At 43.6% G+C, this 140,216-nt stretch overlaps 10 protein-coding genes, 2 long non-coding RNA genes and 1 other non-coding gene across 20 annotated transcripts in view; 7 read left to right on the forward strand and 6 right to left on the reverse strand.

The window, feature by feature from the left end:
- Positions 1-11,189, reverse strand: part of LOC142880683 (uncharacterized) — a 32,796-nt gene extending 21,607 nt beyond the window's left edge. Inside the window, exons 1-6 of one of the 2 annotated variants that reach the window (XM_076014677.1) lie at positions 11,062-11,189; positions 6,324-6,617; positions 2,703-2,993; positions 2,337-2,462; positions 1,020-1,095; positions 1-535 (exon numbers count right to left, since the gene is read on the reverse strand). The exon at positions 1-535 is cut by the window's left edge and continues 78 nt beyond it. In XM_076014677.1, the coding sequence (XP_075870792.1) occupies positions 397-535; positions 1,020-1,095; positions 2,337-2,462; positions 2,703-2,993; positions 6,324-6,617; positions 11,062-11,101 (966 nt within the window). In that variant the 5' untranslated portion in view covers positions 11,102-11,189 and the 3' untranslated portion in view covers positions 1-396. The remainder of the gene's footprint in view (positions 536-1,019; positions 1,096-2,336; positions 2,463-2,702; positions 2,994-6,323; positions 6,618-11,061) is intronic. The other variant, XM_076014669.1, reaches the window with a different exon arrangement.
- An 8,315-nt stretch (positions 11,190-19,504) lies between these two features.
- Positions 19,505-37,512, reverse strand: LOC142880622 (uncharacterized). Of its 3 annotated transcripts, none has more exons than XM_076014569.1 (6): positions 37,151-37,512; positions 36,394-36,687; positions 24,627-24,920; positions 22,212-22,520; positions 21,680-21,805; positions 19,505-19,865 (listed from the first exon to the last, which is right to left on the reverse strand). In XM_076014569.1, exons 1-6 carry the CDS (start codon positions 37,188-37,190, stop codon positions 19,801-19,803), a joined length of 1,128 nt encoding a protein of 375 aa, XP_075870684.1. In that variant the 5' UTR covers positions 37,191-37,512; the 3' UTR covers positions 19,505-19,800. The 3 variants fall into 3 exon arrangements, with proteins under 3 accessions (XP_075870684.1, XP_075870704.1, XP_075870694.1); XM_076014589.1 differs by lacking the exons at positions 36,394-36,687; positions 37,151-37,512 and adding exons at positions 20,350-20,425; positions 27,937-28,076; XM_076014579.1 differs by lacking the exon at positions 21,680-21,805 and having other exon boundaries at positions 22,224-22,520; positions 37,151-37,419.
- LOC142880815 (uncharacterized) lies at positions 33,542-35,531 on the reverse strand. Of its 2 annotated transcripts, none has more exons than XR_012925470.1 (3): positions 35,138-35,531; positions 33,817-34,303; positions 33,542-33,662 (listed from the first exon to the last, which is right to left on the reverse strand). It is a non-coding gene; the product is annotated as an uncharacterized LOC142880815 (long non-coding RNA). The 2 variants fall into 2 exon arrangements; XR_012925469.1 differs by having other exon boundaries at positions 34,808-35,531.
- A 2,850-nt stretch (positions 37,513-40,362) lies between the features above and the next one.
- patl1 (PAT1 homolog 1, processing body mRNA decay factor) lies at positions 40,363-52,861 on the forward strand. The gene is made up of 20 exons (XM_076014420.1): positions 40,363-40,492; positions 41,926-42,031; positions 42,616-42,849; positions 43,729-43,992; positions 44,558-44,664; positions 44,786-44,866; positions 45,746-45,949; positions 46,716-46,817; positions 47,058-47,144; positions 47,404-47,624; positions 48,269-48,407; positions 49,171-49,288; positions 49,369-49,466; positions 49,903-49,962; positions 50,041-50,186; positions 50,294-50,453; positions 51,090-51,215; positions 51,491-51,582; positions 52,279-52,428; positions 52,513-52,861. The coding sequence occupies exons 1-20, from the start codon at positions 40,478-40,480 to the stop codon at positions 52,532-52,534; spliced, it is 2,532 nt and encodes an 843-aa protein (XP_075870535.1). The 5' UTR covers positions 40,363-40,477; the 3' UTR covers positions 52,535-52,861.
- A 184-nt stretch (positions 52,862-53,045) lies between these two features.
- Positions 53,046-56,094, reverse strand: LOC142880781 (uncharacterized). The gene is made up of 5 exons (XM_076014720.1): positions 55,907-56,094; positions 55,195-55,489; positions 54,319-54,633; positions 53,495-53,809; positions 53,046-53,247 (listed from the first exon to the last, which is right to left on the reverse strand). The coding sequence occupies exons 2-5, from the start codon at positions 55,307-55,309 to the stop codon at positions 53,222-53,224; spliced, it is 771 nt and encodes a 256-aa protein (XP_075870835.1). The 5' UTR covers positions 55,310-55,489; positions 55,907-56,094; the 3' UTR covers positions 53,046-53,221.
- Positions 56,095-56,435: 341 nt separating this feature from the next.
- On the forward strand, positions 56,436-56,527 carry trnar-ucu (transfer RNA arginine (anticodon UCU)). Its single transcript is given in 2 exon segments — positions 56,436-56,472; positions 56,492-56,527. It is a non-coding gene; the product is annotated as a tRNA-Arg (tRNA).
- A 417-nt stretch (positions 56,528-56,944) lies between these two features.
- LOC142880703 (fibrinogen-like protein 1) lies at positions 56,945-61,476 on the forward strand. The gene is made up of 7 exons (XM_076014698.1): positions 56,945-57,109; positions 57,870-58,038; positions 58,420-58,579; positions 58,671-58,768; positions 58,869-58,957; positions 59,989-60,188; positions 61,206-61,476. The coding sequence occupies exons 1-7, from the start codon at positions 56,960-56,962 to the stop codon at positions 61,447-61,449; spliced, it is 1,110 nt and encodes a 369-aa protein (XP_075870813.1). The 5' UTR covers positions 56,945-56,959; the 3' UTR covers positions 61,450-61,476.
- Positions 61,477-62,770: 1,294 nt separating this feature from the next.
- LOC142880437 (uncharacterized) lies at positions 62,771-102,278 on the reverse strand. Of its 2 annotated transcripts, none has more exons than XM_076014379.1 (17): positions 100,768-102,278; positions 100,126-100,539; positions 97,539-97,764; positions 92,149-92,313; positions 91,177-91,356; positions 90,120-90,284; positions 79,015-79,160; positions 77,906-78,250; positions 72,347-72,413; positions 67,507-67,630; positions 67,046-67,136; positions 66,348-66,453; positions 66,168-66,241; positions 65,173-65,268; positions 64,661-64,777; positions 64,461-64,558; positions 62,771-63,444 (listed from the first exon to the last, which is right to left on the reverse strand). In XM_076014379.1, exons 1-17 carry the CDS (start codon positions 101,938-101,940, stop codon positions 63,231-63,233), a joined length of 3,801 nt encoding a protein of 1,266 aa, XP_075870494.1. In that variant the 5' UTR covers positions 101,941-102,278; the 3' UTR covers positions 62,771-63,230. The 2 variants fall into 2 exon arrangements, with proteins under 2 accessions (XP_075870494.1, XP_075870484.1); XM_076014369.1 differs by having other exon boundaries at positions 91,177-91,365.
- A 12,837-nt stretch (positions 102,279-115,115) lies between these two features.
- mtmr7b (myotubularin related protein 7b) lies at positions 115,116-126,038 on the forward strand. Of its 3 annotated transcripts, none has more exons than XM_076014478.1 (14): positions 115,116-115,286; positions 115,889-116,014; positions 118,746-118,908; positions 119,046-119,203; positions 119,876-120,004; positions 120,181-120,315; positions 120,740-120,872; positions 121,636-121,745; positions 122,714-122,839; positions 122,923-122,972; positions 123,521-123,721; positions 124,037-124,171; positions 124,391-124,517; positions 125,251-126,038. In XM_076014478.1, exons 1-14 carry the CDS (start codon positions 115,263-115,265, stop codon positions 125,596-125,598), a joined length of 1,965 nt encoding a protein of 654 aa, XP_075870593.1. In that variant the 5' UTR covers positions 115,116-115,262; the 3' UTR covers positions 125,599-126,038. The 3 variants fall into 3 exon arrangements, with proteins under 3 accessions (XP_075870593.1, XP_075870601.1, XP_075870610.1); XM_076014486.1 differs by having other exon boundaries at positions 124,391-124,563; positions 125,251-125,472; XM_076014495.1 differs by having other exon boundaries at positions 124,391-124,573; positions 125,251-125,390.
- Positions 126,039-126,153: 115 nt separating this feature from the next.
- LOC142880820 (uncharacterized) lies at positions 126,154-127,660 on the forward strand. The gene is made up of 2 exons (XR_012925474.1): positions 126,154-127,380; positions 127,429-127,660. It is a non-coding gene; the product is annotated as an uncharacterized LOC142880820 (long non-coding RNA).
- Positions 127,661-128,383: 723 nt separating this feature from the next.
- On the reverse strand, positions 128,384-133,224 carry pmm2 (phosphomannomutase 2). The gene is made up of 8 exons (XM_076014729.1): positions 132,940-133,224; positions 131,332-131,443; positions 131,155-131,231; positions 130,942-131,033; positions 130,679-130,778; positions 129,938-130,013; positions 129,698-129,813; positions 128,384-129,129 (listed from the first exon to the last, which is right to left on the reverse strand). Exons 1-8 carry the CDS (start codon positions 133,012-133,014, stop codon positions 129,028-129,030), a joined length of 750 nt encoding a protein of 249 aa, XP_075870844.1. The 5' UTR covers positions 133,015-133,224; the 3' UTR covers positions 128,384-129,027.
- Positions 133,225-133,895: 671 nt separating this feature from the next.
- Positions 133,896-136,402, forward strand: hmgb2a (high mobility group box 2a). The gene is made up of 5 exons (XM_076013921.1): positions 133,896-134,044; positions 134,840-134,999; positions 135,120-135,268; positions 135,371-135,545; positions 135,733-136,402. Exons 2-5 carry the CDS (start codon positions 134,853-134,855, stop codon positions 135,910-135,912), a joined length of 651 nt encoding a protein of 216 aa, XP_075870036.1. The 5' UTR covers positions 133,896-134,044; positions 134,840-134,852; the 3' UTR covers positions 135,913-136,402.
- A 1,139-nt stretch (positions 136,403-137,541) lies between these two features.
- Positions 137,542-140,216, forward strand: part of wdr17 (WD repeat domain 17) — a 21,974-nt gene continuing 19,299 nt past the window's right edge. Inside the window, exon 1 of the mRNA XM_076013928.1 lies at positions 137,542-137,547. The gene's annotated coding sequence lies outside the window, so the exon portion shown is untranslated. The remainder of the gene's footprint in view (positions 137,548-140,216) is intronic.

Here is a 140,216-nt window from a genome sequence, read left to right on the forward strand (position 1 = left end):
CATGAGGTTCCTTCATTTCCTGAGTAACAAAGGCAGGGTTTCCAGAAAAGCTGCTTGGTGACACAGGCCCCTTTTGCTTTTTGATCTAAGGTCAGTAGTCTAGATAGAAAAAGGAGTACAATCGCATCCCAAGCTTTTTTTATGACACCCGTTTTTTGTTTTTTTTTTAAATCCTTTTAGTGTCTATTTTCAGAAAATGCCAGGCCCCAAGCTGAATTGATGTTTTGCGTCATAATGCCGTTTCAAGTTTGCACTTTTCACGAGAGCCACGGTCTCCTGACAGATAAGGCACATTGGACTTCACAGCCACAGTGACACATTCAGCTGATAATGACTTGCGCAAACGCTTTGCATGCAACACAAAGAATTATTATTATTATTTGTGAAAATAAATAATTACCACATTATCGACATAATGAGAGAAATGTGTTTAACAAGAGGTGTCACGATCCTGATTATGAACCTCCAGCTTAGCATAGATTGTTGACAGGCTGCTCTGGTCCACTGGTCGTGTTGGACGTGGTGAAGGTCGTTCCTAAAGAGATGGGAAAATGAACCAGATGGACAGGTGTTAGTATTTCATGTTTGTAGTGTGGACTTTGCAAAAACAGAACACAGTTTTTCAACCAAGAGATGTCTTTAAATGCTACTGGTACAATTCATCCAAGTTACAAGAGAGAACGAAGACCCGGGACTGAAATGTCAGACACAGGTATTATAAAGAATGGTCCGAAGAATAGCAGTGCATGCATCCGCATGAAAATGAAAACTGCAAGAACACTTGGGCTAAAAAAACCAACACAAAAAAGCACAGAAAGTCAAACACAAGACACAGGAGCAACCTTCAACACACATGAAAGCCTCATCATGCAGGTCACTGTTCACTGTGCAAATCAACTGAAATACAGGAAGAAATGGGACCTTGTTGTAACACAGTTGACTGCCACTGGTGGTTTAGCAACAGTCACGGTTAAGACAAGCTTACAATGGCCCCTCACACACAGGCTTTCAAACCCCACCTTGCTCGATGCAGCTGAGGCAGGTCGATGCAGGTGGTGGTGGTGGTGGTGGGGGTGCACGTCAACATCCTGTTTACTACAATAAAATTACCGTTAGTGTCGGTTAGGAGGAACTTCCCCTCCCCTTTAGTGTTATTGCCCTTTTGAAGATAAAGCTGCATTTTTTTATTTTTTGCCGCCTTCATATCTGATTCACTGAAAAAAAAAATTTGTGCAAATTGGGCAATTAATATTGCACTGCCAAAAAAAAGTGCAGACTCATGGTTCAGAAATGTCAGAAGGAACCAGACCGACAGCCAACTGCATTTCAGTGGTGGAGTAAAGTGAACAAAGTATACACTTCAAGAACACGTCAGAAAGAGCGGAATAAAAACATTCTTAATAAATGTCTAATTTGTCCGTAGCGTGGCGTCGTTGATTAAACTCATAAACGACCAGGGGATACAAATTCTATCGGGGATAACTGCCTTGGCACGACACCGGCAGAATGTGAGATTATTTAAACAACAATTGACAAACAACAAAATCCAATGATTCGATTTTTCCACCATGTTGTTGGCAAGCCGGCTTAAAGTGAAAGTTTCATGCAAAAATAATATGAGAAACATTCACTACTCTTACTCCTTTATTCCTATTTACTACAATTAATTGACAAACTAATGCCTGAAAGCCTGCTTGAGTTCGTAGAGACTGACTGTTGCTGAGGATTTGCTTCGCTAGCTTCGACGAGATAACAGAGCAGATCTGTAAGTAATGTCTAGTGAATTACATTGTTTGAGATTTTCAATTCTTGCTAAAAAAAAAATAAAAAAATAAAAAAATACCTGGAAAACTTTGGAGGGTAATTAAAGGTTCAGTGTGTAATATTTGAAGACTTTGAAGAAGAAACATCAAGCGGTGATATTTTAGATTGCAGAGCCTTTCACTGTCCCCCTCCTCTCCTCGTCAACCTTCTTCTTCTTCTTTGGTTCATTTGCAGTCAGCAGTCACCCTACTTATGAAACGCACAGGCAGCTGGATTGTCCACACCAGGCTTCCTTAGAAAAATGCTGGTACAAGATCGCAGCTAACTAAGAGCAAGACCCTTGCTAGATGTATATTCTTATACATTTGTAAGAGAAGGAAAACAAATGACTTTTGTTGTGTTGCACTGTGTTTTTATGGGCATTATAGGAGGCTTTGACCAATGTAAAAATAATAAATCGAGCCAAATATTACACACTGGACCTTTAATAATTATTGTATCAAAGATTATATTTCATCATGTAGTCTGTGTCAGGAAAAAAATGTTGTATAGAAATACAATTGTAGAAATACCTGGTGGTGTGCTCTGGTCTTTCTTGAAACGCTTCCGTACGATGACAAATCCAGCCAGTGTGGCAGGTCCAAGTACAAGTCCAAGTAAGGTCAACACAACGGAGATGGCAACTTTGGTCCCAACTGCTGTCACACAAACACAAAAATATATATGTATTTATTTTCCTTTTATGGTCTCTATTGTTCAATGTGTGTTCTGTCATATCTGAATTTACAGTGGGCCACAAACATGGATGCTCTCCTTGGTTTGGCTGCAAAATAAATCTACCTACGGTGCCCAATAAAGTCCCCTGAACCACCTGAACTTGAAGAAAACACATTGATTAACACAGACCAGTGACAAGGTTTAATATGATAAAAACTTACATTTTCCATGGTCGTTGGTGTCTGAGTACTTGCCTAAACTGCACAGTGCAGTCACATTGACTTCCAGAGATTTCACCTCAGCAGGGGTAGCAGCCTCACACTTGAAAGAGGAGTTGAACTCCTGTGTGTTAATAGTGAGAGGCAGAGACAGTGAGGAGCTGCTTTGCTTCACTTTTTTCCTGTCTTTGGACCACCAGAGTGTCGTTCCTGCAGGTTTCTCCACCGCACACAGCAGGGTGCAGCTCTCAGTGGTCACATTCACTCTGACCACTGGAAGAATCGAGATAGGCTCTGGGGGGAAAAACAACAGATTAACAGAACTTTCATTCCACGTACAGTTGAAGAACATGAAACATATGATGATCTAAAGCAGGCGTGGCCAAACTTTATTTGCAATTTATGCTGTAAATAACTTGGTGTATTGAAGCAGCAGCAGTGCCAAATGCTGAGTCGTCTTTCTGCTGCATTTTCTCAAAAACAAACACAAATAAGTTCATAAGATTTTTCATTGTCGTCTCGTTGGTGTCTGAATAAAAGAATACCAAGTTTATTGGACAAGCTTGTTTCAGCTCACATAGCGATCTGTTGGTGGACTGATCAAAACTGTGTTGACTAATGTCTTAAAAGTGCCTTTTATTTGTACGTTTTAACAGCATCGCTGATCTTAGTTTCCAACTCTGAAGTGTGAGTGTGAGCTTATTGATTAGAAATGGTTTGAAAAGTGTTGCTCAACTCAGTCATGTTGTATTGATGGTAATATGAGGGGTATTCATTTAGGCAGTAGTGGCGGTTGCATCGTTATTACTGCAAGTTTGGTTCTGAAGGATTTATCTGCTAACATCTATGGAGGCTGGATGCAGCTGATGGTTGTCACCTGTGGTGTCTGAAGCTTTGGCCCTACTCCTACAGGCCTCTTGCCTGATAATTCAAACAGACCCCTCATTAGCACAGCTGCTGTGTAACGGGACTTCCCAGGGAATTCCCCTCCACTCCCTAGGAAGAGTGTCTAGATGACACACATTCCAACTCTGGCCAGTAGCTTTCCCATCCCTCCGCCTTCTGTTTCACAGTTATCTCTTTGTCCTCCTTACATGGAAATGTGCGTGATGACGAGACCTGTGTGTATACAAAGGTGATGTTCTAACTGTTCTCTGGGAGATTGTGAGAGCTTCTGAGCATCTGGACACACAACCTCCTGTGTGTGTTTCATACTTGACTTCTTTGTAATAAACCTGCTTTTATCCACACTTGACTGCTGCAGCCTGAAGAATCCTCCATACACCTCAGGTTAAAGGGAGAAGGGGAAGGTCCTCTCAGTTTTATTAACCCCTCAGGTTTAATGAAGTGTATGAGAAACTGTAAATTGTTGTTGACCAAGTTCCTGTTCTTTATTTGTAACTAGTCTACGATAAACGTCTAGAAAATGTAATTGTGACACACCCCCAACTTTCTGATAGGTGTCTGTATATCTTTTCATAAATCAATCATAAACACTGTTCAAGCATCAAAATTAATCACATTTCCTTGCCACTGGTCAAGTCAAGTCTCGGTAAACTCATCTAATGGAAGCTGTGCTGGTTCATCAATTACTTCAATATTGATTGAACAAAGTTATCTCAGCTAGCTAGAACAGCTAACTCCAGAGTTCCCACTCTACTGGGAGTTTGACAATAAACGGCGTAAAATTGGTGATGAATAAATGTTCGAAATGAACTGGGGTTGTAAAATAGAATGCAATTAAAATGAGATGTTCATCATCCTTGTCACTAAAGTTCTTTGTAATAATAATAATTATAATCGTAAGACTTTGGACTTCCTCGTTATCCAACTACCAAGGGGAAGAAGAGCCTCCAGTTCCATGTCAAACTGGAGCAGAGCTCCGTCCTCACAGGTGAAACCTGTGTGTCGCCGTTGGTGCAACATTTTGTTTTGTACTACGTGTGGGCGTAGATTCACAAACATGCACTGACATGCACAACACGCAGAGATGAATTGTGACATGATTCTCTATCTCAGATGAAATAACAGAGCTTGAGCATCACATGCTGATTTTTTTTTTAAAGTTACCATATATCTGACATTGCCATAAAAGACATATTTCCCCTTTAGAACACGTGTGAGAAGCGATGCTAACCACACACCACAGGCCAAACGGGAAATGTTGCAAAAGTACAATAAAGCATGTGACCACTCATCATTGCGTGCCACATCACTTCGTTCCCAGTTCGTTTCCACAGCAGGCAGCAAGAAACACAATGTTTTAGTTTCTTCTGAGCCGCTAATTAAACACATTCCCCTTTTTTGAAGGTCAAAAGGTCAAAAGAGAAGCGACAGGAAAATACATGGAGTGATTGAAGGATTTGCGGGGCCCCATTCTAATAACTAATTGTAATTTGAAGTGAAATGAGTAAAAAAAAAATGACAATGTGTTGTTTCTTAAAGTATTTAATTCTGAGATAATATTGGCAAGAGGACTGATTAACCTATGTGGTTATTTTTCACATAATGTTAAATATTTCCTGAAATGAAGCAAATAAAAATGAGACTTATATGCATCATATGTGATAAATAGCCAAAACAATCCACTGCAAAGATATGACAAGAAAAAATCAACTATGCCTGAGTTAACAGAGGAAATTAATGCAGATCATGCTTGATCCATGTGGAATACATACATAAATAAATTAACTTAAAACCTCACTTTCGATATTAAAAGTTTTGCTGAAACACTTACATTATATACTATACATTTAGAAATTCAAGCACTTGAAAATAAATATCATGGTTCGCTAATATTTGCTACGTAAATCTATTCTCTTCTAAAATAATGTGAAAGATCAGCCAAGTTATGTCAAGGGGTTAAAAAAGACAAAACAAAAACCTGATGTTGTATTTGTTAGTAGCATCCCTGCTAATGATTTTAAAGAGGGACTGAGGTCTCAGATCGAGACCCCCTAGTGGTCTGGTGCACTTCGTTTTTTGTATTCCAGCTTTTTTTCTTTCACGTTTGATTGACGGATCTGTGAGGGATTCTACTGAATGAGCGCCTTTAAACTATACGATTTAAAATATTTTAAAAAAAACTGTCTAGAACGCTGAAAAAGAGCATTTCTGCCTTGGAACTTGGCTGCATAATATGTCAATGATCTTTGAATAAATAAAGTTTTTACATCAAATAGAAAGACAAACAGCCATTCACACTCACTAGAGCCACTTTCTTATCCTCACATGCCTGTTTTGAACTGTGGGAGGAAGTCGGGGTGCCCAGAGAGAAAGACACTCTGACTTCACTCCACACAGAAGGCACCAAGTCTGGGTACTGAAGGTCAAGGTGAAAAGACAAAGAATGTCTGTTGGCTGACAACAGGGACAATACGGTCACTTGGTACAAAAGAGTAAAAATATTTTTAATCGTCTAAATTGCAAAGAAAAAATGCATATAGGCTCTGATGTCCATTGTGTCCCATTGGGTCTAATGTGGAGTCAACATGGCCAGAGCTGTGGGTGCGGCTGAAGTTCAGTATAATTAGTTGTCAATGCAATACATGGTGCACTGCTTCATCATTTTTAACAGGTACATTCAACTGTAACATGACACAGGTTGTTAAAACTGTAACTTACCAAACACTGTGAGTTTATAAACTGCAATGACTCCTTTCTTCGCATCAACAGAATAAATTCCTGAGTCGCTGGTCTGGAGCTCCGTGATGGTAAAGATTCCAGTTGTGTTGTTCCAGTGAACTTTATCCTTCCAAGGCTCCTCCAGTATTACAGTTTTCCTCTCTGTCACTGAGGCAATAACTCCTCCTGCATAGATCAAATATCCACGCTGTAACACAGGCTGTGGAAATGTTATGGATCCTCCCTCAATGGCAGTGAGGTTCTTCTCTTTCTCAGCATCTGAAGAAATGATCACTGCAAAACAGACGAAAAAAAATCATTTGAGATGATGAGACACAAAAACTCTGACTTAATCCTTTGCTTACTGTCATATTATTATATCATATTTGCCTGATATGTCTATGACAAATATGATCTATATCGATGTAAGAATGTATAAAACTCAACAGAAAAAAGACTGAACAAGAAATGCAACAGTGGAGCTGCTGAAGCTGTTAACTTTTTTAAAGAAACAAAAAAGAATTACTATATTATTATACCATTCTTCGACAAATATGTAACATCAGTAATTGAAGTACACAAACTATAACCCTATGAGTAACTACAAACCTATGAAGCAGTTATAGACGTTACCAGTTGTAAAATGAAGTTGGTGGAAACATGTTATTATTTAAAGGGATATTAATGTGATCATGTCATCAACACCACATACTATAGAAGCAGAGAATGGCCATGCATTTTTTGTATACACTGTCACCTTGTGATAACTACTCAGTATCTTTTTGTTTCAATATTTCTGAAAAAATATTGTTTCCAATGATTACAAATGCATTTATTGTGTTAACTTTTGGTTGCAAATGAGGTCAACAATCTCAATCTTGTCCTAAAATGATGGACTCCTTCATTAGAAAGAATCAATCAAAAGGCAGCGGACCGACGTTTTTAAAAATGACTCTAACACTGAAGTATCAAGTTAAATGGATGTCTCTGGGACTTGGTGGGCCTGCATTATTTTGTAATTGTTAATATCTAAAGAAAAAACATTGAGAAAGCAATTTGTAAGAACTACAGTCTACAGTCTTCACGAGCTCAAGTAGACACAAAAAAGCTTTGAAATGAATTTCGGTCAACTTCCAACAATAAACAAGGTTTGCTCCTTGGTTGAGCTCCTAATTTGATTATAGGCCTCATGACTGGTCAGGTGCTCACTGCCAGCGCTGTCCAGCGGAGACACTGGCTAGCTGCTCCCAGGTAGAGAAGCTTTGCCCACATTCCAAAAAAATTAAAAAAATTAAAAAATAACAGTCGGAAGAAGCGATAATCAGATTGCCGTGACGTAGAAAAAACCTGAACTGCTCGTTTGAGGGCAGTCACACGGACAAGGTCATCTAAAAACATCTAAGTTAGCATTTTTCATGCTTGTTGTGTGAGTTGGCATGCAAGTAAGGAAAGAAGTCGTTGTTTTTTTGGGTGTTTTTTTTTTCACAATAGGATCGCTTTACCTAAATAGTTTGAAAGTGAAATTTGACTTAAATCAACACAAAAATCCTAATATGATGTGATGTTGGTTTTGAAAAGTTTGTATAAAGGACACAAAGAGATATTGTGTAAAAATAGCAGTTGTAGTAGTATAGTAGTACAGTAGTATAGTAGTATCAGTGCATTTATGTCCCCAGACTGCAGCCCTGGGCGAGAGAGTCACATGCACTCACATGATTCAGAAACCAGGAGAATAACACACACACACACACACACACACACACACACACACACACACACACACACACACACTGAGCCCATGTGATGCTTACTCTAGATGTTCAATCCAGGGTGGATCTGGTTCATAACGTTGGTAAATGTATTTCCCTTGATGTATGATATGCAACATAACCAGTGCATGTTACTGCATCATTAGCATCTATTCACTGCTATTCAATGAGTAGAGTAGAACTAAGCTAACTGGTTTATCTGCCTGTAATGTTACCATATAGTCATACAGATAGATCAAGGGTCTTGCTCCCAGGTAAGGACAGACTTGAGGATTTTTGGCCTGATTCTGAACCCAATTTCTGTCTCAGACGGTCTGAGGGAAGTGGCCCGAACCAGGGTGCGTTTGGCAGTTATTTGTCTGATCCTCATTTACTGCTCCAGAGTGAGTCGAATTGAAATAGAGAGAAGACAAGAACGAGCAGGTGTCAGGGAAGAAGAGATAATAAAATCATATCCCTACTTGGAATAACTCGCTCCCTTCTGATTGGCCAGTCGCTCGCTGCTAGCGCTATCTCTAACTAGCCCAGGAAGTTAGCCACGAGTTCTCTTGTAGTTGAGCTTTGCCCACATTTTAGAACTGTGTATTTGGAGTTGTTCACATTGGCTTTGATACCTCTGTTGATCAAACCTGGGTGACTGATTTACTGACTTCTTTGCAATAAACCTATTGCTATGCAATCAAGTCGGCGTCTATGGAGACGCCTCAATCATCTACACATCATTGCTGCACGACAATACTACAACATGACACACACAGTGGCAATGTGATGTTGCTTTCTCCTGGAGATGTTTGATTCAACATCAGCAATGACAACACTGATTGATTTTATTTTCATTGTAATAAGATAAAAAATAATAATAATAATAATAAATTATGTAATTGCACATTTCCCAAATATATCATGAATGTTGATCAAGTCTAAATGTGAACCATCATTTAAATATAAAAATATTTTAAGTGCAAACTGTTGTCATAACCACATAACGTATAACGTATATAACGTGTAGCAAGCAAAAAAAGAATCTCTTATTTTAGACATGTCACACACATGTGCTGCTGAAAACATCTATTCATGATGTTTTTTCATCATTTTGTCTTCTTTTCAGTCTCTTACAATTTTCAATGTCTAAATAAAAAAAGGAAAAAGAAAATTCAGATCATTTTCCAACCCCTGCATGAAGACAGCCACAAAAATGGAAAAAAGAAAAACACATATGGCCAGAGATCACCTCATCATTTCTAACTTTAAAATAGTGCCAAAGCTTATTTTCACTGTTTTGCACATGGTATTTGTATTATGATTTTATGTAGTGTATTTACTGTAAGCTGATGGAAAGCTGCCGTTATTAAAGCAACATCACACAAACATTGACTGTTGTCATCACACATCAAAAAAACACAAAAAAAATAAACAAAATTGAAATGCTTGAGTAATGAAAAGTATATAACACAACAGAAACATAATACTGGCTATGCTTGTCTGTGTGGAAAGTAAAAACAAGTCGGTTAATAAGGGTGCGAGTCTCGTACCGGCTCGACTCAGGTTGTGTTGACCGACTCTTGCAGCCGTGGTCTCAAGTTTTTGTTCTTTAGATGTTCACAGATACTTGCAGTATATTTACTATTTATCAAGCAGCAACGTCTGAAGCAACCCTAATGAAACACTGGTGTGGCAAAAACTGGAGTTTCTATCAGCAAAATAGATTTTAGGTCCTAATACACACACACACACACACACACACACACACACACACACACACACACACACACACACACACACACACACACACAAAAGTGAGTAATAAAAAAGTATACCATTTGAAGGCAGGAAGAAAAACAGGAACCAAAAAGACACAACAAGAAAGGAAAAAGAAAGCAAAAAAAGATATGGTCAGGAATTACTTAAGAAAATGGCAGCAGGGAGAGGTCGTTTGTCCTCGGTAGGACAAACTGAACCCTTGTCTGAACAAAAGAAAGACACAAACCGATGAAAACTGAAGACATAATGAAGAAAATCAAACTATAATCCTGACTACTTCATATTCCCTTGAATGAAGCTCCACAAACACTTTCTCAACAATAGACCACCTGGCAGCAGGAGGAGCGAAGCCACCTGGCTGGATCAATGTGTGTATTGACCCCAGCAGAGGTACAGAGAGTTTGGTCATTCTGTGTCTGTGTGTGATGTGTGGACGAGGAACCACACAGTGAAAACCCTCACAATCTCCAACCTGTCTGGAATTGTGTCAAGTGCAAATCCTCAACACCACTGCAACAGCACTGAAGACACAGTCTAGATTTGAGGTTTACAACAGGGAATCAGAGATCATTTATCTCAGAAGATCCATTTCAGGACCCAGCACCTCCTGAAGCAGCACCAGCAGCAACATCCTCTGCAAAGGTTCTCAGGATAAAATTGTAGCAGCTGGTAGCAACACAAGAGCAACTTGCTCCATCGTCATTGTGGGATCAATAAAGTACATCTGTCTATCTGAGTTAAAAAAAAAAAAAAAAAAAAAAAACTGTCTTGGAATATCGGGAATGTATAAGAATAGGATCTCGTGTCCTCCACGTCAGCATCGGACATCACATCAACTGTATAATGCGGTCTGATTGCTAAGAACTTCATTAACTCGTCACCTCTTTGTAAACAGCATCATTTTTGTGTGGCCAGCCATAAGGAAACTGCCTTAGAAAAAGACAAAGAAAAAAAGGTGGCAATTAAAAAAAAAATAATAAAAAATAATAAAAATAATAAAAAAATAAATAAAATAAAATAATAATAATAATAATAATAATAATAATAATAATAATAATAATAATAATAATAATAATAACAAAGAGTTTGGAGAATCTGCTCTCCTCTGCGGTTTTCTGCGGGTTGCGACGAATATAAACGTCGACGTTCAGGAGTTTAGAATCGTGCAAAGTGGTATGATTAACAAACCAAAACAGGGAGTTACTTACCGATAAGATACAAAAGTAAAAGATTAATCCAAACCCCCATAGCTTCATACTGGAGTGTTCTTCGCGAACGAACCGATTTCCCACCACTTTTTGTATTTACTGAAATGTTTTGTGAGTGGAGTAACTGAACCTCGAGCCAAACGAGAAGTGCGTGGGTGGGTCGCTGGGGGCTGCACGAGGAGGAAGGGAGGGGAGGGGAGGAGCGGACAAAGGAAAGAAATTGTTTTTAAATACACCAGAACTGTTTTTTTTTTATCGTCCATATCCGCAACTAAAGCAGTTCAATGTTGCTGCATTACTTTTGTGTTTAGATTTTTACAAAACAAAATGCCCAAATATATCCTTTTATTATTTCTTTGCATTTGCAAGTTTTCACAGGTTTCTCCATCAGCGTTCTGAGTCACGTCAAGCTGCGCGTGTGTTTGTTTGTTTGTTTGTTTTTGTTGTTTGTTTTTTTTTTTAACTCCAGCTCCATTCTCACGATACACCCCGGAAAATGTTGGTTGGATTGGAGAGTGCAGCCTTCACGTCAGATGCAACAAAGTAAAAGCAATATTACATAAAACTTCAAATTTGGCCATCGATCTTGTTTATTGTTGACAACATTATTACACAATACTCGCAGAAAAGATATTCAAAGTTGGCCATATGTGAAGATAAACATTTACATTCATTTTTATTTCCTCTCAGGATTGCAGTGTTTCTTTTAATCCTAAATCAGAGCCGAGATTTAGAAATATGAAACACACTGAAAGTTGAAACAAGAATCACTGATTTCAGACCCCAGAAATACAACAGTGTGGAAAAACCTTTGATGAGTCTGAATGAACATGGGAGGAAATAAAGAGCAAGCAAGGCAAAACATTAAAGTTGGAAGATAGTTGGGCAAGTACAGACTTGAAAAGATTCCTTGTGTTCAGTCACAATGGTTGAGTAGAGGCCAACAAAACACTCACCTGTGGAAACATTGCACTTGCATTCATTCGAGCTGTTGCACTGGTTGCATCTGTTCTGTTGGTTGTACTGTGTTTGTGCCTCGGAGCGCCGATCTTTTATTTTCTGTTCATTAAATTACTTATTCACTCAGCATTTCTGCCTCAGTAGCTTTGCTCTTTTCCACAACACAGTTGTGGGACAATAACACCATCTGGTACAATAGAATAAAACCCTGCACTCTTGTAGGGAACATATTTACAGTAAATTCAACTTTGTGAGTAGTGTCTCAGAACTTCACATCAGTCTTGATTGGCGGGCTCTCACAAGTACATGAGCAAGCGATAGAACACGAGATAATAACCTGTTTCTTTAGATTTTGGTAATGAACTATCGACGTGTCCAGGATGTCAAACCACCTTCACCCAAATACAGCTGGAGAGACTCCAAGAGCCCATGAACCTCAAGAGCTGGAGAAGTGGTGACTGAAACTGGATGGATGGAGTGATAGTATTTATTTGCATAACTCTCTCAAGATCCCTTTCAATTATTCAGTATGAATATTAACCTTTGTTTTTTTTTTTAAGTGTATTCAAACAAGTGCAGCTCCATAAGATGCACGTATATTACCGTAATAATGTTTTTTTTGTTTGTTTTTTTAATGACATGTCTCGTTTGGTGTCGGAGTAACAGAGGAATTGTGACATTGTTCCAAAACAAGTTTCTACTTCTCACTGTCTGGTTTACAGAAAGAAAAATGTGCAAAGTGAATTTTGCATCTTATATTGAACATTTAGACTGTTTATTGTGGACGTCTATTAGTTAAAATGATAAAGATATTTTCTATGTGAATGACATCTTAATACCTGATCTCAGTATTTTCTGGGTCTTTATCCTTAAAAACACATTAAGGTTATATTCAGCATATGTAACAAATTATCTGGGAGATCTTCTCATTCTTATTGTTGGAGGTCTTGGTCTCAAAAGCAGCGAGATTTACTGACTTTGCGTTTTTATTCTGGGCCAATTTTGTTGTTTCCCCAGGTCATGTTCACAGCAGCTGACTGGAACGACATAGAACATCTTTGAGTGAGATTCACTTGCATTAGCCAGCCAATGCATTAGCTTATGCATTGTCATGATCATGATCTCCAATCATATAAAGCGCTTTACAATGGCCTCTCAATCACCCAGTTGCACTCAGGCTGCCATGCATGGGGCACTGCCACATGGGGGCAGGCGGAGTCAGGAATCCAACCACTTTTAATAATGAGATTTTTACCAAAATGTAATTTTGGGGAGGAAAACACAATTGTAAAGTTGATAAAAGACCACCTGTCTGCTGTGAAGGTCCCACTTGATGATAAATCCAACAAGGCAAAGCATAGACAACAGTCCACCGCTCCACCTAAAACTCTACATGTACATTCAGTAATCCCAGGTCTTTAAAGCACAGGATTTTAAGATATAGTGCACGGCCGTGTATCCCCTTCAGCTTGAAAACAGTAAGGTTAACAGCCTACTGTTACTGAAACAAATATGTTGCCAAAACATTGACAAAATCGCTCTTTCAGCTCATCCATGATTGCTGCACAAATCTGCAGTGGTCAGATAAAAAGCCATTTCGGTTATTGAAAAGAAGCAAGAGCAAGAGATTCATTTGAACCTCCATCACAAAGACAGAAGCAGAAGCTTGTTTCACTGTTAGTTAAATTTCTCCTGCAACACATCCGTTTCCCCGCCCCCTGTGCTGCAAAACAGCTAATGAAAACAATTTTGCACACACATGAAAATTGTCGTCATAATTATAGTGTAGTGGACAACAAATCAAATGACAAATATGATTTAATAAATGACGATATACTGTATAATATGGATCTAAACATTCCTAAGATGTAATGGATAATATTCGGTCTTCTGAATTTGAATCTAGTTTTTGGTAAGCATGTGAAGCTATTTGCAGCTGTTGGGTGGGGATTGTGGCTTCACTGTGTCTGCTTTGAGACGTTTGCTGCTCAACACCTGTTTTGCATTTAGCCCAAAGCGTCCTTCTCGTTGCACATTCAGACATGTTTTGGTTCATCTTGAATCAGTTGGCTACTCAGTGGCCGAGTGGAAACGTGTCTATCACATGCTGAGGTTGGCAAGTTGCAGTTAAATATCGTGCCATTTTTTTTTTTTTTTAACATAGATCTTTCACACAAAACACAATGCCTCAAAAGTTTCTGCAAAAGTGACACTAATGTGGTCGCTGCAGGAAGCAGATCGAACAGACGAGAAAAAAATTGTTCTATGGTTATGAGGAACGAAGCACGTTTGACTGGAAGGTTCCAACCACCACGGTTACCACAGACAGCAGAATCAGGGCCAAGTGTGAATCGTGAGAAACAGACAGAAAGCCGCCTGTGTCTGAGGTTGCAACAGAAGATGCATCTCCTCAACCTAACTTTTTACATTGCAGTAACTTGCAATTGATAAAAATGTGTCTTTGTTATTGAGCTGAAAAGTTTGATATTTGACCAATGTTTGTTTCATAACCGGATAAAGGTAAATGTCATAATAATACAGAGCTGTCTGCATACACATATTCAAAAAACTCCAAAAGACTCCATTGGAAAAATGCCAAAATAACAAAGACTCACTCTTTTTTTTCAAGTCAATCAATCGAAAATAAAGAGGAAAACTTGACAAAATAAACATTTAAAATATAATGCTGTAATCTTCTGATATATATAACATAATTAATATGACATGTTCATATCAGTCAATCAATACTATGTACAACTCAAGTGGTTTAAATGTTTCATAATAAACTCAGTGCTGTTGATGACTGACCCATAATTGTTGATTATGTCCTGTTTTGTCTTTCATTGATACAGCTAATATCACTGTTATTGTGCCACTGGTTTTGGGTCAATGTGAAAAATGTCAATTCATTTTCTCTTGTCAGTCAATCAATCAACTTTTATGTGTAAAGTCTTGAAGTCTTGAAGCGTTGACACCATCAAAGAGGAAACCACGTGATGGAAAAACTCCCTCAGGGGAAGAAAATGTCAAGCAGACCTCGACTCTGCAGGGCGACTGGTCGGGGGGGAAAGGAAATGCAGAAATGGAGAGATGTAGTTAGAAATGGAGAGAGACTTAGGCATGAAAATAGCCGCAGTCTCATGGTTTTGTCATCTTCCAAATGTGTTTCTCTTTCTTGTCAAAACTGAGCTGACAAAAACATTTCAAGAAGTGAACCTTGCTGCATGCATGAGGTTTGGTATAAATAGAGCCGCCCATGAATCATTTTCAAATATGTTTTATTGAGCATCAACAGCAACACAGAACAAAATTACCATAGATTAAAAACACTTGAAAAATACCACCCGGTGCTCACATTTTTAAAATTTTCCAGAACTCAAAAACAAAGATATGAAAGATTCTGAAAGGCCAGTTTGACAAACACAGGGATGTAACAGTTCAACATTTTTTTCATCTAACAAACAAACAGGAGCCTCACTATACTTGGAGGAACCAGACACAGAGTTCTCCTGATTGATTTAATGTGCAGCATGAATTCATTGTTTCATGATTAGGCTGCTCAGCTGTATCAGGGATGAAAATATCCAGATAAACAGAGCCAAGCACATCCTCCTCATGCTGGTCACATGTGACTGGGGCGGTATTCACTTCCTCAGACATCAACAACACAGCACTCAAGCCCAATATGGTCCTAACATTTGAGTGTATGAAGAGGTTGGTTTGCTAGAAGTTCCAGTCTCTATGGGAAAGAGGGGGGGAATACCAGGAGAGTGAGTGGATGGTGGGAGAGCTGTGAGCTGAGCTGAGGAGGCCTGCAGATCTCCAGGGTTGTCGATGTTGGAACATGGAACTCTGAGGCCTTTTGGCATCAGAACGTCAGTGATCAACATCATGAAGAAGCTGTTTGGACACAAGCTGGGGACTGATGATCTGATCCAACACCCAGTGACCCTGAGTTCAGCAGTGATGACGACCTCAAGCTGCACCATCAGGTGTTTCTTCTAAAAGCCAGGACCTGTGAGAGAGGTCAGCCAGCAGGGTTGGGTTGATCACTGGGCTTCATCCAAACTGACCCTGCAAGGCTGCCGTTACATCGCAGTCTGGTTTTTTGGCAGGCAACTCTTGGCTGCCACCTTCTGGAAGCAGTGTGGACAACCCCAGCTCGTTCAGCCATGAAAGTGTATTACACAGTAACAACAGTGTCCTGGTAAACTATTCCCAGGGTTTTAAACTTTTGACTTTATAAAAATAACTGTTATTCCTCCAATACAATACAGAGAAAACAAACACTTCATTTTTAATATTGCCTTTAATTTTTTTCCAAAAAAGAGTAAAAACAAGTGTAATTCATTTTTTTATTTTTTTTTATTTTACACTTCTAGTTTCATTTTCTTTTTCTTTTTTTTTCTTTTTTTTTCCCTTGTCCGGTCTGGCCATAATGACAAGCAGAAGTGTCTCTGAATGTCTATGATGGCTGACAGATTTTATTCTCAGAGGTAGATCTTGAGAGTGTGAGCCACGTGGGTGGTTTCAGGAGCTACCTCTTCAGTGGTTTTATTATAATGTTCTTGGTGACATTCTGGCCATGACCGGACTGAGGGGGATAGATAGGGGGGTGAGTAGAGAGGGGGAATGAGTGTGGGAGAGAAGGAGGGGGAGGGAGGGGGGGGGGGGATGATGAGATGATGAGAGGGATAGAGAGAGAGGAGTAGAGGAGGCAACTGGCAACAATATACAATTGTGTTAAAAGAGAACAAAACAGATCGTAAATATGCATAGCTAATTGTCAGATAGTGCATATATACCCATACAAACATACATGCGAGTTCATACAGTGATGTTAATAATAATAGCGATGATAATAATAGCAACGTTAATAGTAACAATAATAATAATAATAATAGTAATGATAATAATAATAATAATAATAATAATAATAATAATAATAATAATAATAATAATAATGTTGATAGTAATAATAACGATGATAATAATCTACTCATGGATAAATAAGACAATAAGCTATGCAATAGTGTACAACAGTGTACCCGCGCTTGTGTATATTTGTGTGTGTGTGTGCGTGTGTGCGGGTGTGTGTGTATATTTGCATGTGTGTATACTTGTGTGTGTGTGCATGTTTGCATCTGTGTATACGTGTGTGTGTGTGTGTGTGTGTGTGTGTGTGTGTATGGATGTGGTGGTGTGTGTATGGATGTGGTGGTGTGTGTACCTGAATGTGGGAGTGGGTGGACCCAGCCCCTTCACCCACCGGGAGGATCGGTACCCAAGGCAGGCCCGGGCACCCAGAGCCCCCCCCCCTACGGACCCAGTATGGCGCATCAACCGGCCCCCTCCACCCCCCACACCCCCCAGCCACCCTCACCGCCCCGGGACCCCCCGGCGCCAGGGGACAGCCCCCCCCGGCCCCCGGGGCCACAGCCGCACCCCCGCCCCCAACGCCGGCAAAGCGGGCCCCCGAGCGAGAGTCCCCCCTGGTTCCCCCTGTGCCCTGTAAAAGAAGAAGATAAATAATTAAAAAGATAAAATTAAATAATCAATCCGTGGACCCCCGCCCACCATTGTCAGACCCCTGTGTCTCAGGTCGTCGCCGCCCACCCGCCCCCGAGCGGCGCAGGGGGACCACCCGGGCAGCGGCCCGGTCCCGGGATTGGGGGAAGGGGGACCCCGCCACAAGTGGCAAGGTCCCCATAAGCCCAGCCGGTCTCGCACCTCGGGGGCACCGGACTGCACAGGGCCCATCCAGGGTGGGAAAGATGTCGGGTCCAGCCCCCACTAGCAGGCCGACCCCACTGTGTGTAGGAGTGTCAGTGTGTGTATATGTGCACTTGCTGGTGTGTTGGACTATGGTGCGTTTAAAATGGAAGGGTGGTAAGGCCCTGGGGCAACCACACTGCTGCTGAGCAGGGCGGCGGCCGCAGTGCACGAACCCCCCCCCCCCAGGCCCTAAGTGTCTATAATGCTATTAAAATTGGAGAGGGTCTCGGATGGAGCGGTGGCCGGCCGATGGAGACCCTCATCCAAAGCCCTAGTGATAATGTCAGTGGGTCGTTGGCTGCGTGGGGGCCAGGTCCTCGCCAACGAGGGTGCAGTCGGTGCCCCATGCAAGGGCGAGGAGACCGCACCGGGGGGAGGCCCACCAGGGACCCGGTCGCCGCCCATATCGAGTCCCCCGCGGCGACCAGAAGGCCGGGCAGCGACCACCCAAGACACAAATCCCCAAAACAGAAGGAAAATAAATAAATTAATTAAATAAAAAAAAAAAATAAAAAAAAAGTCTCTAGTCTCATTTTCAAAAGCTCCCAAACTCTCTCCCATACCAGGATAGTAGCTAAGAAATCTGAATTAGCAAAGTAGTAGTACATTTTATTTTTTTAAAAAAACAACAAACAACAAAAAAAAAACACCTTTACTGGTCAGGTGGAAAGAAGCAACTCTCCAGCATCCAGGACAGCTGGCTGCAGACATGGGTGACAGGTGAGGCGACATGGCTGATCAGTCGCCTCATGTCCATGTGATCTGCAATCACACACCACGACTCAGCCAGACAGAGAGACCACACACTGATTCACAGGTGTTGTTATTGCACAAATAATAGTGCAAGATTGGGCAGATCTGCTACGATGGCCCTGAAGCCCACCATGATGGAGATCCCTGACAACTGTGTTCCTTGAAACACTTTGAAAGGCCAGTTTGACTAACTCAGGGATGTAACAGTTCAACATTTTTTCATCAAACAAACAAACAAACAGGAACTTCACTATACTTGGAGGTACCAGACACACAAAGGGGTCTCCTGATTGATTTAATGTGCAGCATGAATTCATGATGTTTCATGATTAGTGCGCTGTGGTCTTGACTACAGGTTTGTTCTGTGTGCTCTTCTGAATTTGTTTCAATAGCGTTTCAATATTATAAAGTGAGGAAGTCCCAGGCAGGACAGCAAAGAACTACAACAGATTATTTCATGCGTCCCTTTCATTTCAAAAAGTACAAATGACAAATTATTAGGTTGATTGTGTGTCCTACACGCTCATAACATCTATCATATTTATTATTCACAGTAAATCTCATTCTGGCCCTGACATATGCCCACCTGCCCACAAGCGTACATATGTAGTGTGTGTTAAACTAAAGGGAGAGGAGTTAACGACAATAGGCACAATCAATGTTTTCATGACACACACAGAAACAAACAAGACATAAACACAGCTGAACACACAAAAAAATACCTTCTTCATATCCTGCATTATAAATAAGGTATAAACAGTGCAAATACAAAATACAATCACATGAGGTTCCTTCATTTCCTGAGTAACAAAGGCAGGGTTTCCAGAAAAGCTGCTTGGTGACACAGGCCCCTTTTGCTTTTTGATCTAAGGTCAGTAGTCTAGATAGAAAAAGGAGTACAATCGCATCCCAAGCTTTTTTTATGACACCCGTTTTTTGTTTTTTTTTTAAATCCTTTTAGTGTCTATTTTCAGAAAATGCCAGGCCCCAAGCTGAATTGATGTTTTGCGTCATAATGCCGTTTCAAGTTTGCACTTTTCACGAGAGCCACGGTCTCCTGACAGATAAGGCACATTGGACTTCACAGCCACAGTGACACATTCAGCTGATAATGACTTGCGCAAACGCTTTGCATGCAACACAAAGAATTATTATTATTATTTGTGAAAATAAATAATTACCACATTATCGACATAATGAGAGAAATGTGTTTAACAAGAGGTGTCACGATCCTGATTATGAACCTCCAGCTTAGCATAGATTGTTGACAGGCTGCTCTGGTCCACTGGTCGTGTTGGACGTGGTGAAGGTCGTTCCTAAAGAGATGGGAAAATGAACCAGATGGACAGGTGTTAGTATTTCATGTTTGTAGTGTGGACTTTGCAAAAACAGAACACAGTTTTTCAACCAAGAGATGTCTTTAAATGCTACTGGTACAATTCATCCAAGTTACAAGAGAGAACGAAGACCCGGGACTGAAATGTCAGACACAGGTATTATAAAGAATGGTCCGAAGAATAGCAGTGCATGCATCCGCATGAAAATGAAAACTGCAAGAACACTTGGGCTAAAAAAACCAACACAAAAAAGCACAGAAAGTCAAACACAAGACACAGGAACAACCTTCAACACACATGAAAGCCTCATCATGCAGGTCACTGTTCACTGTGCAAATCAACTGAAATACAGGAAGAAATGGGACCTTGTTGTAACACAGTTGACTGCCACTGGTGGTTTAGCAACAGTCACGGTTAAGACAAGCTTACAATGGCCCCTCACACACAGGCTTTCAAACCCCACCTTGCTCGATGCAGCTGAGGCAGGTCGATGCAGGTGGTGGTGGTGGTGGGGGGGGTGCACGTCAACATCCTGTTTACTACAATAAAATTACCGTTAGTGTCGGTTAGGAGGAACTTCCCCTCCCCTTTAGTGTTATTGCCCTTTTGAAGATAAAGCTGCATTTTTTTATTTTTTGCCGCCTTCATATCTGATTCACTGAAAAAAACAATTTGTGCAAATTGGGCAATTAATATTGCACTGCCAAAAAAAAGTGCAGACTCATGGTTCAGAAATGTCAGAAGGAACCAGACCGACAGCCAACTGCATTTCAGTGGTGGAGTAAAGTGAACAAAGTATACACTTCAAGAACACGTCAGAAAGAGCGGAATAAAAACATTCTTAATAAATGTCTAATTTGTCCGTAGCGTGGCGTCGTTGATTAAACTCATAAACGACCAGGGGATACAAATTCTATCGGGGATAACTGCCTTGGCACGACACCGGCAGAATGTGAGATTATTTAAACAACAATTGACAAACAACAAAATCCAATGATTCGATTTTTCCACCATGTTGTTGGCAAGCCGGCTTAAAGTGAAAGTTTCATGCAAAAATAATATGAGAAAAATTCACTACTCTTACTCCTTTATTCCTATTTACTACAATTAATTGACAAACTAATGCCTGAAAGCCTGCTTGAGTTCGTAGAGACTGACTGTTGCTGAGGATTTGCTTCGCTAGCTTCGACGAGATAACAGAGCAGATCTGTAAGTAATGTCTAGTGAATTACATTGTTTGAGATTTTCAATTCTTGCTAAAAAAAAAATAAAAAAATAAAAAAATACCTGGAAAACTTTGGAGGGTAATTAAAGGTTCAGTGTGTAATATTTGAAGACTTTGAAGAAGAAACATCAAGCGGTGATATTTTAGATTGCAGAGCCTTTCACTGTCCCCCTCCTCTCCTCGTCAACCTTCTTCTTCTTCTTTGGTTCATTTGCAGTCAGCAGTCACCCTACTTATGAAACGCACAGGCAGCTGGATTGTCCACACCAGGCTTCCTTAGAAAAATGCTGGTACAAGATCGCAGCTAACTAAGAGCAAGACCCTTGCTAGATGTATATTCTTATGTATTACATAGAAACCTTTGTAAGAGAAGGAAAACAAATGACTTTTGTTGTGTTGCACTGTGTTTTTATGGGCATTATAGGAGGCTTTGACCAATGTAAAAATAATAAATCGAGCCAAATATTACACACTGGACCTTTAATAATTATTGTATCAAAGATTATATTTCATCATGTAGTCTGTGTCAGGAAAAAAATGTTGTATAGAAATACAATTGTAGAAATACCTGGTGGTGTGCTCTGGTCTTTCTTGAAACGCTTCCGTACGATGAGAAATCCAGCCAGTGTGGCAAGTCCAAGTACAAGTCCAAGTAAGGTCAACACAACGGAGATGGCAACTTTGGTCCCAACTGCTGTCACACAAACACAAAAATATATATGTATTTATTTTCCTTTTATGGTCTCTATTGTTCAATGTGTGTTCTGTCATATCTGAATTTACAGTGGGCCACAAACATGGATGCTCTCCTTGGTTTGGCTGCAAAATAAATCTACCTACGGTTACCAATAAACTTAGACTTAGACTTTCTTCATTGTCATCACAAAAGGAAACACAGCAGTGATTTCTAATACAATAAAGTCCTCTGAACCACCTGAACTTGAAGGAAACTTCATTATAACTTCATTCATTAACACAGAGCAGTGACAAGAGGTTTAACATGAAAAAAAAATTGCATTATGTTTGATTGTTGTTTGAATTCTTGTCTCCATTATCAAGATGCAGCAGAGAAAAGAGGTTTCATGCTCATGACAACTTACCAAGACCATTACCATTTGTCTGGTCGGTGTTTTCATCCTCTGAGTTCTTGCCTTCACTGCACAGTTCAGTCACAATGACTTCCAGAGATTTCACCTCAGCAGGGGTAGCAGCCTCACACTTGTAAGAGGAGTTGAACTCCTGTGTGTTAATAGTGAGAGGCAGAGACAGTGAGGAGCTGCTTTGCTTCACTTTTTTCCTGTCTTTGGACCACCAGAGTGTCGTTCCTGCAGGTTTCTCCACCGCACACAGCAGGGTGCAGCTCTCAGTGGTCACATTCACTCTGACCACTGGAAGAATCAAGATAGGCTCTGTGGAAAAAAACAACAACAACTAACAGATTAACAGAACAGACAGACGTATATGTGCAGTTGACTTTCATTCCACATGCAGCTGAAGAACATGAAGCATATGAGGATCTAAAGGAAGCTGTTCTCAACTTTGATATTAATTGCTCCCAAATTCAGAATGAAAAATCTTCAGAAGGATCCAGTGCAGCGTCAGTGAATGGACACAGTCAGTGACGATAGCCAATCAGATCTCGAGTCTGTGACACCAAGACCAGCAAGAAGGTCTTACACTGAAATGGGCATGTGAGCGTCCTGTGATTGGATGAGCACTGAGAGCAGATTTAGAAGATTTTGTTGACAAATCATCTGCAATGGATACTGTAAATAACTTGGTGTATTGAAGCAGCAGCAGTGCCAAATGCTGAGTCGTCTTTCTGCTGCATTTTCTCAAAAACAAACACAAATAAGTTCATAAGATGTTTCATTGTCGTCTCGTTGGTGTCTGAATAAAACAATACAAAGTTTATTGGACAAGCTTGTTTAAGACTGAGGTCTCAGCACGAGACCCCCAAGTGGCCTGGTGCACTTCTGTTTTGTTTCATGAATTTGTCGTTTTTCTTTTTGTGTTCGTTTTTGTATTCCAGCTTTTTTCTTTCACGTTTGATTGACGGATCTGTGAGGGATTCTACTGAATGAGTGCCTTTTCTGTACACGGGACATTACATGTATAATATAGATGAAAAGTAATTGTGAAATACATTTTATCATGAAGCAAAAGGTCCTGCATATTAATTCAAATCCACATTTCAGAAATATGATTTAAAATATTTTTTAAAAACTGTCTAGAACGCTGAAAAAGAGCTTTTCTGGTTTGTAACTTGGCTGCATAATATGTCAATGATCTTTGAATAAATAAAGTTTTTACATCAAATAGAAAGACAAACAGCCATTCACACTCAGTCATTGTCCTCACATGCCTGTTTTGAACTGTGGGAAGAAGTCGGAGTGCTCAGAGAGAAAGACACTCCGACTTCACTCCATTTTTCCCATTTCCGCTCCTCCCTTCCTCGGTCTTTTAAGGGAACAAACGTCACTGTTCCAGAATGAATGGAATCATGTCTGCTTCCTAATAGGGGAGTAACCCAGTTACTAGTGGTGTAAAGATAAACCGATTTGAATCGGTTATCGGTCTGTGACGTATGAGATCCGAGTGCATCGGTTGATGGAGCCCTGGATCGGTAAAGATCGGTAAAGTAAAGATAAGCACTTGGGGTTAAATTGTCCATTTGTATTGAATCGCACTGAACCGAATCGGATCGAATCATACCAAATTATTAACTATTTTTTATGAATCGTCCCTGAATCGGATCGTAGCTTGTGAATCAAGATTTGAATCGGATCGTTTTGTGAGTGAAAGATTCACACCCCTACCAGTTACTGTATGTTGCTTCCTCTGAAGGGAGGTAACCCATTAACACAGACTGCATAGTGAACTGCATGTTCATCCTGTCCTCCTATTACAAAGGATCCTGGTGCACTGGCACAGGATGTTGCAGACATTGCATTTGCATTAGAATTAATGGGCTGTAGAACGAGTTGAGCAAAAGGAATTTTATAAAAATCGACCTGGACAAAATGTTAGGAAGAAAAAGTAGAACATGCACAGGTAAATATGGTCTCCTTAGAGTTCACAAAGAGGCTCAGCCTTGCAACTCTGCTGCATGATTCTATTAACAGATGGATGCAGCTTGCGGTTTGTAAAAGGAGGCCAACGAGGAAGCACCAAAGCCTGCATGTATGCTGTGCTATTTGGCCAGCAGGAGCCACTAAAGGTGGTTGCAAAAAGACTAAAAATGTCTGTTGGCTGACAACAGGGACAATACGGTCATTTGGTACAAAAGAGTAAAAATATTTTTATCGTCTAAATTGCAAAGAAAAAATGCATATAGGCTCTGATGTCCATTGTGTCCCATTGGGTCTAATGTGGAGTCAACATGGCCGTAGCTGTGGGTGCGGCTGAAGTTCAGTATAATTAGTTGTCAATGCAATACATGGTGCACTGCTTCATCATTTTTAACAGGTACATTCAACTGTAACATGACACAGGTTGTTAAAACTGTAACTTACCAAACACTGTGAGTTTATAAAATGCAGCATCTCCTTTCATCACATCAACAGCATAAATTCCTGAGTCGCTGGTCTGTAGCTCCGTGATGGTAAAGATTCCAGTTGTGTTGTTCCAGTGAACTTTGTCCTTCCAAGGGTCCCTCGGTATTTTAGCTTTCCTCTCTGTCACTGAGGCAATAACTCTTCTCCCATTAGCCAAATATCCACGCTGTAACACAGGCTTTGGAAATGTTATGGATCCTCCCTCAATGCCAGTGAGGTTCTTCTCTTTCTCAGCATTTGAAGAAATGATCACTGGAAAACAAGACAAAAAACAACAACATTTGACACGATGACACACAAAAACTCAACTGTTATTTTTTTTAACATAACTATAAGTTATACGCCTTTGCTAACTGTCATATGTCTGTCTATTAAAAAATATGATGGAGTATATCGATGTAAGAATGTATAAAACTCAACAGAAAAAAGACTGAACAAGAAATGCAACAGTGGAGCTGCTGGAGCTGTTAACTTTTTTAAAGAAAGAAAAAAGAATTACTATATTATTATGCCATTCTTAGACAAATATGTAACATCAGTAATTCAATGTATCACTCAGTTTCACAACTGAATGTTCAATATGTTCACCAACTATAAACCTATGAAGGAGTTATAGAAATGAACAATTGCAAAATGAAGTTGGTGGAAACATGTTATTATTTAAAGGGATATTAATGTGATCATGTCATCAACACCACATACTATAGAAGCAGAGAATGGCCATGCATTTTTTGTATACACTGTCACCTTGTGATAACTACTCAGTATCTTTTTGTTTCAATATTTCTGAAAAAATATTGTTTCCAATGATTACAAATGCATTTATTTAACTTTTGGTTGCAAATGAGGTCAACAATCTCAATCTTGTCCTAAAATGATGGACTCCTTCATTAGAAAGAATCAATCAAAAGGCAGCGGACCGACGTTTTTAAAAATGACTCTAACACTGAAGTATCAAGTTAAATGGATGTCTCTGGGACTTGGTGGGCCTGCATTATTTTGTAATTGTTAATATCTAAAGAAAAAACATTGAGAAAGCAATTTGTAAGAACTACAGTCTACAGTCTTCACGAGCTCAAGTAGACACAAAAAAGCTTTGAAATGAATTTCGGTCAACTTCCAACAATAAACAAGGTTTGCTCCTTGGTTGAGCTCCTAGTTTGATTATAGGCCTCATGACTGGTCAGGTGCTCACTGCCAGCGCTGTCCAGCGGAGACACTGGCTAGCTGCTCCCAGGTAGAGAAGCTTTGCCCACATTCCAAAAAATTTAAAAAATTAAAAAATAACAGTCGGAAGAAGCGATAATCAGATTGCCGTGACGTAGAAAAAACCTGAACTGCTCGTTTGAGGGCAGTCACACGGACAAGGTCATCTAAAAACATCTAAGTTAGCATTTTTCATGCTTGTTGTGTGAGTTGGCATGCAAGTAAGGAAAGAAGTCGTTGTTTTTTTGGGTGTTTTTTTTTTCACAATAGGATCGCTTTACCTAAATAGTTTGAAAGTGAAATTTGACTTAAATCAACACAAAAATCCTAATATGATGTGATGTTGGTTTTGAAAAGTTTGTATAAAGGACACAAAGAGATATTGTGTAAAAATAGCAGTTGTAGTAGTATAGTAGTACAGTAGTATAGTAGTATCAGTGCATTTATGTCCCCAGACTGCAGCCCTGGGCGAGAGAGTCACATGCACTCACATGATTCAGAAACCAGGAGAATAACACACACACACACACACACACACACACACACACACTGAGCCCATGTGATGCTTACTCTAGATGTTCAATCCAGGGTGGATCTGGTTCATAACGTTGGTAAATGTATTTCCCTTGATGTATGATATGCAACATAACCAGTGCATGTTACTGCATCATTAGCATCTATTCACTGCTATTCAATGAGTAGAGTAGAACTAAGCTAACTGGTTTATCTGCCTGTAATGTTACCATATAGTCATACAGATAGATCAAGGGTCTTGCTCCCAGGTAAGGACAGACTTGAGGATTTTTGGCCTGATTCTGAACCCAATTTCTGTCTCAGACGGTCTGAGGGAAGTGGCCCGAACCAGGGTGCGTTTGGCAGTTATTTGTCTGATCCTCATTTACTGCTCCAGAGTGAGTCGAATTGAAATAGAGAGAAGACAAGAACGAGCAGGTGTCAGGGAAGAAGAGATAATAAAATCATATCCCTACTTGGAATAACTCGCTCCCTTCTGATTGGCCAGTCGCTCGCTGCTAGCGCTATCTCTAACTAGCCCAGGAAGTTAGCCACGAGTTCTCTTGTAGTTGAGCTTTGCCCACATTTTAGAACTGTGTATTTGGAGTTGTTCACGTTGGCTTTGATACCTCTGTTGATCAAACCTGGGTGACTGATTTACTGACTTCTTTGCAATAAACCTATTGCTATGCAATCAAGTCGGTGTATTGAATACACTATGCCACTACACCTATATTGAATATAGTATTGAAAAGTATATAACACAACAGAACACAACAGTTTCTATCAGTAAAATAGATTTTAGGTCCTAATACACACACACACACACACACACACACACACACAAAAGTCAGTAATAAAAAATATACCATTCGAAGGCAGGAAGAAAAACAGGAACCAAAAAGACACAACAAGAAAGGAAAAAGAAAGCAAAAAAAGATATGGTCAGGAATTACTTAAGAAAATGGCAGCAGGGAGAGGTCGTTTGTCCTCGGTAGGACAAACTGAACCCTTGTCTGAACAAAAGAAAGACACAAACCGATGAAAACTGAAGACATAATGAAGAAAATCAAACTATAATCCTGACTACTTCATATTCCCTTGAATGAAGCTCCACAAACACTTTCTCAACAATAGACCACCTGGCAGCAGGAGGAGCGAAGCCACCTGGCTGGATCAATGTGTGTATTGACCCCAGCAGAGGTACAGAGAGTTTGGTCATTCTGTGTGTGATGTGTGGACGAGGAACCACACAGTGAAAACCCTCACAATCTCCAACCTGTCTGGAATTGTGTCAAGTGCAAATCCTCAACACCACTGCAACAGCACTGAAGACACAGTCTAGACTAAACTGTCTTGGAATATCGGGAATGTATAAGAATAGGATCTCGTGTCCTCCACGTCAGCATCGGACATCACATCAACTGTATAATGCGGTCTGATTCCTAAGAACTTCATTAAAATCGTGACGAATATAAACGTCGACGTTCAGGAGTTTAGAATCGTGCAAAGTGGTATGATTAACAAACCAAAACAGGGAGTTACTTACCGATAAGATACAAAAGTAAAAGATTAATCCAAACCCCCATAGCTTCATACTGGAGTGTTCTTCGCGAACGAACCGATTTCCCACCACTTTTTGTATTTACTGAAATGTTTTGTGAGTGGAGTAACTGAACCTCGAGCCGAACGAGAAGTGCGTGGGTGGGTCGCTGGGGGCTGCACGAGGAGGAAGGGAGGGGAGGGGAGGAGCGTCCATATCCGCAACTAAAGCAGTTCAATGTTGCTGCATTACTTTTGTGTTTAGATTTTTACAAAACAAAATGCCCAAATATATCCTTTTATTATTTCTTTGCATTTGCAAGTTTTCACAGGTTTCTCCATCAGCGTTCTGAGTCACGTCAAGCTGCGCGTGTGTTTGTTTGTTTTTGTTTTTGTTGTTTGTTTTTTTTTAAACTCCAGCCAGCTCCATTCTCACGATACACCCCGGAAAATGTTGGTTGGATTGGAGAGTGCAGCCTTCACGTCAGATGCAACAAAGTAAAAGCAATATTACATAAAACTTCAAATTTGGCCATCGATCTTGTTTATTTTTGACAACATTATTACACAATACTCGCAGAAAAGATATTCAAAGTTGGCCATATGTGAAGATAAACATTTACTTTCATTTTTATTTCCTCTCGGGATTGCAGTGTTTCTTTTAATCCTAAATCAGAGCCGAGATTTAGAAATATGAAACACACTGAAAGTTGAAACAAGAATCACTGATTTCAGACCCCAGAAATACAACAGTGTGGAAAAACCTTTGATGAGTCTGAATGAACATGGGAGGAAATAAAGAGCAAGCAAGGCAAAACATTAAAGTTGGAAGATAGTTGGGCAAGTACAGACTTGAAAAGATTCCTTGTGTTCAGTCACAATGGTTGAGTAGAGGCCAACAAAACACTCACCTGTGGAAACATTGCACTTGCATTCATTCGAGCTGTTGCACTGGTTGCATCTGTTCTGTTGGTTGTACTGTGTTTGTGCCTCGGAGCGCCGATCTTTTATTTTCTGTTCATTAAATTACTTATTCACTCAGCATTTCTGCCTCAGTAGCTTTGCTCTTTTCCACAACACAGTTGTGGGACAATAACACCATCTGGTACAATAGAATAAAACCCTGCACTCTTGTAGGGAACATATTTACAGTAAATTCAACTTTGTGAGTAGTGTCTCAGAACTTCACATCAGTCTTGATTGGCGGGCTCTCACAAGTACATGAGCAAGCGATAGAACACGAGATAATAACCTGTTTCTTTAGATTTTGGTAATGAACTATCGACGTGTCCAGGATGTCAAACCACCTTCACCCAAATACAGCTGGAGAGACTCCAAGAGCCCATGAACCTCAAGAGCTGGAGAAGTGGTGACTGAAACTGGATGGATGGAGTGATAGTATTTATTTGCATAACTCTCTCAAGATCCCTTTCAATTATTCAGTATGAATATTAACCTTTGTTTTTTTTTTTAAGTGTATTCAAACAAGTGCAGCTCCATAAGATGCACGTATATTACCGTAATAATGTTTTTTTTGTTTGTTTTTTTAATGACATGTCTCGTTTGGTGTCGGAGTAACAGAGGAATTGTGACATTGTTCCAAAACAAGTTTCTACTTCTCACTGTCTGGTTTACAGAAAGAAAAATGTGCAAAGTGAATTTTGCATCTTATATTGAACGTTTAGACTGTTTATTGTGGACGTCTATTAGTTAAAATGATAAAGATATTTTCTATGTGAATGACATCTTAATACCTGATCTCAGTATTTTCTGGGTCTTTATCCTTAAAAACACATTAAGGTTATATTCAGCATATATAACAAATTATCTGGCAGATCTTCTCATTCTTATTGTTGGAGGTCTTGGTCTCAAAAGCAGCGAGATTTACTGACTTTGCGTTTTTATTCTGGGCCAATTTTGTTGTTTCCCCAGGTCATGTTCACAGCAGCTGACTGGAACGACATAGAACATCTTTGAGTGAGATTCACTTGCATTAGCCAGCCAATGCATTAGCTTATGCATTGTCATGATCATGATCTCCAATCATATAAAGCGCTTTACAATGGCCTCTCAATCACCCAGTTGCACTCAGGTTGCCATGCATGGGGCACTGCCACATGGGGGCAGGCGGAGTCAGGAATCCAACCACTTTTAATAATGAGATTTTTACCAAAATGTAATTTTGGGGAGGAAAACACAATTGTAAAGTTGATAAAAGACCACCTGTCTGCTGTGAAGGTCCCACTTGATGATAAATCCAACAAGGCAAAGCATAGACAACAGTCCACCGCTCCACCTAAAACTCTACATGTACATTCAGTAATCCCAGGTCTTTAAAGCACAGGATTTTAAGATATAGTGCACGGCCATGTATCCCCTTCAGCTTGAAAACAGTAAGGTTAACAGCCTACTGTTACTGAAACAAATATGTTGCCAAAACATTGACAAAATCGCTCTTTCAGCTCATCCATGATTGCTGCACAAATCTGCAGTGGTCAGATAAAAAGCCATTTCGGTTATTGAAAAGAAGCAAGAGCAAGAGATTCATTTGAACCTCCATCACAAAGACAGAAGCAGAAGCTTGTTTCACTGTTAGTTAAATTTCTCCTGCAACACATCCGTTTCCCCGCCCCCTGTGCTGCAAAACAGCTAATGAAAACAATTTTGCACACACATGAAAATTGTCGTCATAATTATAGTGTAGTGGACAACAAATCAAATGACAAATATGATTTAATAAATGACAATATACTGTATAATATGGATCTAAACATTCCTAAGATGTAATGGATAATATTCGGTCTTCTGAATTTGAATCTATTTTTTGGTAAGCATGTGAAGCTATTTGCAGCTGTTGGGTGGGGATTGTGGCTTCACTGTGTCTGCTTTGAGACGTTTGCTGCTCAACGCCTGTTTTGCATTTAGCCCAAAGCGTCCTTCTCGTTGCACATTCAGACATGTTTTGGTTCATCTTGAATCAGTTGGCTACTCAGTGGCCGAGTGGAAACGTGTCTATCACATGCTGAGGTTGGCAAGTTGCAGTTAAATATCGTGCCATTTTTTTTTTTTTTTAACATAGATCTTTCACACAAAACACAATGCCTCAAAAGTTTCTGCAAAAGTGACACTAATGTGGTCGCTGCAGGAAGCAGATCGAACAGACGAGGAAAAAATTGTTCTATGGTTATGAGGAACGAAGCACGTTTGACTGGAAGGTTCCAACCACCACGGTTACCACAGACAGCAGAATCAGGGCCAAGTGTGAATCGTGAGAAACAGACAGAAAGCCGCCTGTGTCTGAGGTTGCAACAGAAGATGCATCTCCTCAACCTAACTTTTTACATTGCAGTAACTTGCAATTGATAAAAATGTGTCTTTGTTATTGAGCTGAAAAGTTTGATATTTGACCAATGTTTGTTTCATAACCGGATAAAGGTAAATGTCATAATAATACAGAGCTGTCTGCATACACATATTCAAAAAACTCCAAAAGACTCCATTGGAAAAATGCCAAAATAACAAAGACTCACTCTTTTTTTTCAAGTCAATCAATCGAAAATAAAGAGGAAAACTTGACAAAATAAACATTTAAAATATAATGCTGTAATCTTCTGATATATATAACATAATTAATATGACATGTTCATATCAGTCAATCAATACTATGTACAACTCAAGTGGTTTAAATGTTTCATAATAAACTCAGTGCTGTTGATGACTGACCCATAATTGTTGATTATGTCCTGTTTTGTCTTTCATTGATACAGCTAATATCACTGTTATTGTGCCACTGGTTTTGGGTCAATGTGAAAAATGTCAATTCATTTTCTCTTGTCAGTCAATCAATCGACTTTTATGTGTAAAGTCTTGAAGTCTTGAAGCGTTGACACCATCAAAGAGGAAACTCCGTGATGGAAAAACTCCCTCAGGGGAAGAAAACGTCAAGCAGACCTCGACTCTGCAGGGCGACTGGTCGGGGGGAAAGGAAATGCAGAAATGGAGAGATGTAGTTAGAAATGGAGAGAGACTTAGGCATGAAAATAGCCGCAGTCTCATGGTTTTGTCATCTTCCAAATGTGTTTCTCTTTCTTGTCAAAACTGAGCTGACAAAAACATTTCAAGAAGTGAACCTTGCTGCATGCATGAGGTTTGGTATAAATAGAGCCGCCCATGAATCATTTTCAAATATGTTTTATTGAGCATCAACAGCAACACAGAACAAAATTACCATAGATTAAAAACACTTGAAAAATACCACCCGGTGCTCACATTTTTAAAATTTTCCAGAACTCAAAAACAAAGATATGAAAGATTCTGAAAGGCCAGTTTGACAAACACAGGGATGTAACAGTTCAACATTTTTTTCATCTAACAAACAAACAGGAGCCTCACTATACTTGGAGGAACCAGACACAGAGTTCTCCTGATTGATTTAATGTGCAGCATGAATTCATTGTTTCATGATTAGGCTGCTCAGCTGTATCAGGGATGAAAATATCCAGATAAACAGAGCCAAGCACATCCTCCTCATGCTGGTCACATGTGACTGGGGCGGTATTCACTTCCTCAGACATCAACAACACAGCACTCAAGCCCAATATGGTCCTAACATTTGAGTGTATGAAGAGGTTGGTTTGCTAGAAGTTCCAGTCTCTATGGGAAAGAGGGGGGGAATACCAGGAGAGTGAGTGGATGGTGGGAGAGCTGTGAGCTGAGCTGAGGAGGCCTGCAGATCTCCAGGGTTGTCGATGTTGGAACATGGAACTCTGAGGCCTTTTGGCATCAGAGCGTCAGTGATCAACATCATGAAGAAGCTGTTTGGACACAAGCTGGGGACTGATGATCTGATCCAACACCCAGTGACCCTGAGTTCAGCAGTGATGACGACCTGAAGCTGCACCATCAGGTGTTTCTTCTAAAAGCCAGGACCTGTGAGAGAGGTCAGCCAGCAGGGTTGGGTTGATCACTGGGCTTCATCCAAACTGACCCTGCAAGGCTGCCGTTACATCGCAGTCTGGTTTTTTGGCAGGCAACTCTTGGCTGCCACCTTCTGGAAGCAGTGTGTATAACCCCAGCTCGTTCAGCCATGAAAGTGTATTACACAGTAACAACAGTGTCCTGGTAAACGATTCCCAGGGTTTTAAACTTTTGACTTTATAAAAATAACTGTTATTCCTCCAATACAATACAGAGAAAACAAACACTTCATTTTTAATATTGCCTTTAATTTTTTTCCAAAAAAGAGTAAAAACAAGTGTAATTATTTTTTTTTATTTGTCTTATTTTAATCCCCTGCACCAAGACAATTTTTTACACTTCTAGTCTCATTTTCAAAAGCTCCCAAACTCTCTCCCATACCAGGATAGTAGCTAAGAAATCTGAATTAGCAAAGTAGTAGTACATTTTATTTTAAAAAAACAAACAACAAACAACAAAAAAAAACACCTTTACTGGTCAGGTGGAAAGAAGCAACTCCCCAGCATCCAGGACAGCTGGCTGCAGACATGGGTGACAGGTGAGGCCACATGGCTGATCAGTCGCCTCATGTCCATGTGATCTGCAATCACACAGCACGACTCAGCCAGAGGAGAGACCACACACTGATTTACAGTTGTTGTTTTGCCCCAAATAATCGGCCCAGATTGGGGTCAGAAATGCTCTTAGTGTGCCCCCAGCATTCAGCATGTAGTCAGCCAAGCCCTCAGGCAGGACTGAGGACTCTGTATTCACTTTCTTTGTTCAAAAAAATAAACTGTTCCTGCAAAAGTTTGAAATTGATTCAAAATTAATTTTATCAAGTATTTAGAAATCAACTTTTTTTTTTTTTTTTTTTTTTAGCAAAATGCCGTTTTGGGGGGGGGGCACAATGGTCAAGTTGGTAAAATACCTCCTGCGTGTCTGCTTGTCCTGGTCTTTGCTCTAACACTCCAACTTGATGAAAAATCCAACCAGTCCCAGTATAGACACCAGCAGGACAATGACAACGGTGATTATGGTCCCATCTGTAAAACACATGTGGTCAAGAAAACGTACATCAAGATGCAGCAGAGAAAAGAGGTTCAATGCTCATGACAACTTACCAATTTGTTCACCATTGTTGTTGTCTGAGTACTTGCCTAAACTGCACAGTGCAGTCACATTGACTTCCAGAGATTTCACCTCAGCAGGGGTAGCAGCCTCACACTTGTAAGAGGAGCTGAACTCCAGTGTGTTAATAGTGAGAGGCAGAGACAGTGAGGAGCTGCTTTGCTTCACTTTTTTCCTGTCTTTGGACCACCAGAGTGTCGTTCCTGCAGGTTTCTCCACCGCACACAGCAGGGTGCAGCTCTCAGTGGTCACATTCACTCTGACCACTGGAAGAATCAAGATAGGCTCTGTGGAGAAGATGGAGAAATTGAAGATTAGATTGTGTGTGTGTGTGTGTGTGTGTGTGTGTGTGTGTGTGTGTGTGTGTGTGTGTGTGTGTGTGTACAGTATACTTGATTTCTTAATGGAAATGAAGACTGACCACAAGTGTTTATGGTGTATTTCTTTCCAAATGAACAGACAAATTGTCCACTAAGTTTGATAAAGATGTTTTATAGATACACTGAGGTAAAACCAGAGAGGGCAAAAATGAGATGTTTACAATTATTCGCCCCCTGGCCATTAATTGTCAATAGTGTCCCTCTCTGAGCCACAACTGAACACAAGGTCTTCGAGTAGTTCTGTACCAGGTAGGCACAAGTTTTGTAAGTTATTTTGGTCCATTCTTCCATTGAAACTGGTTCCAGCTGGTCCAAATTATGGGGTTTGCGAGCACGGACATTCACTTTGAGCGCCTGCCACAGATTCTCAAAGTGACTGAGGTCTGGGATTTGTGTGGGCCACTCCAGGACCTTGGTTTTGGTACCAAACTGATGACTAATTTTGATGTATGCTTTGGGTTTTTGTCTTGTTGGAAGTCTTAGCGATGACATCAGAATGGACTACCAACTGATTTCTGCATAATATCCCTCAAAATTCCAACATCATTTTATTTTTTCATGATGCCCAGACCCGGCTCTCTGTGCCTGAGGCTGCAAAACAGCCCCACAGCATGATGCTCTCAACCCAGTGTAATGTGGGAACTGTGTTGTTCTTCGCCAAACATAGGCAACATTCATGAGCCCAAACAGTTCCAGCTTAGTATCATCAGACCAAAGCAGAGTTCCAAAACTCAGCGTTACCTTTCAAATGTTCATGGGCAAACCTCAGTCTGGCTTTGATGTGCCGCTCTTTGAGTAAAGGGATTCCTCTGCTACGATGGCCCCGAAGCCCACCATGATGGAGATCCCTGACAACTGTGATCCTTGAAACACCAATTCCAGAAGAGGCCTGGTCACCAACAATCATCTTGGCAGATGTCCGGGGCTTCTTGCCGGCATCTGTGACTCTTTTCCTTTCTAGAGTTCTAGAAAGTTCTAATTCTAGTTCTTCTTGTGCTTACACCCATGTCCAGGTTTGTTTCTTCCAGAATTTGTCTCCTTGTACTTGACAATGATGGAACGTTGCAGAGACTGAAAAGCTTAGAAATAGCAGTATAACCTTCTCTCTTATCATGAGCCTCCACCACCTTCATTCTGATCTTTTTATACTAGGGTGACCATACTTAGAAAGAAAGGGGGAAAAAAGAAGGAACCTCCATTTGCAACAACACCCAGGTGCCAGCTTTGTAGAAAGCACAATGCGGACCATCAGTCACAACCATAAGAGAAAAAAAAAACAGGTCAGCAAAGGAAACTTAAGAACAGTATTTGTCTGAAGTCTTTGTCTTTTGTGTCATCATGCGTGCATGATCTGTGACTGAGCACTGTGACAGGTACCACAGAACAATACCAGTGGCCCAGTGCGTTGCTTTATGATGAATATTATATTTTAAATGCAATAATATATGCATTAGAATTGATGGGCAGTAGAACTAGTTGATCAAAAGAAATTTTATAAAACTGACTTGGACATCATTTTAGGACCCAAACGTGCACGAGCAGAGAAGACCTTAGAGTTCACAAAGAGGCTCAGCCTTGCAACTCTGCTGCATGATTCTATTAATAGATGGATGGAGCTTCTGGTTTCTAAAAGGAGGCCAACGAGGAAGCACCAAAGCCTGCATGTATGCTGTGTCATTTGGCCAGCAGGAGCCACTAAAGTTGGTTGCAAAAAGACTAAAAATGTCTGTTGGCTGACAACAGGGACAATACGGTCATTTGGTACAAAAGAGTAAAAATATTTTTAATCGTCTAAATTGCAAAGAAAAAATGCATATAGGCTCTGATGTCCATTGTGTCCCATTGGGTCTAATGTGGAGTCAACATGGCCGTAGCTGTGGGTGCGGCTGAAGTTCAGTATAATTAGTTGTCAATGCAATACATGGTGCACTGCTTCATCATTTTTAACAGGTACATTCAACTGTAACATGACACAGGTTGTTCAAACTGTAACTTACCAAACACTGTGAGTTTATAAACTGCAATGACTCCTTTCCTCGCATGAACAGTATAAATTCCTGAGTCGCTGGTCTGTAGCTCCGTGATGGTAAAGATTCCAGTTGTGTTGTTCCAGTGAACTTTGTCCTTCCAAGGCTCCTCCAGTATTACAGTTTTCCTCTCTGTCACTGAGGCAATAACTCCTCCTGCATAGATCAAATATCCACGCTGTAACACAGGCTGTCGAAATGTTATGGATCCTCCCTCAATGCCAGTGAGGTTCTCCACTGTCTCAGCATTTGAAGAAATGATCACTGCAAAACAGAGGGGAAAAAATCATTTGAGATGATGACACAATAATAATAATAACTGAACAATAATCTTTTTCTTTTTTAAACACAGCACCAGCCAAACATCCTCTGCAAAGGTTCTCAGCTAATACTGTACTTTGGTGTCGCAACACAAGAAACTTGCTTCATCGACTGAGTTAAAAACACGTCTTGGAATATCAAGAATATGAAATTAAGATCCTGCGTCCTCCACGTCAGCAGCAAACATTACTGCAACTGTCGAATACATTCTGATTCTTTAACGTCGTCAAAATCATTCAGTCAATAGATTCATCTGGTTTTAAAAAGTGTGGCAGCTTTTGTTGACTATCTACTCTGGATTTTGCATCATCTCACTTCTCACCCAGAAGCTCTCACTCTTCTCTGACTGCGATGAATAGAAAACATCCACGATCAGGAGTTTTATGCAATGATCCGAGTTACTTACCCATAAGATGCAAAAGTAAAAGATGAATCTCAAGCCCCATCGCTTCTTAGTGGTGTGTCATTTGAGAATGAAACAATTTTTTTAAAAATAAGTAATTGTAATTTTTTTCTAGGGATGGAGATTAATAAAAATACTAGAAAAATGACAGGTGCTCAATAAATGCAGTCACTGAACGTGATGTACATGCACTGCAAACAAACCAAACGAGGAAGTAAAGAGGGTGGGGTCGCTGGGGGCTGGATGAGGAGGGGGTTTGAGTTTGAATTTTTTTTAAAAAAGTGAAAAGCTGTTCTATCAGCGTTCTGTAAGTCACGTCAACCCACCGACCGCTGCACGGATGTTGGTTCTCTGTTTAAACTCCAGCGAGCTACTTTCTCACGATACACCAGTGAAAATGTTGGTTGGTGGTGATGCAGTTGGACAGTTGTAGCCACCTTGGCTCAGTGCCTCAATCTGATTGGACAGTGCAGCCTTCATGTCAGATGCAACAAAGTAAAAGTAATACAATTGAACTGTCATCATTTTGCCACTGATCTAGTTTATTATTGACATGACTGCACAGTTTGCACAGAGAAGACATTAAAGTTGGCCGCATGGAACCCTAAATCAGAGCTGAGATTTAGAAAGATTCAACCTCCTGAAACTTGAATCAAGAATCACTGATTTTAGATCCCAGAAATACACCAGTGTGGAAAAACCTTTGATAAGTCTGAATGAACATGGGAAGAAATGAAAAGCAATGTGAGGCAAAACATTGAAGTTTGAAGACTTCAGTCTACTGTTGAGTGGAGGCCAATAATCTCTCATGTTGTAACGAACCAAGGTTTTTTGTTTTGTTTTTTAATTTGTAGTGTCTTTTCTGGTCCACTAGATGGCACTGTAGTTCGTCGACTGTTGTGTTGTAATAATGTGCGTTTAATTTCTTTGTTTTTCTACTGTCGGAAATGCGTCTGACCGGAAAAAGGGTTCCTAGCGAAGATTCAGTTAAAGACGCTGTCAAAAGGTTCCAATTTTTGTGTTGAAGTGGCCATGTATGAGCAAACTAATTTTGGAAAAGGTTTTTTAGCAACCTCCGAGAGGCATAAGGTCAGTTTAATGTTTTGCACATACACTGTAAACGTATAATTGTATGCAGCAGCAAGTTATGTCTTATTTTCTCTCATCTATTGGTTGTGTAAGCGGTATACAAACGGATGTTTGCGTTGTTTATGTTCTCTACCCTTTGGTTCTCACGTCGGTTTACGGACTTTTGGAGCTGTTTTTTTTTTTTTTTTTTTTTTTTTTTTTTGTGAAACGGTATTAAATACCGAAGCCGCCAGTCGAGTCCCTTGTCATTCATTCGGAGGAATGCTACACATGTGGTTCACTCTAATTTGTTTTATTTTCTACAGCTACATGCTTTTAGACTGAGCATCCCAGCAGCAGTTTAGGGTTCAGCGTCTTGCCCAAGGGCACTGCAACATGGGGACATCTGGAGTCTGGAATCCAACCAGCGGTTCTTCTGTCATTGGTCACCAACTTTCCCCACTGAACCACAGCTGCACTAAAACAGTGGAGATGATGTGGTAACTCAGCACACATGCAGAGTCTAGTTTTCCTGTGTGGGAAAAAATGTGTTTCACAAATAAAATGTTCTGTTTCCCTCCATACTAAGTTACAAAACCGATACTCCAATACTCCTTCTTTGCACACTTTATGATTCTTCGTACCCTGGCTTGTGATCTTTGATATTCAATAAGACTCTGATAATTATGATTCTGATAACACTTTAAATGCCTTATTTCTGGTTTTAATTGCCTCACCCCACTCTTTTGTCCACCATGGCACAACCTTCTTTCTTTGCTTTATTTCAATACTGCCTCCTTCTGTTGGAAGAGATTAGACGCGTTCGGGTGTTTCGTATACTAAAATACTTTGTATACTCCTGGTCACTGTCGCACTTTACTTGCTCATGTGCAAAGCGCTTTGAGACACCTTTGGTCGGACATAGGTAACTTACATGATGATCTCTCACAGGACCTTGGTGTGCCATGGCAGTGGTTGAAAAGCACTGATTTAGATCCTTGAAAAAGTGAGGGGGGGGGGGGGAGTAATGATCCTATGGAGGGAAAATGACAAAACTTCAGAGAAAACTGCAGAGAAGGGATCCTCATTTCTAGATCAGATACACATGCAATATTTCAACAGGTGTCACATAAACAGATCACATTTGTCAATGGTACCTAAAAGGTTTAATAAGTGACAATGCTGCAGGAGTCTTTATGACCAGAACCATGTGGGATCATGAAGACACAGCGCCTTCAGTTTATCCAGAGACAAGGTGGTGGCTAATGATGAGGCTTCTTCTCCACCAGATGGCTTTGTGGCCCAGGACCAGGTCCAGGGCCTTCAAAACTAAGACATTGAGGAGCAGCTATTTCCCAAGAGCAGTGAGCACCATCACCCCTGCAGTGACTAATGATGCACTGCTGTTTTGCATCTTTGAACTGCAAAGTTTATTTTTTTTTTGTTTGTTTGTTTGTTTGTTTATACAGATGGTATTTTTATACTGTGGTTTTTCTGCTTTTTTCGTGTTTATTTTTCTCACGCCGTGTCTCCCCCACTGAAGTTCTCTGGCGCCCCCTAGAGGGAGACGTGCTTCACACTTTGAAAACCGCTGTTAAAACACACTTCTTTTTTTCTTTTCTTTTTTATCAAAAAATATTTTTATTGACAAATGCAGACATACATCCAAAGTAACAAAGATTCCCCACCATAAAAAACAATAAATAAATAAATAAGTTTGCAAAATGCATGAAACAAGAGAATCACAACATCACATATACTGCTTGACAGTGAAAAGCAATAAAATCAATTAATTATTAATGTTCCATTGGGCTTTTTCTTATTTCTGTTAAAGTCAGAGAGGCCAAAAAGCACATCCCTCCAAAACAGCTTTAATCGTTTTTCAGTCTTTCTAGCAATAAAGTTACAAATATCGATCCAAAAGCAGTGCCAAAACAAATGAGTGACTGTTTCTGAGCATTCTCAGAAAAGAAAGTGCATTTCACATCAATGTCTCTTTTGAATCTTTTAACAATATGATCATTAAAAGAATAAAACTTGTGAATTATTTTAAACGTTATTATTATTATTATTATTATTATTATTATTATTATTATTATTATTATTATTATTATGCGGAGGGACAGAGGTACGCGCCGCAGTGCGTGCTCGTTCACGTCGTCCGTTACGCACGCCTCAAGTGGACGTCTCGACTGCGTCATTTGCGCGCGCCTCGCTCGCTCCCGATGCACCTCTCGTCTTTTCCCGACACACTAAAGATAGATGTTTCGATTTCAGGTGAGTATTGTCTCCACAGGAAACCTCTGTGTGCTCTTTCCTCACAAAATAACACACAAAGAGGACCAATAAGTCCACTGTGATATTTTTTTCCCCAAAGGTGTGGCCTTGTTTGGTTCGCCGAACGCGGTGTATTGTTTATGCGACAGCCACATTGAGTGTTGGCTTGGCGGCCTGTAGCAGCGGCGGCAGCCCGCTGCCTGCTGACATTAGCCGGAGCGAACATGGCTTCTTCTCCCTCTCCTCCTCCTCCTCCTCTTGCGGCCCTGTGCTTTATTGTTTCGCAAATTCATCGGGGGTGTGAAAGGCCAGCGTTCGGTCGTTGCAATTGACTGCTTCTCTTGACTGAGTGGCGCCTGGCTGTTGTCGGTGCAGCGGTTTTTCATCGACGTGGGTCCTGTGTGATGTAACGTCAGCGTTAGCATTGAGGCTAACTAACCGCTTCCTTGAGCTATCTGGCGTCACAGGGCGCTACAATACCCGCGTTGCGGTTATTATATGTCCAGCTTGAATTGGAATTGGTTCGATAAAGTCGTATTGTGTAGGCCAGGGGTTCGGAGTGATATCTGTATTTATATGTACATCATACTTTGACCTCTGCAGCGCATGGTCTCGAATCGGTTCTTTCAGTACGAACACGTTTTCATCCCCTCTGTGAAAGAGGACTTTGAGTTTTGTAGATGTATTACGAGAAGATATTTTTGTAGATATTAAAAGGCAGTTGTACATTAACAAAGTTAGCAAAGCAGGGCTACTTTTTTTTTTCCATCAACTTCCAAACAATGATTTTCATAGACACAATGCTATTTTTGCGATCCCAAACCGAATTGATGGCATCGTATATGGAATTATCCATAACGAATCTGACATTTGTCTTAAAATAGAATGGACGTATTGTCTATTCAGTTTTGTTCGACTCGTGTTTTTTTTTTTTTTTTTTTTTTTTTTAATTATTAGTATTATTATTATTATATGCATCTTCAAGACCGTTATCGATTTGTCGTGATGAAACGCAGCACTGCCTGCACCAACACGAGGCTCCCCGTAATTTGACCTCAGTCACTTTGATGCAACATATGGAGTATTTTCTCCATACTACTGCAGTTATCCCAACCTGGACCTGGAACTTGGATTTCATTTGCCCATCTGTAGTCGCACTCCCTGTCTCTCTTTATGTTAAATATCATTTTTACTCATGCTGTCGCTGAACAGGAGAAACCAACTGTCAATATTCTGCACAAATTGTGTTTAATCTAAGGCCTAAATTTAGTGTTAATCTCATCATTAAACTAGACAGGTACTGGGCCTGTATGCAACATGACTTTGTCTTCATCTTTAGTAGGTACTTTAGTTGTAAGATTCCTTTTCTCCTGTTGACTCCTTCACCTTGTCACCTCTCCTTTGCTGCGGTTGTTTTTTTCCCCCCTCTGCAGTCCCTGGATGAAGACTGCACCTTGGAGGAGGAAGATGATGGGCTGATTGAAGAGGAGGATGCAATTGATCAGTTCAATGATGACACCTTTGGAGCTGGGGCAATTGGTAAGGAAACTGTGAATTAGTGAGTAACCCTGACTTTGTTGTGCTGTTCAGCCATATTGACTGAACACGATCAAAATGTTCAGATCAAAACTCAGCAGAACGCCACGCGGTAAAATGAATTATTGAAGTAAAAAGTATTCTGTCTGAACACCCTCGTGTCCAATTAGCAGTTCAAATAATATTCATATAACATTACAATATGTAAAATATCGTTTCACCACATTGATATATGGTAGTCATAGTCGTGGAGTATAGTTAACTTGAATGATTTATTCTAGCGGCTTACTTTTAGAAAAAAAATGAATGAATTTGCATAATTACAGCAACAACGTAGTGCAAAGAGAAGTAAAAAATTGTATTAATAATAATAAAGAAACGAAAAATTTATAGAGCAAGGAAAGAAAAACAAGATATTTATATCTTATGTAACAGTTGGATTATTGTTTTGTTTTGTTTGTTTGGTTTTTTTTTTGGGGGGGGGGGACTTTTTAGGAGTATTCAAGCTAAAATCACAGTTTCTGCTTTTTAACAACATTGTTGTCTGAACATCAAGTTCTGTTTGACTCCCCCCCCCCCCCCCCCAGATGATGACTGGCAGGAGGAGCACAAACGACTGGCGGAGCTGGATGGGAGGGGGGATGGGTTAGGAGGAGGGGGCCTGCCTCTGGGAGGAGCAGCCATGGGAGCAGAATCAGACCTGGGGGGAGCGGGGAACTCCTCCGCCAGGCAGGTCCCTCCGTCCTCCGTCCACCTCCCACCTCAGTCCACCATCCCGCCTCTCAAGTTCTCCTCATCGTCCTTGGGGCTGCCTCCATCAGGTACGAGGTGCTTTTTAAAATCTCCACTGCTTTACCTGCTCTGTGTTCCAACCGTGGCAACGTTTTTGATCACTCAGGTCCAGGGTCACACGTGAGTCTTTGACCAGCTGATGAATTAGTCGCTTAAGTTTATTTTATTTTATAAATCAATTTAAATACAAACACAAATAGCATTCGATCAGTGTACATTTGTAACAGTGGGACTCCCCAGAAGCTCTACAGAATGTATGATGTATTATATATGTATTATGAACAGGGGCCCAGACACCACACAACAACCATAGATCGCAAATCAATTCCTCAGTTCCACCCAACCCAACCTAAAACTTCCTCAGATTCCCCAGATACAAAGACACTCACACATACACGAACGCATCAGATCCCGGTGCATGAAAATACACACATGGATGCATGCATACACTGAACAGAGAAGTTCGTCATTTTAAATCTTTAACTGTTATCAGTAGTTTGAGAATAAGACATGATTTAATAACATCAGACCTAATTCAACAACAATTCTTGCTTAAACCTCTTTCAAAGACAGACAGAGACGTCGACTCCTTCATACTGCTGTCAATCTCAGTCCAGGTTTTTGGACCATGGTTTCACATTTAAACTAACACATCTCACTTTCCTTTTCCTTCCCTTTAAAAGTTGTTTTCCCCTTGTGTTGCGTTCAAGGGTGGGAAAAGAAATCGGGATGAGATGGTTGAGTCTGTCATTGAGTCTAAATACTAAATTATACATTAAACGGGCATTATGAAAAATGTTACACTCTGTAAGCTTCAGAAGTGTCTGACCATTAAAAGTGAGTATCAGAGGGCGCATTGACAGGACTCCGAGAACTTTAACTGAAGCCAATGGCAAATCTTCTTTCAGATGCTGAAGACCAAGGGAGGGAGGGGGACTTGGCTGAGTCCCTGGCCAGACTCATCCTGGAGGCCGACCCGGCCATCGCTGGGGTGGGGGCGGCCGAGCGACCCGCTCCGCCCCCCACTTCTGCAGGACCGACTCTGTCGGCCCTGCAGGGGCTGGACCGAGCCAGGGTGCCGCCGCAAACCTCCTCCATCCCTCATCCAAGTCAACTGCACCAGCCCCCCCATCACCACCAGCACCAGCTGCCTGCTGGACCTTCCACCTCCGGTCAGAACCAACTCTACGAATCCCCTCGGGGCAAGAAATGCAGCGTGTTCACTAATTAACACTGTTTTGTTTTCCGTTATGTGGGAAAACCTGCGCGCTGATGATAATACACACACAGAGCCGTTCAGAAGATCAACTATGAAGTTTAATTACCTCACTGCATCTTCTGTAGTTAACTAGAGTAAAGAGAGTGACTTTTCACCTCTGCACACACACACACTTATCACTTTTAAATCTTTTCGCTTTGATGTTGCTTACTCTCATTAGCTAAACTTCATCTTTTAAATGTATTGCAACCATTCATGTTCCCTATTTTATCCGAGTTTAAGCACTTTTTGAATTTTTTTTTTTCAAATTTTTATGCTCTGTGAGCACTTTGAGATCATTTGTTTGATTAAAAGTGCAGTATAAATAAAATGTATTGTTATTGTTATTGTTATTATTATTATTATTATTATTTTTATTATTATTATCATCAGTCACTTTGAATTCATATAATTGATGCACTTGTGTTGTTGTTCCTGACTGTCTGAAGTCCATTTTCTTCTGCTCTGCTTGGCTCCAGCTCTGTCTTCTGGGCCTCCTCCCTCCTCCATGCTCAGCTACCAGCAGCAGCAGCAGCAGCAGCAACAACAGCACCTGCTGCGCAGAGGGACTGCTCCTATGGGCCAGGTTGGATGTTCTATTTATTGCGGAGCTTTTTATCACAATATTGTACAGCTCGTGCTTTTTAGTCAGTCACTGCAGAGATATTTTTATGTTTGATCCCTATGTCAATCTCTCTCTCTTTTAGATGAACTCTCACAGCATCTGGGAGAACAGTATGGGTTTCGGTCCCGTCAGCGTCACCCCTGGTTTGGCAACACACATGGAGGTGAGGGACCCAGTGTGTAGAGCTGATTCAAGCACTTGAAGTGTGTGACCTGCATGAATTGTGCTATTGACATGATTTTGATTTTAGGGCGCTATTGTAAGAAAGTCATCCTTGGACACTTTACATATGGAGCAGACCTTGGCCATAGCCAAGACAAGACTACACCCAGTTGTTCCACTTTTTGGAAATAGTTTGAAATTTCCTCTCTAAAACTCATGTTAAAAAAGAAGGAAACTGGGTGTTTGCTGAAGAGATGTGTTCAGTGTGGATGTTTGTTCCAAGTTCCTAATCACCTCAGTGGCAGTTGGTGCTCTGTGGCACCAAAGGTATTTCATTTCTAAAAGTGATATTATTCAACCAGAAAAAGGACAAAATCTTTCATCATCATCATCATCATCATCATCATCATCATGAACTTTATTTAACCAGGCAGGTCAATTAAGAACAGATTTTTATTTACAATGACGGCCTGACAAGTGACAAGGGCAACTTGAGCGAATGCCGGTTGGATAGGGAGTAAAACACAGCAAAGAAGAAAAAAAAAAACAATTTCTCAACTCATAAAAACACAACAACAAGCAAAGTCATAAAATGACAGCAGCAGCAACACAGACAGGCAGTCAACATGCTGGGAGTCAGTGAGAATGTGCTCTGAAGGCAGGGATGGGAATGAACTGGTCCAGTCTGAGGGGTTTTGAGTCTGCAGACTGAAATGATGCGCGACCGATGGAGTTGGAGGTTTTCAGCATTTTTAATTGGATGTAGAGTGACAAAGGGTGCAACAGGTAATGTAGATAAGGGGGGTGGAAGACCAGGAAGAACCGAGTCAAAATGTGTGAAGTGCTGATGCACGTCTGTCCTGCTGTGTCCGTTCCCCAGGACAGCCCCCTCATGTCCATCATCAAGGAGGTGGGGCTTCCCAAGCGGCCTCCTCAGTCCAGGAGTGACGGGGAAGGACAGGATTTGTCGGAGAGAGTCCCGCCGCCACGCTCATCCTCTCCAGTGATTGGCTCCCCTCCCGTGAGGGCAGTGCCTATTGGAACCCCTCCCAAACAGCCAATGAGCCACGCCCTGAATCATCAGGTGACCAGAAATCGCTTTTGTTATCCACGCGTCGACTGCGATACAGGAGGAAGTTTTCTAGTCGCCTGCGGGTGGGAGCGATTGTTCAAGTCGTTGATGCAAACTTCCTCACTGTGTGTTCAGCAGTGATGGGCAGTAACATGTTTTTCAAATTTGATACTTTATAAACGGCAATTTTTGGGTCGATATTGCGATATCGATATCAATACACTTTTTGGTTTGTAATTTTTTCAATAAATAACACAAGACACACGTGGCCGTTAATATATTTATTACAAAAAATGGAAAACAGTTTTAAAAAAAAATAAACATTTAGTGGCATAAAATTTAAATATAAATCACAAATAAGTATAAAGTGCTATAAAATGAAAAAGATAAATCATGAATAAGCTTACTTGTCAATCAATAGGAAAAATAAGATACTAAAATATCACAAACAGAAACAGAAATAAATATAAATAAGTATAACCTTAAAAAAAAAATGGAATAGAACAAATAGAACATTGTTAGGGGAACAAATACATGCGTGTGCCGACTGGCGAGCTATCGATACAAAGCTTTATTCTGCTTAGCCATCGACGTATCGATAAAATATCGCTATGCACATGCAACCCAACTTGTTTTGTATTTAGTCTTTTAACTGTGTGTGTGTGTGTGTGTGTGTGTGTGTGTGTGTGTGTGTGTGTGTGTGTGTGTGTGTGTGTGTGTGTGTGTGTGTGTGTGTGTGTGTGTGTGTGTGTGTGTGTGTGTGTGTGTGCGTCTGTAGATCCACCACCCCATGGCAGTTCATGTGCGAGCCCCAGTCCAGCACAGATACCCTCCTCCTTTCCCCGAGCGTCTGTCACCAAACACCCTCCTGAATATTGCTGTGAGTGGTTTCCCCCCCGTGTTTCAGATCTTTCCTGATATATAAATAAATATATAAATGATGTTGTTGCTGAAATGAGTTTGATTTGGGAACCTTCGAATCTGTTTGAACTTGTAAAACTTCCAATTCAGAAATTAAGAGTAACTTGATTAAGAAAAGAAAAATGTTTGCCTCCAGTAAGAGAATGATGAAATGTTCAGTGTGGAAATGAGTTCATCCTCAGTTGTGTGCCTTTTTCAGAACTCTCCACTGTGTCGGGGGCCATTTCCTCCTGGAGTCGGTCCCGTCCTCTCCCAGATCCAACGGGCTCAGCTGCTCAATTCTCAGGTTCACAGCACTCGCACGCGCTTATACTCTTTATAATAATTTAGGACTCATTAGTTGTTGTTGTGCATCTTTAGTCTTGGATGCCAGATTTGAAGCAGGATAAATATTGTATTTATGATACTGTATGTAATATAAATATCCTCGGATGAATTCCTTTTGTCACAGTAATTTGCAAAAAACAAAACTAAATCCAAACTCGAAACATGGATGAGCCAAGCTGACAGAAAGCCTCCATCTCTCGTCTTGTCTCTGGTCTCAGGTGGCTGGTTTCCCTCGCGGTGGTCCAGGTCCTCCTCTGTTACAGGGCGGCGGTGGTTTCAGGCCGTTCTTTGGGGGGCCGCCGCCTCCACACGGTCACCGAATGGGCCCGCCCCCTCCCCACGGCCTGGCCAACCACACGCCTTCCATCAGACACAACACCACTCACCTGCACCCTCAGCACCGCCGCATGCTCACCCAGCGCATGCAGAACCGAGGAGGGTAAGGTGGCCCGCTGGGGCTTTTCTCTGCATTGTGCACTGTAGGGGCCACAATGATGAGTCGACGCGGTCGATGAGGTCCACAACATGAATCGAAGCGTCGTGTTATTGTTGTTAATTGCTGAATGAGGACATCACACTACGGCCGTTACATACAGTACTGAGCGCTGAGGGTGGCAGTGTCGCTCGGTGTTGACATCCTGCAAAAAAACAGAAGAAGAAGAAGAAGAACGGCTCCTTTTCTGAAAAGGCTCGAAAACTCCGACCCAAAGTTTCTAAAGTTGAGGAATATTTCATAGAAAATTAAACGGCGAAACATGTTGGGTGCAAACTCTGTGAAGCTCACCCAGCAGTCCTGGGTAGCATTACAGCGACGTGCCGACACCCCAGGAGTTCACCAGAAAAGGTGGAGGAGAGATACTTTGCAGATGTTTTTTAAATAACACGCTTATTTGTTATATGTTATTAATCATCAGCCTGTGATGCAAGTCGCACACACATCACACGTTAGTACCTGCGGTTATGCTGGATTGTAGAACTTCACCTGACGAGACCAAAGGAGCTGAAGGAGGTGTGGAAGGAGGCGTGGAAGGGGGCGTGGCCAGGTCAACCACTGACGTCTTTTTGTCGTCTCCTGCTGTTCAGCGACCGTGGCAGGACCGACTGGCGCAGCCGGGACCCCTACAGCAACCTGATGACGCAGAAAGAGAAGGAGTGGGTCACCAAAATCCAGATGATGCAGCTGCAGAGCACCGACCCCTACCTGGATGATTACTACTACCAGGTGGAGTCGCCGGATCCGTTTTGCCTGCCGTCACTTTGACATTTTGAAGTCTAAGCGTTTATTCGTCTCCCGTGGGACCAGAATTACTATTGCATCATCAGTAGGGTAAAACTAACCTGTCTCACGGTCCCTATTAGTGGACCCGGACAGTCTGCTGCACAAACGGGACATTCCACTCACAGTCACACACGGACAATGACGTGATGAATAGAAATCCTCAGCATCCATCAACCGTCACAACATAAGTTAGAATGCAAAAACGCTCAACAGGGTCACAATGGAAGTGCAGTGCATCGGTGCAAATCCAGCATCACACACAGTGGCTGCTTATGGTCTCCATCCATCCTGTACAATCTGCCCATTAATGGGTTTGACTGACTGAGTGCTTACATAGAAGGACCCTGCTGCGTGTCTCCCTCCAGAGTGACCCTGAGTGAAATGCCAAAAAAAAAAAGTGTTTCCATGACACTTCAGCGATGCACACGTATCCACATCCTCGATATGGATACGTGTGGGGAAAAACCACCTCGTGAGAGTGTCAAAACCTGTCAGTGATACTTGAGAGGTTTTTCCAACTTCAGACGATTCCATGAGCAGTTTTCATTGCCATATTTCGGTTTTACGCAAGTCATCGTCGTCATGGAAACGCAGCGAGTGCAGGTTTCCCAGCAACGTCGTTCTTTCAGTGCCATTCAGAAGCTCTGCTAATCTTTTGATCAACAACTACTGCGTGTTGTTGTTTTGTTCCGGTCTCCACGTGTAGAACTACTACGAGAAGATGGAGAAGCGGCAGGAGCGGGAGCAGGACAGCAGCAAGAAGGAGCACACGACCAAGCTGATCACTCCGCAGGTGGCCAAGGTGGAGCACTCCTACAGACCTGGTAGGTCACTGAAGAGAGCCGCCACCGTGTCCACCGAGCTCCAGGGGCCCTGTGGGGATTCACTGTGTGTCCGTCCGCAGTTCAGTTCGCCGGCTCCCTGGGCAAGCTGACCGTCTCCAGCGTCAACAACCCGCGCAAGATGATCGACGCCGTGGTGACGCCTCGCACCGACGACGAGGTCCGTCAGGCCGCTTTCCTCCTCTGCTCTCCTACACTTCAGAACCTCCACTTGTAGCAAAGTCAAGGTTCTAGACACACGAGGCCCCGAGAGTAACATTGAAAATGTCTCTTTGCTTTGTGTGAACGGTGATGCTTTCCTTTGGGTGTCGATCTGGAACAGGGATTAAACTGCACTGGATTCAAATCCGTTGCCACTGCACCCGTCACAGGTAGGAGGCAGTTTAACGGCCTGTTGCTGTGGCAGGTGCAGTGTGCAGAAGTGTGTTCACCAAATAAATGCAGGAGTGTGCAAGGGAATCAAACCTCTGGAGGATTTGAAGAGCTTTTGATCTGCATCCGTCTGTCAGTCTAACTGTCTGTCTGTCCGTCTGACTGATGGACTGACTGTCTGTCTGTCTGTCTGTCTGTCTGACTGACTGACTGTCTGACTCCAGGAGAAGCGAGACAAGCAGGTGTGGAACAGGAGGCGGCAGATCCTTTACACTGTGGAAAAGGTAGGACTGTGGTCGGCCGACCTTTGACCTTTGACACTGACCAGACTGTTGTGCTGACCAAACTCTCCATCCCTCCAGATGTACAGTTTGCTGCTGGAGGTCCAGGACTTTGAGAAGCGTTTTGTCCACACCCCTGAGGAGGACCGCGAGGCTCTGCTGGAGCAGCACAAAGCCAACACAGTGCAGCTGTGCAACTCTCTGCGGGAGAAGGAGTGGGAGGACAGGTGCGTCAGACAGGCTCACTTCAAATTGAAAAAAATAAAAAAGTCATTGTCACCCCCAGTTCATCTTGCTAATCCCCCCCCCCCCCCCCTGCTCTCTCCATGTCCAGAGTGAGCGATGAGCAGTGTGTGATGATCATGTCGGTGCGGAAGGGCAAGCGGCTCGTCGCCAGGCTCCTCCCCCTCCTCCCGTCGCCACAGGCCACCGCCGTTGTCATGGCGATTGCCCGCAACCTCCCGGCCCTGGCCAAGAAGGACAAGCAGGACCAGGTGACAACCCCACCGCCCTGTGGCAGGAGGCAGTGAAGGCCTCTCGCCTGCTGGGGGGGGCGCTCATGTAGGATGTCGGAAGCGCTGAAGGAGTTTAGTTCTTCCTGATCGAGTCTCACACTAATGACTAGATACAATCTATCCTTCCAGATGTGGAAACCAGAGGTGGCAAAAGCAATCGCACTCTGTAGGTCACTAGAAGTATGGATACTTGTATCAGTGCGAGTACTGATTCACCTCCTTTACTTCAGTGAAAGTATGAAAGTACAGGTTCTGAAATGTACTCAAGTAAAAAGTGAAAATGTTTTGTTTTTTTTTTTGCCATTAATGATAACGTTGATAATATTGCAAAAACACTGAGGTTGTGACAGAATTCTCTGCACTGAACTGAGCAGAGTGACCCCACAGCCGAGGCGCTCTGAAACAATCTCCCTCTAAAATGTGATGCACTTTTATTTTTAACCACACAATAGCAGAGTTCAAACAGCTCCACTTCACTCGACAGCACCAAGTTATTGTCAACAGAATTTGTATTTTTAAACACTTTTCAAACAAAAGTAACAAGCATGTTTTTCCTATGGGAGGAGCAGAAAGTACTCACCGGGCCCTCGGTGGCCTCTCTGCCACTGTGTTCAGGTTCTGTGCTGGTTGGTGGAGCCAGTGTCTGCAGTGATCCAGTCACTGTCCAGCTCTGCCCTCACAGACCTGCTGCAGGAGCTGCAGGGGAATGAAGGTCAACTGGCCACAGTGCTGCAAAACAAGGTGCACACACACACACACACACACATTATTATCATTATCGGCCCAGTATTAACATTACTCTGTAAATATCTGCACCCATCACAGTCGGCTTTTCCTCCCATAACAAGAACTCAATGTCATAATGCATGGATTTCGCTAAATATGCTGGAATAAATGCTTTTCAGGTCCTGAAGTGTTTGCCAAGCTTCTTTTTTTTTTTGTTCATCTGCAAATACAAAATTCTTAACAACGCGGTGCAGACGCCCTGATGTTCACCTGCTCTGTGTTGTGTCCAGTTTGGCGTGACACTGCTGTATCTGATCCTGAGTGAAGGGGAGAGGATGCAGAGCTCCGACCCCAACTGCCAACTCATGGATGACAACCGATGGTGAGTCGTTGGAGCCCCTCCCACCTCTCTCTCTCTCCTCGCTCGTCGCTTCCTAAAGCAGCGTTCCTCAGCCGTTTTGGAGCCACGGCACATTTTATGACGTTGAAGTGACTCTAAATATGCTTTTTTATGAAAGGCGGCTGTTTTTTAAGATGATGTAAAAGCAAGCAGGGAGGTAGGTCGACAAAGTACTCTTACAATTTGCAGGCGTTTCCATTGACCGGTGCGAAGCGCATAAGCCGTAATTCTCCTAAAATCTCACCCAACGAGATTTGACGAGAATTCCGTTTTCCGTCTCGTCCAATCGTAACGCGCCATTCTCACTGGTCAGTGAACTGGTCACGTGACCCCGGACGTCACGTCCGCTGACGTGTCGATGCCAAAAAAAAAAGTGTTTCCGTGACACTTTTGTGATATTCCTCTGTATGGATGCGTGTGAACCCCCCACCCCCCTCATGAGAGCCTCAAAACCTTTCAGTCATATTTGAGAGGATTTTCCAAGTGGAGCATTTTTCCATCACCAGTTTATTATTGTCATATTTAGGTTTTGCTCAATCCTAGTGGTCGTGGAAACGCTGCTATCCGGCGGTACACTAAGTGTGCTGCGGCACACTGGTTGAGAAACGCTGTCCTCACGCATCTGTTTCTCTTCCCCCACCCCCCCACCCCCCCCACCCCCCTTCCCCCACATCCCAGGACGGAATTGGTGTTTTCCGTCACGAGGGAGCTGCTCGGCGTTCCCGCGTCATCCCTGTCCCCTCCCCTCTTCACCCCCACCAACCTGCTCTCCCTCCTGTCCCGCTACGTGGACCGGCAGAGGCTGGAGCTGCTGCAGAAGAAACTACAGTGAGTGGCGTTCACAGCCAGCGGTGCGTTGACACAGTGTTGTGCCGGCGGCACTGACGGTGTTTGCCGTGTTGTTTTTTTCAGGATCCCTCCTCTGTCCAGGTAGAAGACAGACGCCCCCACCCCCCCACCCCCACCCTGGTCCCCTCCCAATGCAGACCTTTCTTTTTGTATGTGTGACGCTCCAAGCGAATCCACGGTGGATGATTTTAATCTCAAGTTACACTTTTCTTTTTGTTTGTTTTGTTTTGGGGGTTTTTTGTGTGTGTGTGTGTGTGTGTGTGTGTGTGTGCGTGCGCGCGTGCACGTGTGTGCATGTGTGTGAGACTGACTGTACGAATGATACAAGCAAAATCTGCATTTTTAAATATCTTGTTTACGATTATGCCTGTGATGAACCTTCAAATTAAAAAGTATTTCTATTATATAAAAATGTGGACTTGTGTGATGCCTTTCCCCATTTGCCAGGCCCCGGTCACATGACTAGAAACACGTAAATAAGCACATTCAACAACAAAAAAAATTGAGTAAAATCTTTTTTCTTTATTGAATGTTTACAAAACAAAATTCCATATGTTGTACTACGAGTATACACCTTTATTAATGCATTCTTGAGCTTTTACCAATATAAGAATCATGCAGATGCAGGTCTTACTAATAGCAGAGAAGTATCAGAAATGTTTAAACCCGGATCACAGCTTTGAATGATTCTGCTTGGAAGCAGCAGTAAAGCCCCTGTGCAGGTCTGGGCCTCAGCGTCTGCACTCGATCGCTGTAAGGATCCAGCTGGATCTCAGTTCTCTGCTGTTCTCCGGCTTCCTGTAGACACAAAAAAATAATGTTGGTAAGTTGAAGCAAACGAAGGCAGTGTCACCGTGCTCGTGAGTCACTGGTGTAAACTGCAATAATCTCTGGCACAATAAGTCGAGGAAACAGAGTTATTTTCACAGCGAGCATAAGTCTGAGGTCAAGGGTTGTCCTGAGGCAGATGGACCTTCAAGGAATACCATTCTTAAGATTAACGTTCATCATGTTGGTGGGACCACTGGGCTCTCCGGTGTCTCACCTGTGCACGCCACCTCAATAGTGGTAGAGGATGGCCGTGATTGTACGTGTCCACAGTCGAGCAGCTTCGACTCTGAACCATCGCAGTCGGAGAAGAAAAACCACATGGTTTCGTTTCGGCCAAGGTGGACGTGCTTGGTGACGTCAGCCGAGTGGCAGCCCAGCTGTCTGCAAATCACAGTGGAGTGCCTCGTGTCCCACGCTGGAGAACCTGCAGCCAGCAGTCTCGTCTGGTTGTTTTGGTTTATGTTCACTCTGCCATTGCAGGCAGTGCCACTGGGATCCACTCCGTTGTCCAGCATGACCTCTTCACTCCCTAAAAAGTAGACACGGGTCAGATAGAATAGTGACACACTGGTGTACCGTGAGATAATGTCAGGTGCGCCCTGAGAAATTATCCAGTTTCACTTAATTAATCTAAAAAAAATAAAAAAAACATTCCATTGTGGAGTGACTGTGCTTTAAAACAAATGTGAGCTTATTTTTCTCCCTCAACTCCTCCCAGGATCTGAACTTTGTGCATCTAAACAGGCCCAGGTTTCACGACAGCTGCGTTTCACAAAATGAAAACGATATTTCTAAAATTTCAACAAAGTCCAATAGCTATTTCCAGGTGTTTCCATTTAAGGGTGTGAAGCGCATCAGCTGTAATTCTCCTAAATTTTAAATCAAAAAATTCTCCTCCTCCCATCCAATCGTAACGTGCCATTTTCACGTCATTGGGCCAGGCATGAGAAATGTGCCACGGCTCAAAAAAAAGGTTGAAAAACACTGAGATAGAACGTGGAAAATCTCCGGAGATTGCTGACCGCTCCACCAAGGTACCTGTGATGGAGAGCGAGAGGGTGTGACTCTCGGTGGTGAACTTGTGGTGGAAGGCCAGGTTGTGGTAAAGGCAGCTGTAGGTCCCCTGGGAGGTCTCGGTGGCTTGGGTGTATTCGAAGGAGGCGGCGGAACCGACTGCCGGCAGGGTGCGGCGGTCGGACCGACCCTCGCGAATGACGCTGAATTGACCTCCGTGGTACCATGGCTCCACCGTGCACACGATGGTGAAGCTGTGGCCCCGGGGGACCGTTACCTCCTGGCCATCGCTGTCTCCATTGGTGAGCAGCACGGTGATGTTTGGCCGGGGCAGAACGTCTACAGACGCGCAAGCCGCAGAAGATGGAAAATGGTCAGAAAAGCGGTAGCAGCGCACGAAGGACAGTTTGTGGCCAAAGCCGCGAGATGACCACCAGCAGACTCACTTACACAACCATTCACACGCGCAACATCTCTAACCCTGACCTGTGTGTGTGTGTGTGTGTTTCCCTCTTTTCGTCCGCTTGTTTCTCATCTCTGTCATTCTACACTGGGCTTTTCAGGTCTTCATTGGCCAACAGAGAGCTTACCTTTATTTTCAGTGGACATTAAAATATAATAAGGTCATAAAAAAAAAAAGAAATTGGTATGTGAAGCTCTTGTTGTTTCATTTGGTGTAGAGCATCACATCTCACAACCTCTGTCTGTTGGTGTTGAGCATTTCTCTGTCTTTCTTGTTTTTTTTAAAGAATCAGGCCGGTGGCAACATGTAATGTTGGGAGCGCTGCCCTAGCACGCTTCTAAAATTGCTATTATTAGAAAACGCACCCAATAACTGTTAAACGCAAAAGTTCTTTTTATTTCAAATGTGTTTGGTTTCCACATCATGCAGTGTTTCACCTGTGCAGACCACTTCAACGGTAGAAAGGGAGACCCATTTCCTCAACATCCCGCAGTCTGTCAGCGCCTGCTCGGAGCCGTCGCAAGCAGAAAAAAAGCGCCACACCAGCCACATCTTTGCCGCGTTGTTGACTGCGCGCGTGTGGCTGGCCGCCCAGCTGTCTGCACAGCACCGTCGCCTCCTTCACACTCCACGAACTCCTGGAGCTCACAGGTCTCCACTCCCCTTCGTGCTCCACCTCCAGTCTACCGGCACAGCGGCGGCCCCAGTTCACCAACCTCACGTCGCTGCGGCCTGCCATGCAATTTGAAGTGTTAGAGGACGCACAGGCCGTTGCAATTTACAAGACAGTTCACTTCTTGAGAATACTTGTCAATACTGCCCAACTGGTACCAACAAGGACCCAGTTGGAGGTTTCTCTGGATGCTCATGAGGACAGTCTGGCAGAAGAGAAGGGTCAAGATAGGCCAGGGCATTCACCCTTAGCAAACAGAGGTGGTTATATATTTATATATACCAATATAAACGTGCCTACCGTTAACTCGAAATGATGATGAACTTAAAAAAAAAAAAAAAAAAAACTTGAAAAATAAAAAGGTCTAAGCGGTATGACATCCTCTGTGTTTATTTATTTCTAACTCACAGAGTGAGTGTGAAAGCAAAATGACTGGTTTTGAACAAACTGTCCTACAACCAGTGGCAAGCACTCACCAGGAATTGTCCTTGGATGTGGTTCAGAATTAAAGCTGGATATTTGTATCGACAGGAGAACAACAAACCCAAGTACTGCTAATGCATATCTTTGCTGACAGTCTGGCATTTTGAATTTTGCTTCAAATGTAGATGGCACATCAGTTGAAATGGACTACACTCTTCAAGGGTTGCTCTGCAAATGCAGTTAGACTGCACTATGGACTCTTTTGAGCTTTGTTTGTTTGTTTTACGTTCACACTGAGCAGTCCAAAGCTCATTGCCACAGCACGGTGAATATCTCCAGCCTTGCCTGTATATATTTTCTATTTCTGTTTTTTTTTTTCTTCTTTTAATAATATCGCTTATTGGTTGCTAAGTGGTTATACAACAATTTATTTAAGTTCAACAGTTTTATTTTGAAGGTACAGCAGGAAAAAGAATCTCTCTTCGTCTTCCGCCCAGGATCGTGTGTGTGTGTGTGTGTGTGTGTGTGTGTGTGTTTTAGCATTAGCTTTATGACTGCAATGCGCCTCCCCGGGCAACAGGTGGCTCCGTAGCGCAATGGATAGCGCATTGGACTTCTAGTCAAGTGCTTGAGGAGTAACTCAAAGGTTGTGGGTTCGAGTCCCACCGGAGTCGCTTTTTGTGGGTGCCTTAACGGTCGCAACAGAAATCTCCTGGAAGTGCCGAAAGGACACAAACGCTTCCCGAGACCCCGACAGCAGTGATTGGATGCTGGAAATAGCGAACGGCCTCTTAGTCATCATACCACTCTTACTAAGCGTGAACGTCTGTGTCGATTAACTAGGACAATTATATCTGTCCATAATAGTTAATTTTATTTTATTCATTTATTTATTTATTTAAAGTCATGACGTTAGTATGCACGTTCACAGCAGCGTCTCGTGACAAGACGCAGATCCGTTGCCGGTCCATGTCGGACAGCCGATATGACAACCAGCCACCACCACAAGAGGGCGCCTCAGTCCCAATGCCTCAAGCAGTCTCTGGCGAATCACAAAACGGAGCAGATGATGTGATGTCATTCTACAAAATAAAAGCCGCGCCGAGATGGGAAGACACAGCGGTCAGACCAACAGAGCAGAGCCGAGCAGAGCCGAGCGGAGCCGAGCAGAGCCGAGCGGTCAGCAAGTTACATCTTTGATCATGAGAGCGCTGAGGACGTCAGTCGCCCTTCTGCAGCTGGCGCTGGCACTGGCGGTAAGACTCAGTCCCTCACGCAGTCGCCATCAAACTCTCGCATGAAACTGATCTGTTGACTTTCAGCAGAAAGAAAAACAAAACATGGAATGCAAAAATGTAGCTACTACTGTAATATCTATGTGGAGACATAATATGTGCACTGCACCGTAATCAACACAAGGGAGTGATGACGACAGATTTTGGTGCAACGTTTGTGTCAAAGCCTCTAGCAGATTTAAATAGCTGTTTCAAAAGTTTGGGGTCAAATTTTCGCATGACAACCAGCTTCATGAAATAATCTACAGTGCAGGAAAGTCAGTCAGGGTGTGCTCAACTCATTATGGGATGGCTTTGACACTTGTTGCCCTGAATGTCCAATTGAATTGTGATTTTAGAGAATGAATATCAGGAAACCATCATTAATACAAGTCGAGGTTTTAAAATTGCTTTAAAAAAAAAAAATGGAAACACCTCCAAAACAAAAGTTTGTTTTAATCACACACAGTTGTGTGTGATTAAAACATGCAAGAGTCAATGAGCATCGTGGTTTATGTTTTAGACGCTTTAAAACAGCCTGAAATATAAAACAGCAAAAAAATCCTTTACGCAGAATATTTCCATCACTTGAAATTCTCTCCCAATCAGACATTGAAAATATTTTTGCATTTTCATTAAACACTAAAAGGTTCCCATACTTGTTTTCAGCACATGTTGCCTGATTTTCATGCACTCATAATGATGGCAGAGCATTGGAATCGGAATGTTTTCCTCTGTCCAGGCCCCGGTGCCGTGTGAGAAGAAGGTGGCCGAGCTGGAGAGAGAAATCCAGGACCTGAAGAGCACCATCAGCAGCCAGAACCTGTACATCCAGGAACTTCACAGGACCCAGTCTCAGCAGCTGGAGAACCTCCCCAACTTACATCTGGGTACTGACAACCAATACAGAGGTAGGCCTCTCCTCGGTATTTTTTTTTTTTTTTTTTTTTTTAGCAGGAGGCTAATAAACAACGGGCTAAAGTAGGCCTTTAAACCCTTTCATCTCAAAGGACCGTCTTGCAAATGTTGACAAGAAGATCCTCGCAAATATCTTCCCACTTTGGTTCTTTTCACCTCCAGTTTGACCTTGAACCTCCAGTCCTCCAGTTTGACCTTGAACCTCTAGTTTGACCTTGAACCTCTAGTTTGACCTTCCTCACGCACAGCCGCTGCTGATCAGCGTGGGGCAAAAAAAAAAAAAAAAAAGACAAAAGAATGTTTGAGTTTGACACCCCTGAGTTTGACCGGCCGCCTGCTCTCTGCTCTCTGCTCTCCACGCGCGTCGCCGTCAGACTGCTCGGAGGTGTTCGCCGGCGGCAACGTGGCCGACGGGCTGTACGTGATCCGGCCCGACGGCTCCCCGACCGCCCTCACCGTCTACTGCAACATGAACAGCGGCGCCGGGTGGACCGTCTTCCAGAGGAGGAGGGACGGCAAGGAGAGCTTCGACAGGTGAGTCCGCCGCCTCAAAACCTGGCAACTCAAAAGGCAAAGTGGCCGCGCAATGGCGGAGTGACGGGCGTGGAACCCTGCCTGCGTCCAGAGCCTGGGTGGAGTACAAGCACGGGTTCGGGGACCTCTTCTCGCCCGGAGGAGAATTCTGGCTGGGCAACGACCCTCTGCATTATCTCACCTCGCAAGGTGAGCGTCCCGTCCCGTCCCGTCCCGCCCCCCCCGCCCTGATGATTGCGCACGAGCCGACTATTATGGGATGTGACATGTGCGAGTGTCTGCGTGGCAGGGAACTACGACCTGCGGATCAACATGGAGGACTCTGAGGGGAACCAGCGCTTCGCAGAGTACAAGAACTTCAAAGTGGACGACGAAAAGGTCGCGCGCGTGTGCGTGCGTGTGTGCGTGTGTGTGTGTGTGTGTGTGTGTGCGTGTGTGAGGAGTTCCTTCCCTGCATGACTTTTGAGTTTATCCCAGCAACGATTGGGCATTTATTTTGTTATCTTCCGTGTGAACTAACCTGCTTCCAGGATTGATTGCGTCCACACAGTGAAGGGCGACCAGCGGGCATCCGAGCAGCTGCAGCCGACGGTGACGCTGCTGCTCCTGCGGTGTTGCGTCTGTCGCCTCACTCGCTTGAATCACAGCAAGAAGTCTGCTGTTTAGGCTGCGCAGGGTTTTGTTTTTGCAGAAAAGCAAGCGCGGTGGTCGCGGGTCCGCCACCTGGGGTCCAATACTCGTAATTCCTGCACATCTCCCCGTTTAGTAATAAAAACTGCAGCACTCGGTGCTCCTTCTAACTTCCATTCTGGCCCATTTTGACTTTGTCTTCTTGGGATTCCTGCACATCGAAGCTGAATGCTGCTTTTTCCAGTGGCCTTGACGTTTATTTCGAGGGAAGTGCATTCCAATCACTGGATAAAAAAAAAAAAAAATGAGGATCTCGAAATGACGAGAAAAATCTGGATGCATTTGAAATGCATGGATTTGTATCCATGAAGCATCCTGTGTTGGTTCAACTGCTCCTGCAGAGAGAGAGAGAGAGAGAGAGAGAGAGAGAGAGAGAGAGAGAGAGAGAGAGAGCGCCACATCCAGCACATTGTCAGATGGCTGCACAGTGTTGCCGTACTAATATCATGATGCAAGTATTTCACAGTGTCTCAAACCGAGAAGGTGGTGACAGCAGATTTAACTGCGACAGCGCCACCTCTGGCCACTGATTGGAAAGGATTTTGACGTTTTTCTGGATTTTATCCCATAATTACGAGATCTTTTCTCGCAATTACGAGATCCCGATCTCATAATTACGAGATAAGGTGCCTGCATTTTTTTTTTTTTATTTTTTCTAATCGAGCGAATGCAATGCGCTTGTGTATATTCCTGACGGTTTCACTATCGCCCCCTCAAAGGACCAGTACCAGCTGCATTTGGGAGAATATACCGGGAACGCCGGGAACGCCATGGACGCCTCGGCCGGCCCCCCGCAGGAAGGTCAGGTGTGGGTGGGCCCAGACCTGCGGGAAGGAATCAAGTTCAGCACTTACGACCAGCCCGACGACGGCGAGGCCAACTGCATTCAACACAGCAAGTCCGGCTGGTGGTTCAGCAGGTACAGGTCTGCCCAGTCACATGATGTGACGTGTGGGAGCCAATAATCACCACTGAAACCCACTCACACTCAGCGGAGTCACCCTGTGGAAGAGTCGTAGTGAGGGGATTAAAACCTGCAATAACATATAGAAATTAAAGAGACTGTGTACATTGGAAATAATGATGATGATATGGAGCGGTGCTGTGGCAGTTTTAGTGATGCAGTACTGGACGCTGGTCTTGGTCTCCAGACCACTTCTTAAGGGTCTCAACTGAGGCATTTTAACTGGGTCTGGTCTCGGTCTCGGACTGGACGGACTGGGGGGTGGGGGGGTTTCTGATCCAGACCAGTGGAGACTCAGCCAACACTGTAATAACACGATAATAACGGAAAAGAATCCAGCTGCTGCGGCTGTTTTACGCTCTGTTGGAGACACCCAGGGTGGCACCCTGCCCCCTTATTCCTGGTTAGTTTATTTTTTAATTTTATGAAGCAAAGTTGTTTTTTTTGAAAATAGTTCAAAGCAGCAAAATGTTCAAGAAAATTATTAACAGAAAAGAGAGACGTTGCTGCTCATTTTTTTTCTGTTTTGTTGTTATTTTTCTTTGATGTACAAAGTCTTGGTCTGGTCTGGACTACAACACCAGTCTGGTTTTTGTTTTCGATGGTTTTTGGTTTTTGTTGATTTGGACTAATGCTCCTCTGGACTTAAAATCCCGTAACGTTTTTGCGTGCAAGGTTAATGTGCTATTTTATTTTCTGCCGTAAATATTAAAAGCAGATAGAAAAAAAAGCAGCAGGACTAGAATAATTTTACACAACGTCTTCCCGTTTCCCTTTTGAACAAGGGGTTTATTTACAAAGTGATTTCCATTCTTATTATTTGTTTGCATTTCTTGTTCTTTTCGTTAATCATGTTGATATCTTTGATCTGCCTTGATTCTATTTGATCGTTTCAAACACACGTTCAATAAAATGATTGAGCCAAACTAATAAACCAATAATCCAGATGTTTGCTCTTGCTGCTTCCTCCAGGTGCAACGCCGGCAACCTCAACGGCCACTACCACAACGGGCCGTACCAGGCCATGAGTGATGACGGCGTGGTGTGGTACACCTGGCACGGCTGGCAGTACTCCATCAAGTCGGTGGTGATGATGGTGCGAGCCGCTGACCTCGAGCAGCACCAGCAGCAGCGGCCGCCGGTTCTGGCAAACCCACCCCAGGGGCTGGAGGGCCGAAAGGCGGCGCCGGCGGGCGGAGGACCTTCTCGTGGTTGAGCGGTCTGGACCACGAGGCGCCGCTGCCTTTTTACTGTAGAGAGAGCAGCAAGTGGAGTTCATCAGCGTTTCCAATAAAAGTGTGCCGACGCTGTCCGCATGTCTCAGTGATTTATTATGTGTCCAGAACCAGGTGGAACTTGAGGCTCGTGAGACGTTGAGGTGGACTGACTGCTGGTCCAAAGGTTTGGCCTCGCCGACTCGCTTCTGCATTGCACTCCGTTACAACCGGTCTGATGTAATCACGACCCGGAGTGCTCTGCCGTCATGACGAGTGCAGGGAAATCAGCCAGGGTGTGCTGAACCAGTGTGGGAGCATGTTAGTGTTGTGAATGGAAACCATTTCAGATGTCTCATTAAAAGCCATTGAGAGAATTCAAACAGTGTGAAGTCTAAACCATGATGCTTTGTATCCTCTTTCAGGGTTCCACACACAACTGAGTGTGATTATAACACAAACATTTGTTTGTATTTTTTTGAAGCAGTTTTCAAAGCATCAACTTGCGTCACGACGGCTGCATATTGCACACTAGACGTTCATTCTCTACGATCACGTTCAGTTAGACGTTGAAGGCAACGAGTGTGAAAGCCATCCCATAATGTCTTCAGTGCACCCTGACTGGTCTTCCTGCACTAAGTTTCTTAGAGCCTTCCGCCAGCTTACCTCAGGACGAGTTCAATGCAGGAGTGAGTCTAGTGAGGCCAAAGCCTTGAACAGTGGCCGAGGTTCGCAGGGGACAAAGTATGAAAGGTTTGCGGGTTTTTCATGTGAGAAAGACGGCGTCTCAGCAGGCAGCTTTAACTCTTCTTTATTTGGGCACAAGGTGTCTTAAGAGGATATGTGACTGGTGGGGGGGTGGGGGCAGGGGGAAGAGGGGTGTGGGTGAGACAAGGCAAGATGAGGAGGGTGGGACAAACGGCGTCAGGCCAACACCATCATCCCCAAGAAACATTACTGCATATTTGGTTGAGAGGTGTCGCAGCGTCTCTCTGAGCCGGAGGGGTCTTTACATTCCACGTAGTGACATTAAGGTTGCGAGGGAGTCGCGCACAGGGACACACACACACACATCCATCAGTTCAAAGCTTCACACTCGTCTCCCCCCCCCCACTTGGCCCGCAGACGGGCCCGACCGACCGACCGACCGACCGACTGACCGACCGACCGACCGGGTTCCGGAGCCGGTCGGCTGATTGAGCGTCGCTCTTTGGGACAAAAAATATCCATCCTCCTTAAAAAAACAAAGGAAGAGAAATCCTCCAGCACACACCTGCGGTGCAGCAAACCCAAACAGTTTCTGTAGGAGTCTTTTTTTCCCCCGCCTCCTTTTCTCATCGACTCCTTTAACAAAAACAAGATATATATATATATAAAAAAAAAAGAACAGGACGCACCAAACTCAAACTGTACAACACAATCCAGGAGAAACGGGAAGTCATAACCAAAGAGGGGTTCTATGTACAGACCCTGAGGTGTGCCTGTTGTTTAGCTTTTCTTCGGGAAAAAAGAAGAAAAGTTTACTGGAGAAGCCGGAGAGCGAGGACGCTCCCACGCTCCGCAAGTGCATCTGTGCCAACACAACGTCTTTGTTTTTTGTTTTCCTCTCAAAATAAAAAATAAAATAAAATTCTCGTTGAATTTTCCCAACGTTTGTTTCTTTACAGTGGCCGTCCAACGACGTGGACTCTCGTGCGAGTCTTTTCCTCGACGCTTGAAACAGCGTCGCCGTGTTGTTTCCCAGCTTCGAGGGGCGCGACTGAGGGAGCGATGGCGGCGCCCGCTATCTGGGCGATAGCGGCGCGGCGGCGGGGAAGGAGGCGGAGTTGCGCGGCGAGCCGAAGGGCGAGGTGGGCGAGACGCGGCGGGGGCTGGCCAGCAGGTCGCCGTTGTGCAGCTTCCACAGCAGCTCCTCGTTCTCCATGGACAGACGCTTGTTGACCTTTGACTCCTTCTGGAGGGTTTGCTGCAGCTTGGCTTGCTCCGTGGACAGTTGCCTGCAGGGGGAGACAGAGAGCGGTTAGTGGTGGGGCCGAGACAAACCGAGGCTTTCCAGACAAGTCGAAAAATAAAATGGAACTTTGGAAAACTCCACGTGAGAGTCATTCATCTGTATTCACACTGTGTATTTAAATAAAAGTATGGATACTTGTTAAAAAAAAAAAAAAAAAAAAATACTGGTAAAAGTACTGGTTCAACTCCATTGCTCAAGTAAAAGTCAGAAAGTACAGGTTTGGTCAGGGACTTCAGTAAAAAGTAAAAATGACTCTTTTTTTTTTGCCATTAATGCAACAATACATTTGTACATAATTTTGCAAATATTAAAAAGTTAAGGAATAATCTGGACTGAACTAATCAGAGGTCAGAGGTCAGATCTTGATGAGCATCATTTTTTAACAGCTTTGCTCCTCTCAATGTTATAGTTTTTTTTTCCTTTCAACTGCAGAACAACCAATCAGTATTCAGTGATTCACTTCTGGCCAGTCAGCCATTATTGGATTGTTAACATCCAATAATGGCTGACTGGCCAGAACTGATAATAATAAAAATAAAAATAATAATAATAATAATGATAATAATGATAACCAATGCTATTTACTGAATTTGCCTCTGCACTGAAAACGTACTGAACAGTGACTCCAAGGCCAGCGTACTCTAAAATAATCTCCCTCTAAAATATCATCCACTTTTATATTGCATTACACACCAGCATGGTTCAAGTGACTCCAAAGAACTATAACAACAAGTGAATTACTTTATAAAAAAGAAAAAAGACAAAAAGAAAGGCATCTTTGAGACACTTTTAAACACAAAAGTGACCAGCATGTTTTTCCAATGTGAGAAGTAGAGTGTACAGATATTGGTGTACGGGAGTGTAGGGAGTACAAGTTGTCAAAAATAGAAACCCTCGAGTCAAGTACGAATACCTGACAAATCTACTGAGGCACAGTAATGAAGCAGCGGTGCTTTGCTCCTCCCCAGCTGTGCCTTGCAGGGCGGCAGTGCTACACACCTGGACAGAGCAGCGTGCTTGTCCATCCTGGCCTTGTAGTCCTCGTTCTCCTGCTGGACCTTATTCAGACACTCCTCCAGCTTGACGTTGGTCTCCACCTGCGGCAGCAGAGTGCAGGACAACAGTCACTGAGCTGATGGTCACTGTTCATCCCGTCCACGTCGCTTCCACACCAGGTCGCTTCCAGTGTTGCCACTCACCAGTTTGTCCATCTCCATGAGCTTCTTCTCCTTCTGGTGCAGCTGGTTGGTCTTGATCTCTAGCACCACCTTCAGGCTTTCCAGCTCCTGCTCCAGGTACAGTGTGTGAGAGTCCTTCTGCGCGCACAATAAGCAAAGCGCGTTATTCCCAGTTAGTGTTGACTCTCTCCCGCCAGCAGGGGGAGCTCATCCTGCACGCATCGAGACCGTCGGAGCTGATAACCATAATGTCAGTGAAATGTCATGCAAAGTGTCATGACAAACATGTGTTAAGATGTGGAGAAGAAGAAGAAGAAGAAGAAGAAGAAGAAGAAGAAGAAGAAGAAATAGAGAAAAAGAAGAAGAAGACCTTTATTGATCCCACGGTGGGGAAATTTGCATAATTAAAGCAGCAAAAAGAAAAAGCTAAAGTGCAAAAAGATCAAGAAATATATTAACTAAGGATATACACAAAAATAAAAATATTTGTATTTTAAATATTTAAATATTTAAATATTAGATCATCATCTTACCAGACTTTTGTCAAGTATTTGCTTCCTCCTCTCCTCCTCGGCTTTCAGCTTCTCATTCAGAGCTTCCTTCTCTGCTGACAACTCAGAGACTTTGTCCTGAGGAGTAGGAGGAAGAGGAAGAGGAAGAGGAGGAGAAAGAGGAGGGGGAGAGTGTCTTGAGTCAAAGGGAGCACTTTGTAGGAAAATGCTCTTTAAACATGGTGCAGTCTACATCCCATATATCTTTGATTTTGATTTTAAAGCTGTTAGCAGAGCGACGCCACCAGTCAGAAGTTGGGACACATCTTCTCATTTGATGCTTTTCCTTTCATTGTCAGCACTATTTTACATTGTACATTCTGACTGAAGGCATAACAGCCATCCAGCGCTGCGGGTCCATGACGTTCCATTTCCCAACATAAAAAGCCATATTTCTAAAAATTTCCACAAAGTACAATTGCTATTTGCAGGCGTTCCCATTGACTGGTGCGAAGCGCATAAGCCGTAATTCAAAAGGTGTGAAATAACTCAAGCACATAATCATTTCATATTTTATATTCTTCAGCACAGCTGTCCTTCATATAAAACACAGAGTTATTCAACAAGGTTTTCTTTTCTACATGATTCTATACATCTTGCTCATCTTACTGGAGACCATCAGTCTGTACCTGCAATGTAGAACTGAACATAGCAACAACACTGCATTAAAAGGTGTGTTCAAACTTTTGACTTGTAGTGTAAGTAGTGAGATGCTATGTGTAAGAATATAAGCCAGGAATATATAGTACAAAAGATATCAGTGGCGGATAATTTTGATATTCATCTCGTCAATGTGTCCTCAAAAAAACAGCTAGAATATTATATATTATTATTATATATTATATAATATTATTGCTAGTAGGGCAGAGCAAAAAAAAAGTCAAGTGTGTATATTCTTCATTTTTGCCTTCCCTACTTCCTTCAATCGCTGCTCAGTGTAGTTTGCCTCACTGCGGTAGTTTGAATGAACGTCTTACAGAGAGAGTGGTCTCCGTCTCCTGCAGTGTCCTCTCCAGGTTCTGCAGGTCTGTCTGTTGAGTCCTCTTCATCTCTGCAGCACATAGCAACATTCATCAGCGCCGGGTGTCATCAAAGTGTTGTGAGAATGAGGCATTGAAAACATTCACGGCGTAAATAAAAAGTTGTCCAGCGCCCACCTTCCACGGAGGTCTCGTACTGCAGCTTGAGAGACTCCATCTTCTCACTGTGACTCATCTCTTGGTTCTTTCTCTCAGCTTCCTGATGGGTGATCAGCTCCTTCACCTAAAGAACACAAAAAGTCCAAAAAAAACCTAAATATCCACCATAAAAAAAACCCCTGATTTTTCTGCTCAGTTTGCTGCGTGAACATTTAAAAGAAAGATTCAAAAACATGCTAATTATTTCTGACATTAACCATTACACTGATATTGTCCAAGCATCTTTCTACCTCCGCCTGACAGCAAGATTGGCGTCTTTCAAAATAAAGCCAGTTTGGTCGTATATCACAGCACGAGCGGCACTCGTCAGCTCTGCAGCTGAGCTGCACAGTCGGTTCAAGTCAATTCAAAAGCTGCTGCAACCACAATCCACTGAGTCTGATGTGGTGCAACGAATGACAGCGTTTGGAAATCTGCGGAGGAATTTTGAAAGTAAGCTTTTAAGAGAGAGTGTGTGCACAGCACACTGCATGTGTGACAGTAAATCCCACGCAGGTTTGAACAGCAGTGTGTAACACCCGCCCACCCCTGCAGGCACGCGGCTGCAGACTCTCTTGCACTCGGGGGATGAGTTCACGTTCACGTGCACTGTGCACGTCTGCTCCAGAGGAGCACTGCAAGTGTGTGTGTGTGTGCGTGCGTGCGTGCGCTCTGACCTGCTGCTCCATCACCGCGCGGTATTTGTCAGCCTCCTCCTGGTACGTCTGGTGGACCTTGTCCCACTCGGTTTGGTAGAAACTTCTCAGACTGTCGAGGCAAAGAGGAGAAGATGGTGAGAGGGAATCAACTGCAGCACATCTGTGTGTCCACACCTGCGTCGAGCAGTTTGACAGAATAAAGCACACTGGCAGGAGGGGGGGAAACTTTTACTGGCACTTTCATTGTCCAATATTAGATATCAATACGACAAAACCCTCTTGTGAGAAATTTTCTATATTTAAGTTTGATCAGTTTTTTCATATAACTTTAAAATATGACTCGGTGTCGCTCTTCATTCTGATTGGGCTTCTTCTCGTCTCTTCCACTGTTTGTGTCAGTATGAAGGCAGGTAAGTGAGAACATGATCTCACTCCTTGCATGTGATGCTGGCTCAGGGATGGGGGGGTGAATAGCGCACCTGTCCTCCAGCTGCACCAGCTCCTCCTTGTGCCGCTCCTTCAGTGTTTTCAGAGCGTCCTCGGCGCCGGTGCACACCTCCTCCTTCTCCTTCTGCAGGTCGGTGCAGCTCTGCTTGGACGTGACTGCAAGCAGAGGAGATGTTGTTAGATTGCACTGAAACACACTGCAAAGAGGAGCGAAGTCGGCAACTGGAGCCCTTTGCATTCTTTTGCCATGGGGGAAACACTGCAACACAAGACCTGCAACACAACTGCATTATATAACTGCTCATAGTTCATGCAGGTTGCTCTTGGCTTAGCTTCCCACCCGCAGCCATCCGGGTCACTTGTTACTCATTAGTGGAACCACTCACTTGCTGAAGGTCCAAGTTTATTGAGATACAGCACCCAGGACTGATGTGAGGGCGAAAGTACAGCCAAAAGATGTGTTAAATAAATCCACACCAAAGGTCGCCACCAATTGATGCTGATAGTTAATGCTAATTCAACTCAATTCAATTCAATTAAACTTTATTGATCCCTTGGGAGAGTTCCCTCTGGCAAATTGGGCTTTCCAGACACAACACAGCACCACAGAAAAGGTATCAAGTATAAAGAGTGGTCAGTTTTAAAGGAGTGTAAAGACGATGATAAAATGGGTAAAATACAATAAAAGATAGAACTGCTCGGTAGGTTCTGGCCTCGTGATATCCTTCAGAATGCAAAGTTGGTCGTGAACTTTTTTTTAAATCTAGAACTTTGATGGAAACGTTGGAAATGGGATGGGAAATTTTTCAGGTTGGTATGAGGGAGTGGACGCCAGATGTGCAGGCATCGCTCAGCTACTATTTTAATACCAGACATTTGTGTGTGTGTGTGTGTTTGTGTGTGTGTGAGTATGCGTGTGTGTGTGTGTGTGTGTGTGTGTGTGTGTGTGTGTGTGTGTTCTCGTTGCGTGTGCGTTCGCATTCCAGCGCAACGTCTCCGACGGCAGGCACGAACCAACCTCAAGCATCTGCAAGTCAGTTTGCAAGTATGCAGAGGGAATCATTCCTCTCGTCTGATTCATTTAACCCCAGCAGCACTCGCGCAGGCGTCTCACTCTTTCCATCCGTCATCGCCAGACTCTCGGATTTATTGAAATATTTTGGAAGGCACCCAGCCTGCAGACACAGCAACCTGGACGGAGCGACGTCTCTCTCGGTCGCTCTGCGCTTTCAGGATTTTATCCCGAAGGAGGCTGCGCTGCAGAGAGATACCGAAGACATCAAATATATGGGCAAGATATATGAAATTACGCAGCAAAGAAAAACACGTTTAATAAGTCTAAATATGCTATTTATGCTTTTTTTTTTTGAAGAAGAAGAATTTCCATGTAAAAAGTTATTTGACACTTGTATCGTTTCCTCCATCATTCCATGTGGGTTCATACGTAGTTTTAATGCCTTCAGTGAGAAAGTGCAATGTCAATAGTCGTGAGAATGAAAGAAAAGACATTCAATTCACAGACTACTGAACCACACTGGAATATCATCATCAGCGTTATTCAGGTACTGCCCGAAAAATGAGAACATCCAGTAAAAGTTGTTTCATTTTGGCAATTTAACATCAAAGATGAAAGCAACACATTTTATTGAGCCATTCCACGCAAATTGACGTCTCAAGCAGTTCCTTGTTGTAACTTTGCTGATTGAGATTTTCAGCTCATTAAAACCACAAAGCCACAAACTCAGAAAATTATTATAAAATTTGAGTTGTTTTTTTTTAAGCTGCAAGACCTGATCAGCAAAATGCATAGAAATAAAAAGCTTGAAATATATTGATTTGCATATTATTCCTTTATATAATATGTCACATTCACCTTTTAAGTTGAATTGCAGCAACCTTTTCAGGATACTCTAATGTTCTGGGTAGCACCTTCATGATTTTTTTAATAGAACTAATCACTTCCTTCAAGTCTGGCTCAGCTGTCCTGCCCAGGTGTGTCTCAGCAACAAACAGTGTCACGTTTCCAACGTGTCACTCTACATTCCACACGTGAGACAGACAGCAACACATCAGACACTCTGGTCGGTAATCAACAAACAGCGCCTTTGTTCTGGCAGGTTTACAGAGGCCGATCCAGGTTTGTGACCCAGTCGTCCACCTGCGGATGTGCTGAAGGGAGATCAAACCCACACTGCTGTTAGACATCAGTGTACCTGCGGTGTGCACTGGTTCTGCAGTGGAGTGTGGCAGCAGCTGGCTGCAGCTGAGACAGCTGCTGCTCTCCTCTGAGCGCAACAGTGAGAGTCTGTCGCAGCGCAAACAAAAGCCATGACAGCTGCTGGGACGCAAGTGTGTTCTCACCACAGTGGAACACAAACTAACTGTGTGTGTGTGTGTGTGTGTGTGTTATGGCAGGTGGCAGAGCACAGTTATGACATCATTTCATCAGGGGACGCCCCCTCTCTCTCTCTTCCTACTGCAGTGAAAGCACCAGGACGGAGGTGGAGTTGGAGTTGAGAACTTCAGTCTTGTCTCGGACTCGGAGGCATTTGTACTGGGTCTGGTCTCGGACTGGGCAGACTGGGCGGACTGGGGATTTTTGATGAAGACCAGTCGAGAGTCACACCCCCCTTATTCCCAATTCATTTATTTTGAAATTTTATGAAGCAAAGATTTTTTTTTTGAAAATGGTTCAAAATATCTGGCAAAGCAGCAAAATGTTTAAGACAATTATTGAACTACTGAAGAGACGCTGCTGATCGATTTAGAACTGGAACAAACTGGAATTTAAAAAAAGATACTTTTTTCTGTTTTGTTGATATTTTTCTTTGATATATGAAGTCTTGGTCTGGTCTTGATCTCAATGTTCTCTGAAAAAGTTCAAGTTAAATTCCCAGTGATTGTCACATCACAGAGATTCCCGTGCCTGGGACTCGCTGGCTGATCTGAACCTCCCCCCCCCCCCCACACACACACACACCCCCACACACCCCCACCCCCCAGTTCCAACTCCAAAGTGCCAATCAGGGAGAAAATGAGAGCATTTTTCCAGTCTTTGGTACGACCCGGCCGGGAATCAAAACCACAACCTAGCAGTGCCACTGGATACATCCCTCATAGTTTGCGATTTTTGGTCAATTACAACAGCAAAGCAAATGTTCAAGTTCAGCCTGATGTGGCTCGAGTGAGCGCCCCCTGTAGCATCCACAAGCAACAGCTCATGTTATCATTAACAGGAAATATCCTCAGTCCTGTGTCCACGCTGGCGACCAGGGTCCAGCTCACTTTGAAAAGGTCAAATGATTTACTGAGTTCGCAAGAATGTGCACCAGCGCATTGCGCGTTCGCCTGCACACATTAACGTTCACCTCAAATGAGAAGAACTCAAAACTGACACTGTAAACGTGAAGAAGTCAACAGTGAGACGCAAACAGGTCCATCCTGTTCAGTTTGACTTGGAAACGACCAAAGGTGTAACAGCGGTTGCGTGTGTCGGTGTGTGTGTGTGTGTGTGTGTGTGTGTGTGTGTGTGTGTGTGTGTGTGTGTGATGGCAGCAGCAGGAACTCTATACATTGCTTGCATTCCTCAACTCTGTGTTTAAAGGCACATGTCAGAGGTCAGACACGCAGTAAAGGAGAAGATTAACGTCAGAGCAAGCGAGGGAGAATGGGGAGAGAGTGAGAGAGAGAGAGAGAGAGAGTGGGAGAAAACGACAGGAAGTACTGCTCGGCCATGTGGGCGACGCCCGCTGTGCAGCAGCCAGTGTATATATGATAGCGGCCCAAATTCAAATGCTATTTAGGGCAGCTATGTGAGCCTGTGCATGCATGTGTGTGTGTGAATCCAGGCCTTGGCAGTGCTAAATATACTGCTCAATACATGGCGCTGTGCGAGTCAATACTTCAAGGCTTCAAACCCACCCGGGAAGTCAACATCACCAGGAGACGTTCTGCAATGCATGGCTGCTCCTGCTTTTCTACTACTGGCTGGTAGTGTTGTAGCACTGCAGATCGGTCCTGGTCTCCAGACCACTGTTTAAGGGTCTCGGTCTCGGACTCATTTTTACTGGGTCTGGTCTCTGGTCTCTGGTCTCGGACTGGACGGACTGGGGATTTCTGATCCAGACCAGTCAAGACTCAGCCAACACTGTAATAACACGGTAATAACAGAAAAGAATCCAGCTGCTGCCTTGTTACGACACCCAGCGCGATACCCTGCCCTCTGATTCCTAGTTCGTTCATTTTTTTAATTTTATGAAGCAAAGGTTTTGAAAGTGGTTCAAAATAGTTGGCAAAGCAGCAACATGTTCAAGAAAGAAGCAAACTTGAATTGAATTTAAAAAAGATACTGCTCATTTTGTTGTTATTTTTCTTTGCTATATAAAGTCTTGTTCTGGTCTCGGTCTTCTCTAGTCTGGATAATGTCTCGGTCTGGCTTGGTGCCATCTTGACTACAACTCTACTAACTGGCTGAGACTTGCATTGGTTCCAGTGTGCGGACGCACTGCTGGGCTTCCTACTGGAGACTGCAGCTGTTTTGAAACCTACACATCCACATTGAATATTTTACCCACAATGCAGGGGGACACCTGCACGCCTCTTCTGCTGAAGAACTTCAGCCAGTCTGGCAGTCCGGCCCCTCTGCTGTACTGTACAGCAGCATCACAGTAGGGTTTCACCCTCCTGGTGTCTCAGTGTAAGAACCCCAATAGGCAAAAAAACCCATCATGTTTAGAACAGCGGTGGATCTGTTCTGGACGAGCCCTGTGTGTGTGTGTGTGCCTGAATCACATGCAAGCAAGGCGGTGTGTGTGTGTGTGTGTGTGTGTGTGTGTGTGTGTGTGTGTGTGTGTGTGTGTGTGCAACTCTCACCCAGCTCGCCTCTGAGGTTGGCAACTTCCAGCGAGAGCTCCTTCCTCTGCTTCAAAGCCTCTTCTCGCTGCGCAGAGAAGGAAAGTCAGGAGTCACTTCAGAGTGCAACGAGAAAATAATTGTTCATTGTTGTCAAAATTGTAAACACGTACGTAACAGTGAATGTATTGCTTCATTAAATGCAGAAAACACATCCTTTTTTGACTACATTTCAGAGCCTGTACTTTCTTAGTATTACCTGAGTAAAGTAAAGTGAGTTCAACTTTTACCAGAGTGTTTTTGTACTTTTACTTCAGTACAGAAGGGAAATACTTTTGCCACCTCTGTCTGTCTGTCTGTCAGTCAGTCAGTCAGTCATGTCTGGGAAAGGACTCGCACGGTGTCGCTGACTTAAAGAAAACAGTTGTGGTGAGGACGGCGGCACGAGGTACGCAACAACACAGCTGACAAAACCCAGAGCACGACAACAAGATCGCACTAGAGAGCAACACTTGGAGAGCAACACTGATGTGACAGCACTGCAGAGGACTGGCAACAGTTGTGAGGAGTTGTGGAAAAACGCAACTTGGAGCCACTGGGAGAAAAGAAAAAAACAGCCACACGGGGATCCCTTCAATAGACACACACACACACACACACACACACACACACACACACACACACACACACACACACACACACACACACACACACACACACTCGCGAGCACATGGTCACGTACAAAGGGCGACTGCCATTGGATTGTGCGCTTTCTAAATGAAGCGCAATAAAAAGCATGCGCGCGCGTGCGCACACAACCAGCGCACACATTTCAACACAAAGTGGTGGAATTTACAATGCGGGCTGAACACCTGTCCTGTGCCCGCTTTACTGCACTCACACACACACACACACACACACACACACACACACACACACACACACACACACACACACACACAACTATAAAACCCATCTGCTGCAGGGGAAACGGAGAGGCGAGGAGGAGCTCCAAAGACAAACTCAGAAAGGGAAAACTGAAAAAGTATTTTTTTTTTAAACTGAGTCAGAAGGAAAAAGGCCATGAGAGGGGGAGAACCTGTGAGAAGACAACCTGCTGTTAGCCTCACGCTCCTCATGCGGGGAACCCAGTGGAGGAGACGTTCTGCTGCAAAGCTGCTCCACAGCAGCACAGAGAATCAGATCTGGTTTGTTTGTTGTTTTTTTGTACCGGAGCTGAAGGCGACAACACGTGACAGAGAAGACGACGCACAAACAGACCTTCTTGCGCTTCTTCTTGCGGCGGTGCAGGGGAACCCTGCCGGGCTTCACATGGGCTTTGCTGGCTGAGGAGCCCATGTCCACTTCCTCACACAAGACCCTCGACCGTCGGTCTGCTGCGTCTGCAGTCCCTCTCTCACTCGACGCTGCTCATTCTTCCCAGGAGTTGACACACACACACACACACGCACACACACACCACACCACACCACACACTAACTCTCTCTCTCTCTCCCTCCCTCTTCAGTCTCTCTCTCTCTCTGAGTGACTGATGCTGGCTCGGCCGGTTCAAGCCCCTCCCCCTCCCCTGGCTCTACCTGTTCACCGCAGGGCTCCCTGTCCTCCCTGCGCTGCTGCTGGCCAGGATGCAGGAATGTGAGATATTCCTCCTATCTTCAGTCACATCTCTCCTCACCGACACACACCCGCTGATATCGTTTCTAAATCCGACTCCCTCAGATAAGATCGAGGTATCGCCCTGTTGTTGTTTTTTTTTAGTTTAGGTTACAAATTGGTGATGAAACACAAAAAAAGTGAAAAATGAGAGTGTAAAACAAACTAAGTCATAGCTACCTTAGGAAAAGTTATCTGTCATTCAATTCAATCAGCCATCATTAAATGTGTCTTATTAATAGACCAAAAAGGATATTTGCATATCTATATATATACTGTATATCTATATATATTCTATTTATATATACTATGTAGACTTGTATAGATCCTTATTTTACTCCACTGAGTTGCACACTGTTTATATAGCTTATTTATACTTCACATTGTTTACTTGTTTACCCTTACTTTTTACTTATTCTGTTGTTGTTGTTTTGTTTTTTTTATATCTTATTTCAATTAATTTTTTTTAACCTAAGTAGTAGAACAGAGAAAAAAACAGAGTCAAATTCCTTGCTTGGCCTGTACAACCCGGGCCAATAAAGCCGATTCTGATTCTGATTCTGATATTGCGGCTGATTTCTCCACATTTTATAATTTGGCATCTTATTATTTTATGAAATACATTATCATTACATTATTATTACATTTCTTAACATTAAGATCTTCACCTTTCTGCGGAGTTGCATTTCATACGGCTTCCTGTGCTGAGAAAGCAGTTCTCACATGTGATTTCACATATAAAGGACTCCCAGACCAGGAGGACATGCAGGAATTGTAACGACGCCGTTACGTCATGGCTGCCTTTGGCAGTTAACAACACGCGTGATACTCGCATTTACACAAAACAGCTTCAAGGAGGCGCATTAAAATGTTTGCACATAGTCTGTGTTACTTCAAACGATCGGGCCCCAAACAGTCACACCCGGCCCCACCCAGCCATCCACCCCCAAGAGGGGGGGTGTGGGTGGGGGGCGCTCTTTATATTCACCAGACGCCTCTCAAGTGTGTGGCAGCGATAAGATAGCCGCCGTATTCTTGGGATAAAAAACACAAAGATTATCTGAGAGACACACAAATCAAAGTGCAGCTGCTGCAACCCTTCACCCCCCACGCCCCCGCCCCCGACTGACCGCCCCCTCCAGGGTTCTGCATCCATCACAGCCCCTCCCCCACAGCAGACGCTTCATCCAATCAGAAGGCTGAGTCGGGAGGAGCCTCTGCGCTGTGAAGCTCTCAGCTGAGCTCAACATGTTCCTGCGCCATGCAATCACAGCCAGGGTGACTCCACAACACAGCTATCACAACAGGCTTTTATCAGCGTCCGCACGCACACACACACACACACACACACACACACACACACACACACACACACACACACACACACACACACACACACACACACACACACACACACACACACAGGCTCCACACAAGCAGCCTCGCCCCAGGCGGTGAAAGTTATGCAAGACCCAGCAGCACGGCAGCGTTTACAGGGTTCTTCCATGCTGATAACCGCTGCCTCTATGGACGCACAGCTCCGCAGCAGCACACAGTGGTGTGTGTGTTCTCGTAAAGGCACACACTTTCAACCTTGGAGACTAATGGCACCTTTTGCTGGCTCCTCATATTGCCATTAAGTTTTAAGGCGAATGGTTGAGACTGGGGAGAAAATGGGCTTAAGAGTAAAGGTGGAGGGTAGAACAGGGCTGCTGGTAGGATGGGAAATGAATGGAAGTCAATGGAAAGTCCAAATAAAGTCAGCTTGACTTCAGTCAGTCTGGCTGCGGTCAGGCAGGGAACCAGTGAATGCATGATCGAGCGCAATATCAGCACATTTAGAGGATTACTGTTTGTCTTTCGACTACAAAAAAAAACAAACTTTTTTTTTAAGTGTGTGTGCTTGTGTGTAAAGTCGCCTTGAGGCCTCGCTCACTGCAAAGCACGAGTGCTATCTTGTCAATGCTGCCTTTGGCCCCTCCAGTAAGGTCAGCCAGGAACAAGAGCAGCTTTCAGACCAGCCACGCAAGTTTAGCTGCAATCGTGGCGGTTCCCCCTCAAGCCGACTGTGGCTGAGAGGAGTTTCTCTGCTGTGTTTTCATGATGTGAGCTGCAGACATAAAGGCTCATGATGGGCAGTCAGAGTCAAGAGTGCAAATATTGACTGAGCAGCGTGCGCAGGTCCGGACCTCTGCGAACGACACATCCTGGTGCCTGAACCGACCAATCACCGGCCAGTTGGAACATCAGTTGACTTCAGTTGACTGTATTTTCCCCCCATCGTGGCATCAATAGAGGTCTTCTTCTTCTTCATGACAAAACCGTGGAATGAGTTAAAAACAGAAACCATAGAGCCAGAAGATAAAAAAAAAAAAAAATCTAAGTAAAAAATTCCATCCTCTTCCCTTTATGAATCAACATTACTGCCCTGCAGCCCAGTGCAGCCCGTCACACAGGAGAGAACGTGTTGGGAAATCTCTCGAGAGGCGTCACTCGCGCCCGCCCAGAAAACAAACACACTGTTGCCGTGTTTGTTACAACTCCATCATTGTGATGATCAAACACAACAAGACACAACAACAGCTGTGCTTCCATGACCCCAGGAATTGTGCAAAACCTAAATATGGCAATAAAAAAGGGTCACATGACCAGTTCACTGACCAGTGGAAATGGCAGGTTATGTTATTTTTACAAGTAATCAAAGAGAAAAATAGAACAACCAATCTTGACAGCAACCAACATGGAAATGCAGATTTATACAAGAAATCTTGGACCTCCATCCTCCTGGAGTCTCACGGGACAAGATTTCAGGAGAATTACGGCTTCTGCGCTTCACACCATTCAATGGAAACAGCTGCAAATGGCAATTGCACTTTGTGGAAATCTTACTTTGTGAAAAACCGTCACTGGAACGCAGCCAGCCAGACAAACAAACACGGGTCTGTCGTCACACCTACTCACAAGAGCCTCTATCTGCAGCATCTTTACTTCCTAAATAAAAAGACAAAGCCAAACAGCCGTTAGTTCACCCCCTTCAGAGGCCTCCCCACCAGAAGCGTAAATAGCTGCACTGCCAGATCACCAGCGAGTGCCGAGTGATGCTTTAATCACAGGCTGCGGCTGCCTGCTGCTCTGCCAGAGGGGGAGGCCGGCCAGCAGATAAGTGGTCATTTCCCCTCCGCTACCTTCTTCAAGCCTCACAAACCGTCGCTGGCAGAACATGTGCAAACGTGCCCGCCTTGTTTATCTGTGAAGTGGCACGGGGGGTGGAACCCAACCAATCAGAGCCCAGTCCTCCCAGTCCTCCCAGACTGATTCACAAGATACTGTCGTTCTCATCAGAAGCAGAGGGACCATCATCCAGACACCTCACCGGCCGACTGTGCAGCTGTATATATGTAAATATGTATATGTAAATATCTAAAAAAAATATATCTGAGAACATATATATATATATATATTCAGATAGATAAAAAGATAAATAGATAGACAGATAGATAGATAGATAGATAGATAGATAGATAGATAGATAGATAGATTATTTTTAATATAGGGGACGGCTTCATTAAGTGTTAACATTTATGGATATAGAAATTGCGTGACATTCCCTGGGAAATTTCAGCAAAGCTGGGATGATGACTAAGTATCCTGGAAAAGTAAAGCAACTCAGATCTGATGTGTGTACTTGCTAATGCTAATGCTAACAACAAGGAAGAAAAAGAACCAAGAAAACCTGGTTGCCTTGAAGTATTCTTTTGCCTCGGTAGACGGAGCTGACATCTGAACCATCAATAATCAAAAGACTACAAGGAATGTAGTTTCTATATGGATATGGTTTGTACACAAACAGTGGCTGCAACCGCAACATGTCTTCTGCCAACATAAGAAGAAAAGAAGCTCCAGTACCTCAGTGAAGAGATGCTGGATGACTGTGGCCAGAGCTTCCACCCTCCTGTTTCCCTGGACCAGCAGCCTCCTCAGCTGGCTGATGGCCTGGTTCCTCTTCTCCGCCTGCTCTTTGCTCTGACTGGGTTTAGCCGGACCTGTTCTGTCCGCCGCCACTGCTGAGGCTGAGCCGCTCTTGGATGCATTTTGCAGACGGGATCCCGTCCTGGGACTGGATCTTGACCCAGTTCTCGTCTTGGACCCGGTGCACGGGCCTCCGCTGGTGCCGGTGCTGGTGGGTGTGGGGTCAGCAGAGGGCGCCGGTGGGACCAAAGTCTCTGATGCTTTAGCTGGTGCCTCTGGTATCTGGTGAGGACAAGCAGACCACAGGTTTACTGCAAAACATGCAGTTATAAATGCCTTAGAAATAAAGTATTAATACACCAACTCTCTGTTTAGAAAATTCTACATTTACAAACACTCATTTTTTAAACATTATTTAGATATGAAAATTATCTGCATATGTATTTTATTTCTTTACTCCTTGTTAATCTTTTCACTACTTTTAATTTTTCTCTTTGCACTGATTAGGCTGCTTTAACTGTGCAAATTGACCCAGCGTGGGATAAATAAAGGCATTCTTATTCTTATTCTTAAAAGATCACAACTAAAAGTGTCAGCTGACAGTTCTGGCATGACTGCAACATTTGCCTCAAGTTCCAATGGCTCAAGTTAAGCAGAGATGATTTCACCATGACCGTCTCCTCTTCACAGGATATTGAAAATGCCAACTTGCTCACTAATCACCGGAAGGGGCAAACGGACGCTTGATGCTCGAACGATGTTAAAGCCTGTTTATATTTCAAGTCAATGTCCACACTGGACTTCTCCTCTTCGAGAACAAATATGTCATCACCACCATCAACTCTCAATCGTTGCCGTAGAAAACAAAGCACGATGGTCTGTAAACATATGAAATATCACTACAAAAATTGCAATAACTCATCTTGAATAAAAAAACAGCGACCATTCGGAATTCTTTTCATCGTGGAGCTGATTTGTTGGCCAACGCGGAATAAATTAGCATGGTTTATCAGCAGTGTGTCAGTGCGAGGAGGAGTGAGACGTACCCGCTCGACCGGAGGCGGTGGCTGCTGCTGCTGCTGCTGCTGCACATTCTGGTTGGTTCCCCCTGCAGGTGAGTTGGTTCCTAGCGAGCTGCTGCCGCTGCTGCCGGTGGTCCTGGTCGACACCTCTCGGGGCTTGTTCTTGTCCACTGCAATCAAACGGCAAATTCTGAGTGTCTTGGTGGCAGACGCGACATTCAACATGGTGTCAGCGACTAAACAAAGTCAGTGTGCCCGCCGTGAGAATCGTCATCCCAAAAAGAACGGAAAAGAAAATCCATGCGGCAACGACGAACTGCTAGGCTGCAAAATAAAAACACGCCCCGTCGGTCCGAGCCGAGTGCAATGCATGGTGAGGCTGCGTGGTAGTGATGCCGAGTGGCTGGCCTGTATATATTGGGCCCGAGAGTGCATTAGGGAGTGCAACACCAGAGACAAAGCAATTAGAGTCTCCCTCTCTCTGAATAATTCAATAAAGCAGTGGACAGCGGTGCTAAATATGGTTTCTGCTGGCCGGCGCTCGAGTCGAATCCAAAGTTGAATCCATTATTAGTCATGAAAAAAATTGTGTCCTAACGTTTGCCGGTTCAAATCAGCAAGTGCTTGATACAAAAGGAGAAATGAGTCACGATGAGCTTTGTGAGAAGAGTCGTCAGCTCTCTACCAAAATGCACTGCAAAGCCAAACTCCTCTCAAGTCTGATGGAGTTGGAGGTCCACCAGTGTTGACAACAGGCCTGCTCCAACGGGCACTTACACTGCCACCTACTGGTACTGTTCAAGCACAGCATGTTCTCAGTCTCACTGACAGCAAACGGAACAGAGAATCATAAAAAAAAAAAAACATCTCTGTTCAGCCACCCAAAGAATTACCATCACAAAAGCACCGACTGAATGTTTTGTTTGTTGATTCAGAAGTCCTGCTGGGGGCAAAAACGTCCCTCTTAAAAAATATGTCTTGTCGAATAGAGTAATAACCGGTTGCATACAGCTACAGAAGGTTTTGGGGGTAGGGGCTTTGAAACTCACACGTACGATCATGCATGACCATCTGACCCGGTCAAGAGTTATTAAAGCATATTTAATAACTCTGAATATGCTTTTTATGAAAGGTGGCTGTTTTGAAGAATTTCAATATAAAACGTGTTTGAGTTATTTTCCACTTTTATTGTGTTTCCTCCATCATTCCATGTGTGTTCAAACGTAGTTTTGATGCCTTCAGTGAGAAAGTGCAATGTCAGTAGTAGTAGTCATGAGAATGCAAGAGAAGACATTCAATTCACAGGGTGAGTGCAGACTTTTGACTGCTCGTCGTACACACAGTATAAAAGCATTTGAGCGTCGCGAGTACTGAAGGTGTTGCTTTTGTACCTGGAGTCTGAATGGCAGTCATGCAGAGCTGCTGAGCCCACACTGAGAGAGAAACAACACTGTTAGCATGCAAGGACTTTACCTGCTGGGTCTGGAGAATTTCTCTCTTTTAGGTGCCACAACTTCTGATTGGAGGAGGATTGATTGTCACAGCAATAACTCATCTTTGAAATGCTGCCCGAGTTTTGTTGCAAAGCAAATCTGAAATTTTCGTGGCACCTCCAGTTGTCACGGTTATCTGATCCTTCTCGTGACCATTTAGGTAAAGTCTATTGTGGGGAAGCAGACGGGGAGTGAAACAGGAGGAGTTGGGAAATGGATAAATAAAAACGGGGCGGTATGAGAGGAGCAGGAGCCTTGTATTGTGTTTGTATAGCTGAAGTACGCAGGCATGATTTCACCCGGGCACAAAAGAACAAAAAGCCGAGACACTCAATTTCACGAGTCTGCTTAGTGCCAATGGTAACTATAAAAAAAAAAGGGGGGGGGCGGGGGGGGCGGCGACACCTCTTCAGGATAGCTCTAGCAAACATCAAGGCTTAACAAGATGAGGGCCTGCAGGCTGGCACACCCTCAGCAACCTCAGAAATGTCCTCAAAGAAATACATCAGCTGGAGACACACAACTGCAGGCTTACCGTCAGGCTGCACACGCTTAACAAATTAAACACTGCCCACTTAGTGGCAGATTAGCATGGGATTACTCTGTGTGTGTGTGTGTGTGTGTGTGTGTGTGTTCACAGGATGAACAAGGTGTGCGGTTGTCTCGGGTTGCTTGCTCGTGTCCCAGAATGTTTTCTGATCATCGGAAACAACAGTCGTCTCTGCAGTCTTCATCTTGTCTGGTATGGTCTGGCATCACTTTGTGTGACACCTCACACTGCCTTCGATAATACTGGGCTAAATTCATATGGTCTGATCCTGGCATAAATGAAAAAGACGTGAAGTAGCCGTTTGGACCAGCGGCACATGATCGGTGTCAGCAAGCTGCTGCCATGATCCAACAGCTAAACGGTGGAATCGTGGATTTGCATCACGCATGAACTCGAGATGCAGCGTTTCAGAGGTTGTTGCCATGGAAACAAGAGAGCGGTTGCATGTCGTCAGCTCGTGCGTCAACCGACGACTTGTAAATGTCCTGAGATCATCCTGCATAAGACCGAGGGACGACGCTCCAGGAAAAATTCATCCATTTAGAAAAGGAAAACAGAAAAAAATAAAATAAAAATATATACAAAAAAAATTGTATAAATTTGAGACTGTTTCATCAATTTCTATCAGACACAACTGCACTGAAGGATGTTTATTTGTCATCACATTAAAAGCAGCAACTTCAAATGGCCTTCTAATGAGCAGGCACACTAGAAATAAAGTGCAACTATATACAAAATACAGCTATTTAGACTAGTGATAATGTTATAACATCCAAGTCATAACAGTGATGACAGGCGCTTACAGTTTGTCTTCTCCAGCCTCTTGTTTACTGTGCAGGCTGCCTGTAATCTGAACAAATCTCCTTTTCTTCCTTCTTCTGGAACCGCTGCCCCCCCCCCCCCTAACTGGCACTGTGCCACGAAGCAACAGATCGCAGCAATTGGCCACCACTTGATGCTAATGACGATAGCTGAGGCAAACCAAGGCAGGAATGAAAAATGACTAAAACGCTGGTTAATATGTGAAAGATGGCAGGGGCCATACAACCTGCCTGGAGATGACTTGATTCAGAGATACAGCAGCTCCAAATCTGACAGGAGCTGGTTGAACTGGCACAACGTCACAAACCAAGAACAACAAACACATTCTCCTCATTGAAAGGCAGAGCTGTGTTTGCTGGAGTTCAGCCTGTTTGCAGAGGATTTAGTGTCCGTGCAAACCTCTGCCATCATCGGGCAGATGTGAAAATTGGCAAGGAACGTACATTTCTTAGCCACAGTGGACAGATCTGCCACCGCTGTGCACAATGCACGGTGTTTTTGTACCACAACATCGACATTCTACCCACAAAAACATTCAGCACGTCGGAGACAATGCGTCGGTGTGTTCCCAATACTACAGGACTCTACATCCTTTCTTTCATTATCCTATTTTAGTCACTGTTTTACAAGGGGTGCGGCGCAGATGATCTCGGACATCTGGACGGAGCGACTGGCCACAGGCAGCGGCATTGAGCGTCCTTATGAGAGGGTAAGACACTGCAAGCCAACCACCAGGGAGAACCACTGCATGATGATGGTGAAGATGATGATGATGATGATCATCATCATCATCGAGGTGAGCCAAACCACTTCACTAATTAAAGATGGGACAAAGTGAAGAGCCAAAGATTACATGCAAAAGGCAAAAAAGGAGCAGGTTGTCGTAAAAAAAATAAGAAAATAATCCTGGCCGGCTCCTGACTGATGGCCAGGCCAAACAACTGCAGTGCTGGATGCCTTTGGGCAGGACAAAGCAGTTTAGGTCCACTGAGGAACACTTAACCATCTCTCTTAAAAGGTACAGTGTGTAAAAGTCTGCCATCCGGTGGTCAGATTTTAGATTGCAGCGCTCATTCGCTCACTCTGCTTCTCCCGAGCCTGCCAGTGAACTAGGTTGCCTGCCTGCGCACCCAAACCTGGATACCTCGTCCACCTTCTTCTTCTTCTTCGTTGGTTTATTTGAGGACGTGAGCAGTCACCTTAAATACAAAACACACTTTCAAGCAGCTGGATTGTCCACACCAGGCTTCCTTAGAAATATGGTGGTGCTCCATGTATGTTTTTACACATACATAAGAGCTGTTCTATGGGTAGGAAAACTAAATGACTTTTATTGGACTGTGAGTACACACTTTTGTATTTATGTGTGTACAGTACATATATACGTATTTACGGACAACGTGTTAAGATTTACCATTCTAAAAATCATTAATCAGGCCAAATTCTACACACTGGACCTTTAATGGAATGCTGATCCACATGCACCCATTAATAAACTGTGCACGGCTGCCCTTGATCTGCGCCAGAGAACATCTCTACCTAGTTTCACTGAATATCATGGAACACCTAAGCCAAAAATCCGCTCTGGCCAGGAGAGAAAACATGGCATAGATGCTGTGAAGCCCTCATTGCCGCCACACGAGGGGGAAACGCAACATCAGATTAAAGCTTGCACGATTGGACAGCCTGAGCTGAACCACTGTGCAATGAGTCTCTGCTGCCGCTGCTGCTGCTGCGGCTGCTGCACACGCTCGCACTCACACACGCACGATGACTAAAGCCTGCCCTAACCTACATTTCAGGCTGATCGCAAGCGGCAGCAGGGAAGTGGGTCTGTGGAGCTCAGACCGAGAAAACACGCTGCAGCCAAACACGTGCGGCCGGGATCAGATGGGCTGGCAGGAATACACCCAGAGTCCAAGGCACAGCTGCATCATTGCGGTTGAGTGCATGATGAGCAACGCAGACAATTTACGATTGAGTGACACATGCGTCAAAAACAAACAATTAGAAGATCAAGTGTGTTGCACTTGATCGATTGCGCTTAATGTCGTCACGATTGAATGTGCAAAAAATATTTAGAGAGCTTAAAAGAAAATGGATGAAAAGATTTGTTAAAAGATGCTTAAGGATTTAGCGAGTCGTTTGGCCGAGAAAATGTAAAGAAATGAATGCGGCCGAGGTCAGTCGCTGCACTGGATAAGCAGCCAGCAATCAGGATTTAAACGTTAACGCGGTTAAATGCTTGTTTATCAGCTGTTTACGATACACATGCAGTTTGCCCGTCGGCTGCCTTCAGTGGATTAGACAAACAGCTTAGATTTTACGGTTTAATAGAAAACCAAAGCAAATATCATAATGAATTAGTTTAATTATTACAATTTTGCAATATAATTGATCTTTATGAATGCATGACTGTTATTCTCATTCATTTCGTAAAACTCAGTTAAAATATTAAGGATAAAAAATACTTATACTTTGAAAGATACATTTTTGCTATTGTACTTAATTGTTTTCTTTCTTAACCTAATGAGATAATAATTTTTCCAACATTTTTAATAGTGCTAAGAGTAAGGCAAGAAGCTGACTTAAAGCTATGACTCGGCTATGAGATATAAATATAAATATGTTTATGGCACGGGGAGAGCAAGAAAAGAAACTAAATATAAAAACAATAAAAAAAAAATGAAATTATTAAGAAAAACTACAATCCAATTCCAATCCTCATCCTCAATACATTTTGATAAAGTAACAAATAGGCTCCAGTTTATAGTAACAGTAAACATACCAAGATTACTGTTATTCTTTTATGCTATGGTGACATCAAGGTGAATATTCTATATATACTACCAACACGGTTTACCTTAAAATGATGGGTGAGACTAAATAAGAGCTGAGGATGGAGGCCAATATAAAAAGAGAGAGAGAGAGAGCGAGGCCAGTTGAGCGTAAACGGATGGCATCCTTTCAATGGTTGAATAAGTAAAGGCCAGATGTGTCCTTGGCTATTTCTGGTCAGTGCACGAGCGGGAGACACATGGCCTGTGACGCCGGCGCTGTTCCGACAGCCGAGCCGTTCAAACACAGCCTCCAGCCACGGCCATTTATCACGCTGCTGCTCCAGCACTCATGCAGAAGAGTCTCTCAAAGACACGCACAGGCTTTCCATGGCCCCATTGTAACCCTGCCGCATTCATGATGGTGGGCCACGTTAGCCGGTATACACAATACGGAAAGGCCCCAACAGCGGAGGGAGGGAGGGAGGGTGGAGATAATGAGATGGTGGTGGAGGAGGAGGAGGAGGAGGAGGAGGAGGTGGTGGTGGTGTGAGAGGGCGAGGTTGCCTTTGATTCTGCTCTGGAGTCAGGCTTTGCCACCCCATGACTGTAATATCATAAGAGGATAAATATTATTCAGACAATATTAGAGGCTACTAGAGCCATTAGGCACAAATGCAAAGGCTAAAATTCAGAAATGTAGTAAGATGGACACAAACACGCCTGATGCACTAAAAGTATTACAGTATATTGTGTGCACACAGAGCAAAAGACACAAGCAGGCAAAGGTAGTATAGGCTTGAGACTTCATTTACATTGTGTCTATACACATACATATGTATATACATATATACACACATTTTCCACATATATACACATACAGACAGATATATACACACACACACACATATATGCTTGAAACCCCACAATTCAATGTTGTGGGGTTGTGGTATGAATGAAGGCCCAAATATACATACATACCCATATGTATGTATGTATGTATGTATGTATGTATGTGTGCATGCACAGTGTGAATGAAACCCCACAATGCAAAGTTGTGGGTATAAATGAAGGCTCAGGCCTGTACAACATCCACAACTCAAAACATCCACAGAAGCAGATGGATGGATGGATGGATGGATGGATGGATGGATGGATGGATGGATACACTGGTGGGTGGATGGAGAGATAGATGGATGGATGGATGGATACACTGGTGGGTGGATGGATGGATGGACGGATGGACGGACGAACCAGCGTTTACACTGCACAGCTCTTTCTAAATGCATCTACGGGCGAATGGGGAAAGAAACGATTTCAGATGTGCGCCGTGATCGACCTGTTGACCGAACGCTCGCGCCGACTGATGAGTGGAGCGACGGCCGCGTGAGGACAGCCACCGCGCAGTCGATGACCGGATGGCGGGAGGACAGAGAGGACGTCTCCAAACCTGCGTGGAAAACCACCGTGTTCTTCCTGCATCCCGAGAGCAGCTGGAGGTTTCGGAAAAGTCCCTTGGCGGTCAGCTTCACGTGGAAGTTGGCCAGCGACAGCCTGGGCGACCATAACATGGTCTCTGCTTCCAATACTTGGTCAAAGACAGACGGATGATCCTTCAGCAGAAGCTCCTTCTCGGGACTGAAGCTTCAACTTTCAACACATTTGTGTTGAAAGTTTGTTCACAAAACTGGGGGGTCTCCTTTGCTCCCCGTCTGAGTTTTATAATATGCGTTCAAAAGAGAGAAGGCAAGAAATCCTTCAGAAAAGATGGACTTGCTGAGATTCTAAAAAAAAAAAAAAAGCTATCATCTACGTACAAGTCACAGGGACAGAGGAAAAACAAGATGGATTGAGGATTTTTGAATTGAAGGGGTGAAGTCAGCCAGAAGTATCAGAATCGTATTTTCAATTCAGCAGAAAAACAAATGGCTGAGTCTCTCGCGTGCTGCCCTTGGTAGGTTTCACGGCAACGGAGCAGCCAGCGGAAAACACCGAGAGGAGAAGAACCTCGGGGAGGACGGTGGACAGCCAATAGAAGAAGATGAGAAAATGGCGCCAAAAATAGCACAGAATTCCTGCGTTTTCCTGGCGGCAGTGAATCATCCAGCATCAGCAGCAGCAACGGCAGTGATGGTGTAAAAAATACCAGGACTGGAGGGAACGCAGAGAGGACGGAGAAGCATCCACAGGAAGAGAGAGAGGGAGAGAGAGAATCAGATCCTCAGAGCGGGTGATGGTTGGGCTGAAAAACACGGCGAGGCGTCCCGTCGACGGCGGCGCAGGGGCGTGTCCCCGGAATTTACAAAAATCCTGGCGCGCGTTCAGACAAAGAGCAGCGTGGAGATGCTGCTCGGCCGCCGCTATTTCACCGCCGATTCTAAAGCTCCTCCGAGCCAGAACACACAGACGCTCCCGCACGCAAGCACACACTCACTCACTCAAACACACGGAGGGAGAGATGCTGCAGGGTAGGAGGGGGAGGGGGAGTGGGCGGGGCCTGAATAATCCCCCGCTCTGTTGCTCTGTGCTTCGCTCACACGGCTCAACTCAAACACCAACATTGATATTGATTGAAATATCTCCTCATTTGGAGCTAATATGGAGCTAAATAGCTTTTGCCTCAACATGAATATGGAACAAGCAAAGCTTCATAATATAGAATAAATCACTTAATATTGCACACATGCAAAATCTCAAATAAAATCATTTGATTTAAATTTCATGGACTCATAATACATTTAAAAATAGAATAACAACAATAAATCAATTAAGTAATAATAATATCCTTCAATTAACATTTTGTCCTGATTGACGCGCAAAAATACCAGCAGAGCATTCTGGGATTTGTAGTATTAGCAGTACATGTGCCATATAATACCAGCGGGCCAGCAGCTTGAGTAGTGATTTGTATTGCCACATGGGCCAAATATAATTATGCTGTGGGCCAAATGTGGGCCGCGGGCCAGAGTTTGACACCTACGGTCTCCTTCCGCTCTCCTTCCATCTCTGACTCTCTTTCACGGAGGTCGAGATGAATCGTGTCAAAGGTCGGATGTGAGCAAGAAAAAGAGACGCTGCAAAAGGCTGAAACGGCCAAAGGGGGGCGTTTTCCTGCAGGCCGGCACCACATTATTCAGCCAGCACACAGCATGTGTGTGGAAAAACACGTCTTTGCAGCACACACACACACACACACACACACACACACACACACACACACACACACACACACACACACACACACACACACACACACACACACACACACACACACACACACGACGCAGAGCTGCTCCTTGTAAGTTTTGAGTAGCTACATTCTAAGGACTTTGTTTGGTTGGAACTAATAACTCACGCTTGTTGTGGAAACATGACAGGAAGCAAATTACAGGCTGCGAAACACAGACTGCAATAAAAATAAATAAATCAACATTAAATAAAATGACAAAAAAAACTACACAAGCTGTAAACATCTTGCCACAGTTGAGTTTTTGAATGGCATTATTGTTGTTTTGTGGTTTGGGGTTGGGGTTTGTTTATGTGTGTCTGGTGACAGCTTGTGTTCCAGTTTAGAAGTTCCTTCTTGTGCTTTGTAAAACTGTTTTTTTTTGTTCTTTGTTTTTTTACAAAAACTAATTGTGAGTACAGCCAGCGGTTGAACTTAGTCGTTTAAATTGCACAAAACCGCAGCAAAACTGCTCAAAGCATGTGCGATTTGTCTGGTTTCCACCATTTCTGAACTCATATGTATATACACATATATAAATATACATACATACATACATACATACAGACATACATCAACAATCTTCACTGATCTCTTCATCTTATATCAAAAGAATATGAGAAACAAGGAGCATCTTTCGTAGGTTCTTAACATGCTTCACATTTTAATGTGTCTGAAACACATTGGTTGGATCTGCCTGTTAGAAAATTGCACTTTACGCCAACTAAAAAAAGGGCTTCAGATCAATCCATAAAAATTCCACGACTGAAGTCACGGGTTCCCATGGAGTGTATGTATGTGCGCCTGTCAGAACCAATTACATTCATGCTCCGCTAAGGCTGCAGGAGCTAAAGAAAGCCAGCGAGCGTTTAAAAAAGGGCCACACTGCTAACCACTGTCGCCTGCGGGCTGTCGCGGTGAGTGTAAATGAGAGAGGGAGGGAGTGTAGTTTGAATCAAATGTGCCGGGCTTAGGAAGTGCAGACCGACTGACTGACTGACTAACTGCCACCATGAGGCCAACAACATGTGGCCAGACTTCAACAACCAGCCAGAGAAGAGAGAAAGAAGGCATGTGGGCCCTGAGTGATCAGAGCCACAGCAACAGGCTGCGCAGGAGCTGCATGGAGCAAAGCCAGGGACACCTCAGGGAGGAGGGAGCCCCACTGGAGCTCCTAACGCTCCAGCACTATCTGGGACAGCACGTGCCTTTGCAAATGTATGCTCACAAATATATTCCCTCATCTAATTTGGACTTTGATATCAAGATGTAAAATGTGACACACACACAGACATACACACAGCTTGTGTCATCCAACAGCATGAGGGTTTATTCATAATTAATGGAGATAATCAAGTCCTCTCAGTGCTTTACAGCTCAGTTTACTTGTGATCATGTTTTGCTTGGAGGGATTGCGGTGCAGCTAAATCAAAATGAATAATAATGTCCCTGTGTCTGATTACTGATCACAAGACTTTAGCTATTAGAAAAAGAAAAAAATACAACTACAATGATTCTATTACATCGACTGCATAATATAATACTAATATTGTGGGTTCTCAAAAACAGTACCCATTGCCTCCCGGCTTGGCATTCACGATTTACTGGGTGGTGGGGGGGGGGGTTAAATGACCCAATGATTTGGCAGTGCTGATGCTCACCGCTCCCTCAAGGGATGGGTGAAAAACCGAGGAAAAGTTTCACATCCATTGGAGTGACAATCAGTTGGGGCTTTAGATGTATCTTTAATACGTAATAGAATCTGCAGATCAGGCTGAATGCTGAAAAACTGCATTCAACCACAGCGAAGATCAGACGCATCACCGGAGCTCTAAATAAAGCAAATTCTGATGCCATATAAGATCAAAGGAACAACACATTTAAAAGAATACAGAGAGCTGGAAGCATCACGCTGAGCACCCAGAGGCAGCACAACCTCACTGCTCAGCGCAGTGACGACCAAAATGATCCCAATAGAAACTAGATGACAGCAGCTTACTGTCGTTGGAGAAGCACTATGAAGTGTCGAACTGGAGGAATCATCAACGGCAGTTGTAATTTAACTGGCTGTTTGCAGTTGTGTAAACTGCAAAGACTTAAAGGGCCAGTGTGTAAAATCTTTAAGCAAGACACTATGAGCTTTGACCAATATAAAAATCATAAATGGAGCAAAGTCTGACACACTGGACCTTTTAATGTGAGACACTGCAACCCCTGGAGTGCTGAAAACAACAAGACAACAAATGTTGAGACCTCCTCACCTGCCGTGTGGATCCTGCTGAATCTGGCTGAGCCGCTTCGTTGAAGAGGATACTGCGGCGCCTGCCTGGCCAGCTGACTGGCAGTGGGCGTGGCCTTCGCTGCAGGTTGGGTGGCAGATGTCGGCTTGGTCATGTTCTGGCTGGTGACTGTCGGCGACTTCAGATCTGCAAAGTGAGACCCAAAAAAGACGTCCGATTCACTGAAGTCACGCACAGGGCTGTAATTTTCTGGTTTGATGAGACAGTTGAGCGTCGACTTCCCATCCATTTAGGTTAAGAAGGTACACACCGCACAGCGTCGCGTGTCGTGCACTAACCCCCTGAGAACTTGCCATCCCTTCTTCTCACACAGAAGAGAGAGAGAGGGCTATTTAAGCCAAGTTCGAGGACACCCTTGCAGAAAACATTATTCCCACGTCTGCGTTTCAAATAGGTGGTTCGAAAGCCAAACTGGAATCATGCTAGCAAACAAAGGGGACTAAAAAAAAACTCTAGTGACAAGATGTTATGGAAAGACAAGTTCTCATGAGTGGTCCAGTTGTTATACCGTACATACCTGTTACTTCCTTATCTTTACTACTTTCTACACTGCAGATACACACACTATCAAATATAGGACCAAGATATGAGGATTAATGTGGCAAAAGAAAAAAAAAAAAATTTTATATGAAGGGTGGCTATTCTAGATCATCTAAAATATAAAACTTGTTTGAGTTATTTCACACCTTTTTTTGTTGAATCCATATTCCATATGTGTTCATTCATAGTTTTAATTCCTTGAGTGACAATCTACAATATAAATAGTCATGAAAATGAAAGAAAAACCATTCAATCAGAAGTACGAGTCCAAACCTTTGACTGGTAGTGTATATACATATGTATGTATATCACAATGAATCATGACAAAAGAAAATTAAAACACTTCTGACTGTGTCCACCAGCTGCTCTCTTCGCGAGTCGACAAACCCCAAAATGCTCATTTGAAACCAGGGCATTGAAGCAGGTCCCAAGGTTGGCTTGACAGACGGAAGGTGAAGGGGAAATGCAGCAGACTCACTGGAAGTGGCGGCCCTGGACTGCACTGACAGCGCTCGGCTTCTCAATCCGGACGGCCTCGAAGCAGCAGCGCCAGGAGCAACATCAGCGAAGGCGCTGGTGCTGCCGCAGGGGGGAGCCTTCACTGTGACCTGGCTGCCCACTGGCAGAGCGCTTCCACTCGGCGCCTCGTCTGCCTTGGCTCCCACAGCTGCAGAAGCTTACGGGGAAAAATGTACTGTTAGTTTTTCAATGCACAGCATGATGGGAGTAGAAAAACAGGGAGGCGGTCATCGTGGTCATACTGGAGAACAACACGGTTTGATGTTGATACCAAACTAAAAAATAAAATCTGCCTTCCAATGAGAACATAAATACATTGACTATAATCTTCCACAATAATAACTTCCATCTCAACATGTAAAATGCCCTGAACTTTGATATGACTCTACAAAAACAAAAACAATTTAATTAATTTCTCTTTTGAAATGGTGCCACAATTGTGAGGACAATGCATTTGATTGAGGTTGAGCTGCAGAGCAGGATGTGTGAATTGCAGCCATAAACAATTGGCCAATTCTTCTGCTTGAGTCCAACAGCTCATTGTGCCACTGACTTCTTGTTTGAAGTTTGATGAAATTGGATGGCTGAGGTCTGAAGGGGAAAAAAGAAACTTATACCGGGGGTTTGGTGCCACCCAGACTGTGGAGATCTGGAACTGCTGCTGGTTCTAGAACCTCAGCTCAATACCTCTATGCGTTCAATCGGCACCTGATTGTCAGCACCTGGAGGTCAACCCACAAAAGTGGCACCGACTGCTGGAAATAAATCGGCTTTCCTAAAGTAAACCACTTATTTCCAAGAGGACATTGAAACAACAGAGAAATGGTCTCCATGAAAGGAAGCGGATATTTAGGAACACTCTCTCCATTCACAGTGCGAGTATGTTCATGTAAATGACAGAGTGGGGGAGCAATTGCTGCTTCTATCTCACCTCTGCTTGCAGTTCCATTGTTCTCATTGCTCCCTGGGGTGGAAACACTCAGGATTGTGGGTAATCCCTTCACAGGAAGTTTGGATGCAGCCGGTCGGGCAACTGACCCGGATGGCGGCTGCTGGGCGGGGAGTCGCTCGGTGGCGGGCCGCAGTTTAGGGATACCTAGAACAGACAGTGGGACATGTATTTAAATTTCTTTATCCTAATATAAAAGGTGCGATGATTTGATGGATTCAGGAAAGATCTCCATTCCGTTTGCGCGGATGACCGAACCATCGTCCGTCGGCACCACAAGAGCTCTGGCTAAGTTGCGTTTCGTTAAAAACAAAGTGAAAAAGTAAAAAAAAAAAAAAAAAAATCTAACTTTGTGATTAGCAGGAAACTAATCCTGCTGAGACAATAACCTCTGCACATTCCCCTTCCTTTGACGCCCAAAGGAAGGCTTGGTTTTCAGGACATTACCTAACATGCTGCTGCTGCTGTTGCTGTTGCAGCATGGAAATGTCAAACATTCCATTCCTTCATTTTTGCCATCTGAAACATGTCCTGCCTTATAAAACTCCAAGAAAGTCATGTCTTGGATGGGAGCGAAAGACAGAAGTTCTGAGAAATGACAGTGGAGTGAAACATCTCGTCTCTGTTTAGTTACCAGGCTGTGTCATGCAGATCTGTCCATTCTGTTAAAGAATCATCGGACGACTTTAAAAACATGGGTATATTTAAATTCACATCGCATATGTTTGGCTTATTCTTTACCTTACAGTGGAAGGAGATCAGGTTCAAGTGGAAGGACGTCGTCTCAGTCAACAGGTCATTGTCTGCAGTGATATATAGTCCATACATATACAGGTACTACCCAGATAATTTTGGATATCCTGAAAAGGTTGTTGTATTTCTGCAATTCAGCTTATGTGACATATTATATAAAGGAATAATATGCAAATCAATATATTTCAAGTTTTTATTTCTTTGGATTTTGCTGATCGGGTCTTGCAGCTAAAAAAAAAAAATTATTTTCTGAGTTTGTGGTTTTAATGAGCTGAAAATCTTAATCAGCAAAGTTACAACAAGGAACTGCTTGAGATGTCAATTTGCGTGGAATGGCTCAATAAAATTTGTTGCTTTCATCTTTGATGTTAAATTTCCAAAATAAAACAACTTTCACTTGATATTCTCATTTTTCGGGTACTACCTGTAAATAGATAGATTTAGAGCTGTACCTTTAAATGGGACCACAGTCACAAACATTCATTTACAGTCTGAACGGCTGAGCAATTTAAAGCAGCACGGTTTGATCCTGTGTGTGTAATAATGTGCCAGTGAGGGAAAGATATAAAACAAAGGCATGTAAAACAACTAAATCCAAGCTGCTGGAAAAACCTTGGCTTCCTCGACCAATTGTAGCTCATTATGTCATGCAAAAAAAAAACTGAAACTTTCACAATTTCCACCAGTTGAAGAGAAAACCGACAGAGGAGAAAGAAAAAAAAAGAGAGAGAAACAAATTTCAAGAAGGGGGAAGGAAGGTTTATAAATGTTCACCACAATCAAATTACCTCACGTTAACACACACACACACACACACACACACACACACACACACACACACACACACACACACACACACACAGGCGCTGTTGTTAAAGGAGCAGTAAACCTTGTCCGAGCAGGAAACATCTGGCTCCATTTTCCCTCACTTGTGATGAACAACAGGCCAGAGGACAGCAGCTGGATTCTCTTAGCTCGGAGTCAATGTTAGGTAAGAGGCCTGGCGCACCGAGCCGCTGCCTCGTGCACTCTGTTGATACACAAAAACACATGTACGCACTCGTCTCGAGGCCGCAGTCGGAGTTTTAATGGCCGCATTCCTCCTATAATCACTGACTTTTTACTTTTGATTACACTTTAAATGAACGTCCCGGTCCAAAACCTGTCGTCTTCCATTATAAATTTCTTCTTTGTTCTCTTTTTGCCCCAAATGAGTTTGGAATTGCTTTTCAACAGCGCACTCGCACATGAACAAAGTTACTTAACGACTTCAGAATACAACAGTGAGTTTAATTAGTGCCAGAACATCAAGAGGCGGAGACTAAGGCCACACGCCTCTACTCATTTTTGCATTTTGGTCAGATTTAAAACTTTGCTGGTAAGAGTACCAACTTAGAAATTCGGTGCAAATGTGCTGCTGCTCTTTAATAGTGAAGAGAGAAGCGTTGACTTCTGTCCTCATCCAAAAATTGACTTAAGCAAATTTGTCTCCCCCTCTGAACAGCTTCCAACAAGCTATGCATGCGTCATTCCACACAGTAGCTGCTTGACTGACAACAGAGAGCAACCAGATGCTGCAGGCAGCGGGCGGAGGACACACAAAGCCGCACATTGAGCAGACGCAACTCTTTCAGTGAGATTTCAGGACAATGCAAAAGTAACCTTCACAACTAAATGTCGGCGTGGACTCTGCTGAGCCGCCCGCGTTCATTGCATCTCACAGGACGCTTCACACCACTGGAAGTGCTGGTGGAGCCACGAGGCTGCTGGAAAAGTCTCGTCAGAAAGTAATTACGTCCAAAAGGCCCAAACGCTCAAAGGAGCCCATTGATGGAGAAGTACAGCGGAGGTCAGGATGTGTCCACTTCTTCCTGCATTTCTCAAGACAGACAAGCTTTTTGTTTGTCACAATGTGACATTTATGGGATGAAAGTGCACACACACACACACACACACACACACACACACACACACACACACACACACACACGGACGCACACACACACACAACCGGTCGCACATACTTTCAAACAACGGGAACGTCAGCCTTTCCTGCTATGTTAATGACACGCTGCGATTGTCAAGCAGTTGAAAACACACCGCACACAAGTCGGTCGCATTATGCAACCGACACGCTGGTCAAATGACAGGACAGCGGATCGTGTTTTAGTCGTCGACGTGACACTGCAGCAGTGTAAACTGAACGTGCAGACTACAATGGCTGGTGACACACAAGAAGCTGCTGGGTTCCCCCACTGAACAAACTCTGTTTGCAGGTGACATTCACACTGTTCAAAAACTGGAAACTACAGGTACTGCCCAGAACATGAGGATATCCTGAAAAGGTTGTTGTGTTTCTGCAATTCAACTTAAAAGGTGAATGTGACATATCATATAAAGGAATAATATGCAAATCAATATATTTCAAGGTTTTATTTCTTTGGATTTTTGCTGATCAGGTCTTGCAGCGTAAAAAAAAAAAACTCAGAAAATTAGAACGTTACATAAAGTCAAATCTTTATGAAAATCTTCATCAGCAAAGTTACAACAAGGAACTGCTTGAGATGTCAATTTGCGTGGAATGGCTCAATACAATGTGTTGCTTTCATCTTTTATGTTAAATTGCCAAAATAAAACAACTTTTACTTGATATTCTCATTTTTCGGGTAAGACCTGTACATGTGCAATTTCATCCATCATCCAAGTAGAATATGTCATATAATTTATGTCTAAAATCCTGTATATATTGTTCCTCATGTTTTCATGCCTAGACGTCTACTTATGCATGCGTTTCTTCTTGCTGCTTACTACTCGGCTGCTGTGTGTACACTGCAAATTTCCCCGCTGTGGGACAATAAAGGCTCAACTTTACTTGGTTCTCTTACACAATCAGGTGAAAAGAAAAACAAACAGCAAGGAAAAGAGCGCAAAAAAAAAACCAAAAAAACGTTCAGTGCCAAAGAACGAGAGGAAAATGTTGTAAATGCATGGGAGGAAAAAGCCTTGTAAAGGGGCTCTTTTAGTTCCTGTGAGCAGGATAAATCACATTTGCAGTCATATGCATGTGAATAAAACACTTGTTGGAAAAGTGCAGTTCAGATGCATACATGGACGCAGGGGAAACTCGCTCTTACGCAACTCAGCTGAAACAGTGACGCGACTGCCCAGCGGCACCGACACCAAGCACACGGCACATGCCTGTGTGTCAGCAGCAAGCTCGCTGTGCATACATAGAAGAAAGAATGTTTGAAAAATCACACAAGCGTCGCTCTCTCGGACCAACAGAACAGAAGGCGCGCGCGTGTTGGTGAGTGTACGGCCATGTGTGAGGCGCAGTGCTATGCGGAAGGCATTTTAACGTGCGGCTCTGCAGCGTCAGCTGGCTCATTTCCTGAGTCTGCGGCACAGAGGAGGTACACGCACACACTTAGGTACGAGACACACACACACACACACACACACACACACACACACACACACACACACACACACACACACACACACACACACACACACACACACACACACACACACACACGCACACGAGACTGGCCCAGGACTGTTTCCAGGCAAAAGATGGAGAGTTTGACTAATGCACGGTCAGTATGGCTGGCTGGCTCAGAGTGGAGGAACTGCTGAACCCAGTGCTGTTCATAGCATAAATCACAGCATTTGTTTTCAATACTCTTCTTCTGTTTTCTTACACCGCTGTTCAAAACTGCATTCTAACCAGTTTCCAATAATCCAGTGCGGGAGTCACCAACCTTTTCCGCACCGAGAGCTACTTGATGGGTCCTGAGTCATTTGAAGGGCTCGCGGTTTGCTAGACTCTCCCTGAAATAACAATCTCTCCGAGTTATATATTATTATGAAAGATTATCTTCTGTGTGAAGACACTTATCAAGTTAATGAGTTCTCAATAATTATCAGCGATGACTTCACAAAGGTTGGATAAAATTGAATTTTAGATGCAGCTCACCGAGTTACTCATGTGGTCCTAGGGGGGCTACCTGGTTGGTGACCCCAGGTCTGGTGGAATGCTCTCAGAACATCACTAGTGCAGGAAAATCTAGTCAGCATGTACTGAACTCATTATGGGATGGCTTTGACACTTGTTGAATGCGATTTTAGAGAATGAACATCAAGTGTGAAACATGCAGCCATCATTACACAAGTTGGATGCTTTGAAATGACAAAAAATGTAAACTTTTCCAAAACAAATGTTTGTATTCTAATCACACTTAGTTGTGCGTTAAAACATAAAAGCGGGAAAAAAAAAGCATCCGAGTTTATATTTCAGGCTCTTTAAAATTCTCATTCACTTTTAATGAGACATTGGAAATAGTTTTCATGAAACACTAAAATGCTCCCGTACTTGTTCAGCACATCCTGACTGATTTCCCTGCACTCACGATGATGGCAGAGCATTCCAGGTCATTATTTCGTCAAACTGGTTAGAATGGAGTTCAATGCAGAAGCGAGTCATTGACCCCAACACTTTAGAACTGTTGTGTATATAAAAGGTAAATGAGGTCTTTTAAAATAGCTTATATGCAAGACAGGAGAAGAACCCCTGCTGTTAACCTCTCTGCTCATGTAGAGGAACCACCCGGACTCACCGTGGCTCTGGGTCAGGCTCTGCTTGGCTCTGGTCGGAGATCCTCCCCCACCGCTCTGTCCGTCGTCCCTCGAGGTGGAGCCTTCACCCGGGGCTTGCCTGGGTCCCGGGCTCCTGCGTCCCGGCAGCCCCGACCCCGGCGCTGCGGCCAGACCCGCCGGCCCCTTGTCCTGCCTGGGGCCTCTGCTCTGCTGCCGCGCGTTGGGCCCCAGCTTGGAGGAGACCCTCTGCAGAAAGAGTTGACGCTTAGTGACGGCGTTCCAGCCGAGGGGCCCCAGGTCGGAGCTCGGCACCGAGACCATGGCGTTCGCCATGCCCTCGTCAATCTTCAAGTGAAATGTGGAGCGGAGGAGCGGCGAGGCGGCCAAGGAGTGGAGGGGAGGAGTGAAGCGTGGACAGTTTTTAAGACAGAAGGGGCGGAGGAGGAGTGGGGGGGGAAATGGGAGGAAAAGAAAAAGAGGAGGGACAATTGGGACGGCGCTGCAACCACACGACTGGGAGGGGAAGAAGAAGGAGGAGGAGGAAAAAAAAAAGAGTTGCTATTGTGTTGTACATTCCCCTGGAGAATCCCACTTCTGGCCCGGACTGAGTTTCTTCCCTCGTTCTGCCTTTACCCCCCAACGCACCCCCCGCCCCCCACCTCCTCTGTAAACACCAGCACACATGGAGCCAGTTTGTGGATCGGGGACCAGCGTCTGTCTTCGCCTTGTTCACGGGACACGACTTCAGTTATAGCCGCTGCTCCTTTCGTTTGAGGGGAAGTGAAAGTCAACCGGTAGTGTTGTAGTCAAGACCGAGAGCAGGACTTCAAGACTAGAGAGCATCGATCGAGACATTTGAGGTTTGAGGCCGAGACGAGACCAGGACTGTAAATATCAAAGACAAATCACAACAAAACAGAACAAATGACCTGTAGTTTTTTTTTATGTATCCCAGTTTGCGTCTTCACAAATGGAACAGCAACATTTCATTTCAGCGAGGTATCTTTAAATAATTCCCTTTTACATTTTGCTGCTTTGCCAACTATTTTGAACCAATTTTCAAAAAAAAAACAAAAAAACACTTTGCTTCAGAAAAATTGAAAATAAATGAACTCGAAAAAAGGTGGCAGGGTGTCACTCTGAGTGCCACTGACGGAGCCAAACGACAGCAGCTGGATTCTCTTCTGTTATTATCGATCATGGCAGTGTTGGCTGAGTCTCCACTGGTCTGGATCAAACATCTCGAGTCCGCCTGGATCAGAGCTGGGCAAACCTTTTGACTGGTGGGCCACAAAAATGTGACGGATGGAGTGTTTTGGTGAGCCAGGATCTGCAGACAGCGTGATGCTTTAATGTGCGCGAGTAGCTCGTTTTCCTCCTCGGCTCCTCCGCTGGGCCAAGAGGCTGAGCCCGCGGATTACTGAAGCATACCAATACACACTAAATCATGTGTTGACATGCCAGCTGGCAGCCGCTACGCTGCTGGCTGACGCTCTGGCAATACAGAAATGGAAAGTGAACGTCGACGCACGTGTCTGCCACCCATTTGCGGGAGAATTTCAAAATAAAGTCGCAGTTCCAGAGCCAAAGAAACAGACCAAAAAAAAAAAAAGAGTTGAGTTTCATTTTCGCTCATTCATGAAATGGAGAAGGCTTGAAAGAGCGAGGCTGGAAACAATGGCATGGGAATTGGGGAATTGCATGTTCTTAATTACAAGGCTGAAAATGAGCCGGTCTGTTTGGCGCCATGTATGTTACAGCGACGTGTTGCTACAGCAACACCCGCCCGCGGCTTATAAAAGCCCCGAGGCTGAGGCAGGTTTCAAACCTGTCACTGATCTTTAAAACACGCAGCAGAGACAAAACACATGCGTGCAACACACCCTGGCTAAGGCAGAACACACACACACACACACACACACACACACACACACACACACACACACACACACACACACACACACACACACACACACACACACACACACACACACCCTCTGACTACTGTAAAGCAGACATTACTGCCCTTTCCTGATTGGCAACTGCTGTGATTCTAAAATAAGATTCAAGAGACTGTTTAAATCACGCTTGTTATTGACCTTTAAATTCTTCCTAAGTTCTAGTCAAGTTTCATTTTATGTTGTTGCCTTTTATCTTGCTGTTTTTCAGATGATGTCCATTTTAGGTGTTACGCTGAATCGACTTTATTTATCTGAAGTATTGAGATGTAGTGTTGTAGCCAAAACCGCCCCCTCCCCCCCAAAAAAAACTTTTTCGGCTTAAATCAAGCCAAAATTGAAATTCTATTCAAAGTGTTGGTAACGCTTTATAATCACACACTCGACATTAGCAAAGTGTTAGTAAATATTGCATCAATCGTTTCCAAGTAAGTAAACGTAGTTCCATAGTTTTTGTTCTTTTTGATTTGTAAGCACATTTCTGGAAGAAAAGTCATCGCTTGTAAAGCACGAATATACAACAAAAACACATCACAGATGTGCATACAAATGAAGTGACAAAAGCATACACAAGTGCTAAAAGTGTGGAGCCGGATGAAAGCGTTAGCGAAGTGTCTGCGGACACAGCGTCGCTGAAAATATTTCTCACCCTTTTAGGATTCCTGGCCTTTCCCGCAGCAGCATCGGACGGTAAAGCCTTCCCAGCACACTGGCTCTGGTCTCCGTTGGAAGATCGACGGTCCGGGCTCTCATCCGCCCGCCGTTGGTCTGGCCGCTTCCGGACAGGATTCCTGGAAGAGTCCAGGATTGATTCCTCCGCCGGCTCGGACCCCAGGGAGCTGGCGGAGGTGGAGAGTGTTCCACTCATGGTTGCTCTCTTGGTCTCGTGCTGGCTGGAGTCGATGGCCGCAGCCTTCTGATTGGCCCTGGCGCCGGCTCTCCTCCCTCTGATGGCTTTGTGCACGATGGCCACTTTGACCGCACCTGCTGACAATTTGACCTCCAGCTCTGCGTCTTTCCTCCTCTGAGGCGCTCTTCTCCCGTTGGCTGGGACGGATTTGTTCTACCAAATAAAGGAGGAAATGTTCAAAGAAAATCCACAGTTGTTACATGCGATACATTTTTAAGGCAGTGTTTCTCAACTGGTGGAGACTCTGGACCCACATTTTTCCTTTATCATGCGTCATGCAAAATAAATTCTCAACATTTTGTACATGTATATATATATATATATATATATATATATATGTATATATACACACACACACATCTCTGAATGTATCTGTGATACCTGAGTGGGGGTCTTGGATGGGGAAGGAGTCAGACGCAATCCGCCTTTACAATGAACTAATTTCGGGTCCTGCTGGGAATTCTTTCTGGCCTCCTGGTTGGATGTCTTGACAGCCTTGGGAGGAAGTGAAGCAGGAGCAAATTCAGGTTTTGACGCTCCGTCTTGTTGGCCAGTCAGAGATTCAGATTCCCGTGGAGGCGGCGGGACCCCGGTTGGTCCGGGCGAAGGCGCAGACATGTCCATGACTTTGACGTGGCCGTCAGTAGCCAGAGCCTCCGGCCGATGGTCTGCCACTGAGGGAACCTGGGTTTCTGCAAGGACGACCTCCGACCCCTCGTCCCCAGTGATGGCTCCCTCCAATGGAGGGGGCGGGGCCGCTGTTGGTGGTCCAGGCGAAGGAGTGTATACGTCGATGACTTCGGCGTGATCGTCAAAAGCCAGAGCCTCCGATCGGTGGTCCGCTTCGGAGGGAACCTCAACTTGTGCGAGGACGACCTCCGACCCCTCGTCCACGGCGATAGCGGCCGAGCTAAAACCAGCTTCTCCTGCTGAACGCGCAAGGGCCACGCTGCTTTTGCACAAACCCACGTCGGAGCTCACCGACAAGAACAACACTTCCTCATCCTCTTCCTCTTCCTCGTCGTCGTCGTCGTCGCCGGGGATTTCAGTCGCGTCCGAGTCCGGACACGAGGAATCTGGCCGCCTGGCACAAACGTCCCCGCTGCCGCTGGTGTCCAGCGACAGCGCCAGCGTCCTGCTGTCGTTGTCGTTCCAGAGCTCTCGGTGGTACTCGCTGTTGGCGTCCAGGTAGACCGACACCGAGTTGTCGTTGGATTCCGTCGTCTCGGCCGTCGTTTGCGTGCGTCCCGCCAGGTCTTCGTCCGCGGCCGAGGTTTTCTCCTGGGGGGTCTCGACGGTCGACACCGCCGTGACCTCCAGCATGTCGTAGTCGAGGGGGCTGCGGGTTCGCCCCCCGCTGAGGCTGCTCAGACTCCGCAGTGACTCAGGAGAGGACTCCCCCATACGGGAGGAGGAGCAGGAGGAGGAGGCGGAGGAGGAGGAAGAGGAGACGGGGAATGCGTTTCCATTGTGGTCCTCCTCACTGTGCAGAGGGAGAAGCATGGCTGAGCCACTCTCCCCCCCCACAGGGAAATCCTCATGAGAGGTGCTCATGTCTGGGTGGAAAACCTCCGAGGCTGCTGCACCTTCACGACTGCCAGACCTTTACCTCTCCATCAGGTCTCAGGTGCTGTGCTCGGCTTCCCTCCTTCGACTGACATTTCCTGGGATGCCAGGTTCATCCTTCGAAGGGGACGCTTTCCATGTTTTCCTTTAAAGTTTCTTTGTTTGTACAGAGTTGACGTTCGTTCACCGAAACACAAAACCGAGACAAAAATGAACCGCTTCCGCGAGGTGGCTGAACGTTGCCACACCCTCAGGAAAATGTCTGATTTCGGTTTTATTTTCACATCTTAGCTGAAGGGAAGCTTCGTGGCTGGAGGTTGAGACACCTGGAAAAAGAGGAAACAGAGCGGGAAATTAAAGATGGAGTGGCAAGGCAGCGGGTGGCTAAACTTATTTCTAGCAGTTCATGACTTGACACTGAAAAGTGGAAGATTCATCTCCATCTCTGAAAATGCCGATATTCTATTGCTGAAACTTCAACTGCACCGGCACATGAACGCAAACCCGACGTCAACTGGAAGAGAAATGCTGCCCTCTACAGGCCATTGTGACTGCCAACGGCGACCAGTATACAGGTACTACCCAGAAAATTAGAATCTCCTGAAAAGGTTGCTGTATTTCTGCAATTCAACTTAAAAGGTGAATGTGACATATTATATAAAGGAATAATATGCAAATCAATATATTTCAAGTTTGTATTTCTTTGGATTTTGCTGATCAGGTCTTGCAGCTTAAAAAAAAAAAACCCACAAATTTTATAATAACTTTCTGAGTTTGTGGGTTTGTGGTTTTAATAAGGTGAAAATCTTAATCAGCAAAGTTACAACAAGGAACTGCTTGAGACGTCAATTTGCGTGGAATGGCTCAATAAAAATTTGTTGCTTTCATCTTTTATGTTAAATTGCCAAAATAAAACAACTTTTACTTGATATTCTCATTTGTCGGGTACTACCCGTGTAGTAAGGTAAACTCACAGTCATGTTTCCGTCCTATGCACCCATCATTTTTACTACCGGCAACATTAAAATGAAATCGAACGCACTCCTGGTGAAACCTGGTCAAGTCCTCTTGACTATTTTTTGAAATCCTATTCAATACAAATAAAGTAAAGGAAAATATGTGAAGCCCTGTCGTCTCTCAGTGAAACGGTAACACTGCAAAAGTGAGACGATTTCTGCTGTGCATGTGATCTATCAGAGTATTCATGTGGGTCAGGGACAGAGAGGAAAGAGGGGAGCAGCTAAATTAAGGCAACCCGATCCAGGTTCCATCTCCAGCAGCCACTAATGACAGCAGAGCCTCAGGGCGCCAACATGAAGTCGACTCACTCACAAGGTAGATCACCACACAGCGGTGGAAAGAAGTTTTTGGACACCCCACGCATTTGTATTTCTTCAGTGTCTTCAGTGTCCAAGCGCAATTTATTTTTTTAATGCAGTCGCCAACACTTAGCCACATGCTACACATGCACCGTTCCATCCAGCTCAGAATGTTTCAGCAGGATGACGTCCCTTGAGAACTACAAGAATTTCGTTTTCTTATTTTGCCTTAAAGATAAACAACATAATAACTTCCATTTGTTTGAGTCTCTGATGCAGCCAAACCTTTTGAATGACAAAAAAATTATCTCGGGCAAATGTAAAACGACAATCATTAGGAATGAGTAAAATGTAAAAAAGAAAATTCCATAGCCAGTCAGACGAGGTTTTGATTACAGTACTAGACGTAATGTCCGAATGTGTAACACCACACAACATCTGGACTTTTGGTTTGAGGAAATTGTCAAATAGCTGCCCCAAAGGTTGTGAATGGTCATTTGGCTTCTTTTTTTTCCTCTTATTCCCTTTTTAATAACTCTGGCGGTCATAGCTTGACTCTCTCTGACATGAAGACTCGACATCAGACTGGAGGAACGGCCCTCACCAACCCAATACTTCATCCATGCCTCATAGAATCAGTCTCACCACAGGACTCCAGGGGCTTCAACAGGGCTCAAGTCTGTGTGTGTGTGTGTGCGTGTGTGTGTGTGTGTGTGATGAATAACAAGGCTAATCCACAAGTTTAATGCCCATTGTGGAGCGGTCAGACGCTGCTGCGCTTCAGGACACGCTTGTCGAGCAGGTTACCAGTTAAAGGTTGGATGGAGTGGAAATAAATAGAGGAGGGTGAAGAGAACGAAAGGGACAAGTGAGCACAAGTTTAAAGAGGCACTTGGTCAAATATTGACATCTGAAAGTAGGATTTTTTTTTTTGACAGCACCCATTTCAAATAGTTTTTAACAAACTAAAACTAATCATGATACACGAGCATTAAAATCATAAAATAATACATAAAAGGTTATGGAATCGAAAAAGAGAGTCAAGAGAGACAAATATTATAACTTAGAGGGGTAGTTCAGAATTTGGTCAATATTAATGCTCTTCTTCTGTTCCATTACTAACCAGAGCAAAGTCAAATTCCACTGCTGCTGAGAAACGAGTCCCTCAAAATGGTAGTTTTATTTCTAACATTATTCCATCAACACAGACATTCACATCAATGGTGTGGCATTATCATTTGTTTGCTGCGGACTATTCCAGACTGTGGAGTGGGTAAGATAGTTTCTACTGGCAGGCTAGCAGAAACCATTGACTTGCACTAGCCTAGCACCAGTGAACTCTGCTAAACTGGAAGGATGAAATGTGTTGACACGGTCTCCACTCTCCACTGGCTGACTTGGAAATGAGGTCCTGTGTGTACCAAAGTCTGCGCCGCACTCATAACTCAAATAAGATGTCAGAATAAAAATCAAGTTCTTATTTTAACAGCGCCCCCTCAATTCCCATGTGGATGTCTCTGCCATGCACCAGCTTTGCACTGTGCTCAGTAACATTTTCCTCTCTACAAGGACCTCTGACGCCATGTGTTTTTACAGCCTCTTCAAACGCTTATCAGCCATCTTCCTCCATCACGCTTATCTCAGCCACTGTTTCTCAAAGCCTTATTTAGGGCTACACATGGGAAAGTTAGACAAGCTATCAGTGGGCCAGGTTACATTGATATGTACATCAGTCTCTGCTGTTCCTGAGCATCAGGTTTCCTGCATTTTCCGTGTTTAATGTGAACTGCAGGCCTCCCAAAATGCTCTGTGTTTTTCCTTCGTAATCTTACTCTCACTTTCTCCTTCCGCTTCACTGTGAGCCACATTCACCAAGCTAAACTACATGATGGAGCTGGGGTTTTGGGATTTGGAACCTCTGCATGAACCGTGCTAATTATCTCTAGCAGCATTACGAGCGACTTTCCAAGTTCGCCAACAGTCAACAGGTTTTCTTAAGACGATCACGACAAAACTTGGCAACATTGTTCTCACAGTAAACACCACGAGCATTGAGCAGGAATCAAAACAGACTTTTGGAAAGACAAACAATTCCATTCTCACACAAGGTAAATGAGTCAGCCAAAAATGTATAAACACTTCAAATTCGTATGGAAATATTTATACAAATGTTTATTTTTCTAAAGTGTTTATACGCTGACTGACTTTGTAGAATGTATAGTGAGACAAAGAATCAAACAAAGAATACATCTTTGTTGAGCCACATTTAACATGCAATGAGCTACAGAAATTAATCTCAGCTGGCCTCCGTTTGATTTTCATGCTACTTGTTGCAAAAGATATATGAAGACAACAGATCCCGGTGAACTATTCAACCAAAATCAACACCAGAAGAAATGTCAGGCCAACATTTCTGCACAGCAGCGCCACTGTGATCCAACGGCATTAACAGCTCGCTTGATGTACATCAAACACTTGGCCACCCACAGTTTACTGCTTTGATTTTCTGTCAGTTCAAACAAACGAACATAAAGCTCCATAGTGCACACACACACACACACACACATTATATACATATACGTATATATACATCTCCGTATACATATACGTATATATACATATACACATATATACATATACGTATATATACATATACGTATATATATACTGTATATATATATAAATGTATATATATATAAATATATATACACATATATATATACACATATATAAATATATACACATATATATATACACACACACATATATAAATATATACACACATATACACACACAAACACACATATATATATGATGAAACATTTGTCTAAAAAAATAAGTTTTGTCTTCGATTGAAAAGAACAAAAAAAAAAAAAGGGCAGTGCGCTCACGGTCTTGTTTCCACTGGGCTCACAGCCAAGGGATTCATTAAGGCAGCAGGTCACCTTTCCCTCAGAAACAATTGGCCAGTGTCACCACTGCATCACAGTATCACAGTACAGCAACAGACACAGCTGATGACATAACTAACACACACTTGCAGGAACAGCCTGGTGCAGCACAAAATAAATGCGGCAAATTTAGAAGGAAAAAAAGGACAAAACAGAGTCTCACACTCTCTCACACACACACACACACACACACACAGTTCTGACATTTACACGACACCTTAGGCAGCTGTAAACACAATAAGCAGTAAAGTTCAACGCACAAACAGCTCACTAGTGAGAATTGATGTTTGGATGAAAAGTTGCGAGAGGATGCCACAAAAATCATGGCACCTGTTAAAATAATCACAATGACCACCGGCCTGTTGGTCAGAGAGGCTCTTAGACGTCAGAGCAGTGGAAGAAGGGAGCGCTGACGATGCCGTCTGATCAGACCGGCCCTCAGGTGATTCACTGTGCTGTTCATTGAGCAGTTGCATAACTCCCTGTGATATAGGCACCATCTTAAGGACTCACTGGCGGTGAAGGATTAATTAACCGAGACATACAGAAAAGACGGAGATATGCCAGGGCGAGTTCAGAACATTTTGCGTCTACTTAAAACACATATATGAAAACACATAAACCAAAAAAAAAGTGCTAGAAAACAGACTTCCAGTCTGCATTTATTAGGTTGTCATACGAGTTGACTGACTGACGTCTTGTTGTCATTAAACAGTGCGACTGTGGTTTCAGGTTGGATCTTCACCAATTGTCAGACTGGAGCATCCTTACAGCACATCTGGTAAAACGTTAAAGTGTCCTAAATAGCACAGAGTCCAGAAAATATTGTCACCACTTTTGGATCCATCGCTTGACGCATCCAACAGTTTGATTTACTCCCTCGACTTTGGCCTCTTTTTGCTTCGTTTACGTCTCAGATGGACATCAACTTCCAAGGGAGGTCCTTCAAAACAGGCAACTAATCTATCACTGATTCTAGTTGTTTCATTAATCACTAATGCATGGAGTGAATGATTTGCCGCTGCCGGACTTTGGCCGTCCAGTTGAGCTGAAGACGCAGGATTAGTTACTTTTAGAATTGTTGTCTCCATTGGATTTGAAAGGCAAATCATAGCTTGTGGATGTTCTCACAACACGCGCCGAAGAGCAAAATATCTCCTTTCATCGACTCTTCAATCCCTATTTACATAAAACAAACTGCAACTATGAACATCCATCCAGCTCAGTGAAACAATGGCTCCACTGTAAATACATTGTGAAAGGATTTAGTTACATGGGCAATCATCTCAAAGCATCTGGAAAGCATCAAGCCCTCCATCTTCAGACTGCAGAGCAGAGCGCCCATGACTGCTGCATACACAGGACATTTAACTTTGCACCATTAGCCACTTCATGGTATCCAACAGACCAAGCTGCTGGTCAGATTGAAAACCCGACGCTTGTTTTCCACTCAGGACAAAACAGAACCTAGGATTCTTGTTGTTTTCAGGGTTCTGCTGCTGCAGAGGGCGACTGGAGGGACTGTTTTGTTGGAAGACGAGTCACCAACACTAATATTCCCATGTTTTTCTCCATGAATGCCCTGGTCAAAAATGACTACTTCCTATTACTATTCTAAGAAATATGAGCTATACACAATCGTACACTGACAATAGTTCAATGAGGTGAAAATGGTCGACTTGGTTAATGTTAAACGACCGACTACTACTATTGCAGCTGTAACGCGGCAAAAGCTCCGTTTCCTCGCAGACCTCGGCCGACACTCATGACCGAAAAGGAGGGGGGGGGGAAACAACATACACACGTGTTGCTCCCATGTCGCAACTTGCTCGTCCTTCCCGACCTCCGGCTGCCAACTGCGCCACGAATCAAATCCAGCAGAGGACAAGAAAAATGAAAAAAAATACAAAAAAAAAGGCTAGTTCAGCCGGCTAATACTCCACAGCCTGGAGTGAAAAGCACTTGACTGGCCCGTCCACACAGTTCTCCACCTCCTCACAGGCTCGCCCCACACTGCACTGCAGCGCACATTCATGCGTCGGATCGCTTTCCGTCACTGCTGCGTGTTGCCGTGTGTGTGTGTGTGAGAGAGAGAGAGGGAGAGAGAGAGAGAGAGAGAGAGAGAGAGAGAGAGAGTGAGAGATGGGGGGGGAGAAAGGGAGCGAGAGAGCGGAGTTAATGCAGGCTGTGAGTGTGCAGAGGGAGGGAGGAGATTTGAAGAGGAAAGGAATGGAGAGAGTGGGGGGGGATACACCTTCCCCTTTTTGGTTCGAAAATCCCAAGCGTGCTGATCAGTCCTGCTGTAGAGTGTGTGTGTGTGTGTGTGTGTGTGTGTGTGTGTGTGTGTGTCCTTAATGTGCCAGTAACAACAGTTAGCAAGGACTACAGCAAGGAAAGAACATTCCTCCACACACACACACACACACACACACACACACACACACACACACACACACACACACACACACACACACACACACACACACACACACACACACACACACACACACACAGCTGCTGTGCATGTCAGTGAGTTTGTGTGTGTTCAACTCAGGTAATCTAAAACCAGCGAGGCTCCACCTCCACCTCCACCCCCAAAAACAAGGTAGGTTGGGGGTCGGGGGTCTGTTAACTAAGATGCATTGGACTACCGTCCATGTTACTGGCTGCAGTGGATATGAGAGGGGAGCGACAGGGAGGTTCTGGGCTGGATCGTGAGGTGCAGTGAGAGCGAAGGGAGAAAGAAAATGAGTCACTCATGTGATGGAGAGCTGAAGAAGGAAAGCAAATCACATAACGCGGATCCTGGGGAGTGGAGGGGGGGGATTGATCCAATTGATCTAAATGTGACTGCAAATTGGTCCTGAGTGTCCTGCTGCCAAACACAAATGAAGTGGATTAAAGGACTGCTGGGGCCCGTTGCACAAAGTAGGACAAGGGATTAAGTCAGGATATCTTGGCTATCCTGGCTCAACTTATCCACACAAAAGTTGCACAAAAGGTGGGATAGAGGGAAGCGGGGTGTGTTTTAATGTGTGGAATTAGCTTGAGGACGCACAAACTAAGAGGAGGTGGATGTTGCACCAACTCATTTTCTCAAGATACGCAAGAACAGTACTGTTGCAGCGTTACACTGCGCCGGGACTACATTTGTTTAAAGATAGACGTAGATCACCAACTTACTGTGGATGAACGTTCCTCCTCAGAGCCAATCGTCATTCAATACTGGTTGCATAATGTAAGTGGGCAGCCACACCAATGAGACCCTGCAGCAAAAAGAACTGTGAAAAATCACTGTATCAAACACGGTTGGGTGAGCAATGCACTGGCCCAATAAAGCTGATACAGTGACTTCCATCACTTGCCCTGGCACGAAAGAGTGGTACAAACGCCCTCCATGACTCACTCACTCTGAGGAAGGCATGCTGGAGGGGGGTGGGGGGGTTGGGGCTGGGCTTCAGTGTAACATGGCGGAAATTTCCTCACCTAAAATCATTGTCTTGTACAAACAGTTTGTGTTGCTACCGCTCATTCGATTTGAAGAATGTGAGTTCATTTAAGGGCGTAGTTCAACCCCAGGTTATGGAAAATAGTGATCCTCTAATGTTCAGTTCAAAGTCCTGTGTTCTAAATTCTTCACAAGTGCCAATACATGGTATTTCAAGCACAAACAGTAGGCAGTCAAAGAATCAAAGCATGTAGCGCTGACTGCTACGACTGCTGGCAGAACCTTTCAGGCCTGTACAACAAGCTCAGGTGTGTGCATGAGCACTGGCTGCATGGGAATTGCTGCTATAAAGTTTCAGTAGGGGAAATCTATCTAAATACATGTTCAGACAAACAAGTGTCTGAACATGTATTCAGACAAGTGTCAGACTCACAAACTGCCAAACGACTGGTGCATATATTATTACAAGACAAATAAGCTGTTCGATGGAATCTTTTTGCAGATTATTTCATAATTAAAAAAAAAAAAAAAAAAAAAAAAGCTGAAAGGCTCCTTTGAATTCAACTGTATGTTGAGCAGTCATGTGAGTTATTTAAGAACACATGCTCCAGCTTAGTGAAGGAAACAGAACATTTGTATGCCGTGAAGAAAGAGTTTGGCTTCAATTTTGATTGCAGTTAAACTTAACACAATTTTTCTTTTTGCGCATTCATTCTCAGCTATTTAACCGAGAGGCTTTTACAAATGTAAAGATTTGACTGTACATTATTTGTCTACCGACCTAACGTTTTCTCAGTCTGCACGGCAGGCGGGGGTGAATGAGCACTTATCTGATTATATTTTCTAAGATGAAAAAGGCATTGAAGTGCCGAGAAGTGAAGCTTACAGGGTCACATGGGTTAAACATCGAAGCTGTGAAAGCACGCAAAGGCTCACGAAACAGCACGTGTGCACAGACAAGCGCACAAACATGAAGCCAGTATGGAAAATGAAAAACTCTTGTGACAAATGAAGGGCGAGTAACGCATTGCAATACATTCCAGTGGCTTGACGGAGCAGCCCGACATTTATTGACGGGAGGGGAAAGCAAGTACGCTGATGATTTCCCGCCTGCATGTTTGACGTTATGGCTCAAAATATTTTACATACGGGAAGGAAACAGACGTTCTAATAAGGAATTCCTGCCAGTCAGTGTTCAGGATTTAAGGTGGCAGTAGTTTCAGGTCTGATTGTGCAGAGTAGGTTAAAAAAAAAAAAAAAAAGCAGACACAAGGAGAACTCGCAAACTCCATGCAGGAAACAAATAAATGAACATCAGACAATGTGTTTCAACGAACAACACTGCCTTTCTGACCCATGCATTGGATTTGTATGGGAATATATTTTAAGACAAAGCACCAAACTCAATATAGTTTGCAAAGTAGGTAAACAAAAATACTCCAGCTTAAAGGGCTATGTTTAGAAAGTAGACACATTCAGGAATCTTCTCTCCCCTCTTCTCAAAGAAGGTTGCAGCTGAAAGACAGCCACACTTTTCTCCGACAGTTTGCAGACAGCAACGCTGCGGCAGTGCACAGTTTTCAACCAGAACAAGGCAATTTGCTGGAGGTGATCTGCACATTAGATAGGCTACTCAAAGGCTACTAGTCTCCTGCTACGGAAAGTCTTTACTTTAATCCTGGGCAGCCCTGCAGGATGATGCAGAGGACAGCCCGTTACATAACACCCAGAATGCTGCAGCAGCAGAAATGTCCATTACGTGCCAGCACATTTCGCTGCGTGGCTGGGACACACAGTGCCAAGAGCAGTAGCATTTCAGGATGTCGTATCACAATGCCACTGAGGACAAGGAAACACACCCACATCTTCCTACTAGAGGCCGCTTGTAACTGAGCCCGTCTGCACAATGCAGAAACCTGAAGCACCAGGAAATGTAAATGAATTAAAACTTCAAATTCTGAAGTACTTGCACCTTGCTTGCATATGAGAGGTGCAAGGATTACAGTTGGCGAATAGAAACCGGCGAGAACAGGCATGGGCAAACTGCGGCCCGGGGGCCATATGCGGCCCGTTAAACTTTTTAATCCGGCCCGCCCAACTTGAATTAATTATATTAATAGTAAGTAAGTCATACAATAGGTGTATTTCATTCTTTTCTTTTTTTTAAAGTGTTTTTTAAGAGTCATTTCATGAAGAGCTAAATACTGTGGGGCTTCGAAGACAGATATTTTGCTGTAACGCGTGTTCATTTTCAACTAAAGCACATGTTTTCTACATATCGCATGATATTTCTATTGTCTCCTATGAGGTGGCTCACCAAAACCCTCCATCCATCTGCTGCTGCTCCGGCCCCTGTCACATTTTACAACCCATTGTGGCCCCACCAGTCCAAAAAGTTTGCCCACCACGCCTGTCCTAGAACCTTCGTGAAGATATATTAACTTCAGAAAACAGTAAAAACACCAAAGCCGACTGTGTAATCGAAGATGACGTCAATCAATCGCCCACAGAAGCAAACAAAACTTCCCACACTGCCACCTGGCCAATGGGGTCACACACCTGAGTCAAAAACCCAGCTGCGGCGACATTTTGAAGGTGAACAACATTGCGGCATTTTCTTCGCAGCGGGACTTGAAAACAAATGGCTCGGTCCCTCACTCACTCTCATCCTGCCGCGGTCCAGCAACAGAGCCAACAAAACACACGGCTTCCATAGCTCGTGCCACTCAAACCGCGGCGTCGTTAACGCTAGTTAGCAACAAAGAGAGAGACAGAGACACACACACACACACACACACACACTTTGCGTACTGTTGATTTCACTCACACGCCCACCAAACGTCCATGGAGGAACGTGAGGAGAAACTAACGACACATACCGTCACCGCTCCTGCCCGCGTGACCGCAGCTGTTACCTGGATACCGCTTGTAGCGAGCGAGCGAGCGAGCCAGCGCCACGCACGCACGCACACACGCACCGCTCGCATCACGTGGGAAATAGCCGCCGCTCGCTTCTTCAAACTCGGTTATTTGCCGTGACATCAGTCGCCCGTAGAAGACATCGAATGTAAGAGCAACATATGTGAAAATATGCAGCAAAGAAAACATTGATCAATTACTCTAAATGGTTTGTATGAAGCTATTTTGAAGAAATTTAAATTTTTCAGTTATGTCACACTGTTTTGTTTACTACATAATACCATATATGTTTCATTCATTCATTCATTCATTCACTGTTTTGATCCATTAGGTGAGAATCTCTTACAAGTGGCCAAGTGCAAACAGGGCCTATGTCGTGAAAATGGGAATCAAATGAGAATGTGTGTCCAAACTTTTGACTGGTAGTGTAGATCCTCTGCCTTTGCCCTATGACAGCTGGGGTCATGGGCTCCGGCAGACCCCCGTAACCCTGAGTGCAGGAACCAGCAGGTATTGAAAATTGATGGATGGATGTTATTATTATAAACAGTAGCGTTCCTGTCTTGTGAAGAACGCAACACAATCTCACACACACACCTGTGGATAATCAGCACTTAACGAGCCAGTCTTGGCTGCCCAGTGTTGTTAGCAGGCGATCTGTAAGATGAAGAATAACACTTTGTGTGCATTGGAATAGGGAGGGGAAAATCTGCATGCATAAGCATTATTGAGGGAATAAAGCGAAATCATTTAAACTGAGGCCTTTGAACTCTGCAACTGACCATACAAACCCATCAGGGAACCCTTGGCAGGGTTTTGGTGTCCACCAGTCAACAGCAGAGGCAGATATGGATTGTAAAAACAAACACATGATGATGTTTAATCCTCTGGTTAAACAGTTGGTGAATAATTTAGTAAATATTCTACCTCATGTTTTATTTTACCTATATGCTGTGCATCACTTGCAAAATCTACGCTTATTAATTGCTGTTTGACACATACTGAGATGATTTTTTTTTTAAATGCTACAGTTATTAATGAGATTTGTGTCCGTTTACACTGCGAGGTCAACGTTATTTTAGGCAGAAAATTAAAATTTCAGAATATTACTGCGGCCACAAAATGCACAGTACTTCACGTGCCCTTCATACACAATTGTCTTTTTCTTAATGTAATGTAAAATAACACTGACATCTGGTGGCCAAACAACGAAATGATTGGAATGGCTGTACTGAGTCATGAGTGGGACGACACCTCAAGTTACCCGATAATGTACTGTATAATTAACGAAGTTTGAAAGAAGCTCTTTCTAAATGATAAATAAGTGACATTCTCATTCTTGTTTGTATTTTTATATTGTTATTATTTAATCTAACTAGGACCTTTCAATATCAGGTTTCTGTTATAAATAGAAAGACGTTTCTATGGTAAATGGTACATTTCTATGGTTACATGGTAACTGTATTTCAATAGTCGTGTCTTGGCTTCTCAGCACTGGTTCTTTGTAATTTCATGATTTGAATTTAAAGTCCTTTAAGTGGATAGAACTGCATTGCTACAACTTTCAGTTCATCAGCCTGGAGTCAATGTCAGGAGATATAGTGCCAATAAAAGCTGCTTCGCCTTTACCTTTGTGTTTGAAAGAGAAGGCTTGGAGCTTTGCTTTTTTATGGGACGGCGCCATAATGTTTATGTCTACATGAACTCAAACTCCCCCACCCTCAGTTTAATCCTGTGCGCGTGTGTGTTTAAGTTCTGCGAAAGACAACGGTGGGAATTATTTTGTTGCCCGTGCTTTTACCACAGTCCCCTGCAATGTGTTGTATTAGGGTGACATAATGATGTGTGACTGCATAGCTCTCTTCTTGAGCACCGCCACTTCTGCAGCGACTTACTCTCGATACAAAAGGAGAAGATTTTTTTAAACGTCATTTTATTATTATTATTATTATTATTATTATTATTATTATTATTATTGTTAGTAGTAGTAGTAGTAGTAGTAGTAGTAGTTCAATTTTCCGTGACAACGTTAGTCAAGCCGTAAAGGTAGCGTTGCGCATGCGCCCTTGGAATGGAGTCTCAGAACGGACGAGCGCGCTTTGAAGGACTCAGTGTCAAGCTGAAATGATAACCCACCTGACACGTTGTCCAGATTCTCAAGATTAAAGGATTTTCAAAGCAGGAAAAATATTAGACTACGTGTTCAAGCCAAAAGAACTAATATCGTCCGGAGAATTTCCCACGTCAATAACTAGACACTCTACGACATCAAATTGATATACCTTTCGATGTTTTGCGCCTATAACATGATAAGTTCCCTTTATTTTGAAACGTATGTGAGCGGAAGTTGCTGATTTTACCTCCGACTATTGACCAATGGTGTAGCACGCAGCGCCGCTGCTGTTATCAGCGTCACCCTCTATCGGAGACGGGGGGGCAGAGGAAGCTCCAGCTCGGGTCCCCGGTGATCTATCCAACACTGCCGCTTCTCAGCTGTCTCGCGGAATAACATTGCGAGGGACCCGAAACGATGGGAATTCTTCCGGGGCGGGCCTGGAAGAGCGGACACGGAATAAACACCTTGCTCAGTGCCGCTGAACGGTCGTTCTAACAGCTCAGAAACGTGAATCGGGCTTCCCTCTTTCTCCATCTCCTCCATTTTGACGGTCAGTGATGGAGCACATCCGGACGCCCAAGGTAACAAACAATGCATCGACTCCCAATGACATTGATTTATTTTATTTTATTTTATTTATTTTTTTTCCCCAGACACTTGATCGTTCGGTTCGTGGTGTTCATTTTGGCACATTACTACTGCGGTTCGCCGCGCTTTGCAGTCTTAACATGTAACCAACTGCTGTGCATCATCTTTTAATTTATTTATTTACTGGGGACGGAAATGTCGGTGATGCTCCGGCATCGCATCGCATCGGGTGTCCGATAATGGAGGCAGCCACTGAGTCATGTGCACCCTCAACGTCTGACGCATGCGACATCTCAGCTCCACTGTTTTTTTCCTCATATGTAGCGAGTCAGTGGATGCACATTGCACTCAGTGCTCCAAATTGATGTATTTCTGATATGTTAAAGTGCAAAGACGGTAGAACACACAGAGGCAACATAGAAAAACATTTGATAAGACTTTCTAGGATACATTTTGGATATTGTTTGAACCTCTTATGTCCATTATGATTATTCTTATAATTGTAATTTTTCTTGTGCTTCTCTGTCTGGGATGCAAAATCTTGAGAAAAGTACTGGCCTTTTCACTTTTGTTTTGCACGTGTGGTTCTGTTCAGGTGGAGACTGTGCGTCTCCTGGACCGGTCGTCCGGCCAGAGGAAGGCCAGCGTCGGGACCCTCTACCTCTCAGCCACACACACCATCTTTGTGGAGAACAACCCCGAGACACGCAAGGAGACCTGGGTGAGCTGGATTACTGGATGTTGCTGCTGTGCCTGTCGACTATGACAACTACATCAGCATTAATGGATGAGAACGTTGGCGGGGTTGTTGATACCGTAACTAATCTCCCCAAGGTCCTGACCTGATGCTCCTGCTTCCAGTGTCACTGTCCTGGTTCAAATATCCTGATATCCACATATCCCAGAATGTCGGCCTATTTCTAGATACAGTGGAATATTGTGCGCGTAAATACCAGCCAGCCGTCTTTCTGTAAAATGTATGTTTCTTTAATAGTGAAGAGCAACACTACTGATCCACCTGTAAAGAGCACAGGCTGTATTTGTTTGCTCACCGACGTCATGACATCGTTCATTCATTCATTCATTCATGAATTCTTTTATTTTCTATACGTGCTCCTCCTGCACTCGCGGCCGCTGTCTGTCGCTGGAGCTTCAATCCCAGCTGTCTTTGGGCGAAGGCGGGGTTCCACCCACCCCGGACAAATCACCCGTTTATTGCGGGGCCACACGGAGAGGCAGACAACCACTCGCATTCACGCACACGCACACCTAAGGCCAGTGTAGAGGTTCCGGTTGGCCTCACGTGCATGTTTGTGGACTGTGGGAGGAACTGGAGGGAACAAAACATAGTAACTAAATAATGACGTCATAAGTAGAAACAATATGAGGCAAGATGAAATAGTGTCTGTCAGTTGAGGGTGCAGGCTATGTGCGTTTGGGTTAGCTGGATGACAGCTGCTCAACTAGACCATGACATCACGTTAGATCTTTAATCAGCCTGAGTGTGAAAGCTTGCACGCTGCAGGCGGAATCAAGAATGGATCACTTTCTGAGGTGGTCGCAATGATGGCGTGCTTAGCAGTGGAAAACAGTCATTCAAACTGGGACACATTAGAGGAGGACATCCTCCTGAACTAACGTCTGCTGTGTTGGTCAAGACTAATTCTCCTTTCTTTCAGTGTTATGAATTGGATGTATTGATTGCCTATTATATGAGTTGTCCAACCCGACGCTCCATTTTTGCTTTTCCAGGCAGAGATGTCCCATTTTTAGTGAGATCCAGTTGCATGTGGGTGACTGGAGACGCATGTGGAGATGCATGTGAATGTTGGGTTGAAACTCATGGTGCACAGCTGTCCGCATGTGACGTGTGGATCGCTCACGATGGAGCGGTAGCTGTTGAATAAGGAAGAGATTTGAGCTGATGACCCGGCAGATTCTCACAGTGTGGTGTGGGGATGAGACGTTGGCTCCTTGGGAAAACATGTCAAATTAAAACGCTCTTGCCATGTTACCATATTATGTTTACACTGTTGCATTGTGCGCAAAAACAATGTTGTCAAATCACTTTCAGTATTTGAAATGAAATATGTCTTCAAGGCGATAGATGGTTTCCTGCCTGGACCACGTGGTTTATTGGAAATGTTGCTCTTCTTTTGACAGAGCTCATGTTGCGTGACCTCTGACTGTGTGACTGCTTGCTTTTCAAATGCAGGAAGTTGCGAGTCGTCCCTTCCCCCTTTCACATCCACCATGCTGCAGCTGGACCCTCCCTGATCCCAGCAGATTAAACAGGAGTGGAGGGGCCGGTTTCCTCCCAATTGGAGGAAGCAGACACCTATTACGATTCTACTAAAATCAGCGGTTAAAGAACCGTATAATCACCTACAACAACAGCAACAGTGATTGCGCATATTTCCTCTTTACCCGGTTGCATCTGGCATGTGATGAGTTTGTGAGTCTCTATTTATACATGCTGACGGTGCTTCCTGTAAGTTTCACATCACGAGACCAGTCGCTTAATGGGGCGACAGGCAGTATTTAATCATGAAGCTGATTGTATTGTAGTGATGATTTCCTCCAAATTCAAATTTGATGATTTAAAAAAAAAAAAAAAATTATTTCCTATACTGGAAATAATTAATTTATATTACTCTTTAGCTATATTTGCACATTCTATTTTTATAATGTTTGTATAGTTTTTTTTTACACTTGGCTGCACTGGGACCAGAGTGTCTAGTTTTGTTCCACCTCATGTTTTTTTTTACATGTGTTGAAATGACAATAAAGCTTCTAATCTAATCTAATCTAAATCACCGGCCAACATTGATATTTAATGAAAAAATCTTCCTGCATATAGAACAGTGAACGTTTTCATATAGACCCAAACAAGTTTTTGCGTCAGCACTAAATATGGATCAAGCAACGCTTGCAACTTGCATATCTTGCAAATGCAAATTTCATATTAAAAATAATTAAAAATAAATGAAACAGAAATAAAAATTGAGTGCCTTTTTTTATTTGCAGACTTCTGATTTAAATTTCAACAGTGGCCTTTTTCCACGGCCTGATGATACATTTAAAAAAATAGAATAATAATAAACCCATTGACTAATAATGATAATAATCTTCAATGAACGTTGAGGCCCAGGCCTTTGAGTAGCAAGAAAAAGTGCATAAAGAAAACATGAATTATAGGAATCAGTGAGCCAAAAATACCAGCAGAGCATTCTGGGATTTGTAGTATTATCAGTACAGGTGCTGTATAATGCCAGCAGGCAGGGTCAAAAATAATGACACCGGGGGGCCAAATTTGGCCCGCGGGCCAGAGTTTGACTCCCATGTCAGAGGATGGAACGTTGTTTGTGAGTTTTCTTCACGTCTTTGGGAGGAATGAGGAACGTTTGCAGTTCATAAAAGCAGAGGTGTGTGTGTGTGTGTGTGTGTTGCAGGTGTTGCACAGCATGGTGAACAGTGTGGAGAGGCCGCCCACAGTGCCAGCAGGCAGTCAGCTCATCTTGCGCTGCAAGGACTTTCGAACCTTCCAGATCCTCATCCCACTGGAGAGGGACTGTGTGGACGTCCATGCATCCCTCATCAGGTTGTCACGGCCAGGTGTGTGTCTGTCTGTGTATGTGTGTGTGTGTGTGTGTCCTCTATTGTATTAATACTGAGTCATTCCTGCGTGTCAGGAACAGATGGCTTTTTTTCATTGTTGCTGCAATCTTCTTCTTTTTTTTTTCCCTTCCCAGAGAAGTACAGCGAGCTGTACTGCCTCTCCTTCAACCCCAGCATGAACAAAGAGGAGCGAGAAGAGTCGTGGCTCTTCCTGGACCTCCTGGCTGACTACAAGAGGATGGGAGTGCCCAATAATCTGTGGGTCGCCACGGCTGCCAATAGTGAATACAGGGTCAGTTGAAAAGCAGACAGAAAACTGAGTCAAGCTGACAAGCTGGATTCGTTTTTTTTCAGTGGCTGGAATCAAATTTGAACATGTTTAGATTTGTTGCTGATGGCGACATTGAAGGTCCGGTGTGTGAAACTTTTCAGAAAGCCCAGTATTAAAGGAAGCAGCCTTAAAGAAAAGGCAAGATGGCAGCTAATTTGTATGTATATTCTTATACATATGAGAACCGTTCTATTAATTACTGTTGTTGTACTGCGAGTATCCACTCTTATTAATGTATTTATGGGCGGTATATAAAGCTTCTAGCAATATAAAACTCATAAGTCAAGCCAGGTTTTACACACTGGATGTTTTAAAGGTGATTCTTACAAACTCCTCGTGCAGGAAAAACTGTTTTTTTTCTTTTGTTCTCATCTGCCTTAAATCCGCTTTAAATTGATTGATTTATTGTTACAGACTCAAGGTCCGGTTCACAAGATTAAAAAAAGAAAAAAAAAGGGAAAAAGTGGATGATGTGTCTTCAATCCTGTATGTGTTGTTCATGCAACACCTAAGATGACAATCAAAGGCTCATCTTGTCTTTGCCTCATCCCCGTTTTTTTTCCAATCCAATGCAATTTTTGCAGCGCACGCAAACTCAGTCTCTCTAACGCCTCCCCTTTCTCCCTCACCCAGGTGTGCGACACGTACCCATCCGAGCTGTTTGTCCCAAAATCAGCCACGCCTGCCGTCGTCGTGGGCAGCTCGAGGTTCAGGAGCAGAGGAAGATTCCCGGCTCTGTCCTACTTCCACCAGGACACGCTGGTCAGTGGGGGCGCACAAACACACACACACACACAGAACGAGCTGCACCAACACATCCATGTCCTGTCTTCAACCACAAAATGAGAATAAATACAATATTGTACAATACAATAAGTACAATCATTATAATTTGTGCGAGCAAATTGAGTGACAGGAGGCTCTGAACTTTGACACAGGCAGCAGTGTGCCGGTGCAGTCAGCCACTGTCCGGCTTCAGCGGACGCTGCCAGGAGGACGAGATGATGCTGCAGGCCGTGATGAAGTCCAACCCAGGCAGCGACTACATCTACGTGGTGGACACCAGGCCCAAGGTGAGCGCCTGCTGTCGTTCACACTGACGCACACAACGTTGTTGGTTATTTGGAGATTTTGAAGAAGAAACGGCCGCGTCAGGTGGCTTTGAGATTTCTTTTCACCTTTCTACGGTGGCCTGTGCACTCAAACCTGGATTCCTTGTATGGCGGCGCAAGATTCAACGCTTGTTATTTGTCCCAGCTGTCCGTCCCTGATAACTCGCAGTTTGTGATTTGCAGAACTACTACACTACTGTGGTTTTGACTTCCACCGGTCACAGTGGCCTTTGGTCACGATGTCTCGCAGACACACTGTCACCTGACTGCCATACTGACGTGTGTGTGTGTGTGTGTGTGTGTGTGTGTGTGTGTGTGTGTGTGTGTGTGTGTGTGTGTGTGTGTGTGTGTGTGTGTGTGTGTGTGTGTGTGTGTGTGTGTACAGCTAAACGCGATGGCTAATCGAGCGGCGGGTAAAGGCTACGAGAACGAGGATCACTACACCAACATCAAGCTGCAGTTCATTGGCATTGAAAACATCCACGTGATGAGGAACAGCCAGCAGAGAATCATTGACAGTAAGACACGAGCGAATCAGCACCTTGACCGACTCATGACTCATCATGAGTGAGGTCTCGTGAGTCCTGAGTCAGCAAGTTGTCTTCTCCTAAATGGCAGAAAGGTTTTTCTCCCACCTTGTCTGCACCTTTTTATAACGATGGGAAAAGGGCTTTTTGCATTTGTGATGCGCTGTATTGCACTAAGAGAGAGAGAATTGAATTCTTTTATTTTGTTTTGTATTTGTTTGTGTGCCCTTTGATGGATATGAAACACACAAAAAATGATCTGGCAAACACTGAATGATAATCATGGGGGATATGGTAACATTTTCAGCGTGTCCAAAGAGTTTTATTTTGGCAATTTAACATAAAAGATGAAAGCAACACATTTTATTCAGCCATTCCACGCAAATTGACATCTCAAGCAGTTCCTTGTTGTAACGTTGCTGATTAAGATTTTCAGCTTATTAAAACCACAAAGCCACAAACTCAGAAAATGAGAATACTGTGAAAAGCTTCAGTTTTGTAGCTTCAAAGAGCCCAAAGAATCCAAAACACCTGCAAAAGGCTCCTGAGTCTTTAGAAGGTCTGTGTTGGGTTGTTGGCTCACAAGAGTTCACACATGGGCAAACACAACAAGCTTCTCAGGAGATTCTCATTTTCTGGGCAGCACTGTATGTTTTGTCTTTTTGAACAATCAGAAGTAATTAACATTAGACGTGGATGCTAAGTGGACCAATAAAGACGGGCCAGCCTTTAAAGAGGTGCTGTTTTCTTCCAGTGGGCGAGGTCAGGGCTCCTTCCATGACCGACTTCCTGTTGGGTCTGGAGAACTCTGGTTGGCTCAAACACATTAAAGCCGTGCTGGATGCTGGGGTCTTCATTTCAAGAGTAAGTATCCGTAGACGCACTCTCTCACACCCCCGCTGAATCGTCATCAGAGCAGAACTACGGTAGTTGCTTCTAAGTCTCACTTTCAGATGTTCATTGGTTTATTGTTTACCTGGTACATGGATGATTTTAATTAGGGGTGTGAAACTCAAACACACAGTTTAAAACTTGGACAAAGTCTCGGTCCAACGTTGATAATCATTGAAAGAAAATCTTCCTCCAGATAGAACAGTCAACCTATTTATATGGACAAATAGAAGTTTTGCTTCAACCTGAATATGGAACAAGCCAAGCTTGATACTATACAATAAATAATTCCATGTTGCACACATGCAAAATTGAATTTCAAATTTAAGAAGAAATCATCAAAATACATCAAATGTAAATAAAAATCGTATGGCTATTTTTGTTTTTGCAGCCTTCTGATTTAAATTTCAACAGTAATATTTTCCCACTGGCTGATAGTAAAGGTGAAAATATGACAATAAACCAATGAATAACAATGAAGAATAATATTCTTCGTCTTGACTTGATTGACGTGCCAAAATACTAGCCGAGCATTCTGGGATTTGTAGTATTAGTGCTGCATGTGCTGTATAATACTGGCGGGCCAGCAGCTCTAGCACTGCTTTTATATTGGCCTCATGAGCCAAATAGAATCACGCTGCGAGCCAAATTTGGCCCACAGGCCAGAGTTTGACACCTATGCTTTAAAGTACTCAACACTCTCTCTCCCTCTCTCTCTCTCCCATTCTCCCTCTCTCCCTCCCTCTCTGTCTCTCTCTCCGTCTCTCTCCCTCTCTCTGTCTCTGTCTCTCTCTCTCTCTCACTCTCTCTCTCTCCCTCTCTCTCTCTCTCTCTGTCTCGCTCCCTCCCTCCCTCTCTCTCTCTCTCTCTCTCTCTCTCTCTCTCTCTCTCTCTCTCTCTCTCTCTCTCTCTCTGTCCTTCTCTCTCCCTCTCTCTCTCAGGCTGTCGCTGATGAAGGCGTCAGTGTGCTGGTCCACTGCTCTGACGGCTGGGACAGGACGGCTCAGGCCTGCTCTGTGGCCAGTATACTGCTGGACCCATTCTACAGAACCATCAGAGGACTCATGGTAACACTGGTGCTGACACTGACAGGTCCTTCCACCGTTCCAGCATGACTCTGTCGTTTGATCCTCTGCCTTCTGCCCTCCAGCTGCTCATCGAGAGAGACTGGGTCTCCTTCGGACACAAGTTCTCCCACAGGTTTGCAACCGCACATAATATTCCAATAATACTTGTTATTATAAGACATCAAGTTTTTATGTCGCCGTTCTTAAAAAAAATGTGGTTCATTTTTTTTTCTTTTTTCTTTTTTACAACGAAGCAGTTCTATAATCACGCAGTAAAAAGAACACTTAGAGCATCTTAGAAACGGTCAGAATGCAAAGATGCAAAGACACTGCATTGGGTTAAAATGTAGCATTTTAACCCAGTGTAGTATTTTTCATACAGCATCTGCAGAATTTTTTTTTCAACATTTTTTATTTAAGAATGGCAATAAGATTGCAATGCAGTGTATACTCTCAGATGGTACAGTAAATATTTGCCACTCGCGTCTGCACTTTTCATCTTCACAAAGTGATTTGAATTTTGCAGACAGGGAGTCTGCACAGGTTTTTTTTCTAGGGCAAATATTGGAATTGAGGCGTGTTTTAACAAAATCCTTCATTTTCAGTTTTCTGTTTGGACAAACTCAATGTCACTTATGACGATGTGAATATTTTAAGAAGCACTGACTGTTCTCCCTGCAGGTACGCCCACCTGGATGGAGATCCCAAGGAGGTGTCTCCGGTCATCGACCAGTTCCTGGAGTGTGTGTGGCAGCTGTCTGAGCAGTTCCCCTGTGCCTTCGAGTTCAACGAGCGCTTCTTAATCGCCATTCACAATCACGTTTACTCCTGCCAGTTCGGGACCTTCCTGGGCAACTGCCAGAGGGAACGAAGGGACATGAGGTACACGCTGGACGCACACACTGCATCTGTGACTTGGGACTGTGAAGTGTCTGCCAGAGGGGTTCGAATGCAGGAGTTGGAAAAAAAACAAACAAACAAGCCCGGTTGTTGTGGTTTTGGATCATGTAAAACCAGCAAACTTGGACAAAGTCCAAGTAGTTATCAGTGAACTATCACTGAAGTACATCAAGTCACATTGTCACAGCCAGACTGTCATTTGACCGCCATACTGACTTTGTGTGTGTGTGTGTGTGTGTGTGTGTGTGTGTGTGTGTGTGTGTGTGTGTGTGTGTGTGTGTGTGTGTGTGCGCGCAGGCTTCGTGAGCGCAGCCACTCTGTGTGGCCTCAGCTGTGGAAGGACAGAGCCGAGTTCATCAACCCTCTGTACAAGGCCGAGCTCAGCCAGACCCAGGGCGTCCTCAGACCCAACACCACCCCCTACTGCTTCAAGTGAGTCACTGCAGCACGCACATCTTTTTCTCAATAGAGAAATAGAAATATTGCAGCAATATGGTGCAAATAGAAGGAAATGATATATTGAGTTTTCTGACATTTGACAAAGTTCAACTTTGTATGAAGCTGAAGATACGAAGCGCGAATGAATGTAAAAGGATTAAAACAGTTTAGTTTTTTTTGTTGATGTCAATTTCTCGATTTCTTCTCCTCCAGAATGTGGAAGGGTCTCTATAATCACGCCGAGAAGTCGACCCCTTCTCGCCAGTCGCCCTCTGACTTCCTGTCTGGCGTGAGAGAGCAGACGCAGCAGCTGGAGGAGGAGCTGACCAATCAACAGGAGGTACCACCAGGAGGAACCGCCCACCATCACCCAGGCTCCGGACAAGGCATACAAACGCAAGCACAAACAAACATCCGGCTCTCAAGATATTAGTAACCCCACCCCCCACCAACCCCCAACTACCCTCTGCCCCCCCCCCCCCCCCCTCTGGAAAAACATGTTAAACATTTTTTTTCATGAGCACAATTTATTATTCCAAAACACCTGTCAGTCAAACAACGTATTCAGACCTCTGTTGTCATCTCCCTACAAAGACACTTGGTTTGCAACAACCTCAATGCTTTGTTGAACCCATGGATTTATAATAAGAACTGGATACCGGACTGGCAATAGGGCGGTGCGCCAATTTTTCCCAGTGGCCACTCGAGGTACTGCAGCAAAAGAAAATCCTATGGACCCAAAAAGCATTTTGTCCATAGACTGCGATGCAAAAATAAAGACCTTTAAAGCGGCCGACAGGACGACTGTGACCTGAAACACGATTCATTGCAAATCATTCTAGTGTCGATTTTTCAGTTATGGTCTTTTAGTCCAGGCCAGAAAACCATTAGAAAAGAGTTTCTTCCCAGCGTGACGTTCTCTTAGCGGCACCCCAGTCATGTCAACACCCACATTTCAACCCCTCAATTCCCACAGTGAGAGCCGGTGTTTGTTCAAGTTACTGATGATAGAATAGTGCCATTGTTTGACGCAAAATGTGATCCAGTTGTCTTGTTTTTGTTTCTCTCCAAAGAGGATAGCAGCTCTGACAGGGAAACCAATCACATGGGAGAAACTCCAGATTCCCAGGAGGAGGAGAACTGACTCCCTGCAGCAGAGACCCTGCGGGCCGGACCCGCCCTCCACCTACACGGAGCCAGACCAATACCCCGACACGGACAACAGCGCCACCTTCTTCTCCAATAGGAAGGCGCCCAACGTGGCGTCGACTCTCACCATGCCTCTCAAAACCAACGTCTGTCACAAAAGTCAGGAGCAGGAGGATTTCTCCATCTGCAGTGACCTGGAGTCGGGCGTGGCTGACCTCAGCAGTCGCTCGTCATGCGGCGGCGAGGACAGGAAGGACCCAGACTCGGATTAAAGGCCGCCCGACGTTTCGGAGGCCTAATCTGAGACCTAAAGTATTTATTTTAAAAGCTGGGAGGCATTATTTAGTTTGTTCAAAGGGACTTTCAGAGAACTTGACCGCGTCTTGTTCGCCTCGTTTTTGTAAGTTCAACGTTTTTGATGCAGTAACGTGTTTTAATATGAGGATATTGTTTGTAGGTAGCCTCACTGACTGTCAGTGGGGACTCTAAGGGAGCTCCGCACTGCGGTGGGATGAAACCTGCCGACTGGTGCAGGACGCAGACTCCATGATGAAGCTGACTTTCAAGACCAGAAGGGACCAATATTATGACACTAGCAGTCAACAGTTTGGACGCCTGTTTGTTCCTCATCTTGACTACTTTCTACACTGCAGATACACACTGAAGACATCAAACATAGGAGCAAGATGCGTGGCAAAAGAAAAAAAAATGTCTAGATCATCTCAAATATAAAACTTGTTTGAGCCATTTCGCACTTTCTTGTTGAATCCATGTTCCATATGTGTTCATTCATAGTTGTGATGCCTTGAGTGACAATCTGCAGAGTCCAGACTGTTGGCTGGTGGTGTAGATCCAACAACTTGCAACAGGGCAGTAGATTTCTTATCCAGGTCTCCTTCCAGGATGTTGAACATGTGATGTCATCATGACATTTGTCCAAACACTGTTTTTCTAGACAATGTTACTGTGCATAGGAGCATTTTTTTCTTCTTCTGTTTTTCCAGATTGTTTGTAGTTAGGAGCCGAACAAAAGAACATGAATGGAACTGAGATGTTTCATGTTTCATGTAGTAGTGCGAACACTGGTAGGCCGGTGTGCTGTTCTGCCCTCTCCTGACCTGCTCATCTTTGAAGCCTCCTGCTTGGCTTCAGACTTCAACCTCTTCCCCTCCATTGTTCCTGGTCCTGCTGCGAGGCCGTTGAGCTGCCCAGATGAGGTCTGACGTTGCTTTGAGATAAAAGGCCTACTGAGCAAGACCATGACAAAAGCAGATCAGAATATAACTGCTCAATTGGCCCATTTGGAAAAATGAGTGGAGTTTTGAGTCTGAGGAACAAAGTGGCTGTACGATTTGAATGTTTTCAGCATTTTTTGTGCAATATGCTATTTTATGTTTACCTTGCTCAGAATAGTGTACTGGTGTAATATACTGAACCCTTCAATAACTGCTATTTATCAGATACTGTATGATCGCACACACATAATAGTGTTTGACTGATCCGTCATGTTAAATGTTTTATCGCCATCAGTCCGGTTGAAAATGCCTTGAACCTGTTTGATCGTCACCTTTCCGAAGGTTTCCCGTCAAACAAACCGTGAGCCGGTAACTCTAACGTGAGCACAAACTAAAGTCAAGTGTGACTCCGGGGATTCAGGATGAATATTGACAGGTGGCGTGCTCGCCGCGATCGCAGTGATGACTGCTTCCAAAGTGTATCAGCACTGACGTTAATGTGTAATGGCCCCTTTTATAACCGCTTCAAAGGAACGTTTTTACCTCAAAACCAAAAAGTTCTCACCACCACCACCACCAAGAAGTCAGGCTGTTCGCTCATTCACAAGACACTGAACTGCCAGGTGCCAGGTTTTAAGGTGTGAGATTACAACCGAAATAGAAAAACCATTGGGAAGAGATTTCTCCCCCTTTTGTTCAGGTCTGTAAAGTGGCTCTTTACGTAGTGGCATCAGTTTATTGGCGGACGTTTGTATGGGAATCAGTTTAATATATCACAGTATTTGGAAACTGGACAGACTTTGGTATGGATCTATTTGTGTGTTTGTTCTGGAAATTCCCCAACTCTAGGATGTGTTCATTTGGAAGCACTTGCAGGTTTACTGATCCTCTGAGCTCAACACTGGAACGACCAAAGTCAAGAAAAAAACCTCGAAAAGCTTTTTCTCGTATTTCATTGTAGCTGCGTTTGTATTTTTGTTTGTACCTGCTAGGTAAAGTCACAATGTGAGGAGAACAACGTTATCACCGTACTTTGTCTGTGTGACGACTCTGACTGAATCCAATAAATTGAAAATGACCCTCGGGTTCACTCCTCGCATCTTGTGTGTTCTGTCGCCACTGATGTCAATCAGCTCCCATTAAAGAAGGGGGATGGGGGGTAAACTTTTTGACTTGCAGAGAGGGCGGAGCAGCAGCAGATGGATGGAGGGTTTTGGTGAGCCTCCTCATTGGAGGAAAAAACAAAATACTGTATGAGAAGTCCTCTTTGTTGAAGTGACTCTTAAAATGAAAATTAAATGAAATACAGCTTTTTTTCTAGTACTAACAGTGACGCTATTTAAAAGTAATTTATAGCGATGTTATTCTTCAGAATGTCATCATCATCACTGTGGCAGAAATCGCGAGAATGCAGGAAAACTAAAACAATAAGGTTTAGTAATATAATTCTAAATTCAGCACGCCGGATTAGATAGCTCACCGGGCCGCATCTTGGCCCCCGCGCCGTGGTTTGCCCATGCCTGATTAAACGGAAAGACCTCTGCAAATCTTGCATCTTCGTGAGACACACCAGAATGATTTTGAATTTTAAAGTTATCTCAACAGGCACATTCAGCAAATTACACAAACCATGATAGTGCTGCACAGTTTCAGGCTTCAGCATTTATGAAAAGTCCTAAGATTTTTTTTTTTACCCCCAAAAAAGTGCCAACTCCAGTCTATATAGACATCAGTCGTGTATATTAGCCAGTTGAATAAAATGCCATCATCATAAATTTGCTTACAAGAAGAATAAATTCTGAAATAGAATCAGGCTTGGAACAGAAATTTCACTCCCATTGCTCCATTTTTAATATTCAGTGCTTAAATGCTTCACTTTATACAAGTTTTTTTTTTTTTTAAGATACAGTGATGAGATTTTCAGAAGCACAGTTCAAAGATCTCATTTATCATAAGGTGCAATTTGTACTTAACCCGGCTATAATACCTCCGTAAAAGACCGCCCGCTGCTACAAGAGCTGCTTCAGGGCGTCCAGTTGAAGAAAAGCTTCGCTACAGTGAAATCATCTGAAGTCAAGTTTATATTCTGCTTAAAAAAACAAAACAAAACAAAACAAAACGTAAAGTTCAACGGTCTTCATGATTAAGAAACTCCCTTAAGACCCATCACCCTCACAACCCTCCACATGAACATCCATAATAATAATAATAATAATAATAATAATAATAATGATAATGATAATGATAATGATAATAATAATAATAATAATAATAACAATAATAATAATAATGATGATGATGATGCCAAGGCACTGACGCTTCCTGTTTCTAATTCATGGTTGAACTAAAACCTTGGGCTAAATCTGAACTGATGCAGAGGACGTTGAGATGTCTCTTCTCTTGGGCCTCTCAAACAAGGCAGAGCAGCGCCTCCTGGTGGTCCGGTGCTCTCTGTGCTCATCTCGCTCAGAAGAACAACTGCTGGCAGATTTTCTTGGTGTCCTCTGGACAGGAGACCTCGTGGCCAATGGTGCGAGGGTCCGTGTAGATCTCATAGTCGTTTCCTCCCTCCAAGACACACACACACACACACATTGACATTGTCTTAAATGATGAAGTCTACATAACAGCAAATGTGAGATTGTGTTGCTACTAGTTTAAACGGTTCGAACTCTTACACTCAGATGAGGGATTTAAAACATTTACAATCAGTGTTTGCACTCATCGTCTTCCTTTTAAAATTAATATGTATTAATGGGTTTTTATTTGCTTGAAAATGTAATTTATGCTCATATGGGTGTACTTGATTATTATCCAGTATGGCTTAAACGCTAAACCAATAGTTCATTGAAAAATCCCAAATCCATTCAAAAAAACTCACGTGAGACAAGACCCCATAAATTTGATTTTTTTAAAAACCCATTATTATTATTATATTATTATCTATTATCTTATCTAATTATCTCATTCATTAGCACTTAGCTGCAGATGCAGATACATTGGCTACGTCTGTGCCTGCCTGCCTGCACCACACCAAGTCTGTTTCTTCTACCCTGCAGCCAGTTCTAACCGGTCTGCTTCTGCATTGCAGCCCCATTGATATTCTGCATGAGAAGAAAACCATTAGCATACTCACAGGTTTGGTCTTATCTCCAAAGAAGTGAATGGTTGAGTAGTTGTCCTTCTCAATGAGGCCAAGGCAGAATCTCTTATCCCAGCCCTCTGGGAAGACATCGAAGCTAATCTGGCCTCCTGCGGAGCAGAGGAAACAAAAGAATGATGAGGAGAAGAAACAAAGACGCTGACCAGACTTCATTCACTGAGAATTGACACGCAAAACTCGTCACAATTGCAACGCCGACTGCAGTTTACTCACCAATGGAAAAGGACAATCCTTTTCCTTTAAACTCTTCCTTCAGTGTGGCCACAAACTTCTCTCTGATCTTCTCCTTCTACACAGAGAGAAAATGAAAACAGAGAAAATTTAACTAAATCCCTTCTCTGTTTAATTTGTGACATCACCTCACCAGGTGGAACTGCATCAAGTAAAGCACTTATGAAGCTCTTATGAAGCTCTCTCAAAAGGAGCGCAATTAAAGTGTGTGTGTGGGGGAGGGGGGGGGGCAAGACGGCGGTGTGCAATCACACAATCTTCATCACTTCTGTGGTTTCCTGGTTCTTTTCTTAGTAAAAACAGACCCAGAAAGCACAACTCTACGCAAGTCTGATTTGCACTCCTCAGTCAGCTCCGTGCAAAAGCCATCATTTCTTTGACTGACTCCATATTGATAAACCTTTCCACCTGAATTACTCTTTGCCTCTTGGTTGCCGCCATCCAAAAATACATTTCAAACAAATCAGATGTTGATGTTTGTACTCCCCAATAAATAAATGAGGCATTAACAGAGCCAGCAAAAGCTCCATAATAGTCCTCTCCTCAAAGAGAACTGCTAATTCTAATGGGTTAGTAGTGCGTTATCGTATTAAGAAGTAAATACATTATCGGCCAGGCACACCTTTAGTGGCCTCGCCTCCAGAGCTGGCAGGGAATCTGCCGATCTGCTTCTCTTTGGCTTCAGAGCTTTAAACGACCCCAATCAATTTACTGTGCGGTTACCTTATCAAGCTCGAAGAACTCCTTCCTTTCTTCCTGTGTGCAGCTGCGCCCGATGGGGGAGACGTTCAACATGCCATTACGGAATTCAATAAAAGTGCCCCTGTGGGAAAAAAAAAAGGGACAGGTTTCAAGTTTGTCTGCTGGTGGAACGACACCATCGCAACAAGATGTGTACGTCTCTGTGGGCCCTTCATGAGAAACACAATCTGAAGAATAAACACACGAACCACTTTGGATGAACTTTTATTGACCGTTGTCATTACCTCTTCCTTGGCAATTTGATCTTGGCCATGTAGTTTAAACAGAAGTTGATGAAATCCTGCAGTAGTTCCTCTCCCATATGTGCCTGGATTGACTGACAGCAAGCAAACATAAAATGATATCATCAGCATCTCTCTTTATTGTTACACCCTTACCAAAAGGATGGGAACTAAGTTTAGATGCTCAACCAAACCCGTCGACAGAATCGTATTTACCTGAACAGAGAGAAGCTCCCCATTCTTATAGGCTACCAGGCCGTTCTCAGCAAACAAATAGTCCACCTGCTGGGTCACTGCACAAAAAACAACAAGAGCAAGGCTGACACGAGGGGTAGAAAAAAAAACCCCCAACAAAGCAGCATGCCGGCCGGCACAGACGCACGCGGCTCTCACCATCGTCTCCCAGTTGCTCTTTGATCTTGTTTAGGTCAGAACCTCCGACCACTCCAACCCGAAACCGAGCCCGAAGCTTCTCAAGGAACTCCGTCATGTCTGGCGTCACGCGCTAAGAAAAACAAAAAGAACAAACACTGGAAGTCAGCTTCACGAAGAGGTTGACGCATTATTATCACACCGATAGTATGTCTATGTGTGCTGCTATTATGATCTGGTGGTGCTTCTTTATACAAGCAAAACAAGGTATCTCAAGGTATCTCAACTGTCATTTTCCCCCCCGCAGGGTTGTGGTGGAGCAAAGTATGACAACACTCACCCTAGATAAAGAATTGCTCTTACTACTGGACCTGTTTCATCAGCATCTCTAAAGCCAAGTTTTAGTTTCCTGTTGTTTGATAAGTCGCACATTGGAAACCTCAACGCGTTCCGAGCCCTGGCAAATCTGCGCGTCTTTTGAGGAATGTGTTACATCCAAGACATGTGGCCTGGGCGCACCATGACTTGTGGGCCCATTCCACGTTCTGAACTTTCACACAGAAAACTAACACTGGTTGTGTTGTTGACAAAGGCATTTACTGAATTTCTGTTGCATTTGTGCTCAGAACTTTTTGTACAAGTTAAGACAATTTGAGATCCTTTCTTAGGCCTTCACACAAGCCTATGACAACCTATTGTCAGTCTGAATTAAACCACCTAGTAGAATTCTAGATAGGTACAGTTAAAATAATACATTTTGGTGAATTTTATTTTCCACTATGTGCCAGGGCATGACAGTCAAATGTCAACAAAACACTGTTAATATAATCTGACAACTGGATCAATCAACCTTTAAATATATCTTTACATCAAATAAAATACAGCTTAAAGGGCTATTTTTGCTGGACATGCGTCAAAGCTTAGAGCGTGACCATTACAGGACAATTTTAATGTAAATAATAATTATAACAGTCAGTATACAAGTATTACAAAAAAAAAAAAAAAAAAAAAAATGTATTCAAACTGTCAGCTACTGCTGAGATGTAACAAAAATAATTTCCTTGACAGAAATGAATAAAATCCGTCAAGACTTTAAAAAAAAAAATAAAAAAGCAAAAGTCTTTTGACGTGTTTTAACCACCAAAATACAGGAGGAGGAACGGTGTAACAGTTTAACGAGAGGTTGACTATGCTCACGTGTTCATTTTCAATTGAAGGCAAATTTGTTGGGAACAGGTCGAAAACACAAATGTAGTACAATTTTGGGCAGAACAAATACGTCCAAAGGCCGTATTCCACTTTTATGTCAGAATGTCAGGCAAACTTATGTCACTTCATAGTGGCTGGACGACACAAACCAAATAAGTACACAGACATTAAAACACATTTTATTAATTTTTTTACACATGTATTTCGAGGGTGTGGAAACCTGCTCGCCAGATGCTGCCGGCAGGTAAGTGAGGCATGAAGTGAGGTGACAGCGTGGAAGCCGGATGTTGCGCTGAGCTGACGGAACGTCGTCATCAGCCAGCCAGATGAATGGAGCGTAGTCAACGTGTCATTAACTGTTCGTCGTTGTCGTATCTCTCTCTCACACACATAACAAAAAAAAAAAAAAGAAGACACAACCTGTCTGGCTGCCGTCAGCGTCCCGTCCACGTCGAAGAGACACAGCGTGCTCGTATCCACAGCGGCGTCGCCCATCTTGTCTGAATGGGTTGCTGTCAGTGTAAATATCCTGATCGTGACAATCAATGCAAACTCCTCTTTATTCCGAGACGGGCGAGTCCTGTCACCAACTGTGCCCGCACAGTCTCTCTTGCTTTGTTATGAAATAGTTTAATACTGTCTCTACAGCGAAGGTTCATACGACGGACTTCACGCTGCTGGGACAAAACTTGTATATGTCCCTCCACACGGACTGCTGCTTCTTCGACTCGAATATATATTGATGATTTTTTTTTTTTTTAACAGAATGTCGCATTGCGCCCCCTAGAGTGCTGGAGGTATTTGCGCATGTGCAAGACAGCGCATGCGGCGAAAACCGGTCACGGGCGGATTTTACAGCCGCTTTGACTAAAAAACAAAAGCGGATGGGAAGCTTGCGACGTTGCAACCCCCTCCATCATCGTGGTCGCAAAGTTTCCAACTCGCAAGCATTACACGGTTGCTTTTCTTTGTTTACGGAAACATGCACTGGGATGAACAAAACAAGGAAACGAAAATAATGCCAGACTGACCTACATTTACAACTACATTGAGCAGTTGTTTTTCTCGCTCTCCCAAGCAGAACGTTTAACGTTCGTGTCCAACTCAGCCACATTAGTCGCATTATTTAACTGTTTGTGAAGTTGCTTTCAGGCGAGTGATATTTTTGAATTGTAGCCTCATATCGAGTGCCTTTGATGCATCAGCTGTATGAACCACGCACTTATCCCTAAAAAACAATACGAGGAAACGTTTTCGCGCCGTGTGTTTAAAAGTCCGTTTTAACCAATCGGCACGGTCGAAGCGCACACAAACTTAATGTGCCATTCCGCCGCCGAGTGGCCAATCCCCGCTGTTCGACTCAGTGGGACTCGAAGTTCAAATCTATCTGACCAATGGGGGCGAGCCGGGGGAGGAGCTGTGGGCCCACTCCTTGTTAAGTTAGTTTGGTCGGGCACAAAGTGACAAAACACTTGCTCATTCTCCCCGAAAGAGCCGTTCTCTCTACTTGTATTGACGAGACCGGGTAAGTTAACGCTGTCGACATTTACAATTTGTTGTTAGAATGCCGCTAACTCGTCCGTGGTCTTATCCTTTGTCCAAAGCTACTTTTAGTGTGTAATCTCCTCCTTGTCCGATAGGATTATATTTTTTCCCCCACATGTTTTATCGAGTCAATGGTATCTCGTGTGCACTCCAAAGTATCGTGTGCAAGTTGTTTCGACGAAGAAAACGCATTTTTTTTAATGTGACTCGTCGGCAAACTTGTTTCCGTCCATTAGCTCGTTTAAAACACATTCTTATCTTTGAGAATGTGCGCAACGTAGTCAAACGCCATTAGGTTGGGTAACTCCGCTCGCTGCTCCACTTTCGCAGAATTCGCACCATCGTTTGAATTCATGCCGTTGGCTTTGTGGCTTGGACATAGTTCTCCCGTCGACGTTCCTTTTTGTGTTATGTCGGAACAATGGGGTCAAATGGAGGTCCTTTGCTATTCTTTTTTGCGCCCGTGTTTGGCGCAGTTTAGTTTAGGCGGGAAGATCCAAAATGGAGGCAGTTCTTTTTGTTCCAGTCAAGCATAAATCCGATTAGAGCCTGAAAACACCGCCTCGGCGTCTGCTTACCCGGCCTCTCGGACGGCGACGGTACTTGTACACCAAAGGAACACGAAGAATTAAGTTCCAATTGTTTCGACCCTAGTTTGGAATTCGCCACTTTTAGCGTTAAAAAAGGAACGGTCGTCTACATTATTCGCTGTGTGTTCCAGTCTGGGCCCTCGTTATTTTTAGTCGTGGTTTGACGGCCGCGTGTTTGTCCCTAGGTCATTTGCAGCCATGAAAAAGGATCCAAACAAGCCGAGAGGAAAGATGACCTCTTATGCCTTCTTCGTGACGACCTGCCGCGAGGAGCACAAGAAGAAGCACCCAGCAACACCTGTAGGCTTTGCTGAGTTCTCCAAGAAGTGCTCTGAGAGGTGGAGGGTAAGTTTCCAAGATTTTATTTCCAATTATTAATTATTTTTTTTTAATTTTTTTTTTTTTTCAAAAAAAAGCTTCTGTTCTGTATCTAGCACACTAATGTGTTCCACATATTTCTACTAGATGATGTCATCCAAGGAGAAGGTGAGGTTTGAGGATATGGCAAAGAATGACAAAGTCCGTTACGACCAAGAGATGAAGTCCTACATCCCCCCTAAGGGGTCCAAGCCCATGAAGAAAAAGAAGGATCCCAATGCCCCCAAAAGGCCACCGTAAGTTCTGAATTCTTATGATTGTTTTTTTTCCCCCTGGTGTTCAGGATGAAGGGATAAATAGAGGTTTAAACACACAGTTATCTCCTTTGTCTTCCCCAGTTCTGCCTTCTTTGTGTTCTGCTCTGAACACCGTCCCAAGATCAAGGAGGACCACCCAGGTATCTCCATTGGCGACATTGCCAAGAAGCTGGGCGAGTTGTGGTCCACACAGACTCCCAAAGACAGGGCTCCCTTTGCAGCAAAGGCTGCCAAGCTGAAGGAGAAATATGAAAAGGTATCCACCTGTAGTCTGGCACTTTAAAAAAAAAAAAGTAAATTACAGCTTGAAATACTTCAAATATAACTTGTTGTCAAACGATTACCCACATGTTTTTAGCATGCTTTTAAAAAGTATTTTGGATCTTACTTTTGTTGGGCGCAACCACTATAAGATGGACTTGTAACAATGATTTGTATTGCAGGACGTTGCTGCCTACAAAGCTAAAGGTGGATTAGGAAAGAGTGATGCTGGCAAGAAGGGTGGGCCTGGTAGGCCGTCTGCTAAAAAGGTAGTGCCTGAGGATGACGATGACGACGATGATGATGATGACGAGGAAGATGATGACGACGACGATGATGATGATGATGAGGATGACGACTAAAGGATGAGGATTTCATTTCCTCCCCTGACCTGTTTCGTTTTGTGACTGATTCTCTTATAGCCTCCTGTCCCTCTTGGTCTGCCTCTGTAGGTGTTTGATGTTCTCTAAGTCAGGGATATTGTTTTGTTTTTGTTCATTTGGTTTCCATTTGTTTAAGTTCTCTTGAATTTAAACGTCACAGTTTTTCTTTTTTGATATTTGAACTGGCAGCCGAATGTCAATTTCTTGTGATTATACAAATGACTAAATTTCATGTACAGGCAGTAGGCAGCTGCAGATTGGTGAAGTTTTAAAGATTGGCTGAAAGCACTGCGTGTGTTTAGCGGTGCAGTTTCTTTACTTCACATAATTTTGCTATCAGGGGTTTTCTATAGTTTGCAGTTGTTTTTAATGTGAAACTCCGCTAAAAGAAGTTTGCCGTTTTAAATGTGAAACGCCGAAGACTTTGTAGATTTTTTTTTATTAATAAAATTTTGTATATTGATTATAATTCTCTCGTCTCTACTTTAAATTTGGTCCTTTGAAAGGCAAATCAATACCCTGATGCACAACAAACTCCACTAAGACCTTTAGTTCAGTTAGAAATACTGGGTTACTGTATGCTATTTTTCAGCTGTGTAATAAGTCTTGCAAATGAACTGATGACAGGAAAAAAATTCTACGGTAATATTTTTTCAAAAGTATCAAACGAAACAATAGAATTTCTCACAAAGATGCAACTCTGCATGTGCATTTCTGCTGAAGGAGGGCAACACCTCAACCTATCCTGACCATAACAATAACATAACGCAATACATGGCACATTTGGATGCAACACTGTAGCTTCAGTTAGATTGATATTTACCATTGATCATGCCCTATTCTATTACATATTTTTCAACATAGCTAGATAAATAAGTGTGTTGCTGGTTTGTACAAAGAATTATCCAAAAAGTGGTTTAATTTGAGACCAGGGGTGGGGCAAACCTTTTGACCAGTGGGCAACAATGGACAGTAGCAGTTTGATGAGTCTTGATGAGTCACCTCATGGGAGCACAAAATATATCTAGGGGTATGTAGAAAACGTGCTTAATGTCAATGGAAAATGGAACAAGTGTAATAACAAAAATATCTGTCCCACAATATTTACCTCTTAATTTAAATTAAATTTAAAGTAAAAAAAAAAAAAAGGTTTTGATTGAAATCAAAACATACCCCTGGCCGTAGTTTGCCCACCCCTGGTCTAGAGGTCAAACGTTGATCAAAACTTATAATTAATATATTTTCCGTGCGTAGTTTGCCCGCCCCTGGTCGAGAGATAAAGCAGTGAACAAAAATTTGGTCACAGCTCAACACTTCTTATTTTATTATAATTATTCGGGACTGAGCCTCATCATCATTATTATTATTATTATTATTATTATTATTATTATTATGAAATGGTCTGCTATGAATCAATCATCTCAAAGCTAGACGCCATGGGGTTGGCCCAGAAACGATCATTACCAACCCTTCGACTAGCCAATGGGTGTTCAGAATAATGATTGCTGATAACCAATCAAAGCCTTCGATGCCTCCCACCTCACGCGGATGACGGTGGCAGCCTTTCAGCACCTGCGAACTGTCCGTCGTGCACGAGCCAAGTGAACACAAACGGTAAGCATGAAGGCGGGGGGGCGAGAAAAAAAAACGGACACACGCATCACACCAATTTGCGAGCGCTATGAGACACACACACACACACACACACACACACACACACACACACACACACACACACACACACGTCCGTCAGCTGCTTCTTCACGTTGACACACACACACACACACACACACACACACACTGCAGCCGTTGCGTCCAGGCGGTCAGACTCTACCTCCCTCCCTCCCTCGACGCCTCGATAGCGGACAGATTGCGCACGGATTAGCGTGCTGCTGAAACCTGTTGATGCCGTCGGCTCAGCGACAACACCACACGGAACACAAGGCGGTAAAAGACAAAACCACTCTGCGCTTCCGGAGCAAATTGTGGCAGAGTTAACGGCAATAGCTCGGTAAGCAGCAGGGTTAGCCGCTCTCCACTGGCGCTACTTATCAGTTGTGTGTGTCCCCCCCACCCCCCCTTAATCTTAATCGTGATTAGCACGTCTCAATACATGTCTGGCCTTATCGGTCATTGCCATTGTCTGTCATTTTGTGTGTCGCGATCATCATTTGCATGCGAGAGGGGGTTCTGTGTCCGACGGCTGTCTTCAACACTCATCAGTGGATGTTTTCTTCTAACGGAGCAGTGGGACACAAGGCTTGGTTTAACAACAACTATGACAACAACAGCATCAAATTATTATTATTATTATTGTTATTATTATTATTATTATTATTATTATCATCATTATTATTATTATTATTATTATTATCATTTGGACACCAGTTTCACCTGACAGAATGACCTAAACAGTCTCTCATAAAACAACGAACCAAAGGCACTTAAACTGCTTCATGTCAGCGCATATGTGCATTTCTTAAACTTACTTTTCCCAATGTCAACATTCCTCCAAACCACTGCGTCTCCCTGGAGACAGTGCGGCTAATTGCCAGACGTCTCCTCCTTCGCTCTCATTGGTTTCCTGGGAGCAGAAGTGCTCTGACATTTTAGCATTTGAAAGCACGGGCGTAATTGTGACAGCGTTTTAAGTGTGTTTTGTTCAGCTGAACATGGACCGCGTGCTCCTCTCGTACTGTGCTGTGAATCCTGCTTCTTCTGCTCCACCTGTGCCCCGGTGGCTGAGATGCTGATTCTTGATGCAGGTAGACCTGTAGAACATCGTTAAAAGCTCCCAACAGAAAAGAGGCTGGAGCTACAGACAGGTTCCGCTCTAACGAGATGGAGAAAAGGAGAAGAATATCGCAAGTGTATACACTTATGATTTTGTGAACTTCTGTCCAGCATTGGCAAAACCTCACGGAGCATCATAGATCACGATGGAATAGGGCCCGGTTGGTTCTCTCTGATTGTATAAAGCGCTTTGAGACGCCTTTGGTTGTGATTTAGCGCTGTACAAATAAAAGTTTATTATTATTATTATTATTATTATTGTTACTATTATTATTATTATTATTATTATTATTAATAGTGATGTGGATCAAATCCTGAAACTGCTACCGATAGGAACTTTTACACCATATATCTACTGAGGCATTTTCATGTCACAATGCAAAAGACGAACATGTGAGGCACCTCCAACACGTTTCAGAACCACGCTCTCTGCATTATCCATTCAAGGGCCATGAAACAATTTGCCCAATCAACACTGTCATGGGAAGAGCGCTTAAGCAAATGGGGAAAAAAATAAATAAATATAGCTGTTGGTGTTTGCACTTGTTATGCAGTACTACACTCTAAGAAACAGCCTGTAGACTGATGCGTGAGTGAGTTGACATGCCTGCATGCTCTCATTACAAGACATCTGTCTGTTCAAGACTTTAACTCTTTCACAAGTTTTAGCGATATGAAGCTTCTTGGACAATTTTCACAAACGCAACAGCAACAGCAGCAATTTTGCAGCAGCATTATTTGATCGTTAAAACGGTGATATAAAAAAACAAACAAACAAACATCGTGGAGCACCTTTGTTGCCTTCGATTTTGAAACTCATCACCAAAAAACAAAGACATAGACAAACAAACAACAACTGAGTCGTTTGTTTCATCCAATCTAAAAGGGCCGCTAGCGTGTTCTTTCATCAACATCAACATGCTTAAGTACCCATTAACTGTACAACTGCGCATCATTACTGTTCACAGCGTCGCAACCATTATCTAATGAAAAAGGGAAATTGATATGTAAATCAGCAATTTGCACCTTACAGGAGAAGGTCAAGGGACCAAGTGGACGCCAGGGTTTGAAGGCTGCCACCGACAGAAAACCTTTTCCCCTCCCACTGGAATTATATATTCAGTGTCTCGTCATTAAGTCTTGTAACAATGGAACATTTTTAATATTTTCAGTCCTGATGTTTTCCCGTTGAATGAAGTGTGCAATAACAGACAACAGAAAACGTGCATGCTAGAGTTCTTCTCGGTTGATCAGATTAGCCAATCAGAGCAGAGATTCAAGTTAAATCCTCTGCCCATGTGTCTTTCCCTTTAATCATTTTATCCCCTTCAACCTGTGGGTTTCATGTTTGTGTTTGATTGTGCTTCTTGGTAAGTTAAAGAGAAAGAGAAAGAGAGAGAGAGAGAGAGAGAGAGAGAGAGAGAGAGAGAGAGAGAGAGAGAGAGAGACTGTTTTAAACTGGCAGCCAAAAACCATCATTCATTTTTTAT

This window comes from Nelusetta ayraudi, unplaced genomic scaffold, assembly GCF_046127955.1.
Source record: "Nelusetta ayraudi isolate G7.1 ecotype Tasmania unplaced genomic scaffold, CSIRO-AGI_Nayr_v1 ptg000006l, whole genome shotgun sequence".
Classification (NCBI taxonomy): Eukaryota; Metazoa; Chordata; class Actinopteri; order Tetraodontiformes; family Monacanthidae; genus Nelusetta; species Nelusetta ayraudi.

What these genes read in the sequence shown, in the direction of transcription:
- LOC142880622 (XM_076014569.1), bottom strand. Translation starts at nt 37,190, where the DNA reads ATGGGGCTTGAGATTCATCTTTTACTTTTGCATCTTATGG. An exon ending in TTATAAACTCACAGTGTTTG is followed by an intron (nt 24,921 to 36,393) that starts GTAAGTTACAGT and finishes CTTGTTTTCCAG; the next exon opens with TGATCATTTCTTCAAATGCT. An exon ending in TTATAAACTCACAGTGTTTG is followed by an intron (nt 22,521 to 24,626) that starts GTAAGTTACAGT and finishes TTTTTTCCACAG; the next exon opens with AGCCTATCTTGATTCTTCCA.
- pmm2 (XM_076014729.1), bottom strand. Translation starts at nt 133,014, where the DNA reads ATGGGCGACGCCGCTGTGGATACGAGCACGCTGTGTCTCTTCGACGTG. An exon ending in CGCTGACGGCAGCCAGACAG is followed by an intron (nt 131,444 to 132,939) that starts GTTGTGTCTTCT and finishes TGTTTTTCTTAG; the next exon opens with CGCGTGACGCCAGACATGAC. An exon ending in GGGAGCTTCTCTCTGTTCAG is followed by an intron (nt 131,034 to 131,154) that starts GTAAATACGATT and finishes GCTTGCTGTCAG; the next exon opens with TCAATCCAGGCACATATGGG.
- patl1 (XM_076014420.1), top strand. An exon ending in GGACTGCTCCTATGGGCCAG is followed by an intron (nt 44,665 to 44,785) that starts GTTGGATGTTCT and finishes TCTCTCTTTTAG; the next exon opens with ATGAACTCTCACAGCATCTG. An exon ending in CTGCTGCAGAAGAAACTACA is followed by an intron (nt 52,429 to 52,512) that starts GTGAGTGGCGTT and finishes TGTTTTTTTCAG; the next exon opens with GATCCCTCCTCTGTCCAGGT.
- LOC142880781 (XM_076014720.1), bottom strand. Translation starts at nt 55,309, where the DNA reads ATGTGGCTGGTGTGGCGCTTTTTTTCTGCTTGCGACGGCTCCGAGCAG. An exon ending in CGTTGAAGTGGTCTGCACAG is followed by an intron (nt 54,634 to 55,194) that starts GTGAAACACTGC and finishes GCGCGTCTGTAG; the next exon opens with ACGTTCTGCCCCGGCCAAAC. An exon ending in TATTGAGGTGGCGTGCACAG is followed by an intron (nt 53,248 to 53,494) that starts GTGAGACACCGG and finishes TTGTGTCTACAG; the next exon opens with GAAGCCGGAGAACAGCAGAG.
- LOC142880437 (XM_076014369.1), bottom strand. Translation starts at nt 101,940, where the DNA reads ATGAGCACCTCTCATGAGGATTTCCCTGTGGGGGGGGAGAGTGGCTCA. An exon ending in GAGCCTGACCCAGAGCCACG is followed by an intron (nt 92,314 to 97,538) that starts GTGAGTCCGGGT and finishes TGTCTGTTCTAG; the next exon opens with GTATCCCTAAACTGCGGCCC. An exon ending in CTGGTGCAGCTGGAGGACAG is followed by an intron (nt 67,137 to 67,506) that starts GTGCGCTATTCA and finishes TTGCCTCGACAG; the next exon opens with TCTGAGAAGTTTCTACCAAA.
- LOC142880703 (XM_076014698.1), top strand. Translation starts at nt 56,960, where the DNA reads ATGGGAAGACACAGCGGTCAGACCAACAGAGCAGAGCCGAGCAGAGCC. An exon ending in GCATTATCTCACCTCGCAAG is followed by an intron (nt 58,769 to 58,868) that starts GTGAGCGTCCCG and finishes TCTGCGTGGCAG; the next exon opens with GGAACTACGACCTGCGGATC. An exon ending in TCCGGCTGGTGGTTCAGCAG is followed by an intron (nt 60,189 to 61,205) that starts GTACAGGTCTGC and finishes TGCTTCCTCCAG; the next exon opens with GTGCAACGCCGGCAACCTCA.
- hmgb2a (XM_076013921.1), top strand. Translation starts at nt 134,853, where the DNA reads ATGAAAAAGGATCCAAACAAGCCGAGAGGAAAGATGACCTCTTATGCC. An exon ending in AGTGCTCTGAGAGGTGGAGG is followed by an intron (nt 135,000 to 135,119) that starts GTAAGTTTCCAA and finishes TATTTCTACTAG; the next exon opens with ATGATGTCATCCAAGGAGAA. An exon ending in TGAAGGAGAAATATGAAAAG is followed by an intron (nt 135,546 to 135,732) that starts GTATCCACCTGT and finishes TTTGTATTGCAG; the next exon opens with GACGTTGCTGCCTACAAAGC.
- mtmr7b (XM_076014478.1), top strand. Translation starts at nt 115,263, where the DNA reads ATGGAGCACATCCGGACGCCCAAG. An exon ending in AGCACATCCGGACGCCCAAG is followed by an intron (nt 115,287 to 115,888) that starts GTAACAAACAAT and finishes GGTTCTGTTCAG; the next exon opens with GTGGAGACTGTGCGTCTCCT. An exon ending in AGACACGCAAGGAGACCTGG is followed by an intron (nt 116,015 to 118,745) that starts GTGAGCTGGATT and finishes TGTGTGTTGCAG; the next exon opens with GTGTTGCACAGCATGGTGAA.